Source organism: Hyaena hyaena, unplaced genomic scaffold, assembly GCF_003009895.1.
Source record: "Hyaena hyaena isolate Hyena2069 unplaced genomic scaffold, ASM300989v1 scaffold_215, whole genome shotgun sequence".
NCBI classification, from domain to species: Eukaryota; Metazoa; Chordata; class Mammalia; order Carnivora; family Hyaenidae; genus Hyaena; species Hyaena hyaena.
The window spans coordinates 1,651,492-1,795,670 of record NW_024080846.1 but is presented as its reverse complement, the minus strand read 5'-3'; the positions used below and the strand labels follow the sequence as shown (position 1 = coordinate 1,795,670).

Here is a 144,179-nt window from a genome sequence, read left to right as displayed (position 1 = left end):
CCCAAAATGAAGAACATTTCATTAAGAACGGTTTTCTCTTCTTGTCCTTTTGACAGTGACTTCTGACCCAAAGCCCAAACAGTTGTGAAAGAAATAGAATGGTTGTCCTCACCCCTGGGGAGCCCAGCTAAGAATCTGGGCTTCAGCAGCACCCAGAGAAGAGAGTTGTTTAGGCAAGGCCAGCGGATGCATCATTAGGACCCAGACTGGTTGGCCATCACCAAGCGACATGCACTTGTTTGGCAAAAGGGAGAGAAAAAGCGGTACTTGAGGAGAAAATCAAACCAAGACCTAGCCTTGCAAGTCACCGGTCCCCTCCTCCCCAGCCCCACTCACCCGCCAGAGCCTGAACCAGTTTCATTTTCCACCTGCGTTCCCCTGGCAGCTGGGCTGTCCGGTGCCAATCCAGAGCAAGCCTTGCTGGGGGATGGCCCGCCTGGGCGTTTCTAGGCCAGGCAGCTGTTAAAGCCCCCAACCCGGGATCTCAAGGTCATGTTCTGTCCAGGACGGTCTCTCTCCCACCTCCCTCTTCTTCAGGCTCCCACCCCTCACCCTCAATCGCTCTTCTGCAAAGAAGGATGGCCTCGGGGAAAGGCAGGCACACCAGGCCTTTCTTCACATAGACAACATTAATGGGGAACTCAGAGAAGAAAGTCCAGGAGGCCTGGGGAGCTGTCACCACATGTGTGGATAGGGAAGATTTATGCCGAGGACCAGGATGTGGACATACCGATGAATTATCCTTTTGTGCCAAGGTAAACTGGATAAGGGGGAAAATGTGTGTTGAGGAGGCGGTGCCTGGGTTTGGCTGTGATCTCCACAGCACCGGGGGAAGAGGTCCCTCTCACCGCCCCACCTTTCATTCTCACAACTGCAAAATCTCCCAGAGCTAGTGATTCTTCCCGCCCACCTGCACAAGAATAACAAGAATGTGGGGGGTATTTTAAAGCCAGTGCCCCAATTGCATTAGCTCGTTTAATCTTCTAAAACCCTTTGAGGTCAGTACTAGGACTCTGCCCGCTTCAGAGATGAGTACCCTGAGGCACAGAGAGGTTAAGTCACTTGTCCAAGATCACACAGCTAGGAAGTGACCAAACACAGTCATGAGCCTAAATAATCTGACTTCACAGCAGGCATCCTTCCCCCGAACCAAATCGTAGGATAGCCACAGAAAGGATATAGGAAACCCTGAAGGGAGGGGCAGTGATCCGTCCCCTCTCTCCTTAGAGAAAGATGTCCCCAAGCTCCCCCATGTGACACCAGCCAGCATTCAAGGAGAAAGACAGTAAGGACTTCTACAAACAGGAAACATGTGCTGCTTGGTCACACAAGAGAAACTCGGTATCACCTCTAGGTTCTTAGCAGCCTGTAAGGAAGGACAAGAAGCAGAAAAACCCAGGTATTCCAGATGCTTCTTGTTTTTAATCTTTTCAGGGGCAACAGCTATAAAAATGGTGGCATATTTTCCTCCATCTTTCTCTCTGCATTTACAAATGGATTCATAGAGATATGTTTTTATATTTTGCCTGATTTTTTTAACATTGATTTATTTTTGAGGTGGGGGGGGAGAAGGAGTGGGACAGAGGATCTGAAGCAGGTCCGTGCTGACAGCAGAGAGCCCAACGGGAGGCTCAGACTCACGAACTGTGAGATCATGACCTGAACCAAAGTCAGACGCTTAACTGACTGAACCACCCAGGTGCCCCTATAATTTGCTTGATTCACTTAACAGTATCCCAAGACAATTTTCTTTCTTTTCTGGGAGGCAATCAGATGTAGTTAGGCCCACAAGCCAGACCATCAGAAGTTTAGGTTCAAAGCTTGGCTTTAGCCCTCTGTGATCTGTCCATTCTTTGGACTTTGGCACTTTTGTTGGTACCATGGTGTAAAAAAATCTCTCTGAAACAATAAATAAGGGAGAAGAATCAAACATTTATACCACCTTTCCTGTATAATAAACTCTGTATGAAGCTAACCAAATAGTGATAAGGGAAAGTACTTCTTTCTAGAAGAATTCCAAATGATAAATGCAGAAGGAATAACAAGATCAAAAAAATCATCAACAGAGGGTCCACTGGCATCAGCTCCTTCTCACGCCTCAATCCCTTTGACACCTTCTTCTACCACCACTGGAGAAAATTCTCTACCCTTAAAGCCCCAACACAACTGGGTTCAGCCCACCTGGAGAGTCTCCCCAGTTTAAGATCATCTGATTGGTAACCTTAACTACACCTACAAAATCTCTTTTGCCATGACCGGTAACAAAGTCAGGACAGTAACACTGGGGGCAAAGGCCATGGGGGCCACTTCAGAATTCTGCCTACCACGCCCTCCCACTGGAAGTGTGACCTGTACCTGTTGTGTGATGTTCTGGCCTCTTCCCCTCCTTCCTGGGCCAGAAGGTGCCCACCTTGGACGTGGGAGGATTGTTTGTTTGTTTGGAGGCAGAGGGAAAGGAATTTAAGAGTAAGGGGGAAATGTTCTGTCTTTATTTCTTTTTAATTTTTTTTAATGTTTTTTATTTATTTCTGAGAGAGAGAGAGAGACAGCGTGAGCAGGAGAGGGTCAGAGAGAGAGGGAGATACAGAATCTGAAACTGGCTCCAGGCTCTGAGCTGGCTGTCAGCACAGAGCCCAACGCAGGGCTCAAACCCACGAACTGTGAGATCATGACCTGAGCCAAAGTCAGACGCTTAACCAACTGAGCCACCCAGGCGCCCCTATTTGTCTTTAAATTTACATCTTTCTCTTAGTTTTCTTATTATGGGGCTCAGAGGAAGGGAGCATGTGGTGCCTCATGACGGGTGATGCTACAGCCCAAGCTGTCCAGCGCAGAAGCTCCCAGACACTCTGGAGAGTCGCCGCCAGGGAGAACCCCCCTCTGCAAGTGGCTGTTTGACTTGGAAGAAGTTATTGATCTTCCCAGTGCTGACTCTGCTAGTTGCTAATGTTGGGGCTGATAACTGAGTTATATATAATATAACTGTTACATCATACAAAGTTTCCATGAGGACTAAGTTGGCAGATAGATGTAAGGTCCTTAGAAAATGGCTGGCCCATAGTTCATGCTAACTTAAAGTGTCATCTATTGTGTGAGTAACAACGGCTAATATTTTATTGGATTGTTATGTAGATCATGTGAGTTCCTCCATGTTAAATACCCACATTAACCCAGAGCCGGCCATGCAGTACGTGCTCAGTAAGAGAGGGGTCATGACGTTACCTGAAGGGCTTCGGGACTGTTGGACCACAGAAGAGCTTCCTTGGCACAATTTGGATGCCGGAATAAGTTGCAGAAAACTCATCAATGGCTCCCTGTTCATCTTAAAATAAAGCCTGAACACCTTAGGGAGTTTTCAGAGATCCTACAGAATCTAGCCCAGATGCCTGGCTTTATTTCTCCACACTCTCTGCTCGCTTCCCATACCGTCTTTGGGGATCGTACCGAATGTCTTCTTAATGCCATGAATGTCCCCCTCTCCCCTCTCCTTTGGACTCTCTGCTAGGAGCCTGCTGTCCTCTCATGTGTCTGATGCGTACTCATCACTCAGACCTCAGCTCTGACCACCCATCCTTGATTGGACACACACACACACACACACCCTTCCAGGAGTATTAATGCTCCTTCGGTCCATTCAGAGCCTCCTCTACCACAAAGCCTCAAACTGCAATGTGACCACCCCGCCCCCCCCCCCCCCCCATGCTGTACACTCTGTTAGGACTATTTGCAATGATGCCCAGAACATAGTTCAGGTTTTCTTCAATGGAAGGACACTCGAATGAGCAGCAGGAGACAGTGCTCTGCTCCAGATTTGGCTATAACTGCTGTGCTCTGTGGACAGGCCAGCCCCCTTCCAGGCCTCAGTTTCTGCATCTGAGAAATGAGGGTTGGGCCTCATGACCTCCGGCATCGCTTCCAGCAGTAACATCCTGCGAACCAGAATGCCGCAGACATCTAACTTCACTGCAGGCCCTGACGTGAGCCGGGCTGGATTTAGAGAAGCGGAGGCCTTTCCAGCCTCTTCACTGCCCGTCATGCCCTTCCAAGGCCAGGCCCCAGTATGAAGGGTGTCCTTTTTTTTCCTCATTTTAACATCTGTATTGAGATATAATTCATATTCCATACATTTCACCCATCACAGTATAAAATCCGATGGTTTTTAGTATCTTCACAGATACGCGCAACCATCCAACAGTCTCTTTTCGAAGATTTTTGTCATCTCAGTGAGTAACCTCATCTCCGTTAGCTAAAACGCCAAAGCCTCCCTGCCTCCCCCTCTCTGCTCGCCCCCCTCTCTTTCCATGCTTTTTTCTGGTTTGAACCAGAGGGAAACCCTGATCCAGAGAAGATGAGAAGACAGAGAAGCTATTGCCCCATCTCTGTGAGATCTTCCAGCCAAGCAGACAGACCCTGCCTCGGGGAGGGGTCAGGTAAGGGGGGGAAGCTGGGGGCTGCCAAGCTCTGCCCCCCAACTCTCCTTCCCTTCAAGACTTCATCCCCTGTCAAAGCAAGGCCTTCTGTAGTTCTCGTACATAACTCAAGTAAGACTTTTTAGGGGCTTTTTTCCCTCAAAGCTCTGTATCCTTTGCACAGCACAAAAGGTTGTGAGAAGGAAAAACCTTGAGTGTTTTTTTGTATTAAAAATGTGTATTTATTTATTTTGAGAGAGAGAGAGACAGCGCAAGCAGGGAAGGGGCAGAGAGAGAGAAAGAGCAAGAGAGAGAATCCCAACCATGCTCTGTGCTGTGAGCACAGAGCCTGATGCGGAGCTCGATCCCAGGAACTGTGAGATCATGACCTGAGCCAAAACCAAGGATGGGACACTTAACCGACTGAGCCAGCCAGGCACCCCAAAACCTTGAGTATTTAAAACCAGGTCCTCCGCTGGTTTGGGGGTGGGACAGAGAGTGGCTGGAGGAAAGAAGTGCCATCCAGCAAGTGGCATATGAGAGGGGAGGCCAGGCCGTGAAGGAGCTATGAGGTCAGCTTTGTGTCCCAGAGGAAGCCATCCACCACTGCCCAGAAAATCCCCTTCTTCTTCCACCCCCGAAAGGCCCACAGTACAGAGAGAGGCCCCAGGGAAGCATGAGCCTTGGAACCATACAAACAGAAATCTGAACCTCCCTCTCGCCTCTTCCCAGGGCCCCAGGGGGCTTCAGCAACTTGCAAGTTATTCCAACTTCTTACACATTTGCTCACGTGTTCATGTAAGGATATCGTCCACCTCTCAAGATTGCTGGATCTCTGCTGTGCCCAAGTATGAATTGCTTCCGTTGGATGAAACATAGCTCTACCTTTACATAACATAGGTCACCAACCCAGTCAGGAGCCAGTAGCACCCAGGAGCTCCGGGAACGAAGCTTCTATGGCTGGGCCACAGTATTATACGTTCCCATATTTTCATGAGTACTTGGTATAAGAAGCATGGACACTACTGAGATTTTCTGGGTCCGCCCTGCCTTACACCTGGAACCTGACCACATGGAGTCCCCAGGAACACGGTGTATACCCAGCACGCCCATGACCTTCCCAGACCACGTGTCCAGGCAGGCTGACTTAAGAACATCAGCATCTAGATCTCAGTAAGGAAGGTGTAGGGTATTGAGGCAATTGGGGTGGGGGTGGGGGGTGTCCAAAGCGGGTCTGAAAGGAATTGAGAGGATCAGAAGCGTGAGGTATGAGGGAGACATGGAGAACTGGAAAGAGGTGGGAAGGAAGGTTACTAGGCAGGAGGTGTGCTGTGTGTGACCCTAGGTACAGGAGGATTCATGGGGATTTCCTGCCAGAAACCCGGCTCCAGCTCTAGTCGGTTCCACATACAAGATATCAAAGGTTCTCAGTAACAAACGTGCTTCCCGTCGAGGCGCAGAGAGGCCTCCTCTGCCAGCGAGGGGGCTCTGGGACTCAAATGGAGCAGAGGAGCAAAGCAAGAGGCATAGGGCGGGTGTTTGTGCAAAGTTTACTCACGGGGCGACAGGGCCCCGGTTGCTGGGACGCGTCCAGCATCCTCTGCAGAGAAGGTTCCAGTCCTCCAGCCCCCGCTGCCTCCCCAGGAATGGAGGGCACACGGGTCATCTGCTGGCGGGGCTGATTCGACAGGAATCCGTGAAATGTTAGTTTGACGTAGTGGGAGGGGGTAGGTATTTCTCACCCTTTTTTTCCCCCCTTTTCCCACTCTTTTCCAGAAACAGGACCTGTACCTCCATGCCTCTGTTACACATATTGGTTCTGACAGCTCAAATTAATATGTCAGATGCTATGATCCTCGCTGGCGACAGGCCTTTTGACCCTATCAGCACAATCTGCCTCCCTGATTGAAAATCTCTGCGCCTCAAATTGATTCAGAGTTTTATAAACATCCTGCAGCCACGATGCAAGGAAGCCAGCGATGAAAAACCTGAGAGAGCTTAATGTGCCCCCTCCCAGCCCAGTCCCTCAAGCCAGCGGGGTGGGACGGCAACGAGGTTAAAGAGGAGGCCTCAGACTAGGCAACCTCGTAGGCTAAGAGTCCCAGGGATCCCACCCCACCCCCACCCCCGCAACTGAGCAAACCCACCCTCGTCCTGCCTGCATTCTAAATGCAGCCGGGGAGGCACCTGGGTGGCTAAGTTGGTTAGGCGTCCAGTTCAGTCATGATCTCGCCGCTCGTGAGTTCAAGTCCCGCATAGGGCTGTGTACCAACAGCTCCACTCTGCTTACCTCAACAGGACAGGGTGAGACTATGCTCTCTAACGCACTGATGAAATGCAGGGAATTGTGACAGGTTTTTATAATGCCCTGGAGAGAACAAGGAAGCAAAATTGGCAAAAATGTTGATGATTGTGGATGCTGGGAAATCAGTGTTACAGGAATTCACTCTGCTTTCCCCTCTAATTGTGCGTATGTTTGAAATTTTCCAAGCTAAATTCTCTTAAACAATACACATGGAGCCATAAAGTACATACATTTTAGAAGTGTGTGTGTGTGTGTGTGCGCGTGTGCGTGCGCACACGTGCAGAGAGACAAGAAATCATTCCCCAGTGAACCCTTTCCTTCTCACACAGTCAGGGGTCTTGAGAACTGCCCATCCTAAAAAATGGTAATGGAGATGAATCAGATCAACATGGATGGATGTTTGTGATACACTGTTGGTTTAAAAAATAGGTTGTCAGGGTGCCTGGGTGGCTCAGTTGGTTAAGCATCCGACTTCAGCTAAGGTCATGATGTCATGGTTCCTTGGTTTGAACCCCATGTCAGTCTCTGTGCTGACAGCTCAGAGCCTGGAGCCTGCTTTGGATTCTGTGTCTCCCTCTCTCTCTGCCCCTCCCCACTCATGCTCCATCTCTGTCTCTCAAAAATGAATAAACACTAAAAAAAATTTTTTTAATAAAAAAATAGGTTGTCAAACATACAGAAAGGAACGGTTTCCTGAAAAGGGACCCCAGTGGAAGGGGGTAGAGCTCTCTGCACAGGGACTCACTGTCTGTGAGGATTCCTCCAGGCAGAGCCCACTCGACTCCCTCCGCATGCACCCAGCACTCTCCCCGGTTTCCAACAGTCACTTAGCGCTCAGCATGGTAATCTATCCACTTCCTTGCCAGACCCTGAACTCTATCTTGAGCCCTCCAAGTGCAGGCATGGAGGCTGGGGTGGTGACCTTGGTCCCTGGCACCCATCACATCGCACGGCACATTATGGACTAAGTCTACGAATTCACTCCTCCCAACCACTCAGTCACTCTGCTGGTTTCCCAATGCTGGTACCTCTACCCCCCCTCCCAGCTTCCAGCACATTCAATACTGCTGCTGACCTCCTAGGCGAGGCACGGTGACCCCAGGGCATCAGCGCCATTATAGGATCCCACTAGGGGCTCTCAGCGGCTGCAGGGAGGGCTTCAGGACCCTGCTTTTGCCTAGCATGCCAGCTGATTCTGATAGCCGCACACACTCTGGCCAGTCCTCCCTGACCACTATCAGCAAGAGCATACCCTTCACTTGTCAGCCTCTCAGGGGGGCTTCAGACAGCAGCAGGAACAGAATAACACCCCCCCCAACAATGGCTGCTCCATTCTCTGTTGATACTGCAAGGGAAGGAATGCAGGATTTTCTCCAAACTTCTCCAGGGCCTCAGGGTGACTCCTGGGGTCCCCCACTGTCCCCACAGAGTGGTGACCCTACATCCCTTCCACCTACACCTTCCAGGCTGCCTCACCAGGTCATGCTTGAGAGGGAAACAGCATAGGCAGGAGAGAAGGAGAAAGAAAAGTCTATACCTCCTGGGCCACCTTAGAGACACCAACCAAAGGCACACCCACAGCAGATCCCCGATCTAGGATCCATCTTAAACCATAGAGAAGTTCTCACCAGTCGTAGTTCCTCATGGTGGAAGCCAGTGGTCAAGAATGTCATGGCTCAGCAGCCCAGCAGACAACTCCTTCCCACTGGTCACCTCCCTGGGGCCCTGGAGAAATAACAAAGACAGGAACCTCCCTTAATTTCCTTACCCTCCACCCCCCACTGGCTGTCACTGACCAAAATGGTTTCCAGCTGGTGTCCTCCAACATTCATGAAACTACTCACGGCAAGTTGTCTACAAATAGACAACGACAAATAGATTCAGCATTCGTGTCTTCAATTCCATCTGTCTAAAGTGATCTCCTTCTGCAGCCCTGCCTACCTGGTCCCAGGTGTATTCAGTCTAGAGAAACATGTAGACTTGGCCTTGGGCTCAGACGCTGGCTCCCCCACTCACCAACTGTATGACCCAGGGCGAGTTAATTAATCTTTCCATGCCTCAGTGTCTTCATCTATAAAACGGGACTAATGATAGTATTTACCTCCTAGGAGTGTTCAGAGGGTCTCAGCAGTGTCTGACACACAATATATGCTCTGTGTGTCAGCCTTCATCATCATCATCATCATCATCATCACTATAAACTGTTTGTTGGGAACCCTTATTTCTGGCTTCCTTCAAGTTGATCATTTTTTTCCTCTACTTCCAAAGTGAGCTTCCCCACCTCTTCATTTACCAAGAAGTCTGTTCTCAAAGTCCAAATCATTTCTCAAAACTAAAATATGATTTTTCCTTCTCAAGCTCTCTTCCTTCCTACAGGCCAGACTCATTCTTTCATGGTATTTTATGGCTCTCAAGACATTGGATTTTCTCCTGCAAACACAACAAAATAGGCTTTGTTCATCTGTGAGTTTGTATTAATAATCACTGCCAGTTTACAAAGTTCTCTCATTTACACCATACCATTAATCCTTTATGGAGGCCCAGAAATGGGGAACGGCTGGCCCAGGGCCCTTTCCTTCCGTTTACAGCTTGTACAAGTCAGAGCTGTGGCTGATCTCCTTGCCCTATGGACTCGAAGTTCTGTGCTCTCCAAACCTCACCTGCCTCCACGGGGATCCAGGGGTCCACACACCTGAGAACATTCCTTGGGCAGAGAGAAATCATCTCCCAGGGAACGGCTTCCCTCTACATGTTTAGGGATTCAAGAGCTGCCTGTTGGATAGCAGTCCCAACTAAAACATGATGTTGGAGGTAAATCTGGATCAATACGAAAAGATGTTTGTGAAGTGTTGTTGATTTTCAAAATAGGTTATAAAACATTATGCACAACAGGACTCCATCTTTTTAAATTTTTTAAATGTTTATTTATTTTTGAGAGAGAGAAAGAGAGAGAGTGCAAGCAGAGGAGGGTCAGAGAGAGAGGGTGACACAGAATCCGAAGCAGGCTCCAGGCTCTGAGCTGTCAGCACAGAGCCTGACGTGGGGCTTGAACCCATGAACTATACGGTCATGAACTGAACTGAAATCGGACGCTTAACTGACTTAGCCACCCAGGCACCCAGAGCTTCATTTTTTAACATAACTTGTTGTCAAATTGGTTTCCATACAACACCCAGTGCTCATCCCAACAGGTGCTCTCCTCAATGCCCATCCCCCACTTTCCCCTCTCCCCTCAGGACTTCATTTTTGTGAAGAAACAAACACACAAAGAAGCTGGGAGGGTATATGCATTTGGTGTTGACAATGATGGAAATGGTAGAAAATGAAAGCACTTTCTAATTTTTCTACAAAATGCAGTATTTCGACTATATGTTAGAAAGATTAAGATTCGGAGAAATGCACACAAATGCGCAAGTGCTTTACTGTCCACCCGAGACGTGTCTGGGCTGGACGTTTGTCCTCGCTGATGAGAAATGGACCCACAGGAGGATCCTCACCTCTACATTTCTGCCATTTCGAGGAATGCCTCAGTTGCCCTTCCACAGTAGGACGCCAGGGCTGGGTACCGACACCCCCAGAAGAGAGAGAAAGCACCATCGCCTTCATCACCATCATTAACTCTGGCAAAGCACTGCAGGCTTTCTCGTGTAATCTGCACCACAGCCTGTGAGGTAAGTCAGGTGAGCATCATTCTCTCCGCGCCACAGATGAGGAAACTAAGACCCAGAGAAGTGAAGGAATTCACATAAGATCCCACAATGGAAAGGACTGGTCATCCATAGAGCCCAGTTTTCTTGGCACTAAGTCTGCCTCACTCATACCAGGTCCCATGACACATTGGATGGCCCACGCTCTTGCGGCAGGGTTTTGAGGAGCCACATTAGACCTTCTGTTACCTGAAAACTGCTCCCTCAGGGCCTGCCTGGGAGCTTTGCACCCCCTACCTGACCTTCCCGACTGGAGCCACGCCTGAGCCCGCTGACTGCAGAAGAGCCCGGATGTATCTGTTGGCCAGGGCTGCCCTAACAATGCACCACAGACTGGGGGGCTCGCTCAGTGGGAACGTGTTGTCTCACAGGTCTAGAGGCTACAAGTCCAAGACCAAAGGGCTGGCACCATTGTTTCTTGCAAGTCCTCTGTCCTTGGCTTGTAGATGGTATCTTCTCTCCCTGCCTTCACATGGTCCCCGTGTGCCTACCTGTGACCAAATTTCCTCTTCTTAGAAGGACACCTACCATATTGGATTGAAGCCCAGCCTAACAACCTCATTTTAACTACCTCATTAAAGACCCTATCTCTAAATACAGTCACATTCCGAGGTACCAAGGGTTAGGATTTCCACATATGAATCTGTGAGGGACACAATTCATCCCACAATACCAAGTAAAGTCCCCCCTTACCTGGAAAGTTTCCCCAACCCTCTCATGTTGGCACTGAAGCAGGAACTGGATGACCCCTGATGCCAGTAACCCCTTGGGTGCTGAGAGGGATGAGATGCCAAGAGGCAGCACAGGAGAAAAGTGGCAGTAACAAGCCCAGGATTCGGGGCAGGAGATGCTACACGAGGAAGCTGGGAAGATGGGTGCTGAGGGCACAGGCCCCTCACAGGCTGGACCAGGACCTCTCATGGTCCATGAGTCCGTGGTCAAAGTCATCCCAAGGGAGGCAGATGTACCATAAATCACTTTAGTCTACAAAGGAGGATTATTATAGGACAACTGCTTTCCTAGAAAGAAAAAAACGTTACAAAGCTCGGGGACCTTGGGCCAACCCTTCCTTATCTGTAAGAGGAGAATAGACTATATGGTTTCTGGTTTCCCCTTCTTCCCATTCCCTTGAATGTTTTCAGACTCTAAGGTAATGATTCTCCCCCACGATTTTGCTGGAGCTGGCACATAGTAGGGGCTCAGGTGAATTCAGCTTCCTTCCTCCACCAGCTCCCTTCCATGTCCATGGCTGTCATTGGTGTCCAGCTCCTCATCCTGGATTAAACAACAGAAGACAGAGGAAAGAGCAGGGGAAGGAACCGTTTATACCAGAAAAGACAAGCCTCCGTGGAAAAAAGATGAGATGCCTGTCAACTGCCCAAGAACCTGGCCCAGACTCTTCAGAGGCTTAGCTGCAAGGGGAACAGGAGAGGACCTGTGCTCGGGCCCCAAGGACCCGATGAGCACTTCCCTTTGCTACACCAGCTCCAGTGTGAAGGCTCCGGTCTCTGGGCAGAGCCTGACAAAGCTCTATCACTCAGCTCTCCAGAGCTGGGGCAGAGAGAGGCTGGGCAGAATGAGAGGCTGAGCAGGTCCCAAAGGTGATCCTGACACGGTCGATCTCATCTCCGTGTTCACGAGCCGATTAGTCTCCTCAGCTGAGCATGTGGGCACCTCTCATACTTGCCTTCCTGGTGCTGAGGGGCAGGGGGAAAAGGCAGCTCACAACTGGGCCAGTGAGTCAGAGCCTCTGTCCACCCTTCCCCCCACCTGGCTGAGCCCTCAACACACCACCTCTTGGCTGGGGACCAAAGGGGCTGGAGGGGGAGGTGGTGAGGAGCTCAGCTCCCACCGCTGCCTTCCTGAGCCGGGCATGCAGCATGATGGGCAGAGAGGCAGACAGACCCCTGGGATCAAACCCAGGGTCTCACTCCAGGTAAATGTGGTACATCTTCCTGAGAACTTGATGACAGGGTGCTTTCATCTTCAAAGCGCTTTTCCTTACATCATCTAATTTGAGCCTCACTACAATCCTATGAGACACTCAAGGCAATTATCATTCCCATTTTACAGATTTGGAGATCAAGAGATGTGACTTGTGCGGGACCACACAACACACAGGGAGCAGAGCTGGCACGGGAGCCCACGGCTTCCAGGGCCCAGGTGCGCTTCCCACTCCTCTAAGGGGCCCTGCTCTGAACTCTCTTGCCTTATGAAGTTAAAACTAATAAGCAGTCCAGGGGCGCCTGGGTGGCTTAGTCTGTTAAGCGTCCGACTTTCGCTTAGGTCATGATCTCGCGGTTCGTGGGTTCGGGCCCCGCGTCGGGCTCTGTGCTGACTGCCAGCTCAGAGCCTGGAGCCTGTTTCAGTCTGTGACTCCCTCTCTCTCTGACCCTCCCCTGCTCACGCTGTCTCTCTCTCTCCTAGAAATAAATAAAAACATTTTAAAACAATTTTAAAAGACCGTCTATCTAAAAAAAAAAAAAAAAAACTAATAAGCAGTCCAAAGCTTTGAATAAGTGAGTCCCCTGTGCTTGTTTGCAAAAGTACCATAGAACCATTCCAGGCTCCACATCCCATCGCATTCCCTGAGAAGCCAGGAAAGATGACAGTGGAGCGAACGTCATTCAGACCCAGGCTCCAATGCCACCACTTACTAGCAGGTGACCCTAGACGAGTCAGTGACCTCTTCTGAGCTTCATTTTCCCCTGGGTCGTATGACAGGCAGTGTGTTTCTGAGGCGAAAGTCTTAGCATCACACTAAAGACTACCTGTGGGAGCTGAGCAATGAGGAAAGAGGCAGACCCCCAGGGTTTAAACCCAGAGTCTCACTCCAGGCAAACATGGTACACCTTTCTGAGAATTTGATGACAGGGTGCTTTCATCTTCAAAGCACTTTTTGGAGTTTGGGTTTGAATCCATGCTGTCACTTCTTAGTGTGACCTCGGGCAAATCACTTATCCTCTCTGAACTTCAGTTTCCTCAGTTATTCAGTGCTGAGGACAGCTAACACCTAGTCACGCGTATCTGGGGCTCTGCATAAACAAGCCCATTCAATCCTCATCTCAACTCTGATGAAGGTTTGTCTGTCCCGCTTTACAGAGGAGGGGTGAGGAGACTTGCCCAAGGTTACATAGCCCGTAGGTAGCAATATGGAGACTTCAACCCAGCTCAGTAGGACTCCCAGACCCCAACCCCTTACCTTCATCTACACAGCAAGACTGTTGCATGGCTTACAGAGAGACGTTTAAAGCATCTGGCACAGAGCAAGCCTTCGCTGGCTGGTGGCTGTCACTGCCGTAATGAAGGTAGCAGTGCTGTTTAACCTGTAAACCACTTGTCTGGCTGGTACCTGGAATGACTATCCAGGTGACCCTAGATGAGGCAGACAGGTTACCCCTGACTAGATGGCATCCCCTCTGTAAGTAAGTGGCAGAGCAAGGGTACTGCACGTACCTGACCCCTGGAGCTCCACTCTGGATGCTCTGTCCCTGCCTCCCCACCCCCCTCCTGCTCCCACCTCTCTACCAGTGTGTGCATCCTGGCCCCTCAAGCTTCTAGAGCAAAGGTCCTGTGTCATCTGTCTACATTCTCAAGGCCTTTCCCTCCTCCTCACCCCCTCATAATAATAATAGCTTTCCTAGCCCTTGGCAAGAATGGGCACTGGTTACATATTCTCTGAATAGAATTAAACTTGTCCGGGCCATGGTCTTCATCATCATTAATATCCTTGCAGGCAGATATTGCATGAGGTGTCTACACTATGCGAGGTTCTGGAGAAGATCCATGATACATAAGTTCTGGCAGATCTAGAAAGAGCTTCTGGATGATACTTCAGGGAAGTGAGGGGGTAGGAACTTACTGAGCACCTCTGGAATCTTTCTCCCAACTGCCTCTTCTCCCCCCCTGTCCCCCACACACCCATGCACACTCAGATGAAATATGCTCAGGTCAGATAAGGTATTTCAGCCATAAATCCATCACAGAGGAGACGAGAAGTTTTATTTAGCAATTACAGACCTGCTATTGCACTGCAATTATCAACTCACGGAGGAAGGAGCTCAGCCTGCCTCTCCTCCTTATCTCCAGGCTCTGGCTGACACACCTGTCAGAGCCAGAGCCAGCTAGCTGCCTTTCCGGTTTGACACCTGTGTGGCCCTGGGTCCGACCCTGGAGCCAGGCATGGTGCTTTCTTCCACACAGGACAAGGACTTAGCAGCCTCCTCAAATGGAGGGAAGTACGGTATGGCTTTTGGAGGGCCCCCCAAAAGCAGGGATTCTCCTTCACTCCCTTGATTCTTGGAAGAAGGGTACCCATCCTGCCCTGAAAGCCGGGAATCTGGTCCTTCTGGGTAGGGGTCAAGAGCATTTGCCCCTGGAGCTTCCTCAGTGAAAGGAGGTGGTTTCCAAGTGCCCTTGGTAACAGATTAAGAGTCATCATCGTGGGAACTAACTTGCTCATATCACCATAAAGGATACAAAACACCTGCCATCCATTATCTCATTAGCCGTTACTTCACAACAATCCAACAAGGTCAGCAGGTCAAGTGTGATACCCTCCTCTTCAGATGAGTCACAGTGAGATGAAGTGATTGTCCAAGATCACACAATCAGTTAATGACATACACTAGCTCATGCCATCTGAAATTGCCACAGATCTTCTCCCTCTGAATTCAGAGGGCCAAATGGAGGCCTTGCCCAGCCAAAGCCCCAGGGGAGTGGGAGCCAGTCTGTCGGTGTCAGGACCACACACAGACAGAAAGCCCTAAGTCCCACTGTGGACTCGGGGGGAGAGGAAGAGTTATGTCTCCGCTATGGTGCTTCCTCATCTTCCATTGCTCTCAGTGCGCTGGACTGACGGGCCAGCTGGTCAACCTCAGCAAACCTTCCAATGACCACCGAACAAGGAAAAGAGTGAAGAGAGCAGTGCCGCTCACCATCTGCCTTATCTGCCCACCTGGGGGCTCCACTGTGACTCTCCTCCCCACGGAGATAACCTCTCTTAGGGTTTCAGGCGCCACCTGTCTCCTCCCTGCTGTGGCCCTGCCTGTCTATCTCTGCCCTCTCCCCTGGCTCCAGGACGCTTCTCTGAGGCCAGCAGGACATTCGCATGTGGCTGATGTACCTCACCGTGATCCGCATGCCTGAAATCAGAGCACGTTCCCTCTCAAGCTCAGTACCTCAGACCGTCTCCAAATCCTCTCTGCCCCCTTTGCCCAACCAGCAAAGGTCTCATCAATCATTTACCAGTGTTAAATCTCATCACATTCCACCAGGGGTTCAAGGTGACCTACAGAGAGTGCACTGTTACTCGCCTCGCGGCCGAGAGCAGGGAGGCCCAGCGTATTTGTCACGAGGAATATCTCTCCCCCTCCTTGCCTATGGCCCTGACTCTGAACTTCAGCTCGACAGACTTAAGTGGGATCTCTTCTCCTCACCACCTTGCACACAGGAGTGTGCCCGGCACACAGTAGGGGCTCAGAAATCCTCCCTGCCCCAGAAACTTGGAACTTACCGTTCTTAGCACCGGTTGACCTGCTAGTGGTCTCCAGCTACAGGAAAGAATGCAAAAAACAAACAGAAGGTGTGGGTATTGTGTTGAGAGAGCACCTTCACTCAGTCTGGCTTCTTCCCATTTTTAAATCTGTCAGCTGGTTTTCCATTTTTCAACCTGCCTGACTCCATTTATCTATGCAAACCTCCTCCCTGACAGGTCCTGAAAAACATGCTCTGAAATATGAACACATATAGATCTTGGTCCAGAGCAGTGCAATTCAGGAAGCAGTGCCCAACCCTTGCTGCCCTACAGGGTAGACAACTGGTGTAATTTCAGGGGACAAGAATCATGAGTCCTTGACTCAAGAATGTATTGCCTCTCTTCTCTTTGGTGCTAGAAATTTTATTGACAGGGAACAATCATATGGAGCTATGACTCCATATGACTAGGGATAAGACTACAAAAGCAAACACTTCTGAGAAAACCAAATACCGGCTTAAATTCATACTAAAGTGTAAATGACTGCTAGAAGATCCTGTCCTGAGAGGTAATTGATGAGGGGAGCACCTGAAGGGAGGGATGAAGTCTCCCTACTAAGAGAAAGAAGGAACAAGTAGAGTCAAAGCTGTTAAGGCGTTTTTCCCAGAGGTGAAAGCACTGGACTAGAGTCAGAAAAAATTCTAGTCTCAGTTCTGCCTATAGTTCACCCAGTGACTTTAGGAATGCTGTTCTACCTCTTCAAGCCTCAATTTGCAAATCTATAAAATGGGATAAGTAAACTGGCCGGTTGCTAAGGTCCGCAATTTAATTATTTCAGTTTTGCCTCCAGCCTGTTCAGTTCTGTATCCTTAATGTAGCAGTGTACTTACAGCAACTATTTGTCATGAACATGCCTAAAAAATCCCATTGTTCAGACCACGAGCCGAACAATGCCTTCCAGGTAGATTTAGAAATCAAGGTCATCATGACCTTGAGAAATATAATGAATGAGACACAGGAGACCGAATCTGGATACACTTACAACCCTTTGGAACAACCGGAGTCGAGGCTCTATTAGACATGAAATCAGACTCTCCCACGGCACATATGAAATAATCCCTCAGATTTGCAGAGCGATTTACCATTAACCATCTTCCTTCACGTTCAATACCTAATTTGATCCTCTCTAGAACTATGTGAAGTAGACAGGGTGACAATCATCCCCTACTTCATAGATTAGAAACCCAGTGTCTGGCAAATAAGTGGCATCGAGGACTCCAACTCAGGTCACGTGGTTCCTCACCTTCCGTTCCCCACTCCCACTCCCACTCCACTGTTTCCTTCCTTCACCATTTTCCGCCTCTGCTTCCAGATTCAAAAGCGAGGGAGTAAAAGGCAAAGAAAGATGAACTCTGGAGAGAGACCCACACAAGCTGTAAAGGCAAAGGAAGTTGAAGTTCCCCATGAGTTCTGTCTTCTCTGTCCTCACGCCACCCAGGCCTGGGAGCCAGGAACCCTCCCCCCACTGCCTGTTCTCCCAGCCACCTCCCTGCAGCCACCTTGACTGGGACAGCGTATTGTCCCCATGCCCAGCTTAGCTAGCCGCAGCAAGCAGCAAGGTGCCTCTCTCTCCCATAGTCTGCTTTCCCGGGAGCGGGGTCTAGCCAAGGCCAGGTTTACTCAGGGACAATTGCAAAGCAAGAGACTCCTGCCCATGACTAATCAGGCAAGTAAGACAGAGGTAAGAACAAATCCAACCAGGAAATGGGGAGGGGGGGGCGGAGAGAAAGGGAGAAAGAAAAATAGAGAGAAAGAAAGAACGCTGCTTTAATAATAGGGTAATTGCCCTGTTTAGGATTACAATCTGCCAGCATTTCACTAAACTTTATGACACATGATGACAAGTTAATAAGCCAGATACCTCACTGCGTGCGTTAAACAGATGCCCCAGCCGCCTTGTACGGGGAGGTAACCCCCACAGAAACCCCCCTAACCAAGAAAACAGCAAGGTGTTGGGGGGAGGAGGCCAAGAAGGTGGGGAAACTGGTTATTTCTGTTGTCAAAATGGCCCCAGCAATAAATCACCATTAATAATACTGTCATCTATCAAAGAGGAGCTCTGGCTGCCAAGGCCTTTGAAGTGGCAGCATCTATAATTTCCCACCTATAAAAGGTAGCTTTGTGCATATGTCATGGTGCAAGCTGATGGGAGGGAGATGCCAGCGAGTTCATAACTCCTCCACGCCCAGCCCCATGGTGAGCCCAGGGAGCTCCCCGCTTAGCCGGCACCTCCATCGCCCGGGGGCCAGACCTGTCTCCACTCACAGGTTTGAAAGGCAGCGGGGCTGCCAGGCCTCCAGCTGCCCACAGACCTGGCAGGCGGGAGTGGGGGAGCGCACCATGAGGGCTGTGTCCAGGCAAATCTGGGAGTTCCAGCCCCAGCAACCTAGCCTCCTCCGCGACTGAGGAGTGACATCCGCCAGCTTCCCCTCCAGCCCAGCCCCTAAGAAAGAAGGCCTGGGCGAGCCCAAGGGCTAAGGCAGTGTCTCCCAGAGGGCGGACCCTGTCATCAGAGTCAGGGGAGAAATGGTCCCTGAGAGCCTCCCCAAATGTAACTGATAAGACTCCCCACAGGGAGTGTGGTCATGGAATATGCATCTTTTTCACATGTTAATTTATTTTTGATAAAGAGAGAGACAGAGCATGGGGGGGGAGGGGCAGAGAGAGGGAGACACAAGATACAAAGCAGGCTCCAGGCTCTGCGCTGACAGCGCAGAGCCTGATGCAAGGCTTGAACCCAGGAACCGCTGGATCAGAACCTGAGCTGAAGTGGGACACTCAACCGACTTGAGCCACCCGGGCGCCGCTGGAATCTACTTCTTTAACAGGCTCCCCTAGAAGAGATTTCCAAACACACAAAATCTGGGAAGCACTGGTCCACGATCCCTTCCCTTCTGCCAGACAGGAACTTGGAGCGGTAGAAGGGCAGCCCATGCCGCCACCCCAGGTCAGGAGGAAGGCGGTGGGACCCATGGCCGTCAGCTCTGGCTGCCCTCAGCAGCTACCACGGGCGGAGAGGACTGAGCACCTGAAAACAGTTCTGGAGCCTCCAAGTCCAGGATCAATGTGCCCACTGGGTTCTTTCTTCTGAGCCTTGTCCTGGGTTTGTAGATGGCAGTCTTCTCCCTGTGTCTCCACTTGGTCCCTGTGTGCCTGTCCATGCCCTGATTTTCTCTTCTTACGTGGACGTCGATCATACTGGATCAGAGCCCACCCTAATGAGCTCATTTTAACTTAATTACTTCTTTAAAGATCCGCTCTTTCAACATAGTCACATCTAAGGTACTGGGGTCAGGACTTGGATGTATGAGTTTGGGGGGTGTGGGACACAATCCAGCCCATTACAGAGCCCTAAAGCTCAGTATAGGGATGAGCCCCCTTCGATGGACCAAAGACCCTAAAGGCCACCAATGCACTGGCAACATCTGAAACTGGGATAAATCTGAATCGATGAAACTCGGCCTTCTTGTGTCCTGCTTCACCTCGTAGGCGATCTGTCCCGACATTTCAGCAGCCCCAGCGTGTCCGCATCCTACGCAAGGGGGGAGAATCCCAGAGGGACACCCTTTTCTGCGTGACTTAGACCAAGACTCCAAGGTGTCTCTACAGTTGGACATTGGGGCACCTGGGTGGCTCAGTCGGTTGAGCATGCAACTTCGGCTCATGTCATGATCTCACAGTTTGTGGGTTCCAACCCCATGTCGGGCCCTGTGCTGACAGCTCAGAGCCTGGAGCCTGTTTCAGATTCTGTGTCTCCCTCTCTCTCTGCCCCTTCCCTGCTCATGCTCTCTCTCTCTTTCTCTCTCTCTCAAAAATAAATAAACATTTAAAAAAATTTTTAATAATAAAATATTATTTTATTATTAATGGACATTAATTGAGCACATACTGTGAGCCCAGCACTGCTGTAAGAACTGATATTGTTTCTTTTTTTTTCTTTTTTTTTTTTTTACAAATAGTTTATTGTCAAGTTGGTTTCCATATAACACCCAGTGCTCACCCCACAAGTGCCCTCCTCCATGCCCATCTCCCCCCTCCCCCCCATACCCATCAGTCCTCAGTTTGTTCTCAGCATTGAAGAGTCTCTCGTGGTTTGCCTCTCTCCCTTTCCCCCACCATTTCCCCCCTTCTTCTCCCCCATGGTCCTCAGTTAAGTTCCTCCTAATCCTCCTATATGTGCAAACATATGATATTTGTCCTTCTCTGCCTGACTTATTTCGCTCAGCATAACCCCCTCAAGGTCCATCCATGTTGCTACACATGGCCAGATTTCATTCTTTCTCATTGCCATGTAGTATTCCATGGTATAGATAAACCACATCTTCTTGATCCATTCATCAGTTGATGGACACTTAGGCTCTTTCCATGTTTTAGCTATTGTGGAGAGTGCTGCTATGAACATTGGGGTACATGTGCTCCTATGCCTCAGCATTTCTGTATCCCTTGGGTAAATTCCTAGCAGTGCTACTGCTGGGTCATAGGGCAGTTCTATTGTTAATTTTTTGAGGAACCTCCACACTGTTTTCCAGAGGGGCTGTACCAGTTTACATTCCCACCAACAGTGTAGGAGGGTGCCCGTGTCTCCACATCCTCACCAGCAGGTAGAGTTCTCTGATCTGCTCATTTTAGACACTCTGACTGGCGTGAGGTGGTATCTCAGTGTGGTTTTGATTTGTATTTCCCTGATGAGGAGGGGTGCTGAGCAAGAACTGATATTGTTTCACTCCCACAACTACCTATGAGGTGAATACAAACGAGAGACCTGTGAGGTAACTTGGCCAAGGTCAACAGTTAGCCAGGGCCCAGCCTGGCCTGGACTCCAAGTCTCTGTGACGCCAAATCCCATTCTTCATCCCTCTCGTTTCTCCACATCCTCTCTACACAAGTCGGTCTTGAACTGTCAGCGTGCAGCTGCCAAGCGGCTAGGAGCTGAGGCCTGGACTTTAACCTCTCATAGAGATTTAAAGCTACTTTTATCCGCGGGACATTTTCTGAAATCGTGGCCATATATGTTTACGTGTTTTATTTAAGTGCAGGTGTAGTTTTGTCGACACCGGTGTTTGTCATGTGCGTTTGTTTTGTGAAGGAGCTCAGGCCTGAGGTCCCGGAACCACACGCCAGAACGTCTGCCCCTGGCTCTCCCTTCTGCCATCGGTCTCGTCCTTGCTCCGGGCCTCCTCTGCCGCGTGAATGAAGGACAGTGTTGAGCTAGGTTATTTCTACCACCCCTTCCTTCCCTAGTACCTCTGATTCTTAGGGAAGCCCAAGAGACGAGAGAAAATGGCCACGTTTGCCTAAACGGTCCCTCTACTCTTTCCTGGAGAGCGGAACAGCCCCGAGGTCCCCATGTGTCCAGAGACAAGTAGAGGCACTTCAAAGCCTCCTGTGCATCGGCACAAGAAGCTCCGAGAGCCTGCCGTCACCAGGGCGAGAAGGTCTGTCCAGGCAGGGGCACCCTCACCAGCGCCCCAGGCCCTCGCCGTCCAGCTATTTCTGAGAGCTTCTGGCTCCGTTCATGTTCTCCACCCGGCCTGGAAATTCTTCACGTTGTCCCTGAGGTGTCCACGAAAACCCATGGCTGCGGCTCCACGAATGCCAGAGAGGGGTGAGGAGGGACTTCCTAGAGCTTCAGGGTCCTCTCTCGTCCGGCTCCCAGCGCCTTCCTCGTGGCCCTGGGGTCAAGCCTGTCATCCTTCTACACCTCAGTTTCTTCTGTGAAAGGAGGAGGTTGCGTTCACAGTTCTTGGGGCACTTTTTGGCCCTGAGTTTCTGTCTCTCCCCCCCACCTCTATCCATCTACTTAAAAGGAACCTACAAGGCATTTCACAATCACACAGGTGATGGCACACGGCACTCCTCACACACACACACACACGCACACGCACACGCACATGCACAGGCACAGGCACACACATGCACACGCACACGCACATGCACAGGCACACACATGCACACGCACACGCAGGGGCAGCTTCTGATCCCCCCCACCCCTCCCTTGCCTGTCTTTCCACTGCTCAGCTCTCTCTCCCCACCACAGGCAAGCACTTCTTGGCCTCCAGAAGCAGCTCCCAGGAACAGAATGGCCCAGCCGTGGCTCCTGAGAGAACAGCTTCTTGGCAGGGATGGGGGTGGGTGGAGTAGAGCAAATTTTTTCCTTTGAGGCCCAAAGGGCTGTCAACCCTCTACAGCGGCCCTAGAGCCTGACAGCCATGGAGAGAGATTTACGACCTGGGCAGCTTGGATCCCGGCCTCCAATAAGCATCAGGCAGGGCCCGCTGGGAAGGCAGCCTCCCAGAGGAAGAGAGTCCAGGAGGGGGTGCCCGGGGCCAGGGTGGGTGCCTTCCAGCCCTGTCACCAAGCAGAGCCTCTAGGATGGGTTCCTGGCCCCCTGGGGAGAGGGATGTAGCCGTGCAGGATGTGGGCCCTGGGAAACCACACTAGTCAGAGAGATGCAGACAGCCCGCCCAAGACTCAACCCGGAAGGGGCGGAAGTGCTGGCCGAGGCCTCCCAAATTCCCTCACACTTGCTCACCTCTTCCTCCAAACGTAAATAGGCCAGGGCGAGAGAAAGAACCAGATAAGATGTGAGTGGAGACACACTCGTTTCGCCCAGCAGGCCCCGCGGGTTTCGTTGCTCTGTTCTTGTTGTCGATGCTGTTGCTCTCGGCGATGGTGGGATAGTAAATTGCTAGACTGCATTTCGCCCCTGCCTCCTTCCAGAAAGAAAGGAGACAAGGCCAGGACAATGTCCATGTGGTCTCAGAAACCCCACCCACTTTCCCTCTTGGCTAGAGCCAGCCCCTCCGCAGGGCAGGGAATCCGTATACCCTCATAGAACACCCCCCGGCTGTGCCCATCCAAATGATATCCTTGAGGGACGCCTGGGGGACTCACTTGGTTAAATGTCCAACACTTTTTTTTTAATGTTTATTTACTTTTGAGAGAGAGAGAATGGCCGAGGGGCAGAGGTAGAGGGAGATGCAGAATCTGAGGCAGGTTCCAGGCCCTGAGCTGTCAGCACAGAGCCCAACGTGGGTCTTGAACCCACGGACCGTGAGATCATGACCTGAGCTGAAGACGGACCCTTAACCCACTGAGCCACCCAGGCGCCCCAAGTATCCAACTCTGGGTTTCTGTTCAGGTTATGGTCTCATGGTTTGTGAGTTCAAGGCCTGAGTCAGGCTCTGTGCTGACAGCATGGAGCCCCGTGGGATTCTCTCTCTTTCTCCCTCTGTCTCTGCCTCTCCCCCACTAGCGTGCTTGCTCTTTCTGTCTGTCTCTCTCTCTCTCAAAATAAATAAAATTTTAAAAAAGGAAACTAATGTCCCTGAAACAGAGCTACATCCAAGTCGTAGGAGAAGTGAGACAGTTTCGTCTGGATGCTTCCTCAGACCGGTTGCCTCAAGCTTAGAGTGTCAGCCACCTGCCTAAAACTGCCTCCATCCAGAAAGCGGCCTTTGCCACAGAACGCCATAGAAGAGGCCTTACAAAGCCAGCCAGCCAGGCAGGGTCTCTCTGCCCTCCGGGGTCCACGGTGTCGCACAGACCCCAGGAGACAAGCCGCAGAAGAGACACCCCCTCCCAACAGGCTACCTGCCACTCCTCGTGCCCAACAAACGAGTCTGGGGCCATGCACACAGGAATAAATACATATTTGCTGAGCACCAAATTGGGTCTAATGACCCTGGCCTATCTCGCAGGGTCATCTTGAGAAATAGCTGATGTCAGACGATGAGTGTGAGCAGCTGTTCTCCGTTTGCACTCAACAAGAGGAAAAGGCCTTATATTACAGCAGGAGGGATTAAGGTTAAACATTAAGAACAGTTTCCTGGCGAGGAGGGTTGTGAAACACTGCAATGTGTCACCAAGGGGCTGCTGTAGACATTCCTTTTTCAGTGAGACTTTAAAGAAAGAGACTGGTGATCTGCCCGGGCAGCTTTATTAAAGACTTTATTAGGTCATCTGGTCCATCCTCCTGAAGACAAGGGCTTGGATGGAACACCCACCACGCAAGCCCTTTCTGGATACAGGGCGACCTCAGCGGCTCCTAACGGTCCAAAGTGCTCAGATTCTGAGAATCTCCCCCACCCCCTTCATGGCGAGAAGAGATTCCAGAACCATCGGTGAGACTCCCCTTTGGGGCTTACTCTCCGTGCTTACTTTGCTAGCAATGAGGGGGAAATCAGATGACTTCCAAAACCTCTTGAGACCAAGATAGGTATTTACCGGCCAGCACCAAGAGAAGCCCACCGCCCCTAGGGACAAAGAAGTCATAAAATCATAACGTTTTATGGCCAGAGGCACAATCCACCCATTTCACAGATGGGAAGACTGAAGCCTAGAAATGGCAGTGCCTTCCCACAGTTACTTTGAACCAGAGCTGGGCCTGGGAAACCCTGGTAAGGAGCCTGGCTTTGTCACCAACCGGCTGTGTGACCTCAAGCAAGCCATTTCATGCCTCTCTGGCCCTCATTAGCCTCATCTACAAAATGAGAATGTTATGAATGTTAAATGTAATGCGCAGGCCACCATCATGCACTCTAGAGCACTCTGGACCTAAGGTTACTGCTCTTGCTATCATCGCTCTCAATTTGTGATCCTTTCTGTTCCTCTAGCTGCCTTCCATGTAGACCTCTAACTTGTGCATGATTCTCCTGAGTTTCCAGATTAACAGAAAAAGAAAATGTTTGATCTTTAAGACCAGGGAAGGTATATAATTAGCCCTAGTCATCCTGTCATCCAAGTCCATTCATTTTGCAGATGAGGAGATGGAGGGTGCCCGCAGACACTTAGAGAAAGACAGGAGAGAACATGCTAGAAGGAGTCGGGTGGGGAAGGGAACGTGAGGGTAAGCTTGTGGACCTTGCAGAGCCCACCTGCACCCTGGCCCTGGCTTTGATTTTCAACTTGAAATCGCAGGTAGCTCCTTAGTAGCCTCCCTCCCGTAGCCCCCGGGTTATCTGCTCCAGGGTCAGAACGCAGAGGATCCTGGCAAGTCACTGGTGACCTGACAAACCCAGGATTGGGCCACTATAATCCTTCTGCTTCTTACCTGCTCCATCCCCTACCCCACTTCACATACTCTCCTTGCCTCTCACACCCTGCCTAAGATTGATCGCCACCCAACGCAAGAGCAACTAAAAGACACACAGGACACCTGGTGAGGACCTCTTAGTTGCAAGCCTCCATGTAAGCAAATACTATGTGATTTGATCTCTCGCAAACCATCATGCAAGATAGTTATCATCACCCACATTTTAATAATTTTTTTAATTTTTGTTAATGTTTTATTTATTTCTGAGAGAGAGAGAGAGAGATAGCGTGAGCAGGGGAGGGGCAGAGAGAGAGGGAGACACAAAATCTGAAACAGGCTCCAGGCTCTGAGCTGTCAGCACAGAGCCCGACACGGGGCTCAAACCCACGAACCGTGAGATCATGACCTGAGCCAAAGTTGGACGCTTAACCAACTGAGCCACCCAGGCGCCCCCATCACCCACCTTTTAAGATAAGGAACCGAGGTGGGGCGCCTGGGTGGCTTAGTCGGTTAAGCGTCCGACTTTCGCTTAGGACATGATCTCGCGGTTCGTGGGTTCGAGCCCCACGTCGGGCTCTGTGCTGACTGCCAGCTCAGAGCCTGGAGCCTGTTTCAGTCTGTGACTCCTCTCTCTGACCCTCCCCTGCTCACACTGTCTCTCTCTCTCTCCTAGAAATAGATAAAAATATTAAAAAAAAAAAAAAAAAGATAAGGAACCGAGGGTCAAAGAGGTTAACCGAGTCGTCCTGAACACATAAGGAGAAAAGCAGCAAATCTAAGGGATGACACCCCAGGCTCTGAGGTCTGAAGCCAGTCCCAAGCCAAACCTGGAGCTCTACATCTCACCCTTTCTGAATGCTTCTGATGTCGCTTACCACTTCCGATAACACAGCCTTCACTTTGCCCTGGGACTGAGTCCCCTTCCCAGTGAAATTCCATGTCCCCTATTCCTGAGGTCCTGGAGTTCCATGATGAATAACAGACACCCCTGCAGTCACTCACCTATCCATCTGGACTTCCAGTTTTCCAGATTATCTATCGCTGTAAGCCTCCTGCGTGTCTGGAGGGTCTGTCCCCTCACTCTGCCACACGGCTTCTACCCTGCCTGTCACCACATCCTTCGGGCTATTCGATGTGCCTGCACAATGGGACCCCTCTGGAGGCCTGCTCTTCCCAGGGTGCTTTGTCTGCCTGCAGCTGGACTTTGCCAGATGCACCACCCACCCCCCCAGCCGTGCCGGGGCTAAGCTCCCACAGCCAGGCCTCCTGGAAACACCGTAGGCAGAACTGTAACAGCAGAGTAGTTAAGAGAACAGAATCTGGAGTCAGACTGAGTAGCTGGGAGTTCTCTGGTCAGTCCCTTCTCTGTGCCCTAGGCGCCCTGTCCACAAAACAGAAAAGTAAGTGCCTACCTCGGAGGGTTATGATGAGAAATGAAGCGTTGATGTTGGTAAGCAGTTAGAATAGAGCCTGGCACACGCTTAGAACAGCGTGCATCTCGTCCAACAAAAGTAAATGCCTCTCCGTCAGGTTTTAAAATCCCAGACCCGGGGGCGCCTGGCTGGCTCAGGCAGCTGATCGTCTGACTTCAGCTCAGGTCATGGTCTCACGGTTGGTGAGTTTGAGCCCCGCCATTGGGCTCTGCGCTGACGGCTCAGAGCGTGAAGCCTGCTTCGGATTCTGTCTCCCTCGCAAAAATGAATAAACACCGAAAAGAAAAATGTTTAAATCCCAGACCAGAAATCTCCAGGCTGGAAGGAGCCATCTCCCTCCCAATACAAGGGTTCCTATGGCCACAGCACCCAAGGGTGAACATCATCCTTGGGAATAACTGTAAAGACAAGGAGGTCACTACCTTAAACAACAGACACTCCCAGCCTTGAACAATTTTAACTTGGTTTTTTGTTTTTGGGGTTTGGAGGGGGGGGGTTGTTTTGGTTTGGTTTGGTTTGGTTTTTGGTCTTGCCGTGTTTTTACTCTGAGCTAAAAGCAGCCTGCCTGGGACTGAAGCCTGCTCCCTTCCACACAACAGCCCAGCCCCGCATTCCCTTCTCACACACACACTCCCCCACCCCTCCGCTGGGTGCCCTCAGCTGTGCACCTTGGTTTGCAAGCCTTTCCCATGCTGGCAGGTCCTGAGAAGCAGCCTGGCACACCCCTGCCTGCCTCGGGCACCTCTCCTCTCCGGAGCCCCCCGGCGGCATACCGGCACGCACGCCCGTGTTGACAGCTCAGGGGGGCCGGCCAGCCAGGCTCGGCAGAGCCAAGTGGATGGTGCCCAGGGACAAAGTCGAGAGTGTGGGTTCTGGGAAAAGCCTCCCAGCACAGGTCAAAGGCAGGGCGCAGAGCGGCTTTTCCAGAATCTGCCTTAAGGTATGCGGAACAGACAGGTGGGGGCGTCGGGGAGGCACCAGGAAGTCTCCTGCTTCTTTTCAAGGTCTTGCACTTTGGGGGGCTTCTTTTCCTTTATTCCATGTAAAAACCGACAGGAGGGTTAATGCACAAAGTCTGTGGAACTTTGGTGTGAATATAACTGGCGTTGCTGGAGGGTGAGTGACGGGATGTGGTGCCTGGGGAGAGAATATTTTGGAAAGTGAAGGAAAGGGCCTCTGCCCCTTAGCCTCCCTGGAATGAAGAGGAGATAAATAAGACTTACTTTAGGGGCTCCTATGTCTTAAGTACCGCCCTTAACCATTGACCTAAGTGAATGTTCTTAATCTCTATAACAATACTAGCAGGTAGATCGCCCACCTTTTACAGATAAGGAAATCAAGGCTCAGAGTAGTCAAGCAGTGTGCCTAAGTCACAAAGCTAATCAGATGCAGGGCTGGGAATCAAACTCGGGTCTGATGGAATGCTAAGCCCTTTCTGCTTCCCACCATGTGACCAGACCACACGACCCCGTCTGTATTACTCTGCACCAGGCCAAACAAAGATTCTCTCTCTCTCTCTCTCTTTCTCTCTCTCTCTCACACACACACACACTCACACACACTCACACACACACATATACACAGCTACGTGCACACACCTAGGCTCACAGAGCCTACCCGGGAGCCAGAGACCCTACGCCTGAGAGCCAGGACTTTGGAACCAGAACCTGCTCCCGGCTCAGCTCCTCAAGAGCTTGCGACGTCTCTGAGTCTCAGCATCCCCGTTGGTAAAATGAGGATAATAGCACTGACCTCCCAGGATCTGTGGGATGATAGCATGAGTTACTATTTGAAACACACTCAGAACGGTGATTGCATGTGTGTCACAAACAAAAGAGCCCGGCAACTAGCCCAGCGAGGCCACAAGAGGCCAAGCGGGGGATAATCCGGGTGTCTGAGTTCCCATCTCAAAATAGGAAGGTCGTTGCCGATGAAGCCTCACAGCTTTTCCAGATCAAATATTCCAGGCTACAGCTTTTTTTTTTTTTTTTACAAATAGTTTATTGTCAAATTAGTTTCCACATACCACCCAGTGCTCATCTCCACAAGTGTCCTCCTCCATGCCCGTCCCCCCTCCCCCCCACATCCATCAGGCTACAGCTTTAAGCGCTGCTCTCCAGGGTCAAGGGGACTCCCTGGCAGGTGGCAAATAGGCCCCAGAGGCCAACGGGCCATTGAGGAACATAGGGACTTCTCAGGTTTTTGAGAAATGGGGAGCCAGAGTTCTAGGTGCTCCATGTCCTGCCCACAAGGCAATCCAGGAAGCCACCCCTGCTAAGAAGCAAGAGCCTCCCCTCCACGTGCCCCTAGGGACCCCTGCAGCAGGGGCGCTGACAGCCTCTGGGATGAGACTGAGAACAGGACGTCTCCAGTGACACCAGTAAGGAGAACCACCTTTCTGTCTTCTCGCACCAATCGCCAGAGACAGGACACAGGAGGGGCAAAGGGAAGAGATTGCTCCTGGGGAAGTTAAGCAAGGTCCTGGAAGAAACTCCCCAGCCCCCAGAGGACAGAGCAGGGTTGGGGGGTGCAGAGCATGGGGCGCACCATGCCCAGGGCCCCCCTGATCTCTGGTCTTTCAGAAGTCCCCTTCTTCCACTCAGAAATAGGAAAGCAGCTTTTAAATTGGGTTTTTCTCTCACTCAACCATTAGGCTGGAAAAACCAGGAGCAAGAGAGAGGGGGAGGGAGGGAGGGACAGAGAGAAAGTGAGGGAGAGGGAGAGAGACTGTGCGGGTACAGAGCAAATGTTGGACTTTCCCTCTTTCCAGACACTCTGGGACCCGCTGATTCATTTCCAAACAGCTGGATTCCTGAGTCCCATCCCACTTTGGAAAGGGACTGATATCGACTCCTCCATTCCGTTCGGTCCAGCTCAGCAAATGTTGGCTGGGCACCTGCTGGGGCCTAGGTCCCTGGGGAGATATGAAGATGAATTAGATACAGCCCTCACCCTCGAATAGCTGACAGTCCAGGTAATGAGATCGAGTAAACAAACAATGCTAATATAAAGGAGAGATGATTAAAGGTGCAAACAAAATGCCGCAGAAGCTCAGTCAAGGGATGTCTGGGAAGAAGGCTAAGAAGTGGGTGGCTGTTGGGGGCACCTGGGAGGCTCAGTCAGTTAGGCATCTGATTCTTGATCTCATAGTTCGCGAGTTCAAGCCCTGCATCGGGCTCTGAGCTGACATCCTGGAGCTGCTTGGGATTCTGCCTCCTTCTCTCTGCCCCTCCCCACCCCCAGTAAATAAAAATTTAAAAACTTAAAAAATGAAGTGGGCAGTTGCTTTCTAGGAAGCGGTCTGGTGATAGTCACTCAAAAGCCTTGCAAATGTCTGTGATCTTTGACCCAGTGGTTTTACGTCTAAGGCTCAGCCTCTGAGGACATGATCAGGGGCCTGCGTGAAGACCTCTGCACAGACATAGTCATGTTATTTACAATAGAGGAGAAGAGTGTGGACACAAAGCACGTACGTAATGAGCACGTTATAGGTGAGAGAATGGGAAGGGGAAGGGAGCTTAGGCAGAGAGGCTGTGGCCAGAGGAGCTCAGCAGCTCCAAAGACTGAATGAAGGCAGGGGGCCGGGGGGGGGAGGGGGATTGGAGATGGCGGAGAGAGAATGAGACCCAGAGAGGAGAGAGGAGGCCAAACCAACATGTGGATCTTGTAGCTGCACTGCATTCTGGTCTCGCCCTAAGGGCCATGGAAAGGAAGCCTTCGGCACATTGCACACGAAGCAGCAGCGTGATCAGATCTGTTTCAAAAGAGCCTCTTGTTGCTGTGGAGAATCCATGCCAGGTGCAGGGAGCCCCACAAGTGCTTTACATGTATTCCCTTATTTAATCCTAACCACTTGATGAGATGGGGAAGCCGAGACTCCGAGAAGTGAAGGAACGTGCCTGAGGATGTACAGGTAGTAAGATGCAGGGCCAAGCCTTCTATGCCAAAGGACTTAGCGGCTGTGCTAAGATGGAAGGCCGGGACTGGTGTGATGTGGGTGGACCAGTTAGGAGCCATTGCAGTGACTCAGGCGGGAGAGGAAAGCAGCTTAGAGAGTGGAGTGGGAGGCAATGAGAGGGGTGTGATTAGTAGGACTTGGTAATGGGACTGGGGGAGGGTTCGGAGGGGGAAAAAGTGGGGAAAGAAGGGTCCAGAGGAACTCCGAGGCCCCTGGGGCACTCTCCTCTAATTCGGGGAAGAAGAACGTTAAATACATATGTAGTTCTTTGAACAACATGGGGTTTGCAGCACGAACCCCCTGACAGTCAAAAATCTGTATATGACTCCCCCAAAACTTAACCACTATGAGCCTACTGGCTTATAAACAGTTGATTGGCATATATTTTGTATGTTATGTGTATTATATATTGTATTCTGACAATAAACTTCGCTAGAGTAAAAAAATTCCATTAAGAAAATCATAAGGAAGAAAAAATATATTTGCCCCCCTGTACAGTATAATTGAAAATAAGCTGCATATAAGTGCAGTTCAAACCCGTGTAGTTCAAGGGCCAGCTGCACACACACATATACAAACAGACATATATGCCATATGTGTATATTAGAGACAGAATGTCAGGAAGTACAACAAAATGATAGCAGTGGCTATCTTTCAGTAGAAGGCTACCAGTTATTTATTTATTTATTTATTTATTTATTTATTTATTTATTTTTAGTTTCTTTTTTGCGAGTAAGACAGCATGAGCCAAGGAGAGGCAGAGAGAGGGAGAGAGAGAATCCCAAGCAGGCTCCTCACTGTCAGCACAAAGCCTCATGTGGGACTCAAACTCACAAAACCATGAGATGGTGACCCAAACTAAAACCAAAGGTCAGACTCTTAACCAGCTGAGCCACCCAGGCGCCTCAATGGATTATTTTTTATTTCTTCCTTACACATGTGTGTATTTTTAAATTTTCTTACAATACATGTACATGATTTCCATAATCAAAGTAAACTTAGACCTCCAAATTTTGCATCAATCACGTACAATGCTCTCTCTCTTTGAGTGTGCATGTGTGTAAATAGCCTATCAGACGTTATCTGTAGGCACATTCGTCAGTGTAAAGCATGTGGCCATCAGGGTGTCCATCTCACTTCGAAATGACAATCGGCCTTCTGCAAGCATCCTGGGCTCAGAGCTCCTCCAAAGGTGGCCAACAGCCTGAAGTCAACCAAGGTCCACTCTGAGCCTGAGGGTAGCCTTTCCGAGTAGAATTTTCACAGTGAATTCCAGATCTCTCCCTGCAGTGGAAGATAGAACCAAAGGCCGGCAGACCCCAGAACTGAGCACACCATGGCGGAACAAGGAACGAATCCTCCTGTAGCCCCTGCAAGGATTGGCAGTAGGGTCTCCCACTGCGCCCCTGCGTGTCCCGCCAACTCCTGCCAGGCTGCGTTAGGATGGCTTCCCTGCTACCTGGGTGTAGGCCACAGGGAAAGTCCCAGAGAAAGTGGCTGGGAAGAAAGCAAGCTCTTCTCTAACTCTATCTCCTTGACAACAGGGGCAAGTTCAGAGGACAAAGCCTACTAGAGACTTGAAAAGGCCAGGAGACCTCCGTCCAAAGAGTCGGGAGCTTGGGGGGGCTCAGCTGAGGGCGTAAGCACCCCGCAAAACTGGCCAGCGGGAACGCCAAAGGGGCTTGGGGTAGCCCTAAGGAAGAGGGTGTCTGTCTGCCTGGCAGGGGCTTCCCCAGGACACTAGCTGCCTCTACCACATTGGGAGGGGTCCCTTCTGGTTTCTGGAAAGAGCAGCAGCTGCTTTGGTCAGCACACCTCAGTTCAGATCCAGGCTCTGTTACAGGTTAAAGAGATGATCATGGAAATGCACTTACAGGGTTACAGAGGGCCCCTGTGCCTGGTCTACGGGGTCACACAGTAAAGGGTGGTCTCTACCGGGATCTGTTGCTGGGTAATGCCTCCCGGGTGCTATTCCTAAGACCAAGAGACACACACACATACACACACACGCACACACCATATGCATAAGTGTCAATATTCACATTCAAAGTTAAAGACATAACCCTAATTATAACCCCTTAAATCCACACAAACACACACAATCTGTTTACTCACACTCACATTTAATTAATAAGCATGACTTAGGGCAATTCACGTCTTACAAAGTGCTTTTCACCTGAACCTATCTCGTTTGATTATCAAAAAATTACATTGTGCAGCAGATAAGCTAATTGTTATTATCCAGCTTTTACAGACGACGAAACTGAGCTCGGCATGGCTCAGAGTCTCCCAAAGACATACGGTTAGTAAATGACCGTGTTAGATTTAAACCCAGTTCCCAGCTGTATGTTTCCACTCTGCCATGCACGTGCAAACACTCCAGTTTCCTAAACGGCAAATTGATATTTCTTGACTGTCCAAAAAAAGGCTTGGAATCTATCCATCAGGGGAGACCAGCCACGGACAAAGAAGCTGACAGTCAAGTAAAGAAGGGCTCCTCCACACACACATTCTCTCAGTTTACCCTTCTTAATTCCCAGCCTTTATCTGGGACATTCTTTCCACTCAGGCCACCATCCCAGACTCTCTCCAGTCCAGTCGAAATGAAAGCTCAGCCCAACTGATGCCTCCGCTGAGGACCTCCCTCCCGCCACTACCCCCCCCCCACACACACACACACGTCTTTCCCTGTTCTCTGATGTCCCATCATTGACTGCATCCTCAAAGCCTAGCCTCTGTGGTTTTCCAGTTGTCTTCTCTGTGTTTGAAGATGGAGTACAAGGCTCTGTAGTCAGCCAGCCATGGGCTTGAGTCACATCTCCCCCATCCTAGCTGTGTGGTCCTGGTTAAGCTGCTTAACCTCTCTGGGCCCCACTCCCCTTGCTATAAAGAAGAGATAATAACAGAGCCCACATCACAGCTGTGACAGCCAAATGTAAAACTCGCGCCTGACACAGAGTAAAAACCCCAATAAATATAACCTGTGAACACAGTAGATGGTAGTTCATGGAGTATGCGACACATTCTATATGGAACCCCCTTAAACAGCTGGATATGAACAAGTCATTCATTGGAGAGGCAGAAACAAGTCCAGGCTTGGTCACAAGCTAGCTGTGCGACTTCAGGTGAGCCGATTCGCCTCTCTGGCCTCAGCTCTCTGACCTACTGGAGGTCAGCAGTGGCCCCTCACCCAGGACTCAGAGTGGATTGACAGCCACTTCTCAGCAGTGGTAGCGAAGAGGCGTGTCTAAGTACACCAGCGGGAGCCAGTCAGGACCTGGGTTCAAGCCCTGGCTCCAGCGTGAGTAAGTCACACATCCTCTCTGGGCATCAGTTTGCCCATCAGTAAACTGAGGTGACAACACCGACCTCTCGGTACTGTTGTGACAATCACTAAGTGACATACTGGGTGCAAAGTGCTTGGCATGTGATGGACACGTAAGACACACCGTGAGCGGCGGAGGCTCGTTGTTTGATTAGTGCTCCCAAGAATCCTCAGAGTGAAGGACACAGCAGGTACGGAGAATTCAAGCCACAATTGCTATGATAGAAGTGACTTAGGATAAGGAATCGGTAGTAGAAGTTTGAGAAATAGTAAATTAAATGAACCCGAGTCTCTTTTATGTCTAAGACTCAGGGAGCCTCTCCCAGAACTCCCTCCCCCCGAGGTACAGAGGAAACAGCTCTTCCACTGCCCATCAGCGACCTGAAGACCCACAATGCTTAGCTGGGCTTATCTGTGGCTTGTCCACTCGATACCCCTGGGCAAGCAGGGCGCAGGCCTGGGGCAGCACCAAGAGGGACTGGTCCCTGTCAGGGCCCAAATCACAGCCACCCTGCCCCTGGGGCCCTCCCTGCCTGCCTGAGGTCCATGTCCAAAGAGCCAGGAAGTCGACGGCCCAGGCTGAGGCCGGCAACCAGAGTGTCCTGTCCCATCCTGGGCTCATCTGAGTTCTGTACCCTGGCCAGGAGGCCCAGGTCACCTCAGTGACCCTCCAGTGGGGGAGGGCCTGGGTGGAAGAGTGGGGAATGAGCGGAAAGAATCTCTCAGGGATGGGAGAGGAGCCTTGGCTGGTGTTAAGCCCTTCCCCCAGCTCCCAGCGCCCGCTCTGACCCCATCCCACCCCGCCCTCCCCGGAGGCCACGTGGCAGCCAACTTGAGTCTGGCCATTTGCCAAGTCTCAAGTGTCGCCTTTAGCTTGGGGAACTCAGCAGCTCCAAGGTGCCGACCTTCCTGCCAGGGCCACAACAAACACCTGTCACAGGCCTGAGTGCTAATGACAGGCCCAAGTGAGTGGCATTCAGGTTAACACCTGCATTAGTGACGTGCCTTTCGAAGGTCAATGGTGCTGGTTTAAGAAGCCTGAGGGAAGCGGGGGGGGGAGGGGGGGGCGCGGGGGACTAGTCACCCTCCAGTCCAAGCAGGTGGCTCTATTACTTGTGCTAAAGCTCTCCCCAGTCATCCATGTAATTGAAGTAACTCTCAGGATTTTCTCCCCTCACCCTGGAGCCAGAGGAAGAGGAGGGAGCAAAGGACACATTTGTCTTTAGCAGCTCCTGCTGATTTGCTCCTGGGGAGGTGGGCTCTCTCTGGGGGTGGGGGTGGGGTGGGGGGGAGGTGATGCCCACACCATAACTCCTGCAAATGTTCTCCTTCCATTAACCGTGAACTAAGCCCAGAATCACTGCAGGAGGTCAAACTCACCATCTTCTCTGTTCGCCTCCCACGACCGGCCCCTCGCTGCTCACTCAGGCAAACCGTCTCCCCCGGGGGCTCTCCTTCGTCAGTGTCTAGCCCTTCAGCTGGCACTGCTTCCTCCCCTTGCCACCCACAAAAAGCACACCTGTCTCCATCCTGTGACTCCACCCAGAGGTAGCTTGTCACTTCCAGAAACAGGAGAGATGTACACCAGAGGCCCCTCCACACACAGCAGAAGTCATCATGCTGAGGCAGGTCCAAGACTTGTGGGTGGGAAGAGTCGCCCAGCAGCAGGCAGTGCCTGTAAATACCAGGTTCCGCAGACCCTTCACAAACGACACGCCATGGCTGATTTCCTTCTAGTCGTTCAGCAGCCAAGGAAAATGTGTGATGGGTCTGTTTTGTGCCAGACACTGAGCTAGACCGGGAGGCAAAAGACACAACCCCCGAAAAGGGAGCTAAACTATAGTTGGGGGGGGGGAGCGGGGGGGGGGATGAGGTGTTTATCTAAGGATCCCAGCTGCGAAAGGAGAAGTGAAAGATGCTGAAATGGAGGTGCAGGTAACGAGTCGTGGGAGCAAAAGGAAGGGAGGGGCCATAACCTATGGGAAGAATGAGGGAGGGCTTCTTGGAGGCGGTGGCATTTGAATCTTAAAAAATGAAAAGATTCAGATGTGAGGCAATGGGGACCAGCACATCTTCCTTGGAAAGAAGAAAGAACACCAGGTCTATGCAGAGGGAAGTTCCTGACAACTGCGTGTACTAGATGGGCCAGGCGTTGACCTAAAAGTCAGGTGGAATTCATCCAAAGATAGCTGCTCCATTTCAAGAAAATGGAACAGGTGTCCCAGGGGAAAAAAAAATCCTGACGCTGATTTTTTAGGGGTCTGTGCATGTGATACATGGTGGGTGGTGTTATTATTGCAGAAAGATGTCAGGAATAAACCACAGGCCTCCCCACAGATGCCACGGCCAGATGGGAAGACTGGTGGCATTTTGACCTCACTTGCACTGTGTGTGTCCCAAGATTCTCCTGAAGCCTGCCCCAAAGGGCCCAGCCACATGCACTTCTGTCAGCAAAACGGAGAAGGAGAAACAGGAAGGCAGCAACACCCAGAGTTTAAATAGACCCTTTGTCTCTCTCCAGGGTGGCTTTGTCACACCCCCTCTATATGACATTGCCATCTTATCACAGACCTCCACACGGCTGCACGAGGCCACTCCCCAGTTGGGGAAAACCGAGAGCCCAGTCACACAGCTCAGGCCCGAGCAGAAAGCAGGGGCCATGCGAGGGTCACAGGCCGAGTCCGTTGCTCCCCAGCTATGTGCTGGGTACATGCTGAGGCTCTTCGCTTGGGGAACCCTCACCTTATCATAACCTTGATTTCACAGGTGAGACAACAGAGAGATTGAAGGAACGGTGCTAAGTCGCACAACAAGTTAAGCGATGCAGACAGCTCTCAAGCCAGCCCATTCTGACCCCAAACCACCCCATCCAGTGGGCTTCAAGGCCCAGATCGGGGCTGGGGCTGGCGGCGAGGAAGGTTAACCACCAGTGAGGGCCGTGGAATGGGGTAGAGAGTCCAATATGCCTCGAACATTATCTTCCATCTTCAAAGGGAAGAGAAGTCCCTGAGGAGTGGAAAGCTCCAGGCTTTAACCCTGTGTTGGTCTGAAGACAGATGCCGGTGAGGGGAGGGCAGGGAGAGAAGAAGGGAAATCAAAGCAATAAACCTTCCCCTGCCACCACCAGCAGGTAAGCAGGGAGCAAAGAAGGCCAGGAGCAGCGCATCCCTCGATCCATATTTCACGGGAGAGACGATAACAATTGGACAGGTCACTCCCGAAAACCAGAAACTCAAAGCAATTTTAGATGAACTTCCAGAATGATAAAACAAATGGCCATGTTCATGTTATACACCAAATAAATCACACCAAAATGATAGTTGTAATTCCCAAAAGTACACAGAGAATTGATTTTACTATGACACTTATCATGATGAACAGAGAGACCCCCGCATGGGCCCGGCGTAAGTGGCTCCTGCTTAACCCTTGCACTCCCAGGTCTAGCTCGGCCCCTCGGAGGGTCTACCAGCTGCTCTCTGAGCCCAGGGACACAGAGCCGGCCTTGTGACGCCGGGCTGAGGCCCGGCTCTGGCCTGTGGGTCCCACCTCGGTGGGTCGGCAGCTTCCAAAGGGCTGGGTAAACCCAGGGGCGGCCGAGACTCTGGAGTTGACCATGCTCCCTTCTGAAATGGAAAGAGGTCTCATTGGCTGTGCCTGAGAGGAAGGGAGAAAAAACCTGTAGTCACTGGGCACCGTAATCTTCAGTTACCCGTGTGCCAGATGTCAGCACTTGTTTCCCTTTTCGGTGTGTTAACTGAGCCTCAGAGAGGTCGACTTACCCAGAGGTCTGAATAAAAGTCTTCGTGACGTTAAACTGGACGTTAACCTTGGAGCACCTGGGTGGCTCAGTCAGTTAAGCAACTGGCTCTTGGTTTCAGTGGAGGTCATGATATCACAGTTTGTGAGTTCGAGCCGTGCGTGGGGCTCTGCACTGCCCACAGAGCCTGCTTGGGATTCTCTGTCTCCCTTTCTCTGCCTCTCTCTCTCTCTCTCTCAAAATAAACATAAATAATAAACTAGATCTCTTCCCAACACATTCTGCTAACACTTGGTGTGCTGAGATCCTTCCCCCAGCCCCGGATCAGAGCTTCACTCACTCATTCACTCATTCAGGGTTCAGCAGGTATTTGTTGAGCATCTATTAAGTGCCAGGCACTGAGTCAAGGATACAATAGAGAATAAGACACTATTTCTGCCTCATGGAGCTCACCATCAAGCGTAGTGCTGGACACAGATGAATGAAAAATTGCCGTAGTGATTCAAGGCTTCGCGGAGACATGCATGACACTGTCCCACCTCAAGGGAAAGCTGCCTGCAACCAGAGGAGCAAAGGAGGCTTTGCTGACGAAGTAACAGCTGAACAAGAGCTCAAGGAGGAGGTGGTGCCATCCAGGGAAAAGGACAACTGTACAAGGAGGCGCAGGGCCCAGGGGCAGCCGGTGCGGCTGGAGCGGGAGAGGAGGTCAGAGAAGCAGTTATCAGAGGACGCCAGAGAGACCCGTGTCATCGCGAAGCTATGGAAAGCCATTGCAAGGACCAAGCAGGTGGACATGGTCACATTTGTGTGTTTTTTTGTTTTGTTGAGAGAGAGAGAAAGAGCAGGGAAGGGGCAGAGAGAGAGAGAGAGAGAGAGAGAGCGAGAGAGAGCTGAGCATGATGCAGGGCTTGAACTCACAAACAATAAGATCATGACCTGAGCCGAAACCAAGAGTCGGATGCTCAACCAACCGAGCCAGCCAGGCACCCCCAGATTTGTGGGGGTTTTAAATTTTGTTAATGTTTATTTTTTATTTTTGAGAGACAGAGAGAGCACAACTGGGGGAGGGACAGAGAGAAAGGGAGACACAGAATCTGAGGTAGGTTCCAGGCTCTTAGCTGTCAGCACAGAGCCGGATCTGGGGCTCAAACTCACAAACCAGGAGACCATGACCTGAGCCGAAGTTGGATGCTTAACCGACCAAGCCAGCCAGGCGCCCCAAGACTTGTGTTTTACAGGCTCACTCTAGCACCAGTCAGGGACTGCTTGGAGCACAGAGGCTGAGCGTGTTTCCAGCTTTCCGGCCTTGTATCCTTAGAGGAGTATTTGCATTCTGCAAACCAGAGGTCAGAATTGTATTGCTCGCCATCAAAGGCTGCTGTAGACTTCGAGAACAAAGAGTAAATGTTCTATAAAATAAGCCATAAAAATCAACTCAGGACAAAATCAAAGACCGTTTCTGAAAATAAAAACAGATGACTTTTCAGAGTTAACGCCATAAACAAAATCTTTAGCTCTACACTGCTGCGTGTTCTTATTCTTCTAACTCCAGGGCTAAGATAACTTTAGCTGCTTGGTTTTTGTCAAGGTTGTTTTTCTGGTTTGTTTCTGTTGTTTTTTGTCTTTTGTTTCCTTAATGCAGCGAGTACAATCCCAGGTCTGCCTCTTGCTAGCTTCATGACCTTGGGCATAAGGCTTGGCTTCTTTGAACTTCAATCTTTGCACCAGCTCTAAAATATTACACTTTTATGGCTTACAGAGTTTCTATAAGTGACGTGCATTTATATCAGACAGTGTAAGCTTGTCAAATTCAAGCTCTGGGAAATTACAGTCAGTCCAACTCCAGAAAACAAGTAACAGGAAAGGCCTTCTGGCCCCCAAATCCCCCCCAAACACCAGCCTATCAGGCTCCAGGACACTGACTCAGGGCAGAAGACATACCAGTAGAGCCACACTATCACAATTCGCCCCATGTTTTCAGAGATGAGAAAAAATGGGGCAGTGACCAGAATCCAGTCACCCCCAAATTATAAAAGAACAAAAAAAAGCAAGGCTCAGTTCATGTCCTTCCCGATAAGTTTCTTCTCTCTCGAATTCTCTAAGTTATAAGGCAAACACTTCATGAATCACTCTGGAAAGGAGAAGAATTTCTAGAAATGTCTCTCCCCTGCCCCAAACAAGTTTAAAGGAGAACAACTAGCAGTAACTAGCATAGGGGCACCTGGGTGGCTCAGTCGGTTAAGCATCAGACTCTCGGTTTCAGCTAGGGTCATGATCTCACAGTTCATGGGTTTGAGCCCCACATCAGGCTCTGCACTGACAGCAGACCTGCCTGGTATTCTCTCTCTGCCTCTCCCCTGTTATTCTCTCTCTCTCTTTCCCTCTCCCTCTCTCTCTCTGTCTCTCAAAATAAATAAACTTAAAGAAAAAGTGACTATAGCATAAATTAGCAAAACCTAGATACAAGCTCCCACCAGATGCCTTTAAACCAGTAACTTTCAAACTGAAGTAAGTGAAGGATTAAAACACATTGGGGTGGGGGTGGGGGGTCTCACCCATGGAGTAGACCTAAGTTATTTATGGTGAAGTGATACGTGTAAACACTAACCTAGGTATATATCCTTATGCCTCCAGCTCTCACGCAAATATAAAAGAAAAACAAATTTATAAAATAAATACAATTTAAAATACCAAACCAATGAAATTCAAATTAACACATTAATTTACTATGATGAATAACAATGCTTTGCAGAAGGTCAATGTCTAGTGTTGGGCTTCCCAGCAGAAAGAGATCATCGTTTTACCTTTCACTTCACTGTCAGCCCAATTCTTTGGACTTTGACATGATGGACCATCATTTAATTCAGAGGGCAGCAAACATTTTCTGTAAAAGGCCAAATTGTAAATATTTTCAGCTTTGCAGACCATATGGGCTCTGTCACAAGCTACTCAACTCTATCGCTGTAGCATGAAATCAGCCATAGACAGTGGTAATGGATGAGCCTGGCTGTGTTCCAATAAAACTTTATTTACGAAAACAGGTGCCAGGCAGGATTTGGCCCGAGGGCCATAGTTTGCTGACTCCTGATTTCATCCATCATCTTTATTATGTCATCATTTGGCCTTTTGCCTTCTAACAACAAATTTCACTCTTAACTATTGATTTATAATTTTTATGGGCCAGGCAATTCAATAATTCACTCCAAAATTTCAACCTTATAAAAAAATTAACAGAAAATATTTCTTGCCTGTTTACTACTCAATCACTGCTAAAGAACTGACATGAAAAAAGTCAGGGTCTGAACAACAGATCTTCTCAACATGGGTATGGGTACCTTTGGATTCTGTGTTCCTATAAGTCCCTTGGACTTTGTGGAAGCTCATTTCTCCCACTCCTTTTCTTTATTTGGACTACCAAATGGACATCCTTCCACCTTCATTGGACATGAATATATTATTTAAGGTTTTCTCTTTATTTTACCAGTCAATCATTCAAACAAAAAACAATTACTGAGTACTTACAAACGTCAGGCACTGTTTTGAGCACTTGGAATCTTAAGTAGAAAACAGACCCAAAGAATCCTGCTTGGAGAAGATATTGGCAAATGATATATCCAATATGATGTTAACATCCAAAATATAGAACGAACTCATATACTTGATCATGATGAACACTGAGTATTGTATAGAATTGTTGAATCACAATACTCTACACCTGAAACTAATATAACATTGTATGTTAATTATACTTAACTGATATATAAACAAATGAATAATAAAACATGAAAAAAATCAATACACAAAAAAAATACCTAAACAGTCTGATTAAAAATGGGCAGAGGGCCTGGGTAAACATTTTTCCAACAAAGACATAGAGACAGCCAACAGACACATGAAAAGATGCTCAACGTGACTCATCATCAGGAAAATGCAAATCAAAACCAAATGAAATACCACTTCACACCTGTCAGAATGACTAGTATTAAAAAGACAAGAAATAATAAGTGTTGGCAAGGATGTGGAGAAAAGGGAACCCTCATGCACTGTTGGTGGGAATGTAAATTGGTACAACCACTATGGAAAACAGTATGGAGGTTCCTCAAAAAATTAAAACTAGAGCTACTCTATGCTTCAGTAACTCCACTTCTGGGTAGGTATTGACCTAAGGAAAAAGAAAAAAAACTAATTCAAAATGATATATGCACCCCTGTTTATTGCATTATTATTTACAGTAGCCAAGATGCAGAAACAACCCAAGTGTCCATCAAAAGACGAATGGAAAAAAGGATGCAATATATATATATATATATATATAGCAATATATATATACAGTGGAATATTACTCATCCATAAAAAAGAATGAAATCTTGTTATATGTGACAACATGGATGGACCTTGAGGGTATTATGCTAAATGAAATAAATCAGAGAAAGATAAATACCATAGGATTTCAGTTAGATGTGGAATCTAGAAAACAAAACAACAACAACAAAAAAAGATAAACAGACTCATAAATAGGGAAGAAACTTAGTGGTTGCCAGATGGGAGCTGGCAGGGGGATGGGTGAAAGAAGCGAAGGGGATTAAGAGGTTACAGACTTCCAGTTATTAAATAAGTCATGGGGATGAAAAATAGGGCATAGGGAATCCAGTTGATAATAGTGTCATGACTTTGTGTGGTGACAGATGGTAACCACACTTCTCATGGCAAGCATACAGCAATGTATATAATTATCAAATCACTGTATTGAATGCTATGTTAAAACTAATATAATATGCCAACTATACTTCAAATAAGAAGAAAAAAAAACCTGCCTTCACAGACCTTCCATTCAGACTGAGGAATGGGCAGTAGAGACATAATAAATATTAAGCGCACGGCGCCTGGATAGCTCAGTCGGTTAAATCTTCAACTTCAGGTCAGGTCATGATCTCACGGTTCGTGAGTTCGAGCCTCTGTGCGAGCTCTCTGCTGACAGCTCAGAGCCTGGACCCTGCTTCAGATTCTGTGTCCCCCTCTCTCTCTGCCCCTCGCCCACTTGTGCTCTCTCCCTCTCAAAAATAAACATTTTTTAAAAAATTAAAAAAACAAAATAAAAACTTAAAAGCCATATTGATACATCAATTGTGGAGTTTTAATGAAATCAAGGAAGGTTTATATTAAATAACTTAAGACGCCAGCATCTTCATCTCAGAAGGCAATCTCCAATTGCAAGGTAGCATCCCAAAGAGAAGTGTTGTTTTCAACCTGTACGAGAATTCACCGACAACAGACGGGGATGTTTATTTTTGTTTTACTGCTAGGTCACGTCAACCTCACAAGAGTCGGATTGCTTACCAACCATCAGGAGTCCCGTGCTCTCACATCTTGGGCTCCATAAGGTGCCAGTGTGGTCAAGGCATATACACTCCAGAACTGAAATTAGTACAGACAGATGAACTAGCATGGACTGGCATTGTTATCTCCTTCACAGCCCCTTCCCATGTTGCCAGGAGAAGCCACAAGCAGGCCTTGCAAGGTCTTGGTCGGGTCCTGGCTTTGCCACTGGGGCCATGGATAAGTCAGCCACCTATGACAGGAATGCGTTTCCAGGCCCCATCATAGAATTCTTAAGAGAACCAAACAAGGAGTGCCTCAGTCAGTTAAGCGTCCAACTCTTGATTTTGGCTCAGGTCATGGTCTCCCAGTTCATGGGATCAAGCCCCGTATCAGGCTCTGTCTGACGGTGCAGAGCCTGCTTGGGATTCTCTCTCTCCCTCTCTCTCTCTGCCCCTCCCCTGTTCACTCGCTCATTCTCTCTCTCTCTCTCTCCCTCTCTCTCAAAATTAAAAAAAAAATAAACATTTTTTTTAAAAAGAGAGAACCAAATAAGACAAATTATGAGATTTTTTTTTTAATTAACCTGCTGACAGCTGGTCTGGCTCCAGGAAAAAAAAATTGAGGGCTACCAGAGATGGTAGATTTTTATTGATATACAACATATAGGCCCCAGCCTCTCTAGCTTATCGAGCCTCGGTCATTGCACTGGGTTCTTACCTTTAGTCAGGCCTGCATGCAGGCAGTCTATAATGTACTGAAGCAGCATTATCATTAATATTACTGTTATTGCATTAGTGGGTTAAAAGAACTAGTAAAGCCCAAATTTCTAAGATGCTCGTGTAGTTGACTCCTCTTCACAAAAGAGAAAGCCTTATCTCCATTCACATTCATCTTCACTTCATGAACATAATTAGTTACCAAGCCTAAAGATTTTCTCTCTTTTTTTTTTCTGGCAAAACCTTTCACAGACTGACAATATATATTATTCCTATTATCATTTGCTTTAATCAGTTTCAAAAAAAAACTAACCCCCAAGCTCTATTTCTATTGTATTTTCCTTGGGGCTTTGAAGAAGAAAAAAGCAAAGCGAAACAAAACCCCAAGGCCCCGCAGACTATATTTCTGCAGGGTCATGGAGTTGAATGTGAATGAATATTTGTATTTACTGAATATGAACGGGCAGGAGGACTTCTTTCCTCAAAGCTCTCAGACTCGGCCTATGCAATCCCTACTGTGTGAAAGCACTGAATCCGGACAGACACAGGAAGCCTTTGCTGTACGGACCACACTGTCCAGCATACATCAGTATCAAGCAGGACGGCTTCCTGAACCTCTTCTAAGGGAAAATCACTCTACTATGCACATCGATAGAACACTACACTGTCTCTTTCTGTCCCTTGTCCTCTGACCACAGACCAGTTGCTCCCAACGAGAGGCTGCCGAGTCCTATCTCATAAGCGCCCAGAGCAATAGCCTGAGGTTTATGAAGTCTAATAATAACGTGGTTCCCAAGAGGAATAAAACATCATCTTCCACCCTCCCCGCCTCCCAGCCACCAGGCACCCCACTCCCAGGAGGCAAACACAAGCCAGATTGCCCCCAAGAAAACAACTCCCCTAAGATGACAACATTTTCAATTTGCAATCTGGTTTTTTTTTTCTTTAATATGTGTGTTGTGTGCTTTTTCCTTTGTCAAAAGAGCACAAGCCTTTCATTTTGCCTTTTATTTGTCTTGCTGCCGGTACAGTGAAAATGTATTGGCTTTTCAGTTAGTGATTACACATCATCACATACCCAATTTATAACACCGTGCCCCAAAGAACAGATGTAATAAAGCAAGGGCAGGAAGTAGCAACCTTATAAAACAGAGCTGCCGACTCAAAGGTCTTTGCATGTGTGCTGGAAAGAACACAGTTTCGACACCAGGCCTGGGAACTTGTATTTTGCAAATGATCGCAGATGTTATGAACGCAGTGAGTGGGTGGGACAGGAAGCAAAGAAATCAGGAGATCCCATTTCCTGGTCCAAGGACGAAAGACCAATCGCCCGGTGCACTGCAGGGAAGCGCAGTGTTAACTTTGTGGCTATGTCTATCCCAACCAGACAGAAATGTGCAGGACCAGCCTCCTGAAGTTAAGGAATCCTTGGCTGGGAGGTCAGTCCTCCTCTCTAGTGGTTTGAAGTCTTATTCAGTTGTTCCAAGAGGTTCCATGGGAATAGGGTCCTGAATAGGGCTTTTTGGTGGGCACCTGCTGGTGAGATCTCCCCAGGTCCTTCTCAGAGACCCCCAGGCTGCAGAAAGGATCTACCACAAGGACCCCAGTAAATACTTCCTTGGTTCCACGACTACAGGAACCGAATTCTTTCAGTTGTGTCTAATTTTATCCTTTTTTGATGAAGACAATTAATGAAATATATAGCTATGTGTAATTTATTTGCATGTCTAGAGTAAATCAGAAAGTCCTGTCAGAGGAAGGGGCCCTTATTTTTGGTCTGTAGACCATGGTCCCTCCAATGGCTAATGGGAGGCTAGCGGGGCTCACCATGGCACCATTCCAACAGTGGCCTCTTCGCCTCAGACCTCACCTGCAGAGCAGGGTGTGGGATCTGATCTGCCTCTAGGCCCAGACTTGTCTGACAGAGGCACTTAGCCCTCAGACCTAGAAGTCTGGTTCCCTGCTGGAAACTGGACACTGGCCTCCCTGAACACTATGTCAGAGGAGAACAGAGATGATGCAAATGCCCTCCGCACCTCTGCGGGCTCAATTCTTTTCCTCCCCTGTCATCTCCAGAGTGAGCACCCCCGCCTTTTATCTCAGCCGGAGTCTGAGCCATTTCTCAACTCCTCTGCTGCTCTAGGCTTGGGTTTCCCCAGATGCCATTCTCTCTCTCACCCTCTCTTTCTCTCTCCATTCCTGTCCTTCCTCTTCCTCTCCTTTCACAGGAGACCAGACTCATGTTCTTCTTAGCACAAGACCCCCTATGCTTAGTCACTTACTGTCACACACACCCAGACACACATGCACACTCATGCTCTCCACTTCACTCACATATACACACTCACTTCCCACACTCACTCACTCACTCACACATAATCACACATACACACATAGAGAATCCTTTTCCAACTGCTCCACACACACTGATTTCAGAATTAAAACGCTTGCCACACTGTCTGCTTCATTATTGTATAAATGTTTCATGTGTGGCAGTCACACATTACATCCCCCTAACTCTGCCCCGAAATTCCATGAGGGCAAGCCAAAGGCATAGGCTGCCTCCATCCCTCGCTCCACAGCTTTTAGCAAAGAACTGGACTTAAGGCAAAAGCTCAGCAAAGTTTCAAAATCACTGAGCTGAGAGAGGTGCTGGATATCACCAAGTCTCCCATTTCCCCACTCCAGACTAGATATGGGGATGGATGGTTGGTTGAATGGATGGATGGATGGATGGGTGGGTGGATGGATGCAGGGATGCAGGGATGCCAGGATGGGTCCTGGGATGGATGGATGGATGGATGAAGGGATGGATGGATGGATGGATGGATAGATGCAGGGATGCCAGGATGGGTCCTGGGATGGATGGATGCAGGGATGGATATATGGATGGGTGCAGGGATGGATGGATGGATGGATGGATGGATGGATGGATGGATGGATAGATGGATGCAGGGATGCAGGGATGGATGGATGGATGGATGGATGGATGGATGGATGGATGGATGGATGCAGGGATGCCAGGATGGGTCCTGGGATGGATGGATGGATGGATGGATGGATGGATGGATGGATGGATGGGTGCAGGGATGGATGGGTGGGTGCAGAGACAGATGGGAGTGTGTATACATGCACTGATTGATGCATTCATTGATTGGCAGGACTGGAATGATAATTTATGGACTCCAGGGTCATTCTGGGGCTGTGACTCTGTACTTGGTGTTTGGGTGGACTTTTGGTCTCCAAGGCCCTGCCCTGGACACCCTATTCTGGCCCCAGCCCAGAGGAAGTCATTGAAGTCATAGTAAGAATTCTGACCTGGCCTCAGACAAGCCTGGGTTCCAAGACTGTCTCTGTCGCTCCCTTTGTGACCGTCAATAAGCTCTTCTAAACCTGTTCTTCGGTGTGAAATGGAAATATTAATAAGATATATTTCACTGAGCTGCTGTGAGCATTGGTGGCTCAGTCGGTTTAGCGTCCTACTCCTGGTTTCAGCTCAGGTCATGATCTCAAGGTTCGTGAGTTGGAGCCTCGCATTGTCTCTGACAGCACAGAGCCTGCTTGGAATTCTCTCTCTCTCCCTCTTAGTCTGCCCCCTGCCCTTGCTCTCTCTCTCTCTCTCTCAAAATAAATAAATAAATAAAACATTTTTAAAAAGAAAGAGATAAAGTAGGAAAAGCATTCCACACAGGGCCTGGCACATAAGAAAGACCCAATACACAACTGTTACCTGATTATGACCATCAGAGTCAAAACTAAATAGGAGGGGTGGTTCTGAATCCTGCACCTGCCATCAGTTACTCTTGAACATCACTTTAAACCCCCTATGCTGGTTTCCACACTTTGTTTGGGGGTTAGCAAAATGAAGATGATAAAATCTGCTTCACCAGGCTGTTGTGTAAGGTACATAAAAATCTCAGGTGTACAGCACCTAGTACATCTCAACTGCATGCACACCTAGCGTGCAGGAGGTACGGGAACCAAGTAGTAGTGGGCATTATCTGTAAGCAGTGGTGCTTACCCTGGTGGCTCCTAAAGTCGCCACCAGCTGTGGCTGCCTCTGTCCCTATTGGCCCTCCCCTGCCCCATGTCCCACTGCCACGCCCCCCCAGGACAGAGCCCTCAGAAATGGCCTCCTGGCCAGGGTTGCTGGAGACAAGCTTCTTCTCAGAGATCTCGAAGCACTTTTAAAGGCTGGTGCCACTAGCTTCTCCCACCTTTTTACAGTAGGAGGGCTGTGCCCAGGGTGTGCTGAGCAGCTGCAGCCAAGGGCCAACTGGGGAGGGAAACTTGACTGCAAAGGTTTCAAATACCCTCATGTATACAGGGCAGAGGGGTGGGAACTGAGAACCAAGAAAAGATGTGGGAGGGAAATTCCAGAACAGATTCAGGTCACACTTTGAGAATCTGAGGAAAGAGATTATTCGTTTGTATTTTAATTGTAAACTTCTTTGCTGGATTATAAAAGTAATCATAGAAAATACCCAAAGGCAAATATATGTGTAGCTAGTATACATGTGTGTGTGACTACTGTTAATAGTTTTCACTTGTTTATTTTAGCATAGTTGAGATCAGGGCACCTGAGTGGCTCAGTCAGTTAAGTGTCCAACTCTTGATTTCAACTCAGGTCATGATCTCACGGTTTGTGAGTTCAAGCCCTGCATGAGGCTCTGCACTGACAGCACAGAGCCTGCTTGGGATTCTCTCTCTTTCTCTCTCTCTCTCTCTCTGCCCTTCCCCCACTCTGTCTCTCTGTCTCTCTCTCAAAATAAATAAATAAACTTAAAAAAAAAAAACAAACATGGTTAAGATACACCTACATAAAACATTTTACATCTGTTTTCCAGTTAATGTCACATATTATTATACAATTAATTTCCCATATCATTAAAAGCCTCTTTAATGACATCATCTTTAATGACTTCATAAATACTCCCTCATTTGGAGACCACTAATTTATTTAGCCATTCTACTCTTGCCCGCTTAGGCTGTAACCGCTCTTAAACCCCAACAACCTCTGAAGCATGAAATACATACACTGCTCGTACCCAGAGGTGAGGAATCTGCAGCCTGGGGCCTCAGGGCCCCCCTCCCCTCCCCAGCTTCAGGTCAGGGCCCTGCGATAATTACAGGATGAAGATCAGGAAGCCGCCTCCACGCTGCCTCATTGCCCACATATCCAGAATTAACATTTTAATGGCTAAAGAGCAGCATTGTGATTCTCACAGACATAATTCTAGTCAATGAGATAGGCGATCTAAATTGTAGAGGAATCCATTTTTACTAGAATTCTATAAAGTTTATTGAACGAAATACAACCCATAAATCTTTTCTTTTCTTTTTTGTCTTACCTTTGATCTGAACTATCTTAGTCCAAACTCGTTTGATTGCAAGGATCAGAAACAACTCAAAGGAGCTCAAATAAAAGGTGAGGGTTATTGCAAGGGGACACAGAGGCCCTGAGGGAAGCCAGGAAGCATTGAATCAGGCCTCAAGAAGGACAGAAACCAGGGATTTGCTCTCTCATTCTCTTTATTCGCACAAGATTTCTCTGCTCTTCTCCGGGCCCCCACTCCTCCCTCCCCCCTCCCTCCTGACTGGCTTCTCTGAGCCTCAGTCCCTTATACATTCAGCAAGTACATAGTCCAAAAATGCCCCCCCCTTGTCTCCTCTCTACATGGCCTTTCAGCACAAGCGCCCAGCATCGGCTCACAACATCCTTCTGAATGCTTGGTTCCAATTCCCCAGAGAGAGACTCTCACTGGGTTGGAAGAACATCTGTCCCAATTCACATAAGCCATTGATGATTCTCTGCCAAGCCCACAGTCAGGCTCCCATGTCAACATCTGGTCCAATCAGCTGTGACAAGGGAAGGAGGGTCACGCGGGTCCTGCTTACTCAGCAAGGCGTTAGGAGGACAGTAGATTTCCTAACAAGGGAATCTGGGCCAACAAGAAGCTCCTGTGTCTAATTCCTAGACCAAGGACTATAAACCAAGTCAGAGATTGTATTTTTTCCACAGACGTCCTAGAAACACAGTCTTCAGGAAAGTGCCAACTAATGCTATCTCTTCCCATAATCAGGTGAACAAATAACATGGTCCCTGGAAATCATAAGCCCTGAGTACCCTTGGCTGAGCCCCTGATTTCAGTCAGGAGCCTTGATCCACCAGTAGGTTCTTCAAATCAGCCAGAACCTGTTTTAGCACAAGCTCAGGGATGCTCCCTGAGCATCTTGGGATTGAACTGATGGTGTTCTGAGAGGCAGGCTGCTACCTCGAGTCTTCCCCAGGCTGCCCAGCTCACACCCCAAAGATTTCATAAATACAACAGAAATAAAGGCACTAACAATAAGAGAAAATATTGACATATTAAACTCTGTTAAAATTAGAAATTTCTGTTCGGGATCATATAATACTAAGAGGGTGAAAAGGCGGCCCACAGAATAGAAGAAGGTATGTGCAATAAATATACCCAACAATATATTGCAATTAAAATAGAATGAGAAGTCTTATAAATTTCTTTAAAGGCAATTGAAAATGGCCAAAAGACTTAAACAGGCACTTCACAAAAGAGGATTTTCAAGTGGCTTATGAATGTATGAAAATGGGCTCAACCACAGCAGCCACTGGGGAAACACGAAGGGAAAAACACACTGGGACAGCTCTGTGCTTCATCAGAATGGCAAAATGAAGGAGCAGGGAAAGCTGTGAGACGCGGAAGCTCATGCACTGCTAGAGGGAGTGGAAATTAACACACTCACTGTGTAAACCTGCATGACATGATCATTAAAGCGGAGCCATATACTTTCTCTTCTTTAATGTTTTTTTTTTAACGTTGCTGATTTATCTTGAGAGAGAGCACAAGTCGGGGAGAGGCAGAGAGAGAAGGAGAGAGAGCATCCCATCAGTCTCCATGCCATCAGCGCAGAGCCGGAGGAGGGGCTCGAACCCACGAGTGAGATCATGACCTAAGAGGAAATCAAGAGTGGATGCTGGTTAACCGACTGAGCCACCCAGGCGCCCCTAAAGCAGAACTACATACTTTCTATAGGACTTGGCAGGTCCTCTCTCAGGTATATATGCCAAACAGAAATACAGGCAGCATAACACCAGGTGAAAGTGCCAAAAACAAGAAACCACCCAAATCTCCATCAACAGCAGGATGGATGCACTGGTCTATAACCATACCGTGATATATGTAGCATTACAAATGAATAAACTACTGCTACCTGAGGCAACATGGATAAATCTCACAAAATAAGCCAGCCCAAAAAAAAAAAAAAAAAAAGTACAGATTGTCTGATTTCATTTTATAAAGTACAAACACAGGCCAAGCTAATCTACAGTGTTAGGAGGTGGGCTCATGGTCGTCTCGGAGAAGGAGGTTGGGGAGTGGCAGGGAGGGGCACAAAGAGGGGATTCTGGGGTTCCGGTGATGTTACGATTCTTCATCCGGGTGGTGGTTACGTGAGCACATGGGTTCACTCTGCGATAATTCATCAGGCTTTATACTTACGATTTGGGTGGTTTTCTGAACGTATATTACACATTCACTGTTTATAAAGGTGATTACTGTGCATTGTGATACATGTAGCTGTCCCCAAACGTGATCATATTCCATATATGTATGTGTGTCCTGTGGACCAGAGAGGTTAAGTGATTTCCACAAAGTCACACAGGTAGTTAGTGCTGTGCCAAGTCCACCTAGGTTTTAAGACTCCAAGACTCTACTATCCCCTGATGTTTCCATCTAGATATCAAAGCCTCAACCCTACCCCCTTTCCCGGCAAGATTGATAAAATATGCCTACACCTCACAGAAAGAAGAAACAACTGATATTCAAGACATCTTTTGAGTCATGAACTAACCTTGATGTAATGACAGCTCTCTAGGGGGCATTAGCCAAACTCAACACTCAATTCTTTCGCCTTGCGTGTATAAGTCGTTCCTGCAGAAACACCTCATCAAGAAGGCACCAAACCCAGGTGGCCCCCCTTCTAGCGGCCTCGCCAGACAGCTGCTGGGCTGCTGACCTCATGTCTGATACGTCGGCTTTGGCTACCACACCACCGTATTGCTCTTCCCAGAGCCACTGTGGCTTTAAGGACCTCTTTGGTTCAACTTAAAACAAAAATTAATGGAAGACAGAGAGAGAGAGAGAATGTAAAATTGCACTGAATCAAAACAGGACACAGTGTCAGCTCACAGGGGTGCACCTGGACCCCATGCACCTCTGGAGTTTGTGGTGTCTCGTGGGGAAAAAGAATAGAGAGCTTTGTCCCAGGAAGAGTTTATCATCACAGAATTCCCCGTTGAAAGAAACTTTTAAAGTTCATCTTCTAAGAGCAGAGAATAATGACGACAACACTTGGAGAGCATTTTTACAGATTCCAAGGGTTTTTCGAATGTCTCTCTTGATTCTCTGGACAATCGTTTCAGGTGAGGTATTCTTACCCCCCTTTTAGAGACAAGGAAATCCAACCTCGGGCCATTTGCAGAGTGATTAAGTGGTGGCCTCCCATTATTGGTGTCAGGTGGGTGGAGCCCAAACCCCAAGCCCTTTCCACCCCACTGTCATCCATACTATAAACTACACCCTGCTCTGCGGGAACACCTGAAACTTGCCATCACTATGTCTCAAGAAGTCTTGGATCCAGAGATCAACAGGATCCCAAGAAAGCCAGCTAAGGAACATGGGAGCCCAAGTCTGGCTGCCTCCATGCTGAACGTCTGTGAGATTTTACAGAAATGCCCATGTATCCATAACACGCTGGGTTATATAGAATGTTCTTCAGTCAGCCCTCTGAGCCAGTATGGTTTTTTTGTAAGGTTTTCTTTTTTAGGTTTATCTCTTTTTGAGAGAGAGCAAAAAGAGAGGGAGACAGAGGATCCATTGTGGGCCCCATGCCGACACCTGATGTCGGGGTTTGAACTCACAAACTGCAAGATAATGACCTGAGCCAAAGTCAGACGCTCAACGGACTGAGCCACCCAGGTGCCCAACTCGGTAAGGTTTAACCACATTAGGAGGCTTATCCAGTGTGGTTGTGCCCAGATTGGCATTAAGAACAATATAAAGGTAACAGAGACCAAGTGGAATCAGGATAAAGGACACAACCTTGCCATGCTTGGTTAGTTCTCTCTGTAGATGCAAATGCTGTCCCCAGAGTGCCAAGAACTGCAATGAACAAATAGCCCACTGTCCTCATGAGCTGACTCCTGCAAAGCCATGGGCATACCCTGAAGATGGGCAGCGAGCACACACCACCCACAGGAAAGGGATGGGAAGGCCCCCAGGAATCCCCCACTTCTCCCCAGAGTACCTCAGAGCTTCCCAGGGATGAGCCCACTAAGAAGTGCCTCAGACCAGAAAGTTCTCCACCCAGATTTCTCCCAGCAGCAAAAGCACCAGGAGCCTGTTAAGAGATCCCTCACCTCCCGTGTCCATCCACCCTCCTGGAGCAGGAGCCTGGCCTGGGATGAGGAGGGCTTATACAGTATTTATAACACGTGGTGTGTGGATCAATGCAAAGACCAACTGCGTCCTAACAGTGAGCTGTCCTGTTCACAGTCTAGCCCTAAACAACAACCAAAGTGAAAGAGACTGCTGTTTACAGAGATGAGGAAGGAAAACTCAGAAGAACACTCTCCCCTGTGTTACCAATCCAGCTGCCATAAAGAACATCCTGTTTTCAGAACTACCTCTCATGGCTCACATGTTCCGACTGCTTTATAACAAACCCTCCCCACCGGGCAGATCGGAGACAAGCCATGTCTCCAATATTGCTGCTGTGGCTGCTGCTTCGATGCTGCCACCACGACTGTTAAAAGTGTGCCTGCAGAGCCAGTTTGGTGGGCATGGCTGGCCGGCTGGAGGTAGTTCAGGCTGGGAGCCAAACCCCAAGTAGCCACTCATTGCCTTTTCCTCCCCGAGTTTCCTGAAGCTCTGCTGATTGCGCCCCAGAGGCCCCAGCTCTTCCTGGATGTAGCGTGAGCCCACAAAGCACTGCTGGGCAGGACACAGGCTTCGCACAAGGGGCTCTGAACTAGTGGGCCTGTTCCCATGGCCAGGAGAACTGGGCCAGGCTGGCTTTCCAAGGAGCCAACCCACAGAGCTTGGGTTCCAACCCTTTGAAAGTCTTCCCGATAGCAAGACGACTCTGGGCTGCTGATTCTCCTGCCTGCCACTGCCTCGGCGATCGAAAGGAAGAAAAATCAGGGCCTGGAAAAGTAGTTGCCGTGGGCTAGAGCCCAGCATGCAACGGCAGACACCCAGACATCTGTCAAGAACAAGTATTGACATTTATTGACTGTCTGCAGACAGAGACTGCATCACGAGCTCCAGGGGTCACTGAGGATCAGCCACAAAGGAAGGCCCAGAAATGCAACATTACCTGTGCAGCACATTCTTCAAACCCAGCCCTGTGCCAGGGGCTCGGCCTAAACACTGCAGTCACACCAGACACAACACCATCCCACAAGCCAATATAAATGCGTACCGGCATCAAGCAAAGGTCCCCGGTCCAGTGCTCTCAATCAGGGCAGCACCACCTCCTCATGGGCCATTTGGAAATTCAGGGTGTGGAGTCAGGTTGTCAGAGCACCAGGGGGAAGCTCCTGGCCTTCAGGAAGTAAGAACCAGGGCCTTACTGGTTCAGGAAGTAAGAACCAGAACGCCGAGCCTCCAGCAACGCAGGAGACAATCCTGCACTAAGAATTGCCCTGCCCAGAAAGCGGACACCTCCCATCCCTCAGCCCTAATTCTCAGCCTGATTTGTCTTGTCTTCCTTGAATAAACATCACAGTCTCACGAGGTGCCCAGCAGTTTAGGGGACTCACTAGCACCCATGGAAAGGCTGTTTCTTCAGGTACGGTGCTAGTTGGCACAAGAAGCTGTGTGGTACAATGTCATCAGCTTGGGCTCTGGGAAGTCTTCGAGGCTAAGTCCTGCCTGTGTGACCGCAGTCAGCCTCTCGTCTGTACGTGTGGGTAATAACCTGCTCTTCCTTTATATACTTGTTATGAGGTTCAGTGAGATAGTGCGGACCATGTGTTTACAGGCTGTACTCAATAAGTATAGTGATGTTTACTATTTAAGAACTGTCACAGGGGCGCCTGGTGGCTCAGTCAGTTAAGTGTCCAACTTCGGCTCAGGTCATGGTCTCGTGGTTCATGGGTTTGAGCCCCGCGTCGGGCTCTGTGCTGACAGCCAGCCCAAAGCCTGGAGCCTGTTTCAGATTCTGTGTCTCCCTCTCTCTCTGACCCTCCCCTGCTCATGCTGTCTCTCACTCTCTCTCAGAAATAAATAAAACACTTTTAAAAAATTAAAAAAAAAAAAAAAGAACTGTCACAGGCACCTGGGTGGCTCAGTCGGTTAAGAGTCCAGCCCTTGATCTCAGCTCAGGTCTTAAGTTCAGGTTGTGAGTTCAAGCCTGTGTTGGGCTCTCTGTGCTGGATGGGAAGGCTCCTTAAAAAACTGTTAGCTCAAGAATCTAGATTGGAATTTGTCAGTAGCAGACACAGTGGGGTCAAGTGAAATGAAGACTGATTGAAATTTAGAAAATCTATCAAACCCCAGATCTACTTTTTTACCCATAATGTCTTCAGCCAGTCAGTTGACCTAGTCAGACTCTCATCTTTTCACACCTGAAAACATTCATTTAACCATAAAGCCTTTGCAGGAAGATTGCGAGAATTTGCTGAAATTAGGAACTGAGAGTGGTTTGCCTGCCTTAAAGAACAGGACAAAGTAAACATCACATGTTTCATCTGTGGGGAAGCCTCTAAAGCTAGACTATCACAACCATAGCTTGGTGTTTTCTCTTTCACTTAGGATGACATCATCTCCGAGATTAAAAGTAATCAATGCAGAAACATACAGAAAGATGTTCAAGCTCGCTAATAATAAAAGATGCATATTAAAATATCAAGAGACCATTTTTCACATAACATGCTGGCAGAGATTCAAAAGACAGATGATGCTCAGTGTTGGAGAGGGAAACAGGCTTCTTATATATAAACACTGTGGGCGGAAATATTAATTGATACAATATTTCTAGAAGGCAATATGGCAAGGCAGACCAAAAATTATATACGTGTATACATATATACACACACATACAGTATATAGATAAAGGAAATAATTCATACTTACAGGATACTGTATAAAATGTTTATTGCCACGTTCCTTACAATGGATAAAAATTGGGAATAGCCTAAATGTTCTTTAACTGGAGACTGGCTAAATAAACAATGCTACATCTATTTTTTAGAATATAGGCAGTCATAACAAAACATGAACTAGAGCTACATGCAGTCCCGTGGAAAGATGTTTGGATTAAATTACCAAGGGTAAATAACAAATTACTGGACAGTGGTAACTATGGTACATTCCCAATGTGGCAAAAAAATAAAAAGGTTTTATAGTTGCATGTCACAGGTCTGAAAGAGAATATGCTAGATTCACTGGTTACCTACGAGAAAGAGATTAAGGGTTGGAGAAGAAAAGATTTTCAATTTATATATCTAGAAGTGCTTTCTGTTTATTTTTTTAAGATTTTATTTTTAAACAGTCTCTCCACCCAATGTGGGGGTCGAACTCACAACCTTAAGATCAAAAGTTGCACACTCCACCACCTGAGCTAGCCCGTAGAGGTGCATTATGTTTAGAGATACATTCCACCTGAATGCCGAGAGGTTAAGGGTTAAAATTCAGTCGAAAAGGAAGCCAAACCCTATAAATAATTTTATATTAAAACTGTATCACAATTTTTGGGTGCCTGGGTAGCTCAGACAGTTAAGCACCTGACTCTTCATCTCAGCTCAGGTCTTGATCTCCGTGTCATGAGTTTGAGCACCACATTGGGCTCTGAGCTGGGCGTGGAGTCTACTTAATTTAAAAAACAAAAAACATAAAAAATAATTTTATCACAGGTTTGATTAAAACCAGAGCGAAATTTCATGAGCTGCCATTCCATGCAGAAACCCTTCCTCTGGACCCACCACCCCATCACTGCCCATTTGTGTTGCTGAGGAGATGGTCACTTTCAACCAAGGTAGGGGAGAAGAAGCATACTCTGAACAGTGTCTGATTTTTCTGTTTTTCCTTGTTCTCATATTCTCTGTTACGATTGGTCAAGGATCATTTATCATAGATGCTGTATGTGATTCAGGAGCCTCTCCCCCTCTTTGAAATGCTAAGGTGGTACAGTTGACATCCTGTCTTTGGCTCAACCTCACGAGATGCGAAGCCTTCTCAGATGAGGCTTTTTCTTGAAAGACTCGTGGCCTAAATAGAGGTAAACATTTCAAACTTAAAAGCCGTTCTGAAAGGTTGTTTTGTTGAATGTCATGAATGTTATTACAACAAATAATTCTAAAAAATGAGACTTAATGACAATCTAATTATCTTCATCAACTGCTCTCACAAATTACCAGAGACTTAAACAACAAACGTTTCTTTCTCACGTTCTGGAGACTGGAAGTTCAAGAGCAAGATGCCAGCAAATTCCACATCTTGTAATGTAAGGCCCTTTCCTGGCTTGCAGACAGTGCCTTGTTGCTGTGTCCTCACTCAGCAGAAAGAGAAAGCTGGGGATGAATAGGGACACATGTACCCCAATGTTCATAGCCGCACTTTGAACAGTAGCCAAATCATGGAAAGAGCCTAAATGTCCATCAACTGATGAATGGATCAAAAAGATGTGGTTTATCTATACAATGGAATATTATATGACAATGAGAAAGAATGAAATCTGGCCATGTGTAGCAATGTGGATGGAACTCGAGGGTGTTATGATGAGCGAAATAAGTCAGGCAGAGAAGGACAGATACCATATGTTTTCACTCACATGTGGAATAGGAGAAACTTAACAGAGGACCATGGGGGAGGAGAAGGGGAGAAAAAAATAGTTGGGGAGAGGGAGGGAGGCAAACCATAAGAGATTCTTAAATACTGAGAACAAACGGAGGGTTGATGGGGGTGGGGAAGAGGGGAAAGGGAGTGACGGGCATGGAGGAGGGCACTTGTTGGGTTGAGCACGGGGTATTGTATGGAAACCAACTTGACAATAAACTATAAAAGAAAATAAAAAGGAAAGAGAGAGCTGGGTTCCTGGTCTCTTATTAGGGTGATCATCCCAACATGGGACCCCACGCTCATGACCCTAAGTACCCCCCAAAGGCCTAACCTCTAAATACCACCACATTGGGGCTCAGGGTCTCAACGTGAGGGAATGCAGGCATTCAGGTCATAGCACGAATCTACTTTTTTGGTCTTGTTATTTTTCAGGTTTTCATAAAATTGTTGGTTCCCAAGAAGGATGTAAGGACATAATGTTTTTTCCCAAAGTTGTCTAGCCAGCGTTCATATTGTCATTTATCACCCTATTTTGTTAACAATTCCAAAGTTCATAAATGTGTGCATAGAATTAACGGCTTTCATTCTCGTGGTTACTATAGCACGTCGCTCTTACAATAATAAATGCATATTTGTACTTCAGCTGATTGATAACATTTTCAACATATAAACCACAAAAGGGATTCCGGCTCCAAGTTACATCTAGAGGGCTTGCCTCTCTTTCAAAACGAATGTTTAGCTATTAATAAATGGGAATGCCATGCCTCATTCAGATCGCCGCTGCTGTTGTGATCAGATTCGATGCAATCCCACCACTATGGACCACACACAAGTTTGGGGATGCCGCAAATGGTGTTGAAGTTGGCATCAACTCTCTGGCCTTCTGAAGGCCGAGCCCAAAGCCGAAGCCCAATATTAGATTCGCACCAAACACCAAGGCCAAAGTTGGCCTTCAGCGCATCTCAAACTTATTCTAATCTACATTGTTGGATTTCCTTACACACATCAAATAAACAAGCACCCCACCCCTGAAAAAAAAGTATGAGTAGGAACATCGCCTTGGACCTCTCAAGAGTTCCCAACCTTTTTGAATAGTGGTTGTTGTTTGATTATCATTTTGTTGTGGGTACGATCTTAGTTAGGGCTCACAGCCTCCCCAGAGATCACCACCATCCAATGTGCCTCCTACTCAGAAGTTCCTCACGGGGCAGCCGTTTGCCCATCACCACTGTCCCTCACTCCCACATGCTACATGCAGCTGACTCAACACAGCTCCGACTACATCCAGCCCATGAAAAACTTGCTGGGACTTCTTTCACTGACAGAGTAGAGCCTAATCCTTAGGGTGACAGCATCTCCCAAAAGATGACCCCACCCTACCTTTCCCAGGCCACTCTTCCCTCACAAACCATACTCCTGGCACCCTGGACTGTGTTACCCCTATTCCCTTCCCCTCAGTACTGTCTCTTGTGAATTTGTACTTGACCTTCAGGATCCAGTGTCATTACTACCCCACCCACGAAGTCCATTTCTGACATCTGCCAGCAGAATTCGTCCATCCTTGCTGCCAACTTGGACAGAGTGCCCACCCCACTAATCTGAAAACAGGAGCCACATCAGGGCCACTGTCAAGCCCCAGCTTCCTGCCCAGTTGAAGCAAAAAGTCCTTCCAGCAAATACAAGGATCTTAGCAAATGGGGAAAGAATGAATGAATGAATGAATGAATGAGTGAGCACATAAAATTAGTTCCAAATCTTTATGGAAATTTTACACCCACTTCTTCACATCAATGTGAATGTTCCAACTAGATTTCCAAAGCCAGAGCTGGAAACCACTGGACCATTGATTTTCAGACCTCATTCTCCAGAGACCTCAAGTTCACAGCAGAGATTAAGTGGGGGCCAGTAAAAGCAGGTGCCCTACCCGCCCCCACTGTGCACAGAGCAGAATGTCTGGGCTCTGTACATCCAAGTTCCCAGTGATGGTGTGTTGGCAAGAGGCGGGGGGAGGAGGGAAGAGGCTGAGAACCACTCCGGTGAGCAAACCCAATCTGAGAAGTTCACCTATAATGTGAGAATGTCATTGAAATCAAAGGTGTTGGCTTGACAGTGAAACTGGAGTTTCCTCTGAAATCAACTGTGTGCCCTTGGACAAGCTTCTGCCTCAGTCTCCCCACCTATAATGCAAGGCTCTAAAGCAATGCCTGACTGTGTGCAACTGTGAGCGAGCGTTGGGGGGAAGTGTTAAGGTATTACAAACATGAAGTTTGTAAAGTGCACTAACCTTAAACTTACAGTGATGGATTTTACTTCTGCATATGCCATGTGATCTCCACTCAAATCAAAGTATAGAGCTATTCATTTCCAGCACGCTGTAGGATTCCCATGTGTCCCTTCCCGCTGTCTCCCCACCACCCCCAACCCCAACAAAGGTAAGCACTATTCTGACTTCTTACCCATAGGTCAGTTTTGCCTGTTTGGGCTTTTTTTTTTTTTAATGTTTATTTATTTCTAAGAGAGCACAAGTGGGGGAGGGGCAGAGAGAGTATCTGAAGCAGACCCTGTCCCATGCGGGGCTCAAGGTCACAAACCACGAGATCATGACCTGAGCAGAAGTCCGACGCTCAACAGACTCAGCCACCCAGGCGCCCCATAGCTTTGCCTGATTTTAAATTTCATATAAGTTGAACCCTATGCAATGTGTTCTGGAGTTTGAGTCCATGCAGTTGTACGTGTTCTTTAGCTGATGAAGCAGCCAAATAAACGATCAAAGAAGAAAAGAATTGAGGAAGCATAAAATACAAAACTATGCAAAGTGCAGTATTAGTAGCTGAGTTTCAGGCAGTCTGTAGACTGTAAGCTCCTTGAGAGTGAAAATGCCTTCTCTGTTTTTTATGTTCCCAGCCCTTAAAATTATGCCCAGCTCATAACGGGCCGGATATGCTTGAACTGAAAATTGTTATTATTGCATAGACCATCTGGCCTTTTATATGCTGTGGTTTTTTGTTTTTTTCACCCACAGCCCAACTGCACCCCCACATCCCCAACGCAGTCCCACCCACTGGATTTTGCCTTTCGTCTTTCCTCTGTGGGCTCTGCACCGAGTGTGTCCTGCTTTCGGTTCACTTGCTTTCCTCTCCAGACACCAGCATGAGTCACCGCGTGGAGAGGGGGAGCTGGGTGGGAGTGGGAATGAGTGGCTCAAAGACCTAGACAGAGAACTGTCAGGAGACATTCTCTTGGCCAGGCCAGGAACAGAGCTGGAAGCAGCAAGCCTACATGCAGTGGTCGGACAGGACACAGAGGCAGACCCAGGGGCCCCCAGCCTGGCCTCCAGCCCCAGGAGCCCCGGAGCCCTCCGATCTCCCTCTGAGACCCACGACCTTCTCTCTTCCATGTGCGTACCGTGGCCAAGTTCAGAGCTCACCCCAGCTGTCGGGGCACACCGTCACTCCAGCTGTTACTGAGCAATGGATTCCTGTTGCCAAGATATGGATTTGGTTTTAATAACAGTTAGTGCAAACACTGTAAATTTACTGCTGCGAAAGAGAGTTTTTGAAAACGTCCACTCTGGCTATAATTTTTCAGCCGCGCCAGCTGTTTGTGCTCAGCTCATACCTGACATGGTGCTTTGAAATAGCAATCACTGTATTTATAAGAAGGCAAGGACTCATAAATATGTCACAAGTGGAATATACAACGCCATATTTCACCATTTTCTATTTTAAAATTGTGAGTTATGGCTGCAGAAATGCACACCCATTAAAGGTGATATGATGTATTTTCTGCCCTGTTCAGGAGTCTATCCATCATCGAGACAATAAAGAAAACCGCACTTACTTTTTTCCTGTCTTCTGTAATTTATGATCCCCAAAAAGCTGTAACCTTTTGGCAGGCTTTGCAGAAACCAGTGCACTGTTAGCAACTAAATAACCTTTTATAAGGTTTTAAATGTGTTGCTACAGTCTCAATGCACTTGCTGTATTGATCCAGAAGATCTTGGGGAGAAAAAAAAAAAGCAAGGTAGGGGAGGAATGGAAGATGATCTATAACAAGATCGATAACGGCATATAGATTGTTGAAAGATGCTTCTAATGATTTTTGCCAGCCATCATCTTTCAGCATGCCACGCCCTATCTCTTAGGCTTTGGTCTTGGCTGGAATTGATTGACCTTGCTTTCCTACTGCCTCCTCCCTCCCTCCCTTCTGTCGAGCAGCCAGACGGGGAGAAGCAGAATGGATTGGCCACCACAGGCTATTTGCAGAAAAGCTCTGAGAATCACCGAGCTGCAAGGTGCCGGCAAGACCACCTCAGTGCACAGAGGAGGAAACTGAGGCCCAGCAAGCATCTGTGACTTGCCCAAGGTCAAAAGGCAATTTGGGGGCAGAGCTCAGCCTCGGATTCCTGGTTTTCGGCGCGCACCATTCCCTAGTCTACCACTCCACATCTCATGCTGGCCCCTCAGGAAGAGGGTACGCACCGAGCCAGGGGCTGCATTTCTGATGAGCTTTGCAGACCCAATAAATCTGCCTTGCAGTGAGGCGTGGCGGGAAGATGACAAGCTTGGGAATCCGATGGAACCGCGCTGAATCTGCCCCCCCTTCAAACCCCCATGGGCAGTAACTAACCTTTCTGGATCTCTGCTACTTCACCTGTAAGATGGCCATCATAAACTACCTTGTAAGGTGGAGACGATTAGATCTGGTGTCTGGGTGACACCAAGCTCAGCATAATTGGCTGCCACTCTGCCCCATCGCTAGCATTTTCTGGATTCTTCTTCCTTGCCCTTCCCCCCACCCCCAACCCTTATCCTCCAGGACAATAGCAATGGGAACTTTGAGCAAAAGCCAGCTATGGAGGAAAGTAGGACAGTCTTTCCAACCACAAAATCTTTGGTTCAGAGGCATTTCCTTGCTCACCATAGATGAAAGCAGCTAAGGTGGATACAATTATTTTCCCTTCTCTACACATAAGCTGAGCCAAGCTCGGGGAGGTGTAGAGACCAGGCCAGTGCAATTCCCTTTGGAGGTGCTCACAGGAGGCCAAGGCCAATTGAGCTTTTAACACTATATTCTTGTTAGGGAAAATTTGCAGGTTAAAAACAAAACAAAACAAAACAACATTCTTGTGAAACAACCAGACTGTGGTTCTATGGATGTGTCTTGGCGGGGGGGCGGGGGGGGGGGGAGGGCTTTCCTTCCAGACAGCCCTCCATACTTAAATTCAGTGCTCTTAGCTCGGAGAGCATGCTGCTTTGAAGCAGGAGTTGACAAGTGATGACCTGCAGGACAAATCCAGCCACAGCCTATGTTTATAAATAAAGTTTCATTAGAACAGAGCCACACCCGCTTGATTATGTACTGTCAATGGCTGCCTTCAGCTGCACCTGCACAGGTGAGTCTTTCCAACGGAGACCGTGAGGCGTGCCAAGCTTAAAGTCATTACTAACTGGCCCTTTCCAAAAAAAAGTTACAAACCCCTTCTCTAGAGTCTACCCAACAATGCCACGTGCCAGAGGGGGCCTCTTGGTAGGAAGCCATTGATAATTATGATACCGACAGCAACGTGTAGTTTACAAAATCTTTCACAAACGTGATCTTGGGTAAATCGCCCTGCAATCCTGAGAGATGGAGATGCTGCTTTTCCCAGTGGTACAGAGGAGCATCCTGAGACTCAGAGAGGCAAAATAATTCACCCAGGGTCACACAAACAGAGGCAGGGCTGGGAACTGAGTCCAGGCTGGGCAGATCTAAGAGGCCGAGCTTCCCCACCATCCACCCCGAAGTGGGAAGACTCTGCCTCTTCCATGCCCCCACCTCCCGGTCTGTAGCTCACCAGCTGACCGGTCACTTGAGAAGGTCACTCAGCCCCTCTGAACCCTCCAGAACTAGGAGTCGCTAAAACACTCACTTGGAAAGATGCTAAGGGACTTTCCAGCAACCCAGGCACCCTGTAAAACATTTCCTAACGGACCAAACCACTCTTTCCTTCACATTCCACCACAGACAGGCCATAGGCGATGCTAGTGAGACAGGTCTGAGGTGGGAAAGGCATGGAGCCTACTGTGTGAAAGGGCCCTCCTAAAGGCCACCAAATGCCCTGGGACCCCACGTGCCACATCAGAGCGTGGAGACAGGGACAGCAGGCCCAGAGAGGCTGCCGAACACATGCAGGACTCCTGTCTGGCTCATGACCAACCGGCTCCCAGAGAAAGAACAGTGCGCAAGGCCGGAAAAGCCCCGGATGCCTGGGCGGGGGGCGGGGAGGTTGCCCTTCACACCTGCTGGGAGGGTGTGCAGGGGCAAGATAATAGGGCTAAGAGCAGTAATCCCTCAGCCACATGTCCTGCCATATCTGTGTCCAAGTCCCTTTCTCTCCGTCTCTCTCTCTCTCTCTCCCTCTCTCTCTCTCTCTCTCCCTGTCTTTCTTGTGCTCTCCCAGAGCACACCCCCCCAATCATTATTAACATTATAAATAAAAACGAGAGGCAAGTTATTAAATGTAAAATATGCAGTTCCTCCCAGAACTCGCCGGGCAGTTCATAAACGTGACGGCTTAATTTTGCTGCTGATCCAGGCAGCTGATGAAGCATCTCTAGCTCATGGGCTAATTGAAGCTGTTAACGAGACGGAGGAGTGAGGGAGAGTGGGCGGCTTCTGTCCTGCCCCGCAGGGCTCCCAAGAGCAGCCCTGGACTCAGATGGAACCCACGGCCTCCACCATGTCACAGCTATCCACACCAGGGACCTAGGAATTTCCAAAAGGGGAGCCCCCTCACTGCATTCACACCTCTGCCCCTCAGCTGAGCTCTCACAATCTCTACCTGGAGCCCACGTTAAGAGCCCAAAAGGGTTCCTCCTTCTCACCTAGAGAAATGTATTTTCAAATAGAGATTGGGATAGGAGCCAGATAAGGTTGATTTTTAGGACAACCAGAGTGATTCTGGCTCCAGGGGCCCTTGCCCTCCAATCTCAGTCTGAGAGGCAAGCACCCAAATGTCCATCAACAGATAAATGGACGAATACATGGTGTTATATCCATACAATGGAATATTATTCAGGCACAAAAAGGAATAAAATACTGTCACCTGCTACAACATAGATAATCTTTGAAAACATTGTGCTAAGTGAAAGAAGCCCAACACAAAATCACATACTGTGTTATTTCATGTATATGAAAAACCCAGAGGAGGTAAGTCCATAGAGACAGAAAGGAAATGAGTGATTGCTATAGGCTGAGGAAGGGGGAATAGAGAATGACTGTTTAATGCATACTGGTTTTATTTGGAAGTGATGAAAATGTTTTGGAATTAGATAGAAGTGGTAACTGCACAATACTGCAAATTACTAAATGCTATAGAATTGTGCATTTTTAAAAGATTGATCTTACGGTATGTGAATTTTACCTCAATTTTAAAATGGGGGAGGCTCCCCCAAGTCAGGCTCAGGGCACAGCCTGCTTGGGATTCTCTCTCTCTGCCTCTCCCCCACTCATGCTTGCTAGCACTCCTTCTCAAAATAAATCAACTTAAAAACAAAACTAAAATAAAAAACAAAAATGGAGGTAAAGAGAAAGAAAACTCGAGTTTAACTGGATGGTTCGACATCCATGAAATTGGCTCCTCTTCGGAGGTTTCAGGTTTCTCAATCCAGAAACCAAGTCAAGACCCAGCTCCATGATCCTGGCTCCCTGTATGAAAAGGGTGAGCAGAAGGCCTCGGGGTTCCACCTCTTTGACCCATCCAAGCATCAAAAACAATGGCCAGTCTTTTGTCCCAGGTAGGCATTGTGGGACAGGAACAAGGGAGCAAGGGAGAGAGAGTATAGCCTGCTTAGTATAGCAGGCAGAGCTAAGAGTCTGAAGTCAAAAGAACTTGACCGCATTTCTGACTCTGCCATAGTCTAGCTTGAACAAGTCCCTTAAATTCCCTGATCCTCCATTTCCTCATCTGCAAAACAGGGCTGATGATGTGGGCCTTGCCTTCTTCACAGATTTGTTGTGAGCATCAAATGAGATATTATCGGTAACTTCTTAAAAACCAATGTATTAACCAACGAAGTATGTATTACACAACTACCAAACTCCTTAGCAAACTCCTAGTGAGCTAAGTAATGTGCAGGAAGCAGAGGAAGCAAGTTGGGCGGGAACCAGATGGAGTAGAGAAAAGGTGTAAGAAACAGCCCCTCCCTCTACACATAGGAAGGCCAAACCAACACAAATGACAGCATTGGAAAGCCAAGAATAGTGATATACAATCATTAGATCATCCTTGAAGGAAATATTGAGACCCCAGAGCCCTGGTTTCTAGGCATGCTCTGCTTCCAACCCTATGGGCTATTTGAGAATCACCTAAATATTTTGGTTTTGGTTTCCTCGTTTCTAAGATAAGAATTAAAACCCTCAAAGAGCTGGCTTTCAAGTTCCGATACTAAGCAAAATTACAAGACAAAAGGCAAACAGGAAATATATTTTTAGTACCTATGTCAGAAGATGGATGTTCTTAATATGTAAAGGGGCTTTAAGAAATCAATAAGAAAAAGACAAATACCCCAAAAGGAAAAAAAATAAGTAAATAGCACATGACTTTGTATGGAGATTTTCCTGCTGATTACAATAGAAAAAAACTGAAAACAGTCTAAATCCAAAGCAATTATGAATAGTTTTCATTTTAATCATGGTACAGTCATATCATAAGTCATTGATAATCATATTTTTCATAATATTTAATGATAAAGTATTCATAATAAAAGAGGAAAAAAAGAATTAAACTTTCAGGATGCCAGTTTTATGTTCTGTTTTTCCAGAAAAAAAAAAAAAGTACTTGTAGATAGGTGATAAATAGGCCAGAAGAGTATACACTAAAGGTTAACAGTAGTTATCTCTGTGTGTAGGTTAATAATTTTATTTCTCCTTTATACTTTTATGTTTTTCTGAATTTCGATAATGAGCACATTATTTTCTAATTTAGAAAAAATATGTTTAATCTATGATGCAACAGAATAGCAAATTCAGGGTTTTATATTCAGCTCCATTAAAATTTTATTCTAGCACCAACGTGATAAAACCTTCACTAAAATAAATTTTCAAAGGTTATTAAAAACGGCCTTTATTATTCTGCGACTGTTTTTCTGTAACAGCATCTATCTTACTTAATTGTTGATTAACCTACCTATATTCTCCAATATTCATAAAATTTCTGAAGGATGGAAATCTAGTCAAATTTATTCATAGCACCAAATACTATATTAGGTGCTCAATAAATGTTTGCTGAATACATGCTAAGAATTGAGAGCTCGTTGGCCTGGAAGAAATTGGGCAAGAGGCAATAGAAAGTGAGGTGGGGCTTGAAGAATGGAAACAACAGATTATTTATAAATCCACCCATCTATTCATTGAGCCCATTGGGCCCCAAGCACTGTGCTGGACACTGAGGCTGGTGAGGTAAATAGGGCACAGAGCCTCACTGAGAGGAACTCACAGCTTAGAGATAGAGGCAGATGCATGAAAAAAAAAGATGGAAATAAAAATAATGAAGTTAGGACAGGATGCACAAAGAAAGAAGCTGTCCATGCTGCTGGTGCTGAAGGACAGGAAGAGAAGCAGGGGAGAAGAGACAAGGCCGTGAGAATAGTGTTTGAGGGACAGGGAGAAGGAAGGCACCCATCAAGACCAAGGCTGGGACACGGGGACAGGAGCAGGCACAGGGGAGAGCGTACTTCAGAACACCTCTTAACTCTGTGTCCTTCCCTGTCACCCATGTCCACACAAAGCTCACACCTTCTCAGGAGGGCTTCTCCACGTACCTGAACCTGGGGTAGTGTCCCAGGAATCAAGCCCAGTGAGCTCTCCCTGTGACCAACTCTGCAGGAATCCTGTTTCCCCACATGCTGGTCTGGGGATATGGGTCCAACTCTCTCTGGAAAATGAGAAGGGGCAGTCTTTAAACTGGGGAACCCATAACCGCACTGTCTACATCACAATGCCATCACCTTATGGAGGGAGAGAGTCAGGTAAGAGGATCTTCCTTTCTTGGTTGGCTCCCTGGTTCCAAATGGGTTTACCCAACCAGGTGAGATGGAGGAACTTCTCCCAGAGAGCCCCAAAAGCACATACAGTCCCCTGCATACAGGAAGGGGAGTTCCTTCAGCCAGGACATGCCTACCCCAGTGTCTGATCTGAGGGTGTGATCTGTAATGCATGGTTTGAACACAGGCAAATGTAACTTAATGCAGTCTTCAAGCTGGGCTTCTCAGCAAGGTAACAAAATGTTGACATCAGCCTGAAAGTCAAATTAGGCTTTGCATTATGTGGTGTGACCTGAGGTGTTGACACCCTGGCCGTCTGCCTTCCTAGCTTCAGGAAAGCATGTGATTGGGAACAGAGCTCATGACTTCAACTGTTTCCTGGAACGCCCCTAGACAGCGAAGAATCCTTGGTGAGCAAATCTGGGATGTTGCTTCAGCCTCTTCCAGGAAATGTGCATCATGCATTTGGTCATTCTTCACACCATTACGGAATATCTACTATGTGTCTGATACTGTGATAGGTACTGCCGGGGGTGGGGCAGGGGGAGCAGGCAGCACGTGACCTCCAGAGGTAGAGCAGATACAGATCCAGCCCACAAAATCTTCCCAGGACCATAGTGGTCTCTAGCTACCTCCTCCCTTTCCTGCCCAAGTTGGTTTTACCATGTGTTCTCCCTGCCCCACCCCACCCCCAATCACCCCTCCATCCACCTCGGGCTGCCTGTGCCCCCACCAGTCCATGGAAACTGCTCCCACTGGAGACACCAGAAAGCTCCTCCCTGTCACACCCATTGATGGGACTCATTCCTCAGGTTACCTGACCTCTTTTGAATGTTCGCTGTTGACACACCACTCCTTTTGAAATTCTTCCCTCTCTTGTCTTCTGTGTCACTGCTCCCTTATGGTTTTCCTACAACCCTTCCAACATAATTCTCCTTAAGTCCTCAAAATCCTCCCCATCTCCTACAATTATAGAACCCATGCTTGGTGGTATAAAAACCTCTTGTGATCCGGCTGCTGTCAGCTTCTCGAGACTCATCTCCACCTCGCTCACCCCTTCTCCCTTTCCCCAATGCTACTGCAACCCAAGACCACACACGATAGTCCTCCAAGCCCCATGCCACCTCCTGCTGCGTGTACGATGAGTGGTCCTCCCCTGGAAGTCTTTCTGTTCCCCACCTGGCCATCCGCCTGGGGAACCTGGGCCCTTCTTCAGAACCTAACCATTAGCCACTTCCTCGGTGAGGTCTTCCCTGACCAGCCCCACCCCCCTTTGCTCCAGAAAGAGCCAGCTACCCCTTCCTCTGGACCACCTCAGCTCCCTGCGTTCATTTCCACTATTGTGGCTGTCCCGTTGTATTGTCACTGTTTCCGTGTCTGTCTTACCCACGGGTTCCAACGTTCCTGAGGGTAGAGATTATATCTCACTCCTCTCTGCATCTCTAGTTCCTTGCACATTGCCTGGCACTTAATTAAATTTTGAAAAATATTCATGGAGCAACTTTAAGGAATTTTTGTGTGAGGGGAAAGGTGTCATTAGAGCTGATTTTTGAAGGACTTGGATTTTAGACATGAAGGAAATGGGGGATCCAAGTGCTGTAGACAGAGAGAGAGAGAGAGAGAGAGAGAGAGAGAGAGAGAAGCAGAAAAGCCCAGAGGCCAAGGTCCTGAGAACAGATGGGGATGTGGGCTGGTCAGCTGCTCCCCAATGTGGAGGGTGCCATGAGCATGTGGGAAACAGATGAGTGCGCCTCCTTGTTTCCAGGCTCCTCAGCACCTACCCAGCTGAGAGTGAACCCCATTTCTCAGGAAGGCTGGCACTTCCCAGGCCTCCACTCTCATCCCATAACCAGACTCTGATTTTCTCCCATGAGTTCACTCCCTCCCCAGCACCATGAGCCCCTGGATGGAAGTTGGCATTTTATACGCTGGCTGGCCAGACAAGGCTTACCCACAGGAAATAGAGAAAAAACAAGGCAATACACAGTATAAGAGCTAACTGGCACATCCCTGAGTGTCAAATGTATATTTTAAGTAATAACTGCAGTGGAAGACTGGTGAAAGGCATCAGTGCCAGCTGCTTTTTTAGGGCAAGTTTATAAAGGAGGCAAAACTCCAGTGGTGCTCTGAAGAAGGGGAAAGCTTCAGAAATAGGCAGGAAGCCTATTCAAGCAAGGGATCCACACAGACCAAGGAACAGAGGAGGAAGAGGCTCAGCACCATAGTCCCTTGGGGTGTGTAAGTAGATGGAATGTGGTTTCCTCAGCCAAGAAAGTCCCTCTAACACCTCCCCCTGACACTACTGTCACTCCTTCAGCTTCTGCCTAGAAGCCATGGTGTGAGGTCTCTTGCTAAACCCACTTAGACTCTTGCTGTTGGCAATTTCTAGGAGTGATGAGGAAAACCTAAATAGGAATGATATCTACCTTCTGTGGAGCCTATTGGGCAAAATGATGGCTGTGGGAAAGCATCTCTTCTGAGCTGCGGGCAGCCACCTCGGCAATGCTAATCCACTTGGAGCATGTTGCTCTGTTTCAGTGCTGGAAGGACCACAGTCAGCAAAGAGACCTGATCACCGGCACTCAGGTGGCCTTCCAGTTTCTGCTCAGATGCCAAAACAGGAAACAAGCCAGAGGACACATCAGGGCAAGTCTAGGGAGCACTCATACAACCCAGGATTCCTGTGCCTCAGCCTCTTTGGACAGGACAAAGGGAGACCCTGAGGTCCAAGAAAAAAGTAGAATCACCCAGGAAGTGAGTTAATTAATGAGCAAGGAGTCCATCCCAAGCCCTAAAATATTTGAGCAGAAACGGGTATAATGGGTTACAGATTTCCTTGGCATGGCAGTCATAGGTCCTTGCACAAGATGGAAGGCCAAACGTAGGTCGAGTCATACCAAAGAATGCATAGTCTGTCTTCATTTCTAAATTCTATGTTGATGAAAATTTTGTTTGTTAGTTTGGTGTTTTACTCTGCCACAAGATAAACAGAACGCTTGGCACCTAGGTAGCTCGGTAGTTTAAGTGTTCAACTCTTGACTTCAGCTCAGGTCATGATCTCACAGTTTGTGAGATCCAGCCCTGAGCCGGGCTCTGTGCTGACTGCTCAGAGTCTGCTTGGGATTCTCTCTCTCCCTGTCTCTCTGCCCCTCCCCTGTGCATGCTGCTCTCTCTCCCTCTCTCTCAAAAATAAATAAGTAAACTTTAATAAAGATAACTAGAACCATGACTCATGTTTCACAACTTGTACAGTGATTTTATGTGCATTTGAGAGTTGGGGCATGTATCCTGCTGCCGTAATTTTTTTCCCATCTGGAAAGATGGTGGGAGATTGTGTTCACGCCCCCTGTAATGGTGACTCTCCAATGTAATGTCTATGCCATGCTCACTCTCCCACCCACCTCCCAGCCCACTAAAGGATGTAAATCATAGAGTCTAAGCACCATTTTCACGTCAGTCCCTGTCCGTTCCCATGGGGCAGGAACCATTAAGAAATAAAGCCAGCTGTGCCCAAGAGCCCCCATGTATGGAAGGATGAACCCTCTTGCCTTGGTCACACTAACACATCCTTTTTCCAACCTCCTTGAAAGAGTAAAACCTTGAGCTCTGCAAAGAGGCCAGATAACTCGAGACATGAAGAAGGGCTTCTCAAAAGTGCCATGGGAAGTGGGGGTGGGTGGAGGGGAACTGTAAGAGCCCAGTGCATAATGTTATGTTTTAAACCACATGCCTTTTTCCAGACTGGGTTATTAAATTAATTCAGAACTTATGCTCACACTTAAAAGATTTCTGTCATATTTTATGAACACGATGATCTCAGAGTAATTTGCACTGGAAATGTGTCATATTAAATCAGGGGCACTAATAAACTTTATTACTGAAACTCCACATGGATCAGACGTGGCAGATAAACCATCCTACTTTTGCCCTCATATTCATGCCATTGAAATATGGCTCTTCCTATGGGAAAACATAAATAAACTTGATAATATTCCCTCTGCCGCACCACAAATGTACCCATCCGAACCAGAGGGGTCACCAGCCTGTCCTGCCCTCCCACACAGGAGCTTGTTTTAGGAGTGGGACAGATTGACCCAGGCAGAGATATTTCTTTGGGATTTTAAAACACTTTGACTTCTGTGACTTTATCACCTTCCATTCACACTGGCATGGCCCTTATGCCGGACCGTGTGTAACTGCTAAGAATTGTTTTACAGGTACAAGTGTGGTATAAAAAGTATGGAGTGGTGAGTTATGACACCAGAGTTCTCCTGGGTCTGCTACCAGCTGGCTCTACAATCTAAGCATGAATCCAAGACAGTATAATAGAGAGAGCTTAGGCATTCGGTCCAGAGGTTTATTTCCATTCCACAGATGATTTTTGAAAGCTTAATGTGATCCAGGCCCTGTATCAGGTACCAGAGATACAAGAATGAATAGGAATTCACTTGGAATCCCAACAAGATTATCTGAGAAACTAAATTAAATTATTATAAAATACGTACAGATTTGTACAATTCTAGAGAAAGACTGATTTTTTTAAAATCCATATAGAACAATTAATGTCTAGGAATAATTAGGTAAATTCAGAAGGGTGGGAGAAAGCTTGTCTCACCAGATACTAAATACAAGGCCAAAATGTTCAAAACGATGTGGTGTTCGCCAACTTGTGTGCAAACTTTCAACCAACAAAGCTGGGGATATCAGGATCAGGGTGGAAAGAAGGGAAGCAATCGGAAGTCCATGTTGGGAGCACATGGACATGTCAAACATCTAGCTTCCCTAGCTTCCCTACTACCCAGAAACCAGAAGTCTTTCCTCTGAAAAAACAAAAACTTTAACCAAAGAGGTCGAAATCGAGCCAATGGGGCCATCAAAGACAGGAGCTAAGGACAGAGTAAAAATAGCAAACTTCAGTGACGGTCTACTCTTTACTGGGTAAGGCATAATACCTTCTACCCTTCCACCTGCCCTATTTCTAGACTGTAAGCAGTCAAGTGCATCAACAGAATTCTAACGTAGCAAACGTCTCTAATAGGAGGGAAAAAAGACCTCCCAAATACTGACACTAGAGGGATGTGGTGCCAAGGGTCACTGCAACCTGATGTGCACCCTCCCCAGCGCAGCCCCTACCCCTATATCCAAACAGCCTCCACTTAAGTGTGAACAGAGAGCCAAGGATCATCAGACCCTTGAGGAAATCCTTTTCATGGAAGATACAATCAAACATAAACATGAAAAAAAGAATTTGGAAGAAAAGTAGACCAACAATAATATCCTCAAGAGAGAAGCTAATTTTTCAACAATAAAGCAAAAGTCAAATTTTTTCAAAACACTCAACCTGAAAATAAGAAAGAAGGGCACCTGGGTGGCTCAGTCGATTGAGTGTCCAACTTCAGCTCAGGTCATGATCTCATGGTTTCTGAGTTCGAGCCCTGCATCGGGCTCTGTGCTGACAGCTCAGAGCCTGGAGCCTGCTTTGGACTCTTTGTCCCCTCTCTCTTTGCCCCTCTGCCACTCACCTCTGCTTCTCTCTCTCAAAAATAAATAAACATTAAAAAAAAGAAAATAAGAAAGAATGCTTAGAAATTAAAAGTGATAACCAAAATAACACTATTCAAAATTACTAAGCTTAAAAGTTAAGGAAATCTCCTACAAATTAAAACTAAATGACAATAGAGTAGAATATAGAGGTAGAAAATATATGAAAATCTGATGTAAATCCAAAAGGTGAAAATCCAAATAATAAAGGTATAAGAGAAACATTCATTGGAAGAAAATTATTGGTGAAAAAATTAAATAAAATTTCCCAGAACTAAAGGACATGAGGACACTCTGAGTGACTAGCATAGTGAATGGGGGGAAGACAAAAATATCTACCTCAAGGATCATCGTTGTAAAATTTCAGAACATCCAAGATAAAGAGATAATCCATAAAAATTCCATGGGTCAAGGTGGGGAGTAGAGGGAACAAGTACATATAAATAAATGGCAATCAGAATGGGCCAAACTTCTCAAAAGAAATTCAGATGTCAAAGGATCTGGATGCCTGGGTGGCTCAGTCAGTAAAGCATCCAACTTCAGTTCAGGTCATGATCTCATGGTTCATGAGTTCAAGTCCTGTGTCAGGCTCTCTGCTCTCAACACAGAGCCTGATCCAAATCCTGTCTCCCTCACTCTCTTTCTCTCCCCCGCTCATGCACATACTCTCTCTCTCTCTCAAAAATAAGTAAACATTTTAAAAAATGATGGTGGCTCAAGGTCTTAAAAGTTGCAAGGGGAACACAAAAATCAGTTGGACCTCCACACACTAACAACAAAATATCCAAACAAGAAACTAAGAAAGTAATTTTTTTACAATAACATTAAAAAGAGTAAAATACTTAAGAATAAATTTAACCAAGGAGGCAAAACACTTATACACAGAAAGTTACATAGTGTTGCTAAAAGAAATTAAATAAGAGACAAGGTCACCTAGCTGGTTCAGTCGGTAAAGCATGCAACTCTTGATCTCAGGGTTGAGAGTTCAAGCCCCACATTGAGTGCAGAGATTACTTACAAAAAAAATCTTTTAAAAATTTTTTAAAAAGAAAATAAAAAATGGAAAGACATCCTTGATCGTGGACTGGAAGATATAATAATGATAGATGACAATACTGTTCAAAGTGATCTACAGATTCAGCACAATCTCTACCAAAATCCCAAGGACATTTTTGCAGAAACAGAAAAATCTAAAATTCATATGGCATCACAGGGGACCCTGAGTAGCCAAAACAATTTTGAAAAAGAACAGTGTTAGAGGAGGTCTCACACATTCTGATTTCAACACGTACTACAAAGCTATGGTAATCAAAACAGTATGGAATTGACACAAAGATGGATCTATAAACCAATAGAACGCAGAGCCCAGAAATAAACCCTAGATTGTATGGTCAGTGATTTTTGACAAGGATACCAAGACCATTCAACAGTCCTCAACAAATGTTGCTGGAAAAACTGGATATACACATGCAAAAGAATGAAGTGAGCTTCTTACCTATGCCATGTACAGTACAAAAAGTAACTCAAGGGGCACCTGGGTGGCTCAGTCGGTTAAGCGTCCGACTTCAGCTCAGGTCATGATCTCACAAATTGTGGGTCCGAGCCCCACATCAGGCTCTGTGCTGACAGCTTGTGTCTAGAGCCTGCTTCAGATCCTGTGTCTCCCTCTCTCTCTGCCCCTGCCCTGCTCGCACTCTGTCTCTCTCTCAAAGATAAATAATAAACTTTTTTTTAAAAAGTAACTCAAAACAGATCAGTAACCTAAAGAAAAGATCTGAAACTATAAAACTCTTAGAAGAAAACATAGAGGGAAAGCTTCATGACATTAGATTTAGCAATGATTCTTGGATATGACACCAAAAACAGGTAGCAAAGAAAAAATAGATAAGTTTAATTCATCAGAATTAAAGCTTTTGTGCATCCATAGGCACTATTAAGAGAGTGAAAAGAGAACCTACGGAATGGGAGAAAACATTAGCAAACCTTACATTTGATAAGATATTAATATTTAAAATATATATAAAGAACTACAACTCAACAACAACAAACCCAGTTGAAAACTGGGCAAAGGACTTGAATAGACATTCTCCATAGAAGATCTACAAATGGTCAGTAAGCACATGAAAAGATGCCCAACATCACTAATCGGTGAGAAATTCAAATCAAACACAATGAGATACCACTTTACACCCATTTTGATCGCTATTATTTTTTAAAAAGTTTTTGAAAAAATAGAAAATAGCAAACATTAGCAAAGACAGAGGGAAATCAGAACCTTTGTGCACTGCTGTAGAAAATAATATGGTGATTCCTCGAAAACATTAAACACATAATTACCATGTGATCTATCAATTCTACTTCTAAGTATATACTCCAAAGAAGTGAGAGCAGGGACTCAAACAGACATTTGTACACAAATGTTCACCACACCATTATTCGCTGTAGTCAGAAGGCAGAATAAAGCCAACCGTCCACCAACAAACGAATGGAGAAACAAAACGTGGTGCAGCCATATAATGGAATAGTCTTATTAAGCAATAAAAACGAACAAGCGACTGTTACCTGAAACAATACAGGTGAATCTCAAAACAGTCAGGCTAAATTACAGACTCCAGGCATAAAAGAGTAAATAGTGTATGATCCCATTTATGAGGTATATCTAATGAGGGAAAATCTGTAAAAACAAAGGTGATCAGCAGTTGATGGGACTGAGGTGGCAGTGGAGACTAACTTTACCTGGGCACCAGGAGACTTTGGGGTGATGGAAATGTTCGAAAACTGAGTGCAGGGATGGTTGTACAACTGTATAAGTTAACTGAACTCATTACACTGTACACTGAAAATGGATCCATTTTATGGTATATAAATTGTGTCTCAATAAATTTGTTTAAAAAAGAAAAGTAGTGTCAGTTATTCTTCCCAACATTTTCAGTATTAGCTAAAGAGCTTTGTTCTGAAATTCTGAAAGTGAGCAAGGTTGGAGTTGCCAGGGTGAGGCAGGCAAAATGAAAAAGATCAAAACTGTCCCCTGAAGTACTTTATGACACCCAAAAAAAAGAACTGAAGGCTTTAGGAGCTGCTCTGCCCTAAGACCGCAAGAAGCCGGGGTGGAGTCAGAATTCCTCTTCTACTATGGGAACACGAAGGACAGCAATGCACTATGGGAACTCCCAGAGGCCTCTCCCAACCTCCCCCTGGGACATCCCAACACTAGTGTACAGTGAAGAGAGCCCCGGGGACAGGGACAGTGTGCTTCTCCTCACTGCCTCACCACCAACTTGCAGCCTGAAAGAGAAAGAAGAGAGGAGTCTTTATCATAAAGTCATAAGAGGAAAAAAGAGGAGCTGCATGTGTGTGTGTGTGTGTGTGTGTGTGTGTGTGTGTGTGTGTGTGTATGCGCGCGCGCGTGCGCGCACTAGCATGCACGCGGGAACACACAGTTAAACCCATCTACAGAAACAGATTCATTTGTGTGTGTGACATAAAACACAAAGTTTCATCACAATGATATTACATATTTTTAATTATAGGGAAAAGAAAAGATGGCAATACTCTCAAATGCTATTCTGAGTTGTTAATTTTTAACTAAGAAATTAATGTTACTTAAAAAAAACCTTCCCTTTTTACTTGGCCCACATGCAAATCCAAGCTTTTGTGTAATGAAATTAATGCCAATGTAAATAAGATTTTTAAGGATAAAAAAGAGCCTGTTAATGACTACTGTTGTTAAAGAATGGACATACTGGAAAACAAGGAAACAAATTACAAATACAGTCATTGGGTTAAAACAAAAATCTTCACTGGCTTCATTAGTTCCAAAATCAATGCTCTCTAACACACCCAGAGCTGTGTGGTTGCTATTGTCACTGTCACTATTCACATGAAAGGAGATGAGGAAGACCAAGGAGGCAGAAGTAAACTCTGTGCGGGTGAAACTCCGAACTAACGCGGGTCGCCAAAGATCATTTTTTTGCTTGTATTTCCAGAGTGGCCAGGTCCATGATCAGATTAGACAAATACTTATAGAATTTATACTTTTTTTTTTACAGACATAACAAACGGTTTGTATGTAAAAGTTCGTTGAAAGCCAATGTAGAAACTATGCTTGACTCTGCCGCTCACCGGTCGTCAACCTGTGCGTGTACCAGTTCATGCACGTTGATAATATGAAGAATAATTCTTACCTCTCGGGATTGTCTTGAGAATTAAAAAGTGCAGTTGGCACAAAGGAGCCACCCAGAAAATGGCGACTCTTTCTCTGTTCCATTCCACATCTCACCCGCTGCTCACCATCCTGCACGCTCGCATGCGCACACGTCTTACCCAGAGAAGCTTTGCAAACATTTCCCATCGAGAAACAGAAAGGGATCATTTTTAAGAAGGCCAAGCAAATGCACGCAAGTGCAGTTCTGCTCCCGGGAAAGAAGTGCTGGTTACTGAAAGCAGGAAGAGGGATGGCTTATTAGTCCCCTTCCCTGCCCCAGTTGTGATTAGGAATGGGATTAGGGGGTGTCAGAGCACCCAAATCTGGCTAGGAATCTGCTGAGTGAAAGGCAGTGCCTGGTCACCTGGGCTGATTATGGGGTCGAGGTTTCATATTCAAGCCGCATCAGGAGTTTTATTCTGACAACAATCTTCCTCCTGGCCCTGACCCGCGCATACTTGTGTGACATTGGATGGAGAACTATGTCTGGCCGTTGGGAGGGAAAGCAACTAAAATGCAATCTGTCCCCGTCATCAGAAAGGAAAAAAAGAAACAAAAACAAACAAGCAAACAAAAAATTCAAAACACTGGTCCTATGGACAGTAAAGCCAGATGTCCTTTTTAAATGTCAATATCTGACACGGGCTATAACCAAGCAGGACTCTGGAATATAGAGAACTCTATTCCTTAGAGAAAATATTCAGGTGCTGTAGTAAAAGTCAAAATAATAGCGGCTTACTCATGATAGTTCCTTTCCCTCGCACCTAAGAATCAAAGTGTAAATAATCCGGGACAATAAGGCAGAGTAACAGTATCAGGAACCCAGGTTCCTTCAAGCATAATGCCCCGACAGTTTCCTTCAATATGTGGTTTGCATTTTGAAATCTAAGCTGGCTACTGTAGCTCCACAACTCTGTGTACATTCCCACCAGAAGAAAGCAGAGAGAACAAGGCAAGGCACCATTTTCCCCCTTGTGATTAAAGACACAGCTAGAAAGTTGTGCCCATTGCTTGAGTTACCTCCCAATGACGAGAACCAAGTAACAATGTCATGAACAGTTCAACCCTGCACCACAAATCTGACTAATTCCCCAAATATATTTCATCCCTCACTAGTCCAATCTATTATTTCCTGATGCCTTTAGTTTCCATTCATCAACATATTTGCTAGGATGACCAACTCATCCTAAGTTGCCCAGAACCATGGTGGTTTGGCCACTGTAACTCATGTATCCCACAAAACCCCTCCGTCTCAGGAAAACCAGGACAGTTGGTCAACCCATAATGATATCTAAGTGTCATCATCCGCTGCTGACATTTATGCATTTGGACCAACAAGATGAAAAGCACTGAAAAAAATTTTTAAGTAGCCATTGTAGCTCTGGAAAGTTCAAGTAGAGGGTCCAAGGCTCCAGCTCAGCAAGATGTACCCAGGCAGTAAATGTGGCCAAACCAGGTCCTCCTGGCTTTCAGGGCATCTTCAGTGTGGAAAGGAATGCCTGTGAGTCAGCTCTCTCTTTTCTGGGCTCCCTGGAACAGTCTCGTCCAGAAATATCTTAGATGAATTGCCAAAGGAGGAAAAGGGATTTGGGCTGGGGTTCTCAAACCATAGTGCACTTAAGAACAACTTGAGGAACTTATTAAAAGTATGCTTTTCCATGCTCCCTCCCCAGAAAGTGTAGCTTGGGAGAATCCAAAAAGCGGTCTTTGTAACAAGAACCTCAGGCAATCCTGATGCACCTAGTTAGTGGGTGGACCACACTTTTCCAAACTCTGGAGTGGGAGGGGGGTAAGCTGCGAGAGCTGCCCCCCACTGCCTTCACCAGTAAAGCAGAAGCCTGCAGTAATGAAAAGGGAAGCACTTAGTGGTAGGACTGCTGTTATCTAAAAACCACATTCTTGTAAATCTTGAGATTGTTGAAGTACCTAAAACAAAGCACAGCTCAGTTAATCAAGACAGCTATGCTCTCTACATACATGTGCTGTGTCATCCACTTACCTAAAATGTATACAGACGATGGCATAAATGTTATAACAGCCACTAACGTGACAGTATATAGGCGCTCAATAAGTAGTATTCACGTATATACCACAGGTGGTATGTTTAATATATATATATTAACAAATCCATGGTCCCATTTGGACCATGTGAAATCTGAGATGGCCATAAAATAACCAAATACAGTTGACAAATGGGACATTGGATATAGGAGCCTACAGCTATGGAATCTGGTCAGGAGACAGGTCAGGGCTAAAGATACATATTTTTTTAATTTTTTTTTTCATTTTTTTTAAGATTTTTATTTATTTCTAGGAGAGAGAGAGAGACAGCGTGAGCAGGGGAGGGCCAGAGAGAGAGGGAGATACAGACTCAAATAGGCTCCAGGCTCTGAGCTGGCAGTCAGCACAGAGCCCGACGCGGGGCTCGAACCCACAAACCGCGAGATCATGACCTAAGCGAAAGTTGGACGCTTAACCGACTAAGCCACCCAGGCGCCCCTGTTTCTTTAAATTTATTTCTGAGAGAGAGAGAGAGAGAGCAGGGGAGAGTTAGAGAGAGGGGGAGACACAGAATCTGAAGCAGGCTCTGAGCTGTCAGCACAAAGCCTGATGCGGGGCTCGAACCCACAAACCGTGAGATCATGACCTGAGCTGAAGTCAGACACTTAACCGACTAAGCCAATCAGGCGCCCCTAAAGATACAGATTTAGAAAGTGACCTACATAAGGCTTCCAGGCCTGCAATAAAGCACAAGCCATAAGTCAAGGTCAAAGGCCCCATGGTCTCACTAGCATGAGCCAGGCTCTCTACATGAAACCAGGAACCAGTAAAACTTAGGCTATCCATAAACAGAAATTAGAATGTCTGCTTAGCAGCTTAGGATATAGCTCCAAAGCCATGTGTGGAAATCCTTTGCCTCTTAAGGTAAAAACCCTAATTCATTATCCATCGGTATAGAAACGCATAGGCCTCAGGCAGAGGCAAGCACAGGATTGTCCCAGAACCCAAGACATCAACAGGAAAAAATTCTCACAGACATCACCAGGGGAAGATGCACTCGGACCAAAATCACAAAATGTGTGAGGAAGGCTGAAACCAGGGTAAGCAATCTGCAAACCCCACACTGCCACACCCATCGCAAAAAAGAGGGAAGAAATTACATCTGCAGAGCTAGAGATAATAGAACAATCTGAAAGGGACTTTGAAATTGGTTCAGTGGGAAATAGAAAATCACTTAAGTATTTTGAGAGAAATCTGGTCATGCTGAAAGTAGTGTTTTAGAATTACTAGGGTGGTAGAGCCATGGGAGAGTTTGAGACTGGAGCAGCACGAATACCAAAGAGGACTTATACCATCTACCTACAGGTAGTGCTCTCTTCCTCTTCTGAACTCCCCTGAAATTAACTGGCACATCTCTTATGACCCTATGACCTCACCACTTTATTGTGTTTTATAGCTACTTTCACATATATAAAGCACATAAAGGAATTCACTCACTGAACCCAAAGCTCCTTGTAGCAAGATAGATAATAGATAGTTACATAGATAGATAAGTAGATGATAGATAGATAGATAGATAGATATATACATACATACATACATACATACATACATACCTTTCTGTATCCCTCATAGCACTTAACATAGTGTTCTGGGCACATGGGAGATGTTCATAAATAATGTTTCATAAATAAACAATCTGAAAACGAACAAGAACTATGTTAGAAGCTGATTGATCAGAACCTTGCTCTAACATCAGCTGGAGCATAAAACCAAGCTGATGGCACATCATTAGTTCACGTCCCTGGGACCTGATAGGCTACTAAACTTGTTCTCTTCTTAGCCTATGTGTACCTTATCTGTCAGTGTGTTTAAAAGTCAGCTGAATTCAGTGACAGCTTTAAGCCCTGTAGCACTGATGAAAATCTTTTGCTGTGTGTGGATTTCCCTGGTGCAGATTGCTATGTAACCTGTCTTCCTCTTCAAATTGATTGTCAGTCCATAGACATTTGGCTAATCATTATAGGAGGCCTTGCCCTAAATCTGACTACCCCTTTCCTAATTAGTTAGAACCCTTCTCCTTCCCTCTTTGAGGAAAAAGTCCTATGTAATGCCCAAGCCCTGGAAAACAGCAAAAACCTAAGAATTTGCATAGGGACACAAACTTGCCACATTGAAGAGCATAATAGCAAAGATTTCAGGACCTCTTGTGAGGCCCAGAGCTGTTCATTTCCAAAGCTTTCCTCATGATGGTGATGATAATAACGATGATGACTGCAATGCCCATAACACAAAGCTATCTTTCACTGAACATCTGATATTTTCAGGCATTATACTAGGCATACTAGGCATCTTTAATACAATTTGGCATGTAATCCTCACTAGAATCCAGTTAGGAAGGTACTGGCATGTCCATCTTACAGATGAGAAAATTGAAGATGAAGAGGTTACATGAAGTCACTTCTTGTAAAAATCTAGTAGGCATCAAAGCCAAGATTCAAACTGAGGTCAGTCTGAATGCAGTTTGCATTTTTTCCACTTCCCCACACTGCTTCCACTATATATGCCCATGCCCCAACAAAACACCCAAGGGCACCCAGACACTTTGAGTAATTATCTCAAGGACTTCAGATGATGTGCACGCATTTTGGAACTGGAACTGTTTCCCATGAGACTGGAAGCATGAACAGGCACCAGTTTTCTGAGTTTTTATTCCAATTCCATTTGTGGCTCCTTCAAGAGAATAACTAAATACATCTGGTCTTATCATGCTCCTTCCATTTTGCTCCACAGAGAATGAGCTGATCCAGTCCAGCTTCTGACTTTTGTGTTACCATTTTTAAAATTTTTTTTCCAAAGTTTATCTTTGAGAGAGACCACACACAGAGGGAGAGGGACAGAAGTGGGGAGACAGAGACCCCAAAGCAGGCTCCATGCTGTCAGCACAAAGCCCGTCACAGAGCTCGAACCCACAAACCAGGAGATCATGACCTAAGCCAAAGTCAGCCACTCAACCAACTCAGCCATCCAGGTTCCCCTGTGTTCCCATTTTAAAGCCAATTACCCACCCACATAGCCAAAGCACCTGCAAACAAACAGCTCTGAAATGTTAATGGACTTCTTTGGGGATACAGAGTAAGGCCATAATAGAAAAATCATATTCACAGCACATTCTAGTACTTTCATCATTGAAGTGGTGCACTGCCAATATGGTCCAAACACATTGTACTTGCTTATTCTCTAGACTCAAAGTAACTGCAGAATTAATTATTTTAAATGGTTTCAAGAAGCCTCAAAAGAGTGATTTTTTAAATTATTCTACTAACCTCATGACCATCAATAAGACAAAAGAAGAACTGTGGTCAATTCACACGGCAATATTATAAATTAGTAAAAATGGATGAATTACAGCTGCTTCCAATAACATCATGAATCTTAGAAGCATAATTACCAGATATGCCAAGAAACAAGGTCAAGTAATCCAAAATCCAAAGGACAAAAAAAAAGAAAAGAAAAGAAAAAACAGTAATGTAGATTAGTTATCGAATAGCAGCTTTAAAATAACTATTTTTAATATGTTCAAGAAATTAGGGAAAAGATAGAAAATTTTACCAAAGAACTGGACTCTGTTAAGGGAAGAGTCCAATGGAAATCCTAGAACTAAAACAATAAAATTATTGAAATTAAGAATTGATGGATGGTTTCAAAAGCATATTAGATATAGCTAAAGAGAGGATAATAAAGCACAGAGGAAAAAGAATGAAAAATGAGGGGTAAGGAGGGGTGACATAAGAGGTCTAGAGATATGGCAAATACATCCAGCATATTTGTCATTGGAGTTCCAAATACAGAGGAAAGAGATAATGGGATAGAAGCAATTTTCAAGTAAATACTGGCTGAGAATTTTCAAAAACTGATGAAAGACATCAAGCCACAGAATAAAGAATTTCTACAAACCCCAAGCAAGATTAATACAAGTAAGACTACATTTAGACAATCACAGGAAAACTGCTAAAAACCAAAGCCAAAGGAAAGATCTTAAAAGTGGCCACCGGGTGGGGGGGGAGAAACACATTTTTTTTCAAAAGGACAAAAATAAAACTGACAATTAAGCAATAGAAAAAATGGAAACCATAAGAGAGTTAAAGGAAATGTTTAAAGTGCTGAAAGTAATTGCTAGCCTAAAATTCTATACTCAGTGAAAATATCCTTCACATCTAAAGACATAACAAAGACATTTTTAGACAAACAAAAACTCAGAGAATTTACCATTAGCATATCTGCATTAAAAGAAAAACTAAAGGGATTTTTTTTCAGGCAGAAGATAAATACTTCCAGGTGGAAATGCAGTAATGCAAGAAAGGAGAACAGCACTTTTTCTAAAATGTATGAATAAATCTAAATTCATATTTAATGTATAAAACAATAATACTAATATTCTGTGGAGTTCAAACTATATAGAAAATTAAATATATGTTAACAATAGCACAAAAGACAGGAGAGGAGTAAATGGAGTTAAAGTGTTATAAGGTTCTTGCATTGTCCAGGATGTGAAAGAAGTACTCATTTAAGGTAGATTACAACAAAACAATGATAGACGATGCAATCTCTGGGGTAATCACTAAAGAATAATAAAAGAACATACAAATAACAAGCTAATAGAATAGGGAAATGTAATAATTTTTAATTGCCTGATTAATCCAAAGGAAAAAATGGAGAACAAAATTAACAAAAAACACATGGAACAAATACAAAGTAAATAGTAAGACGATAGGTTTAAACTTTACTATCAGTAATTACTTTAACTATAAATGGACCAAATCCTCCAGTTAAAATACAAGGATTCTGAGACTGGATAAAAATAAATAAAATCCACCTATATGTTATAGGCATACCTCAGAGATATTGAGGGCTTGGTTTGAGACCACTGCAATAAAGCAAAATCACAAAAAAAAAAAAAAATCAGATGAATTTTTAGGTTTCCCAGTACATATAAAAGTTAAGTCTACACTCTAGTCTATTAAGTATGCAATGGCACTGTCTAAAAAAAAATAAAATAAAAAATAATGTGCATATCTTGATTTAAAAAATACTTTATTGCAAAAAAATGCTAACCATCATCTGAGCTTTCAGCGGTCACAGATCAATATAATGATATATGATAGAGTTTACATGATAAACTTTATATGATAAAGTTTAATGATAATGACAAAGTTTAAAATATTGTGAGAATTACCAAAATGTGACACAAAACATGAAGTGAGCAAATGCTGTTGGATAAAATGTTGCTATTAGGCCTGCTCGTCACAGGGTTCCCATGAACTTTCAATCTGTAAAAAATGCAATATCTACAAAATTCACTAAAGAGTAATGAAATGAAATATTCCCATATAGTACTTACAAACAATACATTTTAAACTAAGGACACAGAAAGAAAAATTATGTGTCATGTTCAAAACATAGCCACAAATCCTTCTATTCTCCTTATTAAGAGGTGGGGTTTAACTCCCCTCCCCAATCTGGACAGGTTTATGACTCCTTCAGTCAATAGAGCATGGCAGAAATAACACTATGTGATTTTCAAGGTTAGGTCATAAAGCCTATGCAAATTATATGTTGCTTGATGAAGCACTCACTCTTGGAGCTCTGAGCCTCTTTGTAAGAAGTCTGACTACCTGAGGCTCCCATGTTGTAAGAAAGTCCAAGCTACATAGAAAGGGCATGGGCAATCACTCTAGCAACAGTCCTAGCTGAGCTCAGTCTCCAGTTATCCTGGTCCAAGAACCAGACATGTGTGTGAAAAAAATCTCCAGATGGTTCTAGCCCCCAACCATTCAAGTCTTTCCAACCACAATTCCAGACATTGTGAAACAGAGATAAGTCATCTCTGCTAAGCTCTGTTTAAACTCCTGACCCATAAAACGTCTGAGTTGTTGGTTTATGCCAACGTTTTGGGGTGCTTTTTTTTACAGCAACAGGGAAGTGGAAAAATTTGAAACTCAAAGGATGGATGGAAAAAGATACACCAAGCAGAGATTATTCAAAAGAACAATGGTGTACCTAGGCAAGTATCAGTACTTTAAGTACTGATCAGCACTTTAAGGCAAGCAGTTTTATTACATTACATTTCCTAATGATAAAGCAAATTGGTTTAACAGAAAAATATAGCAATACTAAGTCTGTGCACACATAATAACATAGCTTCAAAATATATAAAGCAAAAACTGACAGAAATAAGGGAGAAAAGTTCAGGTCTACTAGTATAGTTGGAGATTTTAACATCTCTTTGAGTATATTTTAAATGTTTGACACATTCAGAGTCTATTCTCTGATAACATTGAAATTGAACAAGAGATCCAAAACAGAAGGATAACTAGGAAATCCCTAGATGTTAAAAATTAAAGAATATATTTTTCTAAATTAACCCATATGTTAATGTAAAAAAGAAAAACCTACCTTAATATATCAAGCTTTTAGCCAACAACAGCAACAAAATACCATTAATAAGGAGAAAAGTCAAGTCACAGAACAAGAGTAGGTATTTGCAATACCTATGGACATCAGGAAATATTTTTAACTGTATGGCAATCAAAATAACATCAAATATTATTGGACACAACTAAAATAGATATAAAGAAAAACAACCCACTACATCCACCATAATGACTAAAAAAAACACTTTTTAAACTAACAATACCAAGTGTTGGCAAGGATATGGAGGAACCAGACTTCTCACACACTTCTGGCGAATATGAAAATTGGTACAGACATTTTGGAAAATTCTTTGGAAGTATTTATTATAACATGTACATACAATTATGTACATATACAAAAGACACAACAATTACACTCCTATTACACCCAACACAAATGTCCATGAACAGTAGAATGAATGGGCTCTCTGCTCCTCCTTGTTCAACAGGCAGCCACTTCTAGTGCAGTGTCAGCCACATCCCCAAGACATGATGGGAAGGTTGGAGTAAACAGATTTGGCCATATTGGGCACCTGGTCACCAGGGCTGCTTTTAACTCTGACAAAGTGGATATTGCCATCATCGGTGACCCCTTCCTTGACTTCAACTACACGGTCTACATGTTCCTACATTATTCCACCCATGGCAAATTCAACAGCACAGTCAAGGCTGAGATGGGAAATCCCATCTCCATCTTTCAGGAGTGAGGTCCCTCCAACATCAAATGGGGTAATGCTGGTGCTGAGTATCTTGTGGAGTTCACTGAGGTCTTCACCACCATGGAGAAGGCTGGGGCTCACTTGAAGTCTGGGGCCAAGAGGGTCATCATCTCTGCTCTTTCTGATGATGCCCCCATGTTTGTGATGGGTGTGAACCATGACAATCCCTCAAGATTGTCAGCAATGCCTCCTGCTCCATGAACTGCTTGGTCCCTCTGGCCAAGGTCATCCACAACAAATTTGGCATCTTGAAGAGATTCCCGACCACAGTCCATGCCATCACTGCCACCCAGAAGACCATGGATGGCCCTCCCCTGGGAAACTGTGGTGTGATGGCCAAGGGGCTATCCAGAACCTCATCCCTGCTTCTACTGGCACCACCAAGGCTATAGGCAAGGTCACCCCTGAGCTGAATGGGAAGCCCCCTGGCATGGCTTTCCATGTCCCCACCTTCAACGTGTCAGTCATGGATTTAACCTGTCACCTGGATAGAGCTGCCAAATATGATGACATCAAGATGGTGAAGCAGGCATCAGAGGGTCCCCTCAAGGGCATTCTGGGCTACACTGAGGACCAGGTTGTCTCCTGAGATTTTAACAGTGACATCCACTCTTCCACCTTCAATGTTGGGGCTGGCATGGCCCTCAATGACCAATTTACTTTGTCAAGCTCATTTCCTGATATGACAATGAATTTGACTATGGCAACCAGGTAATGTACCTTATGATCCACATGGCCTCCAAGGAGTAAGAGCCCTCTGGACCACCACCTCTAGCAAGACCAAGAGAACAGAGAAGCCCTCAGCTGCTTGGGAGGGCTCCTCACTCCTCACTCCCACTCATCCCCCAACACAGTGAGAGTCTCCAGACCTCTACAGTTTCCATCCCAGACCCCCTGAAGAATGGTAGGGGCTGGGGGAGCCCTCCCTTGTCACATACCATCAATAAAATATACTATACCAAGCCAAAAGGAAAAAACACACTAGAATGAATGAATAAATTGTGTGGCTTATGCATACAATGAGATACCACCCAACCGTGAAAAAGAAATGAACTACTAAGGCATATAACATCATGGCTGAGCCTTACAAATATAACGCTGACTGAAAGAAGGCAGACACAAGAATACATACTTAATAATTCCAAAACTAATCTGTGGCGATGGAAGTCCAAACAGTGGTTACTTTGCAGTGGGACTAGGGAAAGAACTGACTGGGAAAGGCCATGCGGGAATCTTCTAGAGTACCATATCTAGAGTGGCATTCTTGATCTAGGTGCTGTTACGTAAGTGTATGCTTTATAAAATCAATCGAGCTATACACTTAAGATTTGTGTGTTTTACTATGATTCATATTATACTTTAATTTTTTTTAGTTTTTTTAAAAAACAAAGGGAGGGGCGCCTGGGTGGCTTAGTCGGTTAAGCGTCCGACTTTCACTTAGGTCATGATCTCGCGGTTCGTGGGTTCGAGCCCCGCGTCGGGCTCTGTGCTGACTGCCAGCTCAGAGCCTGGAGCCTGCTTCAGATTCTGTGTCTTCCTCTCTCTCTGACCCTCCCCTGCTCGCGCTGTCTCTCTCTCTCCTAGAAATAAATAAAACATTAAAAAAATTTTTTTTGAAGTTTTTAAAAAAAATAAAAAATAAAAAACAAAGGGATACTAAACACAAAATTCAGGATAGTGGCCACTTTGAAGGAGAGGCCATGGGGTGGGATGGGAAAGAAGTACACAGACATTTAAGTTTACATTCTTGATGCACACAAATACTCTTTTGTATGTATCAAATATTACATTAAATGCAAATCAAAATTATTTTAGTAAAAACAAATTATTCAAAATATTTTATTTTTTTTTTCTAAATGTTTGTTTTTGAGGGGTGAGGGAAGGGCAGAGGATCCTAAGTGGGCTTCGCATGGACAGTAGAGAGCCCGATGTGGGGCTTGAACTCATGGAACCGTGAGATCATGACCTGAGCTGAAGTCGGACACTTAATGGATTGAGCCATGCAGGCACCCCACAAATATCGTAAATCCATTCTGCTGAGCTGAGGAGGTTTCCTTTTTTCATAATTATTTTTTAATGCTTATTTTTGAGAGAGAAATAGAGAGAGACAGAGTACGAGCGGTAGAGGGGAAGAAAGACGGGGACACAGAATCTGAAGCAAGCTCCAGGCTCTCAGCTGTTAGCACAGAGCCCAGTGTGGGGCTCAAACCCATGAACTGTGAGATCATGACCTGAGCCAAGGTTGGATGCTTAACTGACTGAGCCACCAAGGTGCCCCTGAACTCAGAAGATTTTCTAAAGTAAAATTAATATAAATGACTTTCAGTGATACTTAAATACAGGAAGACAATGCATTAATATAATAAATGTTCTCCTAGCATTGTGCTGGTTGTACCTTCAAGAGATCACCTTGGGGGCGCCTGGGTGGCTCAGTCACTTAAGTGTCCGACTTCCGCTCAGGTCATGATCTTGAGGTTCGTGGGTTCGAGCCCTGCATCAGGTTCTGTGCTGACAGCTCAGAGCCTGGAGCCTGTTTCAGATTCTGTGTCTCCCTCTCTCTCTTTCCTCCCCCACTCGTGCTCTGTCTCTCTCTGTCTCAAAAATAAATAAAAAACAAAAAAAAAAATTAAGAAAAGAGATCACCTTGTATGAAGTAGAGCAATAAGAATGGCAGGCATTACTGAGTATATACTGTCAGTTGGGCACTGTTGTGAATGCTTTATCTGCATCTAATTGTCACATAACCCTATGAAGCCGGTACTGTTATCACCCCAATTTAACAGATGGGGAAACACACACAGGGAGTTCAAGTGCTTTGCCTATGGCCTCACAGCAGGCAGGCAGAAGAGCCAGCATGTGAAGGCTGGTTCTGAATTGCCGTCTGGTTTCAGAGCCTATTCCTTTAACCTCTGCACTGCTCTGCCTCTTGTAAGAGGCACCTGTCTCTGATTTCTGGGAGTTCTCAACCATACCCGACTCCTGACAAGAACTGAAATGGAGTTCCAGAGTTCTAGAACACCTGCCTCATAGGGAGGGGTGTTGTGATGTGTCCATAATTACAACGACAATTAATTACAATGTCATTACCGCCAATAACAATAACAATAAACATTAAGCCCACACTATACTACATTACAGAATGGATTTAAAAGTTGCCATGATTCAACAGTTAACATGTTTCTTAATTCCAAACCTTCTCTAAGAAAGAGGTAACCTGGATAAATTATTTTCCTCTGAATTCTCTCCTGTCCTTTCTTGGAGTGGCGCCTACCACTTTAAACAATGCATCCAATTTATTCAAGATGTGTGTCTCACCTCTCTCTAGGAGGATTGGATTTGTTTCTGATTCTTCCTTGCCTCCTTGTGGTTCATATTACTCAGACATAGTAGGTGCTTAGCAAAAAGCTATGTAATGAGAGTATACATAACATATAAATAAAGATTTGGTCACACACCCCAGTTCTCTGTAAAAGCTTCCACAAATCTATTGACCTTTCCCATCATATTCTAAGCTGGGTCCCCAAGGCTTAGAGAGGATTCTGTAAGCTCTAAATACTAAACACATGTAAATTGGCGAGGTAGTGTGGCCGAGCAGCCTAAATACCTCTAATAAACTGGCAAATACTAAATACCAAATTTTGGTTGAATGGATGAAAATATGAAGGACAGATCATTCTCCCACATTGTAAAGTATCTATATACCATTCCTCATCTCTGTGAAAGGTCTCACTGACCCTCCAGATGGGTCGACATATCTATCAGCTCAGAGGAATAAGGAATAAGTTGCCACACTGCTGGGTCCTGAGGATGGAATGAATGAGTTTACAATAGAGTGCTGGGTACTGGCTTGAGAGAAAAACCTTGCACACCGGCCCAACCACGCGCAGCGATGGTGGTGGCCTGTCTTCAGGAAGTGCAGTGAGCAGTTCTTGTCATGCAGGCTTGGGGAAGATGTGGATAAAAGTAAATGTCCTGAGTATTTTTGAGAATTTTCTTTGTTTTCCAGCTAGACTGAGATATAATACAACATTGTATACAATTAAGGTGATAGACTTATACGTTGCAAAATGCAAAATTTACCACTCTAGCATGAGCTAAGGCCTCCATCTTGTCACATAATTACCTTTTTTTTTTTTTTTTTTTTTGCAGGGAGAACATTTAAGATCTACTCTCTTAGTAGCAAAGCTCAGACATACAATACAATATTTTAACTGACCGTATTAACAATTAACTAACGACATTTTATCATGCTATAAATTTGATCCTTGAAGCCTGTTCATCTTATAACCTGAAGTTTATACTCTTTTAACAACATCTCCCTAACTCCCTCGCCTTCCCAGGACCTGGTTACCACCATTCTGTTTTCATGAACTCAATTTTTTTAGATCCCACATATACATGGTATCATACATTATTTGTCTTCTCTGATTTATTTCATTTAGTATAATGCCCTCAAGTTCTATCCACGCTGTCCCAAATGGCAGGACCTCCTTCTTTCTTTTGGCTGAATCATATTCCATCGTACATATATATATATACACCACATCTTCTTTAGCCATTCGTCCATTGATTGTCACTTGTTTCCACATCTTGGCTACTGTGAATAAGGCCACAATGAATATGCAGATTCTTTTTTTTGAGATCCTGTTTTTATTTCTTTTGCATACATACCCAGAAGTGGAATTCCTGGCTCATCTGGTACTTCAATTTTTAATTTCTGAGGAAGCTCCATAGTGTTTCCCATAGTGGTTGCACCAATTCACATTCCCACCAACAGTGCACAAGGCTTCCCTTTTCACCACCTCCTTCCCAACACATTATCTCTCGTCTTTGTGATGACAGCCATCCTAGTAAGTGTGAGGTGGTATCTCTTCCTTGTGGTTCTGATTTGCATTTCCCTAATGATTAGTGATCTTGTCATGTACCTGTTTGTCATTTATCTTCACAAAAATACCAATTCAGTTCCTCTGCCAATTCCTTAATTGAAGTTTGGAGTTTTTTATTGTTGGCAGTAGTTTGGTTTGGTTTGTTGTGGGGGGTGGGGAGGGTTCTGTGATTGAGTTGTATGAATTCTTTATATATGTTGGATATTAACCCCTTATATGATTTGCAAATATTTTCTCCCATTCCATAGGTTGCCCTTTCATTTCACTGGTGGTTCCCTTTACTGTGCAGAAGCTTTTTAATTTGATGTAGTCCCTCTTGCTTATTTTAGCTTTTATTGCCTTTGCTTTTGATGTCAAATCCAAAAAAATCATCATCAAGACCAGGGTCATGGAGCTTACTGCCTATGTTTTCTTAAGGAGTTTTAAGGTTTCAGGTCTTACATTTAAGTCTTTAATCCATTTTGAGTTGATTTTTGTGTATGGTGCAAGATAGTGGTTCAGTTTCATTCTTTAGAATTTTCTTTCTTTGTCTAGTAAGAAGTCCGCAGACCTGGCATCAAGCTCCATGATAGGGTCAGGGGAGACCTTCCCCTCCACAGTCTCTCCTGCTCCAAATCCATCTCCTGATTCCTTTGGTGTATTATCCTATCAATGGGGAAAGCATGTGATGGTCCTTTTTAAATATGAAACATCACAAGTCAGAGTAAGCTACGCCTTGGGGCAGCTCTGGAACAGCCATTTGAGGAAAGACTGTTCTTTCCTTCCTTAAAAAGCAGGCCTTGTTCTTCTCTTCCGGGCTGGAAGTGACACTTTTTTTCCCACTCCTCCCCACCTTTCACCTTCCAGCCAGCTCCCCCTTCCAGGCCCCAGAAAAGTTGTCTGTCTCCTCTTCATCCTACCCTATCTCTCTTTCCGGTCTGCAGTGGGGGTAAAGCCAGAGCTTGATCTCTGGAGCAGGAAGAACCCACAAAACCACCCCCAGAGCCTAGGAGAAACGGCTGGGACAAAGCGTTTCTTAGGGATTTGCTCAGCAGACTTATCAGAACCTGCCGCTCTGGTCCCGTTTGTCTGTTCAGATCCTTTTATTGCAGAAGACCGAGTTCTGGACATCACCTATTTCGATGTCCCATACAAGGCCGGCTTAGCAAAGCCCTGAGCTTCTGTGTCCTCCCCACCACCATTCCCTTGGCTAAGGGGCATCTGGGGGCAGCCAGTGGGAACAGGCAGGGAGCTGGGGAAACTGCGGCCCAACCGTGCTCGCTCTCTGAGACTCAGAACCCAGCGTCTGAGAAATGTCATCCAGACACGTCCTTGTCTTCTAGAAGCATCTATCCGTTCTTAACATTCTTGGGTGAGTTTTTCATAGCACCTGTCTCCACCACTGTGGGCCTCTTCTTCCAGGGATCTCTGGCTTGGTCTGTTTTCTCAGGCTCTCTCTGTGCACTCTGTCTCCGTCGGCTGCAGTCTGCGTCCAGGCCTTTGTGTGTCCGTCCGGCACGGGTCCCAGGGCGCCGCCCGGTCCGCGCTCCGGGCCGCGGTGGAAAGGCCTGGGTGCGCGGAGCCGGCGCTTTCATCCCGATCCAGGTGGCTGGAATCCAGTACAGGATTTACGGTGCCCTGACCCTGAGCCGTCAAGAAGGAACAGCCAGATTAATGGGGTGGGCGGGCTGGGGTAATAATCGTTTGTTTGATGTGACAAGCCTGATAGGCGTTGATTTACTTACAGACTGATGGGCTTTTAATTGAGCACCTCCATCCCAGTCACTTCAAAGGCAGGGGAAGTTGACAAGGGGCCCCTTTCACGGAGGGTTCGCGGTGACTGACAGCCCCCCTCTGCTGACGCTCTGCCTGGCCCACGATCGGGCCCGGCGGCCTCTACCCGGCCCTCTGGCAAAGTAACACATTTTCTGTGTAATTCAGAAACGGCCTTTTGTGTGCTGCCGGGGTGAGGGGGCGGGGGGCAGGCAGTCCTGGAAGGCGGCGCGAGCGCGGAAGGGCGACGGCCTGGAGCGGCGGGGGCGCGCGGGGCGGGCGCGCGCTTGCGCGTGGTGCCGACTGGGCACCCCGACCTCCCGCGGACCGCCGATCGGTACTCGGAGCGCCTAGTCCGCCCGCCTCCCTCTTCCTCCCCCCCTCCCCCCTCCATCCCCCACTCCTCCCCACTCCTCCTCCCCCCTCCCTCGCTCACTTCCTCTCCCTTCGCAAACCCCCGCTCGCTTCACCCTTCCCGCCTCCTCCCACCGCTCCCCTTTCTCCTCCCACTTCCTCCTTTCTTCTCCCTCTCGGAAAGGGCCCGAAAAACTGGAGTCGGCTTATGCTTTCCCCGGCGTGGCCTGTGCACACCAGTCCCCTCCCTGTCCCTGGACAAACACCCTGCTGCTGCCGGGCTGCAGGCTGCGAGGCCTTCAGATCTGGGCACCCTTGGACTTGCAGGCCAGGCCTCCGGTGAAAGGTCAGGGGGCACAGACCTCTGCGACTAAGGTCCGGCGGGACTTAAGTCCCACCCTCATCTGGCCTAGAAGAGGCTTCCGTACGTTAGGCTTTATTCTGTTCGAAGTCCTAGGAAATATCCTTTATCAGGGAAGTTCTGTCAACATGGATTTGTTTGGGGTTTGTTTGCTTTAAGTTCTGATTTACTGGCTGCTGAACTTGACTTAGACGGGGAGGAGGACATGCCCAAAGCTCTCTGGTACGGTCTGCTCACCAGCTGCTGGCGGGGCTGGGGTCACGGAAAGCAGAGCCAGGAGCAGTGAAGGCTAGGACTCCACCCCCACCCACAGGGCAAAGTCCTAGAACTCTTAAGGGGTGGGGCGTCCAAGCTTCCTCACTAGGTGGGGGGCCCGGTGAGACCCCTGCCAGGAGGAGCTGCAAGCTCTAAGTCAAGCCCCATTAGGAGTGACTGCCTGAGACCTTGGGCTAGCCCCATCCCCTGTGTTTTTCTCTTCTCCCCTGTAGTAACACGTCCCAGCTCAAGAAGCCAGGAAGGAAATGAGAGAGCAAGTACCTGGCCAGAAAGACAACAATAATAACTCGCATTTGCCTAGCATTATTTAGTTTGGAAAGCACTTTCACATATATTATCTTAATTGGTCTTTTAACTGTGTGAGGTAATAAGTGTGTTGTCCTTATGCCCATTTAGACAGATGATAAAATTGAGATTCAAAGGATAACGTGCTCCCAAGAGGCAAAATCAAGTCTCAAATTCAGGTACTCTCCCTCCCAGTCAGCTCCTTCCTTCCTTCCACTGCATCCCAGAGACTACTGCCCCGTTGCTTCTGAAGCTGCGTTTTCTTCCGCCAAACAAACAGGTGGTTAATTCCCGTTTCCTCCCTTGTTTTCTCTTTGCAGGCCCTTCCCTGGCTCTCCACCCTCCTGCTTTGGGTTTCCAAGGAAGAGCCTCCAGCCTAGCTTCGAGAAGCCAAACCTCTCCCTCTCTCTCTGCCCCAAAAGCCACTTCCCAGTCTTCCTGAGAGCCTGATGCTCCCTTAAAATCTGCTGCCCCCAGCTCTCCTCCACTATCCATGTGTCAGTCAGCTATAGGTGAGGCACCTGTGCTTTTTATTCTCGGCTGTTGGAACATGTTCACTGAAGTTGTCCACTGCCTATCATTCGAAGGTCCACCCAAAGGACTCCTCTCAAAGCCAAGAAAACGTGTTTCTCCTGACCTGCTGGAGGGGGAGTTCCTCTACCACGGGGCTGAGCGCTAGGACAGAGGCTTCACAAAAACTAATCATCGCTCCCTTCTATCCCTTGGGCCTTGGATGTATTTCCACTGATGCGCTTAGTACCTCAAGATGTGGTCTGTTTACATGTCATTCTCCTCACTGGAGTCCAGTCCTTTAGGGCAAGGACGTATCTTTTTGTCTGATGTCCCCAGTGCCCAACACTGAAATTTCATGGACGTGAATGTAGCTGGAATGGTTGTTGAAAGGTAGTGTAGCGTAGGGGTGAAGTCAGAGAGCCCAGGATCACATTCTCAGCTCCACTACTTGCCAGCTATAGCCTTTGGAGGGGTCATTTAAATGTTATTGGCCTCAGTTTCCTCATCTGTAAAACGGGACAAAAACAGCACCTACCTCATAAAGTTATGTGAGGACTGAATGAGCTAATGGCCTATCTTCTCTCACCTACAATGCACCATGATTTTTAGATCCATTGGGGGTGCCTGGGTGGCTCATTCGGTTGAGCATCCAACTTCGGCTCAGGTCATGATCTCATCGTTCATGGGTTCGAGCCCTGCGTCAGGCTCTGTGCTGACAGCTAGCTCAGAGCCTGGAGCCTGTTGTCAGATTCTGTATCTCCCTTTCTCCCTGACCCTCCCCTGCTCATGCTGTCTCTCTCTCTCTCAAAAATAAATTAAAAAAAAAAAAAAAAACATTAAATAGATCCATTGAAGGAAAGGCTGCAACACAATCTGTGATGCAATGCTTGTTTAGCAATGTCAGAGATGATAAAAAAATGTTGAAAATGTCTGCATAAAACACAAGAGTGGCTATATACAACACATGCTATCTACTGTCATCGCTGTTGAATTGCTTTCTCACAAAAGCCCCATGATGAGTGAGTTAATCCTCACACCACAGATGAGGAAACAGAGATTCAGAGAGATGAAGGAGCTTGACCAAGCTCGTGGGGCCAGCGAGCCCTCAGCAGGCATTTAAACCTGCCTTTGAGGTGCAGTCATCTACAGTTATTACAATAGCTGGCGGTCACCTACCAAACTACCAGGGAGTTAAGAGCTGGCTTCTGCTCTCAATTGCATTAGCTTTCCTTAATCTAAGTTTCTTCCCCCTCTGGTATAATAACTCTGCTTCTTCCTCCCCCTCCTCCCTTGCACTTGGCTCTGATCTTCTTACTTTTCTGTTAATGGCTTCAGGTTTTACTGTATCTGAGATTTGAATTGTAAAGCGACCTCGAATCTCTTAGGAAGGTAGGAGGGGTATAAATAAACACAAAGGTCAAGATTTGCTTTTAAAGATGACACGTCGCAAGAAAAAGTGAGACTATGCCCATGATCACACATGGGGATGTATCCATGTGGACACCCTGAGTGTCCACACTCACAGTGCTCCCTCCGGGGCTACCACTGAGAGGCTCTGATGCTAGGTGTCCTGATGCAATGCAGGGCTCAGCTTGCCCCTCAGGCTAGCTTATCTGTCACACCAGACTCCATTTTCCCCCCATAACCCAGTGAGATGCTATAGAGTGGAGAGAGAGAGAGGAGCTTGGGAGTTTACGGAGGCTGGAGGCAGCGAACTCTTCTAGGACCTTCTCTGGCTCTCCTTGGTACCTACCCCCAAAAAGAAGTATCTACTTGAAAGAGTGTTAAGTTTCTAGCTCACTACTGCAATGAATCTGAGGCAAGGGAGAGCATCCCATTAGCTCCAAACTAAAGCAATGTAAAAGGTGTGTGTCACTGGTTTTTACATCAGAAAGGGAACCACCAAGATGTATTTTGTTGAGAGTTTTGTGGTCTCCTCACAACCCTCCAGCTGAGGACCCATGGCTGTCAAGGTCACAGAAGGATGCCACTTGCCACTTCCTTTCTTTTTTCTTTTTTTTAATCTAATTTTTTTTTAATGTTTTATTTATTTTTGAGAGAGAGAGAGAGACAACATGAGCCGGGGAGGGTCAGAGAGAGAGGGAGACACAGAATCCAAACACAGGCTCCAGGCTCTGAGCTGTCAGCACAGCTTGAACCTATGAGCTGGGAGATCATGACCTGAGCCGAAGTCGAATGCCCAACCGACTGAGCCACCCAGGCACCCTGCCACCTGCCACTTCTGCCTGTTGCTTCACCAGGTGAGGAACCCCAATTTTCTACCTATTCTGCCAAGCTTGTAACGTTCATATTAAAAGATAACAAACAGAATAGGGCATAGTATTGTCCTGTAGGACAGAGTATTGTCCCAAGTAGGGAAGACATGTCCTGGCCAGAGAGCTGTATTTGTGATTCGCTTGGGTTTTTCAGGATGGGATCAGGGTGGAGAGGGTCTTTCCAGAACTTCTCTCAACCCTCTCGCACAACCTGAGACCAGAGACGGGCTGAAAGCTGGGTGAGGAAGGAAGTTTGAGAAGGGCGGTGGCACAGAGAGCTTTGCGATGACGGAAGCAGAACATGCCATTCCTCAGTACCCCTGAATGAAGCCTACGGTTCTTCCTCCACGACTGAATAAAATGCATTCGATGCTCAGATCCACCAGACAAAGCAGGAATATATCAGCAAAGGAGGGGAAAGAGGAAAATGGGCGTTCAGCTGTTCACTCACATACACGTAGTTCATCTCCAAGCCTTCCAAGAAAGCAGCTGTGACCAAATCCTTTCCGACGCTGCTCTATCTGAGCCTCCTGTGAGATAATCCTCTTAATGGAATATTTAAGAAATCGGATATAAATCACCAACTTTTTATCTCACCTGAGGATTCATACTCCATTGGACGGATGGTGTGTATGCCTATCACCATACAAATGGGTGCAGGTGCCTTTTCGAGTGGATGCTGCAATCTCTTTTTTTTCTGAAGATATGAGTGTAAAATTATAAATTTTAGAGATCAGAGCCCAGAAAACAGCTGCACCTAGAGACAATTAAAACACACATCCCTTGGAAAAAACCTTTTTTGTCATTTGCAACCAACAAAAATGCCTGTTATTCTGATGCACTCATAAATAACTTGATTTTGGCATATGCTTTTGTACCAAACAGAAGATGAATAAATTAAATTTGATTTACAACCTTTTTCATTTTTATTAGCACTGCTGTGAAGAGTTTATGTAAGGGACGTGCCAGAGCAGTTATGCCAAATGTTTTAAGGCGTTGGTATTGATATTATATAAATTAAGGTGTTTTAATTTGCATTCTTTAATTAACTAAATACTGGCAGAAAAATAAAACACAAGGGCAGCGCTGACTTATTGCCTCTGTTAAACTGCTGACATCTCTGAAAAGATGCTTTAAGTAATCCAATTCATGCAGGGTGGAGGAGGAAGGGGTATTAGCACTCTCTTATTTGGCAAAACACATTGGAGTTGAAGAAACCAATATCCTGCTTGGTTTGCACAGTGGTTGAGGTGGTGCATGTATTCTTAGATAGCCTGCATTCGCGTCCCCAAAGAAGAAGTTGACCAAATGTTTTAATTATGCCTCCTGCCCAGGTCTGAGCTGAGGGGTCAAAGGGGAACCCAGCCTTGCCACTGGGCCTAAGCAGGCTCCTGGGTGCAGGGCCCTGCCGACCGGGGCCGTATCAATGCCAGTCTAAAAAGAGACAAGCTGGGCGGGGGGTGCCTGGGTGGCTCAGTTGGTTGAGCATCCGACTTCAATTCAGGTCATGATCTCACAGCTCATGGGTTCGAACCCCGCTTCGGGCTCTGAGCTGTCAGCTCAGAGCCTGGAGCCTGCTTCGGATTCTGTGTCTCCCTCTCTCTCTGCCCCTTACGCCCCCCCCCTCAAAAATATACATTAAAAATTTTTTAAAAAGAAAAGAGACAAGCTGGTTGAATTAATCCAGTGGATCCCATGTCAACATGATCATGTCCAGAAATCAAGGAGAGAAAGAGATTCTTCAGAAGAGCATGCTGCTTCTGATCAATGCTTCCCATCACACGTAGGCCCCGAACTAAAAAAAAAAAAAAAAAAAAAAAAAAAAAATTCTAAAAAGACAAACGAGGAGGACTTCAATTCTTTTCCATGCCCCAGGGCCTGTCATGAGCTCCAGAGACTTTATTAAACTTTACTCTTAGAATGAGGACAGTAGCTTCTTTCTCCTCCAAGTTAGAATAAACTTTTCCCTTCTTTCCTCTTTCTTTTTACCCTCTGCTTCCCCTCTCCTGCAGNAAAGAGATTCTTCAGAAGAGCATGCTGCTTCTGATAAAAAAAAAAAAAAAAAAAAAAAAAAAAATTCTAAAAAGACAAGCGAGGAGGACTTCAATTCTTTTCCATGCCCCAGGGCCTGTCATGAGCTCCAGAGACTTTCTTAAACTTTACTCTTAGAATGAGGACAGTAGCTTCTTTCTCCTCCAAGTTAGAATAAACTTTTCCCTTCTTTCCTCTTTCTTTTTACCCTCTGCTTCCCCTCTCCTGCAGGGTCGGAGTCAACCCTGGTAAGCTTTCATCTTCTGTGATTCTCCCTCCAGACGTGTGGAGAGGAACAGCTGTAGGAAGGGGATCACCGTTTCCCACAGCAGCCGTAGGAAAGAGATTTCTCCCAAAACGCAGGAGCGAACATCTTACTTCTCCTCCCCAAAGCCACAGGAGAAAGAGCCATCTACACAACTGCTAGTACCGTTCCGTCACCATTCTGAGGGTGTCCAACTTGCATTCTCTGCCTGGACCACAGGGCATCATGTCAAGGATGGAGATCTCGGGGCCTCACAGACACCTGTGGAGTTGACAGAAAACATCACACAGGGAGAGGTGAGGCTGGGTGAGCAGAGCTCCCCTCTCTCCTGGCCCTCACTGCCTGTCCACTTGCATACACCACAGTGTCTTTTGAGAAGCAGGTCAAGGGTAACCCCGAGCCCAACTGTCCCGGCCTGCAACTACTATCAATAGGCAATGTCCCCACCCCAGTTTTCTTCCTCGATGCTTTTTCTTGACTTGCTCCAGAAATAAAGGATGAGTTCCAACTTTGGGGAAGGAAACTCCTGTTCTCCTTTGCCAGCATCCGATCCCCCCCGTCCCACCCCCTCCAAAAGAAATCGCACATTCTTGTCGTTTCCCATCTTGCAGCTCTGTCAGTTGTTTTAAAACAACTGTTTTAAAACATGTCTCCTGTCATAAATAAGATTGTCATTATGCATGTTGACTGCAGTGGTGAAAAACTTACCCAGCTTAGAGAGAGGGGAGGGACCTCCGAGAGCCTTCAGGCCCGATGCAGAACAGGAACAAACAAAACAAAACGGGAAAAGGACGCAGTCTGCTCATGGTTTTGAACTACTGTCATTTTTTTATGGGTTTGGCTGTTCAGTTGTTTGTTTGGTTTGGGTTTTATTTAATTGTGTGTTCGTTATTTATTTATTTATTTATTTATTTGAGGAAATTAATGAGAAAAACAAAGACAGCCTGGCAGAAAGGAGTTGTGTTGAACTTATAAATGACAGACCCTGGGAGATCTGGAAGAGATGCCTCAGGAAAGTTCTTCAAGATGTTAGAATTCTAGGGGTGCCTGGGTGGCTCAGTCTATTAAGCATCTAACTTCAACTCAGGCCATGATCTCGACGGTTCGTGAGTTCAAGCCCCACGTCGGGCTCTCTGCTGTCAGCACAGACCCCACTACAGGTCCTCTGACTGCCCCCCCACCTCCTTCTGTCCCTTCTCTCACTGCCCCTCTCTCTCTCACTCTCAAAAATAAACATTAAAAAAAAAAAAGATGTTAGAATTCTACTTTAGACGCCCTTGAATATAAATTTATCCTGATGCCAGAGGTTATCCACAGTCTGGTCCTGATGGCTCTTCCTATTACCACCATTGCCTTAAGAGTCAAGGTTACTAACAAAAAGTGAGATTTGACTCAGCCACCCAAAGAGGCCCAGGCCTAAGCCTGGAAGTGAGGAGACCAGACCAGAGCTCCCGCTGTGAGCCTTTGTAATGAAAAGCTGCACCCCTTGTTGACAAATCACATATATGAGCCCTTCTGTACCTCTGAATTTTGCAAGTAATACCTATTCAAAACTACAAACTAAATTTAAGGGGAAAAAACCCCTACAAACTAAAAATAAGAATAAAATGAAGACTACCTACTTGCCTTGGTGAGCTCGTGACTAATAGTAACTGTTGATTTCATGATTCAATTCCTTCCGCTATTTCACGAGACTCATTCTGGAAATTCATGGTTGGGACTGGAGATGGATCTCTATTGATGTTACCAAAACCATTTTATGTATTGTCTTTGACACAAACCTTTGCCTTTCAGTGAGCATAAAGAAAGGTCTAGATGATATAGGACTCTTATTAGGGCTCACTTATTGGAAAGTTTGCTGTATTAAAAGATGAATTGGTCAATACCTTGGTTTCTTTTAGGCCGGACTTGAAGATCCTTCACCCCTTTTTCTCCTACTAAATGAGGGAGAAGGTGGGGAAAGGAGAAGGCAGAGTCACAAGAAGCATGCACCGTTTTCTTAAATCCAAAGATGGAAAGGAGTCTTTCAAGGTCTCCAAATGAATGTAAACCAGAAGGTGGGGGGAGTGTCCCCATGTTTTCTTCCCTCAGCTGAACTTCTGATTCACTACAAGTCTGTCCTACGAGTCTCCTTAGAGGCAGCTTGTTTTCAATGCCTGCACCCTTTGCCTTAGCAGTTCTACTCCTAGGAATGCCAGCCTGTAGTTATATTAGCACACGTGGAAAGTGATATATATTATATACATGGTAATTCACTACAGCAGCAAGACTAGAAACCACCCAAATGTCCACCCATAGGCGACCAGTCACATAAACTGTGGCACATCCGTGTCACAATGCCAGGAAACCAAACAATAAATAGATGTGAGGCAATCTCCAAATTATATTTTTAAAAAAAGCAAGTGCAGAACGGTTTTATTTTAATATGTCATAAAAGAAGGGAGGAATATACAAGTATTTGCTAATATACATACAAAAATATCTCTGAAAAGATGGACCATAAACTCATAGCATTGATGCACTGGGAAGAGAAATCAGATGGTGAGAGGGGGCATTTTCACTGTACATTCTCATAATTTTGGAATTTGGTGCCATGGGAATGCACTTCATCATAAATAAACAAATGCATTTTTCAATAAAATAAGAAATAATTTAAATCGCTTTTAAGGGGGTTCATTATGTAAATCCCCACTCTGAATGGACCACTATAGTTGGCTACTTCTGATGGGGGGTGGGGGGGTGGTGCTCGGTGGGGACCCCGCCTCTCTGGTTTCCTTCTCTGAGCAGAGGCTGGCAGAGGGCCATGGAAATAAACACTCCTTGAAATTGTTCTGACATCTTGGAATTTGGTTTCATCAAATACAACCAGCGATAATTGAGCCACTGCCTGAGTGGCTCTCCCCTTTTCTCTAATTGTGTTTGCCAAAATGAGTTTGAAGCGGCACTTCCCAAGGTTGGGAGTCCAGCCTAGAGAGGCGCACACTTTGGGCAAGTTTAAAGGCTTACCTGCCAGAAGTGGGGGCTTGGAGAAGCATCATCACCTTCATGGCTGAAGCACAGGGAAGGATTAGAAGCGGGTGCAATACCAGAATATGTGCCACCAAGATTCTCACAGTCGGCTACCTACCAAGCAAGACCTTGGGGAGCCTGGGGCGTCCACTGGGCCCAGCAGGTAGAAGTTCGGCACACGAGGCTGGATGTGTGGGTGAGCATAGTCCCTGCTTCCCTTTCAGGGGCTTTTGCTCTCCTCCCAGACTCCCCTTATACCTAAATAAGAGACAGTCCACAAACACCCCCAAGATGGTATATAGTGAGTGCTAGGTGCTCAGTAAATATTAGTGGATCTGAATTTAACTTTGAGTAAATGCACTTAAGATCAGTGGATAACTAAACTATGGGGTCCTAAGCAGAATTTAAAGTCAGCCCTGCTGACTTGTTTTTTTTTTTTTTAATCTGCAAAAGAAGCACACAGATGCTTCCCTTCAAAAGAAAGGGCTGCCCTGTCTTTGGGGAACTGTGGAATGTTCTCGCCAGTTTGCTCTGGTCCTTACCCACCTGGGGATCACCTCAGGCCTGTGCCTACTCAGTGGTCAATAAACAGTCAATGAATGAATTAATTCAATCCAATTTAATTAACTGAATGAATGTCCCCCTCGCTTTTTTCTCTGCCTCAGTTTCCTCTCATCCCTATTCTCCTTCCTAGAGATGAAAGGAAAATCCTCATGAAGGAGACCAGCACTCCAGAAAATAATTAGTCACTGGTTTTCGGTTTCGCCTTGCTGTAGACTTCCGTCTCCTTCCGTCCGTATGTAGACTGACTCAGGAAACGACTACTTGGGTTTGAATCCTGGTTCTGCCACGTTCTAGCTGCGTAACTTAGACAAGTTGCTTCACCTCTCTGGGCCTCAGTGTCTCACCTATAAAACAGGCACAGTAATAGCGCCCACCTAAATGTAGTAACTTATTTAGGTGGGCACTATCGGAGCTCAGCTCAGTACCCGGTAAATGTTATTACCCTGGGCGGCACACTCACTGTCTGCTAATTATAACTGAGGCATTGGCTGATTTTTTTTTTAATTTTTTTATTTTTATTTTTATTTCTTTCTAGGAGAGAGACAGCGTGAGCAGGGGAGGGTCAGAGAGAGAGGGAGACACAGAATCTGAAACAGGCTCCAGGCTCTGAGCTGGCAGTCAGCACAGAGCCCGACGCGGGGCTCGAACCCACGAACTGCGAGATCATGACCTAAGAGAAAGTCGGACGCTTAACCAACTAAGCCACCCAGGCGCCCCGGCATTGGCTGATTATTAAAATAGGATTCCTCCCAGCAGTATTTGCAGTTTGAGAGGAATCACTAAGAAATGTGAAGGCCCAAAGGGGCAAAGTAGTCAAGGGTGAATGCCTGGGGCTGAGGCCGACTCTGGGCGGGGCAGAGGAAGGGAGTGGAGCTTCAAAAGCACACCTACTCCCACTGCTCTCCCAGGCCAGCCCTGCCCATCTCCCCGGGGGCTGATAGCAGATAAATGAAACCACTTCTTCAAAGCACCCTGCTCAAGGACCCGGATCAAACACTAGGGCTTGAAGATAAGCTTCAGCCTACATTTCCTTTTGTCCATTCCTTCCCACCACATCTCCAAAGGAAATTCTAGGGGGAGGAAAAGTAGTTAATTCCTCCTTTTTTTATCAAAAGGAGTTACCTCCCCATCTACACCGCAATGGGCCCTGATAGGAGAACCTGATGCCTCTTCTCACGCCCTGCCAGCCTTCTCTGCATGACTGAGACTCCCCCATAAAACTCTCAGAGCCCTGTTTCTTCATCAGTCCAAAGACATGAAAGCACCTGCCCAAAACAACTGAGAAAACTGTTGAGGAAGGCGGGGGGCGGGGGGGGGGGGATGAGCACAAACACGGATTTGAGAAAAGATTCTTTCACCTGTTTATATAGTTGACATTTTGGAAAACACCTTGAATCTTTTGGGGAGTCCAGTGAGGTGAGATGTAAAACATAGCGCTCTGTAGGTAAAATTCGTATCCATTGAGCAGCAAACATTCACTGGGCACTTAGGACCTTCAACTGCTTAGATTCATATCCTGGCCCCATCTCTTAGCAGTTGGACTTTGGGCAAGTTACTTAACCCCCACATCCTCCGCTGTCATGAAATTGGGGTAAGAGAGGACCTCATAGGGCTTCTGGAAGGATTAGGTGACATATTGCATGTAAAGTGCTTGCAACAGCGCTTGGCTCTCCATCTCCACGCGTTGGCCACTGTGATGCTATTGCTAGGCAATAAGAATACAAAGAGGCTTCGGACAATTCAGAAGCATTCACAGTCTCTGGGGAGAATGGACAAGTAAACAAACAAGGGCAGATGCTGTGTGATAACCGTAATAACAGAACACAATAGGACCATGAGGACACAGACAGGGAGCTACCTGCCTGGGCTCTTTGCAAAGCTGGCTGTTCTCACCCCTCAGGCCCTCTCTGGCCCCAGGCTGTGTCTGAAGCTGGGGACGGGGCAGACGGAGGAAGTGCCTCCCAGTGCCCTGAGCGAGGTGCTCTAAATCAGGGCTCCTGGCCAAGGCAGTAATTGCCAGCCGCTGAAAGATATTAAGCGCCAGGGAGGAAAACCAAGTTCTCTATGAGGCAGACTTTTCAGAGTTCTTACAGCTTGTAAAAAAAAAAAAAAAAAAAAAAAAATGTAAATAGTTACCCAGTGAGATATTATTTCATGTTGTTGCCATTAGGGTTTGAGTGTTATGCAGAGAGAGGCGATCATTCAGGCAATTCCGCCTCGGCGAGGATGGAAAACTTCACATTAACCCCACACAACAAATCCACCACCTCCAAGTCTCAACCTGACTCAGGCATTTTTTTTCTGGGTGGCGAATTTTATGTAAATTGAAGTAGTGAACAAAATCTATAAATATTCAGGATCTCCTAAAGGATTTTCTTGATGGATTCTGGGGGGTGTTTTGTATTTTTAAAGACGCGTTTGACAGGAGGCTGGGGAGGGGAATTTTCATTTTGGTTGAATTCTGAGACAGTTGGGGTCTTCCGGGTGATCCCCAGGGCCCAGCTGTGATCCCCTCCAAGGAAGCAGTGGGTACACGACCATCATTTACCTGGGACTCTCCTCAACCATACATCAGCCACTCTTTTCCAAGGCAAGGACGCTCTGCCACGTGCTCTATGCAACATCTTGCATGGACTTCTCTACCGCTCGGACTTCTTTACAATGCTCTGCCCACAGCTGACCCTCAAGAAATATGGCCCAAATGAACATTGAGCCTTACCCTCTCCCAGGTGGCAAGCCATTCCTTTTAAAACTGCCCCTGCTTTAGGCCACTGGGGCCCCATTTAGGACTCCTGAGGCTAGCGCTTCAGCTAAGTGAATGTCAAATACTGATCGTAATAGTCATCTAGTAGTGTTTTAATTAGGCCCCTGGCCTGGTTAAGTATGGTTTTCCATTTTCTCTCTGAAGGCAACTGGATGGATTCAGCCAGAGGAGCCATTCTGTACCAGCACCCTGAAAGGGAGGGTGTCCCTACTCCCTTACTAGCACTTTCTAGGAGAGAGAAATAGGCCTGGTCTGGCCTTAATGCTGTTTCTATCAGTGATCGCTGCTGTAAGCTAAGGGTTTGGGTTGGTTTGTTTGGGGTTTTTTGTTTGTTTGTTTTGTTTTGGTGTTGTTTTTATGACAGTATATGACTACCTAGACTAATCACTCACCTTCCACCCTGAGCCTGGCCATTCTATCCTCACCTCCTCCTTTCTCCTTTCCTTTCAATCACTCACTACCTTTTTCTTCTTCTCCAGAGTAAATATTCTTCTCCCCTCTCGCCTTTCTGCTGCCTTCTGCCCCTCTTTCCCTTCTAACTACCTCTCCTCTCTCCCCTCCCCTTTGCTCCCAACTGATTTCCCATTAATCATCCCTAACGCACATCTGCTTGGGTCCTGGAAGGATTTCTTGGCTGGCTCTCACAGCTGGGCTGGTTACAATAATCAAGGAGTCTTTCATCTCTCTCTCTCTCTCTCTCTCTCTGCCTCCTAGGTCTCCTCTCTTCCCAGCTCAGCCTCCTCAGAGTGCCTACGGAGCACCCTGTAAGGCTTTCTTTTCCACCCTGTAAGGCTTTCTTCTGTTCTGCCTGTTGTAGCAATCTCCCCAAGGCCAAACAACCTTGTAGGTTACAGGAGGCCTGCCGTGGACTTTGAGATGTGGTGTTGGTGGTGGCAGTGATGTCAGAAAGCACAGAGGCTGGCATGAGAAAGGGGGGCGGGAGGGCATAGAGACTACCACATAAATGGGACTACCCCCCTCCTTTTCTGTACCCCTCTTGCTGCAATATGGAAGACACCTCCCAGCCAGGTCATCCTTTACCATTCATTAAAACTAGGGTAGGAAGAGCCTGTGTAATTCCTAAGAGGCCTAAACGTACTGCCCAATAAACAGCAGGGACGCAAGGAGTACATTTAGTTGAACATATGATTGATATGGCCTGGGAATGGTGCCTGCTGTCTTCTTTACTGAGCATGATAAATGTACGTGATTGCTATTTGTTATTTCTGCCATAGTTATTTCTTTCTGTTTGAAGAACCCCTTTCAAATCACCTATCCCCATCTCGGGTTCTCATGTTGTCTCAGGCGTAGATCAACGCGGCAGAGTCGGGGACGGGCAGTCCCGGAGCAATGTGCCCCCAGTGACAGGCCTGACAATCAGAGTGATGGATTGGGTCTGGGAAAGTGGTACTCGAAGGGAGGCAGTGACACGAGCGCGCCTCCACTGGCCGCTGAGAGCACGGAAAGTGGTCTCCCCAGAGGCCGGCGCACAAAGGACCAGCTTCACCTTCTGATGATCGGCCAACCGGGAACTTTAATGTCAGTACTATGACTGTGTAAAATCTCTGCCAAGCGCCTAGCTGGCAATACACGTTTTATCTTAAAGGCGGGGGATGGCGGGGGGAGGAGAGGAGGGTATTGTTATTTTTAACGGAAAGTTTTTATTCCAAAATTTCCCTGGGAAAAGCTAGTGCGTTTTCCCCCACGAAGAAAAGGTGGGAAGGCGCATCTCTAGATTCTGTATCGACGTATAGCACGTAAAGATAGATCCACACCCCCCCCTTCCTCTGGGATACTGGCCTCTCCAGTGATCCTGGGTACCCCCCAAAAATAGCAGCTAGGCACGGTGCGGTGAGGAGATTGTATGCTCTAAGCAGATACTGTAAGAAACCTGAAACACACCCAAGACCGAACCTGTAAGTCAGCGTGCAGGCAGCGCGCTCCAGGCGCGCCAGGGCAGCGGGCTCAGCCTAGAATACCGCGCTTCGCCGCGACCATCTCACCCCGAAAGGGAGTCCCCAAACTTGCAGGCTTCGGACCGGACAGGCTCAAAGTAGTCGGAGCGGCTACGCCGCGTCCCGAGAGCGGTGGACGCCTGCAAGGCTAGGGCGCTTCCAAATGAGCACACCAGGGAGAAGCCAATTAGGGAAAGAGAGCTGGACCGGAGCAGAGCCGGAGCAGAGCCGGAGCAGAGCCCGAGCTGAGCCGGAGCTGAGCCCGAGCAGGGCCGGAGCTAGGCCGGGGCTCCCGAGGCGCGGCCCGCCCCCAGGCGGCCTCCTGGAGCGTCTGGGACTCGGCAGCAGCCGAGCCAGCGCCAGGCGCGCCTACCCTCCACCTCACCTCCATCCGCCCCACCCCAGACACCCTCGAACAGCGGGGGACTGACCCGGCCAGCACCACCCCCGTGGCGGCGTGAAGGGAGAGGGGAGAGAGACTGGAACGCCAGCGGAGGATAGGGCGCGGAGCCCAGGGTCCCAGAGGAGTCCCGTCCTCTATGGGACCCCGGGGCAAAGGCGGCCCAGCCGGGGGGGGGGAGGGAGGAGTACAGCGGGAGGTAAAGGCCGAGGCGGCGGCGGCGCGCGGGCGAGGTTCCTTTAAGGCTCTCCCCTCCCACCGGCGGCGCAGGCCTCCGCCCGCCGCTCTCCCCGCCCCAGGGTCCCGGCGAGAGCTGCGATTGGGCGGGCGCGGCGATCCCTTTGAAGTGTGGCTGCCGATCGCGGCTATTTGACGTGCGGCTCTGCGAAGGCGAAGGTTTTTGTGTTGCTCGCCGGGGCTAGTGGCGGCGGCGGCGGCGGCGGCGGCGGCGTCGGTGGAGGAGGGGTGGAGGCGCAGCGACTGCTGCACCGCGCTCGACGCTGCGGAGCGAGCCCACCCGCCCCGGGAGCTTGCCTCCCCGGTGCTCCCCCTCCCTCCCCGCCCCCCCAGTGGCGCTGCCTCCTCCAAATGAGCGATTCGCCCGCTGGATCTAACCCAAGGACACCCGAAAGCAGCGGCAGCGGCAGCGGCGGCGGCGGGAAGAGGCCGGCGGTGCCGGCGGCGGTGTCCCTCTTGCCCCCGGCGGACCCCCTGCGCCAGGCGAACCGGCTCCCAATCAGGGTCCTGAAGATGCTGAGCGCTCACACCGGCCACCTCCTGCACCCGGAGTACCTGCAGCCGCTGTCCTCCACCCCCGTCAGCCCCATTGAGGTCAGTCTCCTGGTCGCTGCCCGCCCAGCGCCGGCCCCGTTTCGCCCAACACTGCCGGGCCCACGGCCCTACTCCCTGCGCCCCGGGGCTCGATGCGACGCCCAGGTCCGGCCACGCCGGCAGACGGGGTCAGGAGGGACCGGGGGAACCGGGATCGGAGTCCACCCGGTTCTTCCCCAGCCTTCTCCGTGGAAGGCTTCCCCTTCCACACTCGCCTTTCGGAGCTACGTGCTTTCTTTTGGATTGGGTTTGCTCTTGGAGTCTCGACTGGGTCCTTTACTTTTCCTCTGGCACCCAGTTTTCAGGGTAGAGATGATCTCTGCCTTTCCTGATTCCCCCCCCGCACCAACACACACACACACACACACACACACACACACACACACACACACACCGCCTCGGTCTGGTGTCTTTGGAACCGGATCGCCCCCGTCCCACTCCGCCTCTGTCCCATCCGGTTAGAGCACACTACGCCCAGGCACTCCCGATCCCAGGTCTTTCTTCCTCCCATTTCCCTTGGGTGCCCTCCCCGGGAGGGAGGGGCTACTGGCCGAGCACCAACAGCAGCCCCTGGCTTCGGAAGGCGCTTCTCCCGGCTCCTACCTCGCGGCGCCACCGCCAGAAACCCGTCCCAAGCGAAGTTCCCCAAACTAAAGGAATAAGTTTTTTCCTGGGCACTGAGGAGGGGGAATTTAGAGGGTAGGGAGCGAGTCACAGCCCTTCCCCCAGCCCCCATTCCACAGCAGTCACCTGCTCCTGCGGCGGCCTCTGGTGGGCCACTGACACTGCCCCACTCCCCCCGGCCGGGGCCGCGCTCCGGGACGCGGGGGAGCGAGGGGGCCCACCCTGCACCCTGCGTGCGCGGCTCGGCCCAGTCGCCCCGCCCCGCGCGCCCGCGCTCTCGGACGCTCTCCCTGCCCGTAGGGCCGCAGCCCGGGCCCTCCTCGCCCACCCAGCTCCCCGGGCACCCCGCTTGCTCCGTGCGTTTCGTAGTCTCACCCCCCTCTCCCTCCCCTTGCCGCTGTCTCCCACAGCTGGACGCCAAGAAGAGTCCGTTGGCGCTGCTGGCCCAGACTTGCTCCCAGATCGGCAAGCCGGACCCGCCGCCCTCTTCCAAGCTCAACTCGGTAGCGGCGGCGGCCAACGGGCTGGGAGGGGAGAAGGACCCCGGCCGCTCCGCCACGGGTGCCGCCTCCGCGTCTGCGGCCCTCAAGCAGCTGGGGGACTCCCCAGCCGAGGACAAATCCAGCTTCAAGCCCTACTCCAAGGGCTCCGGCGGCGGCGATTCCCGCAAAGACAGCGGCTCCTCCTCCGTGTCCTCCACCTCCTCCTCCTCTTCCTTGTCCCCGGGAGACAAGGCGGGCTTCAGGGTCCCCAGCGCCGCCTGCACGCCCTTCCCCCCGCATGGAGCGCCCGTCTCTGCGTCGTCGTCGTCGTCCTCGCCCGGTGGCTCCCGGGGCGGCTCCCCACACCACTCTGACTGCAAGAACGGCGGTGGGAGTGGCGCCGGGGAGCTGGACAAGAAAGACCAGGAGCCCAAGCCCAGCCCGGAGGCTGCGGCCGTGAGCCGGGGCAGCGGCGGGGAGCCCGGCGCCCACGGGGGTGCTGCGGAGGCTGGGGCCTCTGGGCGCAAGTCCGAGCCGCCCTCCGCGCTGGTGGGGGCCGGCCACGTGGCGCCCGTGTCCCCCTACAAGCCGGGCCACTCGGTGTTCCCGCTGCCACCCTCCAGCATCGGCTACCACGGCTCCATCGTGGGCGCCTACGCCGGCTACCCGTCTCAGTTCGTGCCTGGCCTGGATCCCAGCAAGTCTGGCCTCGTGGGAGGCCAGCTGTCGGGGGGCCTGGGCCTGCCACCCGGCAAGCCCCCCAGCTCCAGCCCGCTCACCGGGGCCTCCCCGCCCTCCTTCCTGCAGGGATTATGCCGCGACCCCTACTGCCTGGGAGGTTACCACAGCGCCTCGCACCTCGGCGGCTCCAGCTGCTCCACTTGCAGCGCGCACGACCCCGCCGGGCCCAGCCTGAAGGCCGGGGGCTACCCGCTGGTGTACCCCGGGCACCCGCTGCAGCCCTCTGCGCTCTCCTCCAGCGCCGCTCAGGCCGCGCTCCCCGGCCACCCGCTCTACACCTACGGCTTCATGCTGCAGAACGAACCGCTGCCGCACAGCTGCAACTGGGTCGCGGCCAGCGGGCCGTGTGACAAGCGCTTCGCCACCTCGGAGGAGCTGCTCAGCCACCTACGGACTCACACGGCCCTGCCGGGCGCGGAGAAACTTCTGGCCGCCTACCCCGGGGCTTCCGGCCTGGGCAGCGCCGCCGCGGCCGCCGCGGCCGCCGCCTCCTGCCATCTGCACCTCCCCCCGCCCACCGCGCCGGGCAGCCCCGGGTCGCTGTCTTTGCGGAGTCCACACACTTTGGGGCTAAGCCGGTACCACCCCTATGGCAAGAGCCACTTATCCACAGCCGGGGGCCTGGCCGTGCCGTCCCTCCCCACAGCCGGACCCTACTATTCACCGTATGCGCTGTACGGACAGAGACTAGCCTCAGCCTCCGCACTCGGATACCAGTAACTACAGCTCTTGCTCCCACCCAACCCTCCTCTCCTTCCCCCCCCCCCCCCCCCCCCCCCCCCCCCCCCCCCCCCCCCCCCCCCCCCCCCCCCCCCCCCCGGCCGCCTCACCGCTGCAACCTCCACTACTGCTTGTCCCCGCCGGGATTCCCCGCCCAGACCCTCCCCACCGGACTGTGTATTTATTTACTATAATGTTAGCTTACAAGCTGGGAATATAAGTGCATTAACGGCCCACACGAGTCAATGGTATGCAAAAAGTCTGTGTTCCCCAAATAATAATATTAATCACACAAATAACTACATGTTCCCCGCCCCTCTTCCGTTCTTTTATTTTTTTTCCTTTTTCTTAGATGTAAGTGTTTTTTTCCTTTTGCTTTTTTTCTTTTTCTTTCTTTCTTTCTTTCTTTCTTTCTTTCTTTCTTTTTTTGATTGGTTTGGTTTTAGGGGGAGGAGGGAGAGTTGGGGTTCTGGGGCTCTTCTGTTTGTTTTCCCTTCGTGGGGAGTTTCTTGCATGCTTCCTAACCGTTAAAGCGACATTCCCCCCCCCCCCCCACCCCACCCCGTCTCTTTTCCCCTCGTTCCCCTTCAGTTCTTCTCGTTTGAGGTTCTGTTTTACCCTTTGTACAAGTAACAGAGAGGAGATATTTTTCTGTAACGCATTTAGGGGGTGCAGGGATCCGCCTTAGTGGCAAGAGGTCTTGTGTTCTATTGACCCAGAACTCTGCTCTGTGATTCCTCCCCGCAAACCCTCTCCTTCTGGGATCCTTGGTCTGGCCCCCAAAATTAGAGCCTTGCTTCTCTGTCTTGCTCTGAACACTGAGAGCCCTGACCCCACCAGCAGGCTCGGCCCTGAAAGAGAGGCCCTAGTGGCCTCCGACAGCCATCTTCACGACCCCAAACACCTGGCAGCCACACTGCCTGCTGGTGGGGGGCCTGTGGGTCTAGTCTCATTCAGTCAAAAGTCCTAGAAGGCCCTGCTGGCTGGCGTAAAACTTTGCTCTTTATATTTTGCAAAGTGCATTTCTAGTCTTGTTTTTCTCTCCATTGTTGAGACCCCTCTCCTAGTAGGGGCAGGGCCAGTGATTGTTGCTAGATCCCTCCAAAGCAGACCAGTGGCAATATCGGAGGGCAGTACAGCCTTCTTAGCTCCATTGGGGGATGGTTGGGGAGGCAGGGAGTACACGCATCACAGTAGCCCCTTCACCCCCTTCCCAGGCCGGACCCAACAGAATCCCCAAAGTTGGCCGTGGGCTCCCTCAGTGACTGGGATTGAAGACTTGGCCCCTGGGTCTTCTCCCCACACCTACCCTCCCTCCTGGTCTTAGGCAGCAGTGCGGGGGGCTGTGGGGCCTGTTGGGGATGAATAGAGCTCTCCCTTGGTAAGACTTATTTTGTTAATAAATGGAATACTTGGCTATATTCACACCGTGGTGTGTTTCTCTCTTGCCTCACCCACTGTCCTGCTTCCAGACACCTAAGCAGATGTCCTTCTTTTATTCTTGTTTAAACACCTTATGGTTTCCTTCTGAAATTTCCGTTCAAGGACGAGTTTAATGCCTTTCCTCAAGAAAGGGGGAGGAGGAAGAAAAAAAAAAAACAAAACTTATGCCAACGCATTACAAATAACATAAAACCACCTTTATGGAGGTTTTTTTTTCCTCCCACTTGGTTATTTAACTCCCAGGATCGCTTCAAAGTCCTTGACATTTCCTGGGGACAAGGTGAAGGGAGTGCGTAAATGCGGTTTTTCCTCTGGGCCTAGATTCGAGCTACAAGGGGCTGAGCGGGGAATCAGGACGCGGGGCTGTAGGTGTGCTAAATCGACGTGCCTCTGGCGCCACCTAGTGGCAGAAAGACAGGGGCCTGGCGCCAGCCCCCACGACGCCTTCCGCGCTTCTCACTGGAAATGGGAATGATTTCCTCTTCTTGACTGCCTTTTCTACACCTTGAAACCAATGCACCTGCCGACATGGGTGCTTTGCAAAGCTTGGGGGGCTCCCCAAGGCCAGCGCTGGGTTGCTGACCCTAGTCATTTGCTCCTCTCTCCGGAGACTTCTCTCTGGACGGGGTTTCGGTGTTGCTGAGAAGAGAGTGTTTACTCAGGACTCTAAAGCCACTCTCGGTCCCTGTTGTCTGGAGCTCACACGGCTGGCACTGGCTTGGGCATCCCCGGGCAGGAGACGATGGGGCGGCCTTTGCCGGGATGGTGGAACAGGGCCGGGCACCTCCGCACTGCGCGGGGATTCCGCGAGGCCGGGGGAGAGGACCGACGGCCCTCACGTCTACCCTGGGCGGTGAGCGGCCAAGGCCGCTGGCTCCCGGGCGCACCCGGCCAGCGCTCGAGGGCGCTCGACCACCTGTTGGGCGCACGTCAAAGAGGTCTGCCACGCCCCCTCCTGGCAGCTCCCCTCTGCCTGGCCCCGTGCCGCTCTGGTGACCTGCATTTGCGCTGCTGTTTCGCTTTGCTCTGTGGGGATGGTGACTTAACTGGGCAGTTCGTGCTCCGCAAGCTTCGTGCGTCTGAAACGTCCGTCCTTAACCCGAGGTCAAGGGTGGAAGGGTGGTGCGGAAGGGATGTATGTCCTCTCGGAGAACCCCACGCCCCGCTAGAGAATCTCAGAGGGGCCTTCCTCACCCGGCGTCATGCTCTCGGGGACTTGACAAAGCCTCAACGTTAGATGTTCTTGGAGGGGTGGGAGGGGTGGATTAGGGCTTTTGAAGTTTTCCAACTATATCTTTGTTTCTGGCCAAAATTCCTTCGTCAGTGAAGACAACCTCAGGCTGCTTCTGTAAAAAATGCCGGTGCTGGCCCCCCGAAGAACTTTGGTGCGTCCCAGGGGAAGGGACCTCGGCTGCTGGTGTCTTTGAGTACGTGAGGGAGGGCAAGTCCGGGAGTGGCCGACCGGGCTGCAGAATCGCCCTGGGACCACCTCGGGGCGTCCTGGGAAATCATCATGATCTGAGTTCTCAAAGTTCAGACTGGCCAGAATCTTTCAATGACTTGAAATGTAGGGACTTGCTTTGTTTTTCTTTCTCCCTGTTGTTTTGTCTGCTGTTGGTTATTTCCCATTTTCTCTTCCTCTCAAGTCCTTCCCTTTCCTTCAGATACCTTTTTTTTTCTCATGCCTGCTAAAACTGCTGGAAATTGCTCCCCCTGCAGGAAGACTTAAGCTTTTCTCTTTCCTTAAACTTCATGGGCTTCAGACCTCCCTAGCAAAGGACCACAGGTTCCTCTTGTTGGGAAAGAGAAAGGAATAGACTCACTGTCTCCAATAATGAACTCTCCGTATAGCAAAAGTCACGTTTCTAGAGCTGCTTGGCTTGCCCATGAGCTTAGAAACACCCCAGACTATTTAGTTTCGCCCAGAAAATGTATTTGTGGCCTTTGCAGGCTGGGAAGGTATGGGCTGCCCCCAACTACCCTTGTGACATCAAAGGGCAAGCACTGTGGTCTGGAGTGTCCCAGTTCTCACCCTGAAATGTCAGCCCTCCCTACCATAAATGGGTGCCAGTTCCTAAGAAATGTGGCTGTTTTAATTAGCTGGTGGGGAGTTGGTTACTTTCAATGGCTAAATTCTCATTAAACAAAGTTGCTGTTTTAATAGAAGTAATACTCCCCACCCACTGCTTATTTGCATAATTAATTCATCCAGCCACTCTTTTCTTTGAGAATCACCTCCACCTTCTATGTCTCCACCTCCTGCTCTTCCTAGCCCTCCTCCCTGTCTTCCTCCTAATCTCCCCCAGGCGCCAGAACTGGGGCCTGTGTTCCCAAGGCACCAGGAAGGGTGGAAGCCGGAACTTGAGACACTGGACGTTCCTGGCCCCAGGTCAGATGTTCACACCTCTTGCCTGGTTATTTTTGTGGCCTCGTGGGCAGCCGCGGAGGAAGGGAGGAGGAGAGGGAGGGGCAAGGCTCGTTCTCATATACAGGTTTGACAGGAACAGAATTGCGTGGTGTTAGGTTTTTCACTTGCCAGTCATCCCCACCGCTGACCCACCTCCTGAGAACCCCAGAGCCCTAGCGGGAGGTGTGGGGCCCTTCTTTAGGCAGCCCCTACCCGGCATGCTGTGACGTGTCTCTCGATATATGAGATGTATATATCGGCCTGCCTGATGTATGTCTGGGTTACCGTGGAATTCATCTTGCAATAATCCTGAGGCTCTGTACTTTATTAATCATTCTGTAGGGGAAGCTGCACTCCAGTTTTCTGTTTGATTTGATTTCATTCGTCCTGTCTTTTTGCAAAATAGATGGTTGAGTGCATCCGATAATGTATGGTTTAATTTGGAGCACTATGGGTTTGAATTACCATTTTCATAATGTGCTGTGCATTAATGTGTTACATCATTTATAGAGAGGAATGTGCCGGGTTTCAAAGTTTCTCCCGAAAGCCAAAGTCACCTAAAGGAAGCAGAGCCAGATCACATCGACCCGTCTTCTTACCTGGCTGCCAGAGAAACTCCTGCCTCCTCAGCCCGGGTTAAATCTGCCGGAGCTCATCAAACCCACCATGAGGCTTTTGTGTTTTGCATACTGCGGGGGGGTGGGGGTGTCCAGGTTTGGGGAGACTTGCACATGGCTGCCCAGAGCCATCGATGGCAGCACAAAGCTCCCTCTCATTATTGCATAACAACGGCTTTGCAGCCGACCGGGTTTGAGGAGACCTCCAGTGCATGGCTCTCGCAGACCCTAATCCTGGCCCTCCCTCCCCAATGGCTGTAATAACACCAGCTGTCTGTTACTCAAACTCTGACTGAGGAGGAAAAAGCACTGATTATCCAAATACAGTCATTAAAGGGGAAATGTGTTTTTAGGACTGTCAGAGTGATTAATGAGGGCTAGCCGTCTTTGCAAATGCACTTGTTTAGTCTAACTGGCAGCTTCTATTTTCCTATTGATTTATTGCAGCCGTTGCCGGGCCTTGGTGTGTGCGGAGTCAGGGCACTTCACAACTGCGCCCTGTTTAAACAGGAAAAGCATGCACCATTTTGTCCGGGAGGGAGGGAACAGCCTAAAGTCTCTCCCTTCAGTGCCATCTCCAGGGGCCCAGACCAACAAAGGAGACATTAAAAACCTGCAGCCTGGAGAGGGAAGGAAGCTGCCTCCCCTCGGTTGTCCCCGGTCACTCAGTTCCAAGGTCAGTGGAGACGTACCAGGGCCCCGGGACAAAGCCTGTCGTATTCGAACACTCAGCATGCCCACATTTTCTCCTCCAGTCCCCCCAAAACAGCTGTCAGCCACTGGGTCCAAATACAGGAAGGCACCCAGCGGAGAGGGAGGCTGGCAGAGGCCAGAAACAGAGAATTGAAGCATCCTCCTGCCCAACACACACACACACACACACACACACACACACACACACTTCTGCCCGTGTCCCGGGGGTGGGAGTGAGGCCAGGGGCTTTGCTGGAAATCGATGGAGCCCAGCAGTTGATTTCAACTTTTAAAAAGAGGTGGCGGGACCACAAATGTGATATCTACTTCTTTCCACCTGTATATTTAGTATTTTGATGAATGATGCATCTGATGACAAAAATAGAGAAATGGGCGGATTGAAAGTCACATGCCGGTATTTAGGGACTCATACTTCCGGGCAGTCAGTCATCAAAAGAAACAGACTTTACAGAATTCTTTTTAAAAATTTTTTTTTTAAATGTTTTATTTATTTCTAGGAGAGAGAGAGAGACAGCGTGAGCAGGGGAGGGTCAGAGAGAGAGGGAGTGACAGACTCTGAAACAGGCTCCAGGCTCTGAGCTGGCAGTCAGCACAGAGCCCGACGCGGGGCTCGAACCCACGAACCGTGAGATCATGACCTAAGCGAAAGTCGGACGCTTAACCGACTAAGCCACCCAGGCGCCCCGACTTTACAGAATTCTTGTTTATGTGCCCAGCACAGTGCTGGATGCCATAAGACACAAGGAGAAAACTCAGACAAAATTCTTGTCTGATTTAGCTGGGGGAGACAAGACGGACCCGTGAGACAGGGAGCCAGATAGATAGCATTACATATAAGTGCATTTATGCCAATCTAATAATGTGCTTGATCATACTGTGCAGACAGTGGAGACTAGGACAGGATGTAATAAGGTGCTAATTGTGAGGATCAGATGGGTGGGCTGTAGGAGCCGGAGGGAGAGACCCCTGGGGCAAATGTGGGGGGACCTCACTGTAGAAGCTCTGATCTTTTGGGAGGCTCCCCAGTTCCGTGGACAGTCATCCTTTTTCTGAAGGCTGAAGATGGGTGAGGCTTTCATTCCATAGTGATAAGAGAGCTGGAGCTTGAGCCCCTGAGCTCGTCATTTCCATTTCTAAAGCAGATGAAGGAAGAGGCTTTGCTAACACTATACAGAACATCTGACTTTTCTTCCACCCCTTTCTCCCTAATCGACTCGCACCTGCCAGAGAGCATTTGAGGCACAGAAATGGTTTGTACTTCTTCCTAAATGAAGTGCCTTTCCAAGTTTTCCCAGGGTGCTGGTGTATCACCAGCATTATTAGCACTTCCTAAAACAGGAAAAGCTGTCAGTGGATTTGGATCACAGATGAACTGGGAAAACTTTCTCTTAAGAGAAAAGAAGTTGAACCTGCTGGCTGAGGGGAAAATGAAGCGACCGTATTTTATAAATTTCAAAATGGAGTCAAAAGTAGAAGTACACGTTCGTGTACTTGAAGGTTGTCCTGATAAGTCCAGGATGGTCTAGTCACTGCATATCTGGTAGAAAGAGCATAGAAATGGGAGCCAGAAAATGGGGATTTTCTTCTAGTTCTGAAACTTAATTGCTGTGTGACTTTGAGCAAGTCACTTAATCTCTGCGTCTATTTTTCTATTTCTAAAATGGAGCTATTGAGCCCTCTAATTTTGAAGCCCTTTCTAACTGGAATATTCTATGAGTTTATAAAATGTTTAAAGAGTAAAGCATTATGGAAGGTCAGAGCTGGCTAGAATGCTTGGTCACTCATCCCCAATCAAGTAGTTCTAAAGTTCTTAGCAGGACAGAGTGTGAAACCTCCAGAAGAAGAAATTTTGTGACCTCACCTCAATAATGGGCTGGGGGGAGAGAGGGTGGGAGGCAGGGGAGCGTACAGAAGAAAAATACTGTAATGTGGAATTTTCACCCAGAGAAGGGGATCCAACAAAATGAATTATTAAAATACCATTTTTTAATTTGAAAGGATGCTGAGTTGAGTTGAGTTTTGATGCAAGTATTTTAAAGACCGCATGGGTACTTAAGTGGATCAAAAATTATTACTGAAAATAATGTTGAGAATCCCATGAGGTTCAATCAAGGTCTACAAAAAGAATCACATTTCCTAACGTACAGCCAATTGCTTTTGGAAGATGGAACTGGCAAGAAAAGAAGTGAAAAGTAGATAAAAATCCCACCATGGAGGAGTCGGGGGGACCTTGGCCCTGAGTGAGCAGCAGGTATCTCCACAGCTCTTTAGAACATAAAATCAAATGATCCTTCTGGAGTTTAAATCCGAGCCAGATTTCAGAATGGAAACGGTAATTTGGAAAATGTCAATGCACACTCCCTGTGTCCTATTTGCTCTCCTGGGCGTGTGTACATATGACTGTGTACGTGAGTGTAGTGCGGGTTACACACAGGTTCATAGCCAGTCCGTAAGGAAATGGTGTGACCGTGCTTTTCCTTTTTACTTTTGACAGTTTCAAATATGGTCACAGCTAAACAAATGTGCAGAAACAACATGCCAGGCCCAGCTAGGGTTTCTCAGGAAGCATCATTTGAGTGCGCCACGGCACAGTTGAATATAATGATAGATGCTGGACATTTAATAGTTACAACAAACCTCTAGTTCCCTTTATTGAGAAAACCCAGATTTGGAGGGGTCAAGCAATTGGCCAGAGGTCTCACCGTTAAGGAGCTGTGGCATTCTAACAGGATCCTAACACAGTTCTGATTATAAAAGTCTTTGCCCTAAGCCAATAGCTTGAGACTTGGTATCAAAGGGAATCTAGATGCTACAGATGGATAGGATACGGGATCTGTCCCCATCAGAATGTTTGAGCCAGTGTGCCTGCATGGCTTGGGGCTGTGCTAGGCACTGTGTAATTCCAACTACCTCGGTCCTGCCCCTCCCTTCCAAGAGCCAAGATGCTGCTGGGGGCAGTGGGTTTGACTCACTCGGTAAACATTCACAGAGTACCCACTACATAGTAGGTACCATGGCCATCTCTGTGACTAAAAAGACAGGAGACACATGGACCTTGCCTCGAGGGTGTGTGAGCTTAAATTTATGATGGCCAATAGGAGACAGATGTGTGAGCTTAAATATATGATGGCCCAACAGCTCTATTCATGTTGCGATGGTCAGTATAGGTTAGAGTATGCTGTGGTAACAAATGAACCCCCAAATCTCAGGGCTTAACACAACAAAGGCTTATTTCTCATTTATACTACATCTCCATCATTGACAAAGATCTCTGTGGAGTCTCTAAATTCAGGGAAGGCCTAAGTCCTCTTTCAAAGGGCTTGCCTGATTAGGTTGGGCCCACCCAGAAAACCTCCCTTTTGGTCTACTTAAAATCAACTGATTAGGGGGCACCTGGGTGGCTTAGTCCGTTAAGCGTCCGACTTTCGCTCAGGTCATGATCTTGCGGTTCGTGGGTTCGAGCCCTGCGTCGGGCTCTGTGCTGACTGCCAGCTCAGAACCTAGAGCCTGTTTCAGTCTGTGACTCTCTCTCTCTCTGACCCTCCCCTGCTCACACTGTCTCTCTCTCTCTCTCCTAGAAATAAATAAAACATTTAAAAAAAAAATCAACTGATTAGGACCTTGAATCATATCTGCACAATTCCTTCACAGAAGTACCTAGATTCATGCTCGGTTAGATCAGTGGGAACTGTCGCTCAGTCTAACCAAGGTGACACACCATCAGAGAGCGTCACAGTGTTGCACACAATTTATCAGACCCACTGATTCACAGAGGAGCATCCTCGGTGGTCAGAGCAGGGGAAGAACTGAAGACTCTTGTACAAACAACATTTTAGGCCAGAATGACATATGTCACTTCTGTTCATCTGTTCATACTCCTCTGGCTAGAACTGATCGCCCAGCCTCTCCTAATTGCCAAGGGCAGGACGCTGACCCTCCCAGGAAGGAGAGGAGAGCTGGAGGGGGTGCCGTCTGGGCGCTCTGACCACCTTCCATCCTGACCTCCCCATGCTCATTTTACACGGGGGGAAGCTGGGTTTGCGGTGTGGTGAAGGCATGCGTAACTGCCCACATCCACAGTGAGTAAGGCAGAACTCTCCTCTCCCTCCGTCCAGCTCACCTCCACCCTGCTTCCTCAGGCCTCAACAAACAGAAACTCCTTCCAAACCCCCTGAGCCCTGTTTACCTGGAGAAAGTTTACACTTGAAATCACAGGAAACAGGTGCCTCCGGGGATGGAATGCTCCAGCCAGACAATCCTGGCCTTGCTACAGTGAGGGCGGACATCTCAGAGCTATGAGACCCTGAAGTTCAAAGAGATTTGTGACCTTCTGCATACGTTGTAGTCCTGAGATCTCCACCAGGTGGCTTGGAAAGCCCCGCCCATTTGAGCATTGAGGTGGTGTAATTAACAAGCCATCCTTACAAGAAGGGGAGAGACCTCCCATGTATTGGATTCTAGGAATGCTTTCATCTGTGAAACTTACAAAAAAGGTTCAGGATTGACTGCAAGCGATAAGGATCAATGGTCACTGACCAACAAGTGCCATCAACAGTAGGTGCTCTCATTTGAAATGAGAAAGGTCTGGGCAACAGGGATCAGACATGGCTTTTTTTTTTTTTTTCCTTCTCTAACATTTATGGAGTGCTTGCTGTGTGCCAGGCACTGTGCTAAGCACTTTCCATACAAGACTTCATTTCATCCTGGCAGCAATTCTCTGCGGTGAGTCTATTATTGAACACTTTTTGCCCAGGGTCACAAAGCCGGTGAACAGTAGAGGCAAGATCCCTATCAAGTCTGTCTGATTCCCAAGACCTATACTCCTGCCACAAGGGCCACCACGTACTGTGATGAGGCTGCTGCCCTGCCCCAGAGCACCTGGCCAAGCGGAGCAAGTGGGGTCTCTGTGGCCGCCCATGACACTAGCCTGGGCTGCATCTGTGTCCAAGAGGACCTTTCTCCCAATGGCTCTAAATGGATGGGGGCAGGATAGGTGGAGCCTTGTCAACCTCGGACCCTCTCCACTAAAGACTGTAGGTCAGAAAAAATCTTAAAGTCCCTTGATCCCAGGTTCACCCCCTGAGGGTCGCAACTGAACTTTGCAGTGTGCATGTACTTGTGGAAATAATTTTGAGAATCTACTGCCTGTGCTAAATGCTATCAGAGGATAGAAGATGCATAAGACATGGCCCTTCTCATCACACTGTTTAAAACCTAGTAGGGAAATTAAAAAAAAAAAAAAGGGGGGGCGCCTGGGTGGCTTAGTCGGTTAAGCGTCCGACTTTCTCTTAGGTCATGATCTTTCGGTTCGTGGGTTTGAGCCCCGCGTCGGGCTCTGTGCTGACTGCTAGCTCAGAGCCTGGAGCCTGTTTCAGAGTCTGTATCTCCCTCTCTCTCTGACCCTTCCCTGCTCACGCTGTCTCTCTCTCTCTCCTAGAAATAAAATTTAAAAAAAAAAACAAAAAACCTAGTAGGGAAACCCTACAAACACATACTGTTAATGTGAAACAAAGTATGACATTAGCAGATGAAGGGGACTCCTAAAAAGTGCCGGGCTTTCAGAGCACTCTGAGAGCTGGAAGGATGCATTCGCTCACCCCAGTCCCCCACAGGAAGAAGGAGAGAGGTCTTTGAGTCCAGTGAGGCAGCCCGAGCAAAGCCCAAAGCCAGGGTGTGTTGGAGGATGCGCCCCCTGCTCACGCCAACAAGCTCCCGTCTGCAGGGAGCATGACGGCAAGCATAACTTAAGGGCATCAGTGCTTTGGGGCCACCGGCGCAGGTGTGGCCAGGCAGTCAAAGGAGGGCAACAGCCTCATTGCAGACCAAGCCCAGGGAAGCACAGTGAAGGGGCTGCTTTGGGGGGGAAGGAATGCTATTTGCAAACTTCAGCTCAAGGCTGAAACGTGCATCACCTACGCTGGCCGTGCTCCCTCAGCCACGGCCACCCACCCTGGGTGCTCTCACTCCCGGGGCCCACCTTCCTGGCTCCAGTTCTACAGTGTCAGGGTACAGAGCACAGAGAGGGTCTCAAGAGCCTCTTGATGGTGACAGTGACAGAAGGGGCCTTCAGGTCCATCCCCTTCCTGATACTCACCTGTCTTCCCTGACCCCCGTTCCCTCCTCTGGGGGGTGTTGGCCAAAATGTTCATGGAGAGCATCCTACTTTACATCCTTTGCTCCTCACAACACCTTCCCCTGTCCTACCCCCAATGTCATTCCTCCCCCCAACACACACACACACACACACACACACACACTCCCTCTCACCTCCCTTCCCTCCCCCACCCCTTCCCCTCCATTTGTTTCAATGAACAGCCCCTTTTATCTATTCTGTAGGTACAAATGAAGCTGTCAAATTTGATCAGGCGCTTGATATGACAGGCCGTGGGAGTCAGGACCCCTTGAACAGAGTGGGCCTTGTCTGTCACAGCCTGCCTGACACTTCCCATAATGCCCAGACTGATGAGATTCTGAGTAGGGCCCAGCACATTTTCAACTCTATTTTGGGTGAAAACCCTTCTTGAAAGATCTTGAAAGGAGCTGGCAGTTCAGCCGCCCGGATGATTAATGAGGGTTGGCTCCGCTGGATGGATTTCTCCTGGTGCCAACGGCCATCCCCCCAACAGGCTAGAACGTGTTGCCGTTGACTTCCCCCAGCGCTTCCCCCGCACGGCGACACCCCCCCTCAAAACTCCTGTCCCACCAGCCCTCGGACGTTCCCGCGGGCCACCCTCGCCTCCAACTGCAGCCACTCTGGCCGCATGTCTCTCCCCATCCTCCTTCGTTGTGTGACACAGGAGCAGCCCCGGCATATGGAAAAAGTTAACCATCGCGGCTGAGGGAGGCCGGGCTTGGGCGAACAGGGCCTGCTGGACAGCTTCGCCGGTTTCTGAGAGGCCCAGAGGGAGTGCTGAGAGGGGACCAGACAGGACAGTGACCCCCGAGTGCCACGGCACATGCTCCAGTGGACGGGGTAGGCCTCTCCACTTTCTGTCCATGGGCCTCAGGAACTCTGGGGACAGGACCCACAGGGGGGTCTAAAGCCCCAGAGAGATAAACCTTCAAGTCCTTGTTTTTCTTCATCTGACTGTTTCTCAGAGGGGGCATGACTGACATTATTTAACCAAGACATTTCTTTATTGGGCAGGACCCTCCAGTGTAGGGCAGAAGGTCTAGCATCCTTGGTCTTAATATATTACTTATTTGCGGCACCCCTCCCCCACAATCATGGAGCCAACCAAAACTATCCCCTACACTCCAAACGGCCCTGAGGGCTTCTTTGGGCTTTCCATGCTCAGAATCCTTCAGGAACAGGGCAGTGAAATGTAGTTGGGGTCAGAAAGGCGCTGTTTCTTTTTGGAACATCCAGAGGGTTTTTTTTTTTTTTCCAAGCCAGGCTCCAAGGTCTGGGGACTCTATCAGAGGAGAAGTGGGGTCCTCTATCCAAAGCCTTCACCTACCCACGATCCCCTGTGGAGCAAGACTAAGCACATTCCATGGGGCCAGGCCATGAGAGAGGGTTTCCAAGAATACGAAGCCATACGTACTCTCTTCAGTCCATATTTTCTTCTCTCCCTTTCCTTCTAAAAAAAAAAAACAAAAAAACAAAAAAAAAAACACATAGTTTACCCACCCCCAGGCCACTGGGTAGATGCCCAATCAGCTCTGAGGTCATCCAGCCCCCAGACGGACCCCGCACCATCAGTATGTTCATTCAGGACCATCTACTACACATCTATTATATGCCAGGAACTGGGCTCACCTCTGGAAGTACAACAGTGAGCAAAAAGACACAGCCCCTGCCTTCCTGAATCTTACAGACTAATAAGAAGAAAACAATTAAACAATTCAACGTAGGGTTATAAACTGTGGTCGTGGCAATGAAGGAAATGCAGGGTGTTCTAGGGTGCATACAGAGAGGGTGTGGCAAGGAACCCTTGGTTAGAACTAAGGTCAGAGACAGCCTCTTTGGGACCATGACCGTGAAGCTGAGACCCGGAGGCTGAGCAGAGTCAGCCGGCTCAAGAAGGAAGAGTGTCTTGGGCTGGGGAACCACACACCTGAGCGCCAGCCAAATTCTCCTGTCATGGAGATCCTTGTCCCCGGTAGCTGTGCCTCCCTGGGGAGGACAAAAGCTCAGTAACTCAGTAAGAGCCCTGGAAAAAAACCAGGAGGGGGAGGAGCCTGGAGGAGAAGGGAAGCCAAGGGGTGTGGAGGGAGAGAGCACTAACTGCCCAGCCACCCCACAGTCCAGGGCACCACTGCGGTGGTTACCTCGGGGAGCCAGAGGGAGACTGGAGACTGGTCTGGGGCGGACAGGACTTCTCAGGAGAGTTTCAGGGATGCCCTGGGGCCAAGCTTGGAGGTTCTCCAGCTCCTGGAGCCGTGGTGGGGGGAGCTGCTGATGGAGACAGAAATTAAACTGATGATGACACAAATTAATGTATAATTACAAGATTCTTGCCCAAGAGTGAAGCTTGAGGGAGACTCAGCTTTCTCTCCTCCAGAAAGATATTTTAATGATATACTGGAGAGTGTGTTACTTACTCTTAGAAACGCACAGGGCTTCACTGGCTTCCCCCTGAGGAGCCCCACTCAAATCAAGGCCAAACCTTTAACATAGAAATCTAGTCCTCCACAGAATGGCCCTGACACCTTTCCACCCATCCCTGCCGGAAACTTCGCAGGAGCCAAGCATGACGACTCGCTGTTTCCTAGACATCCAGCTCTTGTATCCAGTTCCTTCCCCCTAAAGAGCCTATCCCCTCTCCCAAATTCACTGGTCTCGTTTTTACCCCAATCGGTTGTGGTTTCCCCTTGCTCTGAATCCCTTGAGCCCCTTATTTCATCTCTCTGATAGTCTTTCTCTATGTGAGGACCCCTCTTTACCCCTCACTGGACCGTAAGTTCCTTAAAGGCAAGAAGGATGTTTTACGCACACTCATGTCCCCTTGTATGCCTAGGACAGTGCCAGGCACAAGGCAGTCAATCAAGAAATGCTTGCCAAATTCCATTTAATCTGAAAAGAGCTCAAGAGCTTAAGCATTTGTCAACATCTTTAAGCTGAAGTCACTAGTTTGATGAGAGAAGAGACCCCCGCTGGAGGTAAAACTCAAAGAAGGAACAAGAAGGGCAAAAAGGCAATCAGGCAAGAGAGAAAAGATACACTCCCTTTACCAATGGCCCAGTGGTCACATGTTCCAGAAACCTTCCCTTCTCTGTCTCCCCATGCCCAGAACAGAAGAGGTGTAGGGGCACCTGGGTGGCTCAGTTGGTTAAACCAGAACAGAAGAGGTGTTCCTGACGGCATAGGATTTCAGATATAGTGGCAGGCAGAGGGGACCCACGGGGGGACGGGCAGCCAGTGACCTCCTTCCTCTCCCAACTTGCCATGGTGGCTGGAATTCCCCCATTCAACTCACTTCTTAGAGTTAAGGAGCAAAGTCCCAGGGGGAAAATCATAAAACTGTTCTATGCATGGGGTAGAGAGAGAAGACACCCCTCTTGTCCATTAGTATTCACCAAGCCTGTTTGGGAACAGCCCACACCTAAGTAGGCAGAGAGCAGGGCTCCCGGGAATGAGATGTCAGGGGGTGGGAAGGAGCCAGGTCTGAAAAACTCTGCCACATGAACGTTTCCCCAGGAATGCCAGCTCCAGGGTTGGTGTCCTTGGGAAGGACCTGGCAGCCAGAATGCTGCCAGAAGGACTTCCTTTCAAAGAGCACCCCCTGCCACAGTGCCGACTGGCCCCGTGTTCCCGGCTGGACCCGCGGTCCAGGCCCTCAACAGATATTTCTTGAATCAACAAATAAATTAATATGGTTGTAGGAAGGTGCTGGGGATGGGCCCCAGGGGGAAGGTGGTCCTAGCTCTCAATTCTGCAAACGGATCCAGCAGACCTGTGAAAATTCAGATCCATGTTGCGGGAAGCAGTCCCCGAAATTAGCCAAGCACCCCCATCTAGCAGACAGAGGTCCACCGCTGAGCGGCCTGGAAAAGGACGCATTTGCACACTTACCCCACCAGCTTTTGGAACAGAACCGACCTCCCTGCTGTCTTTCAGGATTTCTTCAGGGAGAAAGAGAATTTTCCTGGCCATTGGGCCAGAATATAAAAACAAGGCTGCATAAAACAGGCCTAAGAGGGAAAGAGTAGGCCAAAAACAATATGCTCCTCTCCCCTCTGTTTTCTTAGGACCTCAACCTCTTTTCCCAGTGAGGAGGAGGAGGAGAGGGGAGCATAGCCTCATGACCCCTTGCCCCCTTGCCAGGACAGAGGTCCTCGCAGGCAGGGAGTCAAAGAAAACTTTTTCGAGACTGATTACCAAGAGGGTAACTAGGTACACAGAGCACATGTGAACAGGCTCCTCGTTTCCAATTCAGGACTGTCAGATGGTGATTAATGACTAACAGCCACAGAGCAGCCTTGATTGCCAAGTGCCGTATTGTTAATGCTGACATTTAATGAGGCCGGACACAAGTCCAGCACAATTCCACACCATCATCTGCAAATAGCGCTCAACAGATTTAATTGGTTAAGTATTTGTGTGTGTGTGTGTGTGTGTGTGTGTGTGTGAGAGAGAGAGAGAGAGAGAGAGAAAGAGAGGGAGGGAGGGAGGTATAAAGGACAGAAGAAACGGATGAGATGTTGGTGTGAATTTGCCTTACACGGACATCTCTATTTTAATATGTGTAACTGTGGGATCACCCAAGTCAGGTAGACTTGAAATATAACCGCAGTCCTCAGCGGAAAAGTCTCTGGGAGGGGGAACCACGCCACCACACCCTCCCCCACCCCACCAGGGCGTCTGACTCCTGCTGCGGCCTCCCCACCACCACCCACCACCATCGCCGCTCTCTCCAGGGCAGCTGGGAACTGGCATGTTTGTGAAGTTAAAACACATGAAAGAGAGTTGAAAGAAGAAGTTGTCTAGAAGTGGGCCTGGATCCAGGGCTCCCGAGAAGCCACTTTTTCACTGGACTCAGATCAATGGTCCCTTGGCCCGCCTGACTGGGCGGCTCCTCCTTTGCCAAGAGAGAATGGTTACCCCCGTTCCGGAACTCAACACTCTCTCAGGAGAGGAACGGAATCCATCTTGTTGTTCTAGAGAAGGAGTCCCCGGCAATGGGGACAGAGGGACTGGCCCAGCGAGGATTCTGTAGGCCAGCTGAGCAAGGTGACAAAGGGTGCGGAAAAGCAGATGCTGGCTGTAAGAGGGCGGATCGATGCAAGGAGTCGGCACTCATGGAATCCTGGCTGCGGTCACGATGCTGTGGCTTGGACGCAGGGAAGTAGGTGGAACGCAGGTAGCCGGCACACTAGTTGGGGAAATAACAAACAGATGAATAGCCTGGACCGTGGACGCTAAGGGTCAAATGAGTGCCAGAGGTGGCCAGTACCACCAGCGTTCAAAGGAGAAGTCAGTTCAGAGTCAGGTGGAGTCGGGGGTTGGAAGTGTCTAGAAAAGGCAGAAAATAAAGCCAAAATGTTTGAAAGATGGAAACCTTCAGGTAGAAAGAGCTGGCAAGGCCACCATCCAGGTGAAGGCCTTGGAAATCTGAACTCCCATTAATTCCCCTTCAAAGACTTATTCCTCCAAGTGTGACCCTAAAATCAGCAACATCACCATGGCCTTGGAGCCTGTTAGAAATGCAGACTCTCAGGCCCTCTGCCTGACCTGTGGCTCTCAGTCTGCATTAGGACAAGACCCCAGGTATTTGCACGCATGTTGAAGTCTCATAAGCAGTGCTTTAAATGCCCTGGGCAGAAAGCCACACACAGAAGCAGCCTTGAACCCAGGACCCGATATACCCAGATGTCCCCTGACATCTGCCCACTGACAGTACTGCTACGCCAGGCAGCGTCCCCTGGGGACCCCTCTGCCTGGAAGGAGACCAGGACTGCAGCATCTGCCCTGTGGCCCTCTGGACCATGGCTGGAACACCTCAGAAAATCACCAGGGTGGGTCATGTTGCTTTTTTCCGTTCAGAGCAGAGGCAGGGCAGGATGGCCGGACAGCCTATTTTCGGCCTTGCTACAACAGGAAGGCCCTGACTGGCATTATGAACCTCACCCCTGCTGCAAGCGGAATGGCTTGAGTCACCAGCAGGAGCAGGCGACTTACTCCTGTGGGTGTCCCAGGTCTTGAGTCTTTGCCCAGCCCAGTGATTGGTACCTAAATGCTCCATGCTGAGGAATCCGGTTCATCGCTGTGGCCCCGTGTAACTACAGCCCGCCACTGACCTTCATGGTTAGGCATTCCCAGCCTCCAGGATTACCCAGATCTGGCTACCCCAGCTGCAGGAGCTTCGGCCTCAGAAAATACTCCTTAAATGCTAATGTTTCCTCTTGTGACTCTGTGTCTAGGGGGTGCCCCTCCTGTGACCCAACCCTCCAAATGCTCCTGTGACCTCCAACCTATAACTCGACCCCATGCTGACAGTGTCAGAGAGAGGGGAACCAAGGGGAGCCAAGAGAACTGGGTCTCACTTCAAGCCCCTCTGGGCCCCCCACCCAGGGCGAAGCACTTCGCACATCTGTGCCTCGGTTTCCTCTCAGTAGAGGGAAGGGACTGGATAAAAGGGAGAGGATCAGATAAAAGGGATGATCCCTAAGGCCCTTTTTGGCTGTAAGAGTCCATGGTTTTATTTCAGAGAATTATTGCGAGGGCCAAATGAAATGAGATAACAGATATTATAACAGATTGAGAAGTTTAAAGTGATTTCCCAAACAGCATAATAAAGAGCCTCCTTTCCTCCAACCGCCCACCGGCGTGACTTGCAAGCATCCTGTTGTTTTTGTGGATCCTGTTTTTCTCCGCAGATTGGGGGCAACATGAGGGCAGAGATGACGGATTCGATTTCTTCTGTATGCTCTCTCAGTGACTAATGCTCACAGAGGCCACTCAACAGTGTTGCTCACTGGGTGACAGACTGATTACCTTCCAGGCTGCTCATTCACTTAAATGGACTTGTAAGAAAATAACAGAAAAGTGGTCACCTTCGCTTTCTAGGAGGGGAGCTTAGAGGACCTTAAAACGTGCACGTCTCATTTCTCCAGGGAGAAAAGGTAGTTTGCCCCCTTAAAATTAGTTGGATTTGGAGATTCAAATGGAATTTTTAATACTGCCTTGCAAATTAGCACAAACCAGCATGCCGGCGGCTTAATTCCGTTCTTACTAAGTATACTGTACAGAGTGCCCAGCCTCTGCTCGGTAGTAGGGGAAATACAGAAGAAACACTATCAAGTAAGGGAATGTTTTTAACAACCATAGCAGGAATTAGATATCCAAACAAATACTGTCCCATTCAAAGCAGTTACTTTGGAAAGGAGATACACTTATTCTAACATCTTATCCTGCTCTAACCTATGTGACATTCTTTGAAAACCATCTCCAAACCCTATCGCATTCTTTACTGACAATGACAAATCTTTATGTGTTGATTAGGTGAGAGAAATGTCTTTTGAAGCCAAGCCTGGTGAAAAAGCTGCAGGGTCAGGCTTATTCAGTCAGGTCAAAAATCTAAGTAATATGAATCTTCTTAAAAAAAAAAAAAGAGAGAGAGAGAGAGAGAAAAGCTCTTTTTAAAAAAATGTTTTGAAGTCTATTTATTTTGAGAGAGAGAGAGAGTATGAGCAGGGCAGGGGCAGAGAGAGAGGAAGGGAGAATCCCAAGCAGCTAACAGTATGGAGCCCGATGCAGGACTTTAACCCACCAACCACGAGATCATGACCTGAGCCTAAACCAAGAGTCAGACACTTAATCGACCGGGCCACCCAGCCACCATTGAAAAAAAAAAAAAAAAAAAAAGCTCTTAATGAGCATACAGGAATACTGTGCAGCCTTCGCCTGCAGATACTATGATGGTCTTTGACCAAGTTGCATGAGTTTGGCTGCGTGGGTAACAATCAATCCCATGGTAGACCTCCTGGCTTCTATTCTTGCCCAACAGCCCACCCCAGCCCCCATCCTGTATCCTCAACACAGCAGCCCAAGAGTCAGATCATGCCACTCACTTGCTTGAAACCCTGCAAAGGGCTTCTTTCTCACCTAGAGTGGGGGCCAAAGTCCACAGGTGACCTCCCCACCATCCTCTCGAGCCTGTTAGTCAGGCTTCCACTTAGGGGCTTTGCCCTGGCTGTCCCCTCTGTCTGGAAAACTTCTCTCCCACATATCCACGTGGCCAACTCCTTCATTTCCTTTGAGCTTTTGATTGATTCTCACCTTCTCCTTGAGACCTAGTCTAACCTTCTACTTAATACCTTCCATGTGATAACTCGACACACATAGACACAGATGCAGACTCACCTGCACACACTCACTCCTGATCCCCTTAATCCTGCTCCTCTTTTTCTTTTTTCTGGGGTACGTGTCACCTTTCACTGTAATTCACCTATGTATTGTTTGTTCTACTTATTGTTGTTTGTATTCCCCTGCTAGAATCCAGGCCCAGGAAGGTCCGGTGTCTTTGCCTATCTAGTTGAATCCCAAAAGCTTAGAACTGGCATTTAGCCGGGACTCACTAAATACATAGTGAATTGAATTGAGTTGAGTTGAAGTGATTTCAACTGAATTGAATGATAGGTCCCAACTTACATGAAGTATAGTCTCTGCCTTCCACTTGCTGACGGATCTTATGGAGACAACGAGAGGCAGGCATCCAAAAGCAGATGAATGGTACCCGCGAGATTCAGTCAGGCTGCAAGAGCATTTGTAGGTGCAGGTGGAAGGAGGCTGAGCCTTCCCTCTGGCCAAGCAAACCTTGTCCCCAGCACCTGCCTGGATCATTTCAGCCTTCCGAATACTCTGCCTAAAGTCCTTTACCCTTGCTGCCCCCTTACCCATACCCTACCTGCCCATCAATGCTTAGCCCCAGTCCCCCTCCTCCATGCAGTCTTCCTCGATTTTTCTAGCCCTCCCTGATGTCTCTCTGCTCTGAGCTCCCGTAGCACGCATATTTTGTATCAGACCACCTAGTCTTTAAATAGAAACACTATGTATTACCAAGAACATCTTTGGCTGCTTCTCTCTTTGAACGATGCCAGCACTGTTCGGTAGCGGCACCTGACCCAAGTGGCTCCCATTGGTTTGTCAACAGAGAGAAAAAGGGAAGGTGTTCCAGGCACTGGAAACCTCGGAAGCAAAGGGAGCATGGTATGAATTGACACGATGAGCTTAAAGATATTACGTCAGTAGTTCTCAGCCCAGCTGAGACCTGAATCAGCAGAAGGGCTTTTGGCAATAACTCCACATGAAGGCCTGACCCCAGACCGTTTCGTCAGAGCGTCAGGGAATGTGGCCGAGGCATTGCTATTTTGCAGATCTCCTCAAGTGATTCTATTCTGGAGCTAGAGTTAAGAACAACCACACTAGGGGCACCTGGGTGGCTTAGTCAGTTAAGCGTCCGACTTTCACTTGGGTCATGATCTCGCGGTTCGTGGGTTCGAGCCCCGCATCGGGCTCTGTGCTGACTGCCAGCTCAGAGCCTGGAGCCTGTTTCAGAGTCTGTGTCTCCCTCTCTCTCTGACCCTCCCCTGCTCACGCTGTCTCTCTCTCTCTCTCCTAGAAATAAATAAAAATATTTTAAAAAAATTATTTATCAGATACAGATTCTGAAATATATTTTACATGTTCAAAAAGAAACAAAAGATGGTTATCATGAATATGATGAAGGAACAGGGGACTCTCAAAGTGACCAAATGACAGATATGAAAAAGAATCATACAGGACTTCTAGAAAAGAAAAATATAATTGAAATTAGAACTTAAATGGATGGCTTAGACTGAAATTAAACATAAAGAAATAGTGATTTGAAAAATTATTTAGGGGGCGCCTGGGTGGCTTAGTAGGTTAAGCGTCCGACTTTCGCTTAGGTCATGTACTCGCGGTTCGTGGGATCGAGCCCCGCGTCGGGCTCTGTGCTGACTGCCAGCTCAGAGCCTGGAGCCTGTTTCAGTCTGTGACTCCCTCTCTCTCTGACCCTCCCCTGCTCACGCTGTCTCTCTCTCTCTCTCCTAGAAATAAATAAAACATTAAAAAAAAAAAGAACAACCACACTATTAGGGGAAGAAAATGAGTAAAATCAAAGAGATGTCAAGGAAACTGGAAAACAGGCCTAAAAAAACTATTGTTGTGCCTGTCCTTTTTTTTTTTTTTCTTTTCTATTTTGTTTCTATTAGTTTGTCACGGGAATTTGGCTTTGTCGGAGTAGTCCGGACGGATCAGTGCTGTGGCCAGATGTTTGTGCCCGCTGCCCCTCAGGAGAATGGGCCCAGCCAGGGTCAGTGGGTGCCCACGGGAGTCAGAAAAGCCTGGGGAAGATCGAGAATTGTTTTCGATCATGGAGAAATTTCTCCCTTCCCAGGTTGTTAGAATTCAGTTTGTTCTCTCTCGTGCCTGCCCATCCGAAGAGCCAAGAAGTATGCCAGTTATATTCAGGCTACTGGTTCAGAAATTCCTGCCTAATTCTTCACACCCCTCTTGCCGCCACATCCTCTGAAATCGAGCAGAAGGTACACTTCCTCAACTCTAAAAGGCAGCCCAGCTCAAGGGTGTTAAAGAGCATGCCAGGAACTTGAAGGCCATGTGAGTCCTCACCCGGTCAGGTCTGTAGATGCTCTCCAGAACACCCCATTTTCTCCTCTTTTCATTCCCTTTACCTACAAAATGCAGACCAGCAACCTAGGTGTACTTCCAGGAGCTGCCATCAGGGGCGCCAGTGCGGCCTGGGCCTGCCCTCCGGCCGGTCCCCACCCACTGACTGCCCTCCCACACACAAAGTAGTACAAGCCTTGACTGCGGGGTGCAGGGGGTTGAGCCTCCAACTCTTGATTTCGGCTCAAGTCATGATCTCACTGTTCTTGAGTTCCAGCCCCGAGTCTGGCTCTGTGCTGACAGTGTGGATGAAGCCTGCTTGGGATTCTCTCCTTCTCTCTCTCTCAAAATAAATAAATAAACCTTAAAATTTAAAAAAACAAAGTAGCACAGTCACTGAAAGTCACTATTCACCACCTGCCACTGTTAGGGATGAAGCTAACAATACCTGTGCCCTTTGGAAAAGGACATGCACTCATATTCAGGTAGGATGTAAAGGTCTGAGATGCAAACTTGTCCTGAGTGCGAGATCTGCTTATTCAGGAAGCAGGGCAGGAAGGGGAGAGGAAAGGAACAGACACAGGGAATATGTTGGCACTTAGAGGCCAAAGGAGGGAAGGAGGGAGGAGAGTGCCAGGGAATGAGGGGGAGGGTGTGGAAAGACGAGGCTGGAGCTAGATCGCTGATGACAAGCTTCTCCGACTCCACAGTCTTGCCAAGGCCCAGCCCTGGATCCCAGAGGGGTCACAGCCCAGGGCCGACCTCTGAGGCCACTCCTTTCTCCTCCTCGCTCTTCAGTCTGTGTGTAGAACTGTGGCCTGCCAGGCTCTGGCCAACCTGTGGCCTCTCCACACTGAAAAGATTTCCTTGAAAAGCCAAAAGGGTGAAGAAACCAGCCCCCCGCAGCGAACCCCATATATACAGAGAGGTAACTCGAAACCCCAGATCTGGGCCAGGGGAGGAGGGGAAGGGTAGAGGGGGATGAGGTTTTTCCACTTCCATTCGCAACTGTCAGGCGAGTGATTAATGACCAACAGGTTTGGAATCGCCTTTATTGCCAGATCAGTATTGTTGCCCGTGACAGCTAATGAGGTTGGACAGGCTTCTCCACACTGAGCTTTATGGGGCCGGCTCCCTCCCCTGCAGAGCTCACAAGCCCTGCCAGCTTTTGTGCACAGGAATGTTCCAGCCCCCCCCACCCCAACTTCGTTCCTCCATCACTACCTCCCCCCCACAATGCCCTGAATCACCCATCTCACCCAGAACCTGCCCCATCCAGAGAGGAAGCGGAGTAAGGGGTTCCGATCTCCAGCCTACTCACAGAGATCCATCTATTACACCCACATCCCTAAGCGCCTCCTCCCCAGCCCTTCTAGAGCTGAGCGGTGGGACCTGGGGCGGGGGAGGGGGGGGAAGGTCATGAAAAAAAAGGAAGAGAAAGGAACAAAAGCAAACATTACAGCCCTTGGGTTTAAGGCAAGGGGAAAGATGTTTCTGGGAGCTTGCTCCGCAACTTCTGACCAACAGCCTTCACCAGGCACTCCACAGTCAGCTGTAAAATTCAAGAATTTTTACACACTTACCACTTCAATCCAGCAGATGTGTTGAGGCCAGGATGGAGGGGTGAGGGAATTTAGGAAGAAGGGTTTAATAACAGTTAATAATGATTTTTAACCAACCACCCGAACCTAGATACACAAAGCCAGGTTTCAGTGAAGAAAGCCACTTGGTCCGAGGTCTCAGAGTAAGGGAATATACTGGCTTTGTTTTCTGCTCTCTTACAAAGAATCTTTACCTTTGTGCTAGTTCACATCTTGATACGGTTAAGCACGTGTTTGCCTGGGGTTTAATATTTGAAGGAGTAGGAGCAATGTAATAAGCAAACAGCTTAAAAGGCCCAGAAAGACCCCCTCAGCTTAAAACTCTATTACTTTTCAATGTGATATAAATGTATTTTGCTTCTGCTCAGAGCAATTTCCTAGTTTACTCTTATTAAACCAGGAGACGGCTTAGCAGAGTTCTTGATTTATGAAACACATACTAGATTCATTAAAACCTTAGAAGATTTAATACATTTTATCAGGACATTAAATCTGTGCAGGCTTTTTAAATCAAATACCTGCCATATTTCATCCCCCACACCCTGCACACTTACTTAAGAACACTAAAATGTGGACTGACAAACATTACGGGTGTTTCAGGCCTGATTTCTAAGTGGCATTAAAGTCCTGCCTCTAGGATTTACAGCCCAGCCTCTCCCCAAGGCAGATCTGCCCTCTTTGGAATTCGGTTCAGTAAGTCAGCTGAGATCTCCATTTCAAACATCTACACAAATGTTTCCATCTCTCCCATCCCACAGCCGGGATGGGGGGGGGGGGGGGGGGGGGGGGGGGGGGGGGGGCGGGGGTGGTGATGGTTATCCTGGTAGGTTCTCTAGAACTCCACCAGCAATACCCGTCCCCCATCCTTAACTCCTGGGCTCGGCATTCATGGCCTCTCCCTCCAGCCTCCACTCCCCTGACTCTCTTAGCGCACCCAGAACTGCATTGGCACAACATCTGTCATGCCTGGAATGACTGGAAAAGCTTGCTCTTTCTTCCTCAAACCGCATTGCCAAGGCTTGCTCTGCAACAGCGGTTCTCAGCGGGGGGCAGTTTTGTCATACCACCACCCCAGGGGACATTTGGCAAGGTCTGGAGATATATTTGATTGTCACAACTGGGTATGGGGGAGACAAAGGGCTACTAGTGGCCTCTGGGGATGGAGGCCAGAGATGCCGCTAAGCATCCCCCAATGCACAGGACAGCCCTGCCCCCACCAAAGAACCCCCAAAGAACCATCTGGCCTACAATGTTAATAGCAGCAAGGCTGAGAAACCCACCATTGGATCTTAGTGGGCACAGGTGGCCTCTCTTACTCTTCCATGCTTTCAACACTTAGGACTGTGGCTCATGGCGAGGAGGTGTTTAATAAAGGTTTATTGAATTGAACTAAATATCTATCCTGGTGCATTGACATTTTCCACATTCACAAATACGGGTAAGAGGGGAAATCCTGGATCCACAGTCAGATGAGGAAGTGACTTACCCATCTAACCTGCATGCCCTTGTCTGTAAAACGGGGTTATCATCATACTATCCTGGTGGACTGTCACGAGGATCACGTGAGCTCATGGACCTGAAAGTACCTTTTACGTCCTAAAGGGTCACATGTCATTTATTATTTTGTTCCACAAGTGTTTATTGAGTGGCCGCTTATATACTAGGAATTATGTTAGACCCTCTGGGGTGGGGGTGGGAGACACGAAGATGAATAAAAGAATTCCCTGCCCTCCTGAAGCTCACACTCCTGTGGCCCATACTGACATACCCAGAATACTTTGGTATAGTAAAGGGCATGCCATATGAGAAAAGGGTGTGTTGGACAATGCACAGGATGCAAGGAAAACACAGAGAAGAAGCACTGAGAAGGGTCTTCGAGATGAGTAAGAGTTGGTCTAGCAAAACACAAACACACAACGGAATAGTATCATTAAGTTTGGAGGTGAAGGTAGGAGATCACATCGGTGAAACCCATATAGGACTAGGTAAGAGATGGGAAGTTCCCCTCGCCTCATCCCCGATATGATCAGGTTTTTAAGCAGAAAAGATGCATGAAGAAATCATGGAGCACACTGTGGATGAGGCACTGATTTAAGGGTAAGCCATTAGATGAAGTAAGGAAATCACTAACAGCGGATTCTTACAATAATCCAAGTGAGAAGTGATAAAGCCCTGAACCAGGACAACGTATAAGGAGGAGGGTGCAGCGTAGAGGAACAATTAGAACTTCACAACTAAATGAATGGGGCAGATTAAGAGAGAGGCTGAGTGTCTGGCTTGCATGATTGAGTGCATGGTGACACCTTTCATGGGAGGAGTGTGTCTGAAGGGAACAGGTTTGTGACATGATTGGTTTGCCCTCATCCCACATCCAAAGGGATGGTGGAGTGAGGACGTAATGGAAGGCTATTGGTCTCCGAGGAGAGAGGAGGGATGAAATTAGGAATCCAGGTGGAAACAGACTGGCCTAGAATGGATCATGGGTTCCCTTATCCTTTGAGATGCATATCCCAAGTATATAAAGTATCTTTGTCTATGCAAAAAGGAGTCTATCAGTGAAACAAAGAGATGTGTAGATAAATATATGCGGACAAAATGCCATAAATCTTTTTTTTTAATTCCTAAAATTATTAGGGATTCAGAGATGTCAAAAGAATGGTCATCCCAGCAAAACAGGCCAAGCCACATGGCAAACCATCAGGCGGCTTGGCAGTTTCCCTGAGTAGCAGGCTGCTTTTTCTCACTCCCCAAATGCAGTGTGGACCTTGACCAAGTCCCTGCTCTGGAGACTTCCTCTCCTTTGCCTTCTGTTCTTCCAGGAGTGACACAAATGGACTGTATTAAAATCACAGGCAATGACAGGGTCCATTGACAGATGAATTGGTAAACAAACTGTTGTGTAGAGGCCCAATGGAGTGCTACACAACAACACAAAAGGGTGGACTCTTGATACACTCAACAATATGGATGATTCTCTAAATATTCTGGGAAAAAACAAATCCAGCACTATGGCTCCCCATAAAAGAGTCTTACAGTATGAATTCCTTCTGTATAAAATTGTACGAAATGCAAACTAATCTATAGCGACAAGATCAGTTGCTACTTGGGAATCGGGGTTGGGGGGTCACCAAGAGGGGTAGGAGGGAGAGTTGTAAAGGGGCATGAGGAAATTTGGGGGCACGATGCATGTGTTCATTATCTGGATTGCGGTAATGGTTTTGCAGGTGTAGACATATGTCAAAACTTATCAAATTGTACGCTTTATATGCACTTTATTGTAGGTCAATTATACCTCAATAAAGCTGTAAAAACATATCATCACAACATGATCTTTAGGTGACTTCCAACCGACTCCCGACTCCATTTTTCCCATGACGCCTCTTTGATCCCTTTACCGAACTCCTTTGAAGAAACATTATTAGCCCCAAGCAAATATCCTTTTGTTCTTAAAAGCCACTCCAATCCTGGTTGTTCCAACTGAAAATAAGAGGGGAATATTGTAAGTAACCCCCTTGATTATTATTAAGGACACAGTTTTCCACTCCTCTTCTCCCAAGCTCACCCAAATCTTACCGGGATCAAATGTCTTGAAAGAAGACTTTTATTCCCTGTGTTAGGGCATAAAGAAGAAATTTTTTTTTAAAGTTGTTTTTCCAGCAACTTTCAGTCTTGCAATGCAAATGAAGTGAAGCCAAGATTTTAAGAGTTGCCTGGTTCCTTTGGGGCTAACCCAGTTATTAATAATAAGGGCTCTGACTGTGCAAAAGGGGGTCTCTTCTCTCTTTGGAGTAGCTCCCTCACCAACAATGAGCTTGATAAGAGGACCAAACAAAGAACAATCTAGAGATAGGAAGATGTGGGTGGCTGGGGTGGGAGTATCTTTTTATCCTGCTTCAGCCTACAACGGCAAAATCAACCGGCCCGATGTAAAGTTTTGCAATTTCTGACCATTGGCCTACATTCCTGAAAGGTTACATGCAAGAGAGAAATGTGGTAGCTGTGTGTGTGTGTGTGTGCATGCGTGCGTGTGTGTGTGTGTGTGTGTGTGTGTGAATGTGTTTTAAGTTGAATCATTATGTTCTCATTCATTTGCTATAATGAAGAAATAGACTTGGGATCACTTGGAGTCTGCTTTGCAATTTACAAGCTTTGTGCTCAGAGGCAATCCCTTGACTTCTCTAAGCTTCAACTTCCTTCTCTAAAATGGAGCTGAACTAAAGGGCTGATCTGAAGATTACATAAAAGGAGAATGACATAGGGCCGGGTCTATGGAAAGCACTAGATCATGCTTTATGAAATTTGTATTGTAAATAAATATCCATTGAAGTATAATTCCAGAGTCCCTTATCTCTCCTTCTGACAAGGCTTCATTTGGTTATTGCTCAATGCCACATAACTTTAAGCTTATCCTTCTCAACTTCTGCTACATTAATAATCCAAATCTGCAAACAGACAAGAACATGTTACAGGCATTTGCTACTTAAAACAGCAACAGCTAACACTATTGAACACTTAAAATGTGCCAAACATTATACTTTTATAATTGTCATTTTAATTGTTGTTGACATACAATGTTATATTAGTTTCAGGTACACAACACGGCAATTAGAGAATTCTGTACATTATGCGGTGCTCCCCACAATAAGTGTGGTCACCATCTGTCACCATACAACATCATTACAATATTATTGCCCATAGTCCCTGTGCTGTACATTTCATCTCTATGACTTACTTATTTTATAACTGGAAGTTTGTACCTCTTAATCTCTTTCATCCATTTTACCTGTCCCCCATCCACCCACCTCCCTTCTGGAAAGTTCCAATTTGTTCTCTGTATTTAAGAGTCTCGTGTTTTGTTTGTTCATTTGTTTTATTGTCTAGATTCCACATATGAGCGAAACCATATGGTATTTGTCTTCTTCTGTCTGACTTATTTCACTTAGCATAATGCCCACTTGGTCCATCCATGTTGTCACAAATGGTAAGATTTAATTCTTTTTTATGGCCGAGTAATATTCGTGTGCGTGCGTGTGTGTGTGTGTGTGTGTGTGTGTGTATCACATCTTCATTATCCATTCATATAGGGAAGGCCCCTTGGGCTGCTTCCATATCATGGCTATTATAAATAATGCCACAGTAAACATAGAGGTGCATATATCTTTTCAAATTAGTGTTTTCATTTTCTTTGGGTAACTACCCAGTAGTGGATTGTATGGCATTTCTACTTCTAATTTTTTGAGAAGCCTCCATACTGCTTTCCACAGTGGTTTACCAACTTATATTCCTACCAACAGGGCACAAGGGTTGCCTTTACACCACATCTTGGCCAGCTTGTCTCATTTTTTAGTCTAGCCATTCTGACAGGTGTGAGGTGTTACCTCATTTTGTGTGTGTGTGCTTTTCTTTGCTTTCATATTATCATTACTCCCATTTCACAGATGAAAAACTGAGGCACAGATTAAATCATTTTCCAAGGTCACACTGCTAATAAGAGGCAGGATGAAGGGGGAGGGAGGTGAAAGGGGAGGATTTAAATCCGGGCAGTCTGACTGTGGAATACCTGTACTTAACCACTACTCCACATTGCAAGATTGGTTTTTTGCTTTTCGGTTTTTTTTTAATGGATTTTTAATGGGCACCTGGGTGGCTTTGTTAAGTGTCCACCTTCAGCTCAGGTCAGGATCTCCCCATTCTTGAATTCGAGCCCTACATCAGGGATCTCTGCTGTCAGCATGGAGCCCCCTTTAGATTCTCTGTCTCCCCCCTCCCCTGCTTGCTCTCTCAAAAATAAATACGCCCTTAAAAAAGTAAAAAATGGATTTTTAAATCATTACCGGCTTACTGCTCGATAATACTGGATACTGTCAGAAAAATCACAGCAGTCTTAAGAAAGGGATTTTTGGAAATGCTAGATCATCCGAAGTCCACCTGCTGCCTCTAGGCAAGGCCAAAGTTAAACTACTCAGGTCCGGCCAAAAACTTCCTGCGAACAGAATCCCAAAGCTTCCACTCATAGTTCATTCCAAAGCGTAACAGTCAGGATATTCTTAAATTACAACTAATTACAAATCCTTTATACTACAGGATAAGCCGCATTCCTTGGGCTGATAAACCCCAATATTTCCAATTCTCTGACTCATCCACTCAACTATTAAGTAAACTTATTAAGTGTGCCCTGGTGAATTATTTCACTAAAGGTGGAGATAAAAACCTCTTAAATTCTGATAGGATCAATCAGGAGACTGACCAGCTGGGAGGAATGGCGATTCGTAGTGACAGGGTGGGGGGAGAAGTCCTCGTTGATGGAGGTGGGCACAGGGCGCCCAAGGCAGCACCAGGCAGCCCACGGGTGGGCTTAACCATATAATGCTGAAACATCGCAGCAGACTCATCCAGGGCAAACCCAGGGTGAATTCCAAGCAGCCATGCCCGGAAAACCTACGCTTTTCTTTCCCTGTGTCCTAAATCTGTCTAGCAGCACCATGTTGCCATCTTCTCTGTGTAAAAGCTTTTCATTTACTGAGGGCTGCAATTAAGTGGACTCTTTTCTCTTCTGCAAACAAAATAACTTCAGAGGCTGAATGAGAAACGTCCCGATGTGCCGCTGTTGAACAGCCACGGCTGCGGACGACGTGAGGCCCTTAGCCCACGACACCCAAGCTCGAGGAGATCCCGACCCCGGTGCCATTAGGCCTTCAGTCTGCATTTACTGAGTACCTAAGCTGTCCTCAGGGAACTGACAGTCCCCCCAGGGACAGGGCACCTGCCTCTGTGTACTGCAGTGACGTGTTACAAGGGCAGCACGGCTCCCAGCGTCGACAGAGTGCAAGGGAGGCTTTCATCCAGTTCACCCCGCAGCACACTGAGCTCAAGATCCTGTTTACCAAAACTGGGATAATAATTCTTTCTTAGTCTACGGTATGCTGCTGTGGGGACCTCAAAGGCCGAGGGTCCTAGAAAAGCATAAAAGGCAATTCAAAATAGGGACTGTTTGTTGACGAACGACGTAACGGTGCTAACCCACGCGTTAGAAGATGTGTTTCATTCACCGGTGCTGCAGGAAAGCGTGAGCAGAGGGCTAGAACGGCTGCAACGCGCTGGTGCCTGCTCCGAAAAACACACTTGACCTAATGGGGCGGGGGATGGGGGCGGGGGATCCGGAGCACATTCCAAAGTCAAGACCTCGGAAAGCGACACGCTCAGTCACTCGGCACCCGCCGCTGCTAGCGTCCTCCCGCGCGTCACTCTGCAGGCGCTCAGCACCGTCCTCGCCCTGGAAACCCTAACCGCATGTCCCAACCCGCTGGACCTAGCCGAGAGCGCCCCCTGGCGCCCACGCGCGGCCCCCGAACCCGCGGAGCGCGGGGGCGGGGCTGACGAACGAAGAAGGCGGGGGGGGGGGTCTTCTCGCGTGAACTAATGGCGTCATCGAGGCGACGGGCCCGGAAGGAAGTAGCGTGTGGAGGGGCGTGGCGGTTCCTACGGTTGCGCTGGGGTTCGGACGAGTACGGAGCGCCTGGAGGGACAGCCTGGTACGCGGCCCCCGCCCCTTAGTGCGCGCACTGGGCCTCTCTGCGGCTCCGGGCCGGAGCTGATCAGCCGTCCTCCCGGGCTCGAGCCCCAGCAGCCTTTATCCCTCAGGAGCTAGAAAGCAGCCCCTTTCTGTTTCGTCCCTTCCCCGCGAGCCCCAGGGCGCTTGGGACGCGTGACCCTCTCTCGGAAGGGAGCAGGGAAGGGGCGCGATTTGGGAGCGGGGAGCGGGGCATTTGCAGAAGGGACGCAGCTGCGGACCGGTAGCTGGCGTCCGCTACGGTAAAATAAGCGCCTCGCAGATGTCTGAGCCCGAGTTATGTTAGACCTGGGAGGCAGAGTCCACGCCCTGCATGGGTGGGCCCAGGCACGGCTGACTGAACTTTGCTGTCAGTTACCATCGTTTTTCCAGATGCTTCGGTGTTCAGCAGATGAGTCTCTAGATGCCAGCTCTTTCTCATCCTGGTGCCTGAGCGCTGTTGGACCCAGGAGCCCAGTCTTCCCACCCTGGGGAACCCTCTTTCCCCTCTAACCGTGGGGCTTGGGGACCTGTCGGGTGCAAAGTGCCGGTCAAGTGTATGGGAGGGAGTGTTCAGAGCCCTCCCCCGTTTAGATCCAAAAGAATAACTGGGAAGGTGGACGAAAAGCCAGAGAAATCCCATCGTGGAATTCTGCTCACATGCTGCCTCTGTCGCTCCAGCATCTGGAAGGACTAAATAATGGTTTCTTTTGAAATGGCAGGCAATTAGGACTGGGAGGCTCAGACCAGAATTACATAGCCACAACTGCCTGCCATTTGACATCCTCTGTAATTTGGGCAACATGCTGCAGCTGCCTCTCTTCCCTTTTACGAGCGTGAGTGGCTCCAGTGACAGCACATTCGTGTTCACAGGAAGAGAAGGCTGTGTTCTGAACGCTGCCCAATTGGCACTGGTTCTCTCTTGGGACCCGGCTGTATCTGGAGCCACTGCCTCTCCTGCGAGGTTGGGAATATAATTCCACAGCTAAGGAAGGAGTGGGAAGGTTGCCTGAGAACAGGGACGAAGAGAGTTGTAGATCTAGCTGTGTGTTCATATTACAGCAGGCTGGCTAGGAGCCACTTCCATAGAGCCCGGCTCAGTAGTGTGCTCTGTCTCCTCGGCATAGCTTTTCTCCTGCATGTCGGACCACACACGTTTTCCTGCGTCTTTTTCCCCAGGATAAAGGCTCACTGATGGCTCAGTTGGGAGCAGTTGTGGCTGTGGCTTCCAGTTTCTTTTGTGCATCTCTCTTCTCAGCTGTGCACAAGATAGAAGAGGGACATATTGGGGTGTATTACAGGTAAGGAAGGAACGGAGAAGCTTGCAACTTCCTGGTAAATGACTCTCTTTTGTAGTCACTGTCTCGCATATTCTGTCGAACAGCTGTGTATATTGAATAGAGGAGTCTTTTGGCTTGAGCTGTCGTGTCAGTGACGAGGGGAAGGGGGGACACACACACACACACACACACACAGGCTTATACACATATATAAATGTAAATATAAAACTTAGTAGTCTTAGGTTGATGCCGTGGAGGGTGAATGATGAATGTATATAGAGGTTTAGAGTTGAAATCTACAGGAAACTGGTGCTTGCAGATTATCTCTGAAACCTCGTTTTCCCCTGGCCCCCAACCAGCATCCTGGTACCGCAAGGTCACCTCCAGTGGGCAGCAGTTCTTGATGGCAACTTGAGCTAGCCTGCTCGGCTAGCCCACTCTTTAAAATTTCAGGCAAAATGAAAACTCCTGCAGATTGATGGCAAAGCAAGCTCTAGGATAGCGGTTCTTACAAGAAACCCCCCTTGTGTCACTATTTTATTGCTCTTTTAAAAAATAATAATAA

General features: G+C 47.9%; 2 protein-coding genes and 1 pseudogene across 3 annotated transcripts in view; all 3 read left to right on the top strand.

Annotated features, from left to right (window-relative positions):
- Window positions 1-37,984: 37,984 nt before the first annotated feature.
- LOC120238676 lies at window positions 37,985-87,071 on the top strand (annotated as a pseudogene).
- Window positions 87,072-108,385: 21,314 nt separating this feature from the next.
- Window positions 108,386-111,804, top strand: ZNF703 (zinc finger protein 703). Its single transcript, XM_039242585.1, has 2 exons — window positions 108,386-108,843; window positions 109,878-111,804. Exons 1-2 carry the CDS (start codon window positions 108,601-108,603, stop codon window positions 111,408-111,410), a joined length of 1,776 nt encoding a protein of 591 aa, XP_039098516.1. The 5' UTR covers window positions 108,386-108,600; the 3' UTR covers window positions 111,411-111,804.
- A 30,444-nt stretch (window positions 111,805-142,248) lies between these two features.
- The window catches only part of ERLIN2 (ER lipid raft associated 2), a 17,333-nt gene continuing 15,402 nt past the window's right edge, over window positions 142,249-144,179 (top strand). The window contains exons 1-2 of one of the 2 annotated variants that reach the window (XM_039242538.1): window positions 142,249-142,317; window positions 143,514-143,635. In XM_039242538.1, coding sequence (XP_039098469.1) covers window positions 143,529-143,635 — 107 coding nt within the window. In that variant the 5' untranslated portion in view covers window positions 142,249-142,317; window positions 143,514-143,528. Of the gene's footprint in view, window positions 142,318-142,350; window positions 142,598-143,513; window positions 143,636-144,179 lie in introns of those variants that run through there. The other variant, XM_039242539.1, reaches the window with a different exon arrangement.

Bases quoted from the DNA above. Each gene is read 5' to 3' on its own strand.
- ZNF703 (XM_039242585.1), top strand. From the start codon at position 108,601: ATGAGCGATTCGCCCGCTGGATCTAACCCAAGGACACCCGAAAGCAGC. The intron at 108,844-109,877 runs GTCAGTCTCCTG...TGTCTCCCACAG, and splicing joins CCCCCGTCAGCCCCATTGAG to CTGGACGCCAAGAAGAGTCC.